Source organism: Vipera berus (assembly GCF_964194415.1).
Source record: "Vipera berus genome assembly, chromosome: 1".
NCBI classification, from domain to species: Eukaryota; Metazoa; Chordata; class Lepidosauria; order Squamata; family Viperidae; genus Vipera; species Vipera berus.
In genome coordinates, this window is record NC_138202.1 from 290,225,379 (window position 1) to 290,369,557 (window position 144,179).

Here is a 144,179-nt window from a genome sequence, read left to right on the forward strand (position 1 = left end):
AGTTATATCATCTAAGCCATAGTTGTCCAGACGTTTGGCTTTGGGTCACATTGAATGAGGAGGAATTATCTTGGGCCATATATAAAACATGTAAAATAGTTAATGTATATACAGTAAATAGTAACTTAACTGATTAATTAATTAATTTGTAGGGCCAGGTTACTATCTGTCCAGGGCTGCATATGGCCTGTGGGCCGTGGGTTGGACACATCTGATCTAAGCAAATGTTTTCTACCAACATATTCTTAACACTGTTCTGGAAGTTTTCTTTGTCTCCTTTTAAAAACTGCCGTCACACTACACATCGGTGTAGTACATAAGCTAATATTTACATGGTTATTTACAAAAGTCTAGAAACCCTTGATGGACTTTTTTTTTTTTGCTGAAAATGGATGAAGATGAACTGATGATTTCTGGATTTACTGATTAAAAATAGCTATAAATGGGGAAAAGGGAATTACATTCTGTAATTTTGAAGGTAGGAAATAGTATCAAGTATGTTTATACTGTAAGCAAGATAAGTAAGTGCCTTCATTAAGGTTTTTTTCTTCATTGTTTTCAACTTTTTTCTTTTATCTTTTTTGCTACTTCTATATTTTTTCATATTTATCTTTTAGCGTTTTAAAAACAAATCCTTACCTTAATAAATACAGATATGTATTATCATCTATTTCCAATTTTTGCTAAATAACACATTTCCAGGTAAACATTGGATTGGGGTTTAAAGGATCAATTTCCTTGAAAGCTGTAGTGTATGTCAGCTAGTCAAATAAGTGCTTTCCTGCCTGTTTTTATAGCTCCATGTCACAGAATTTCTAAATGTCATCTTTGAAGCCCTGACAATTTCAAAGAGAACAGTAAGAAAAACACACCACAAAATATTTGATGTAAAAAAAACATCCTCTTGAAACACATGTTAGTATGTCAAATCTGTTCTTTACAATTGTTCAGTGGCTGAAACATTCTTAGCACAGAGTATAGAATATTTGATTCCTTACAGGAGAGATGGATGCTTTAGAAAACAAACCACTGTTTTAACTGTATTTTCCTTTACCAGTATATTAGCCCTTTCTAAAGGATGCTTTGTACTTCACTAACTGTCACGTAAACCATGTTTGTAGTTTTCTTGGACTTTAAAAGAGCTAATTTCAATAAACTTAGAGAGAGCTTGGGAAGGATTCCATGGATGAGAATCCTAAAGGGGAAAACTGACTCAAGAAGCTTGGGAAATTTTGAAAAGTGAGATAATAAAAGCCCAGACTAGCACAATACCAACAAAGAAGAAAAATAACAACTCACAGAAGAAACCAGCATGACTGCATAAAGAACTCTCTGATAAATTGAAAGATAAAAAGGACAAGTATAAAAAGTGGAAAGAGGGGCACATAACTAAGGCAGAATATCAGCAAATAGCCCGTGCCTGCAAAGATGAAGTGAGGAAAGCTAAGGCTCAAAATGAACTAAGGCTTGCGACCAAAGTCAAAAATAACAAAAAAAGCTTCTTACAATATGTAAAAAATAAGAAAAAAGTTAAGGAAATGATTGGCCCATTATTGGGGGAAAGTGGCAAAGTGACAAGCAACAGGGGGAAAGCAGAACTATTTAACTCATTTTTTGCATCTGTCTTTACACAAGGAAAAAACAGTCCAACCTATCAAAAACAGTGTCATAAAAAACAGAATAGAAACACAAGTTAACACAGGCAAGAAAATGGTAAATGAGCACCTGTCTAGCCTAGATGAGTTCAAATCACCAGGACCAGATGGATTACACCCCAAGGTTCTCAAGGAACTGGCAGATGTGATTTCAGAGCCACTGAACTATATTTTTCAAAGATCTTGGAGCACTGGGGAACTACCAGAGGACTGGAAAAGAGCTGATGTAGTTCCCATCTTCAAAAAAAGGGAGAAAAATAGATCCAGGAAACTACAGACCTATCAGCCTGACCTCAATTCCTGAGAAGATTCTGGAAAAGATAATCAAACAATGAATCAGCGAACACCTAGAGGCAAACAAAGTCATTACTAAAAGCCAACATGGGTTTGTCAAAAACAGATCATGCCAGACAAATCTTATTGCATTCTCTGACCAAGTGACAAAATTAGTGAACCAGAGGAATGCTGTGGATATAATTTACTTGGACTTCAGTAAGGCATTTGATAAAGTAGATCACAACCTATTACTTAATAAGATAGAAAAATGTGGATTAGACAGCATCACCAACAGATGGATTCATAGCTGGCTGACCGGCCATACTCAGCATGTGGTCCTCAATGGAACTGCATCTACATGGAGGGAAGTGTGTAATGGGGGGCCCAGGGCTCTGTTTTAGGCCCAGGGCTCTTCAACATCTTCATCAATGATTTGGACGAGGGGATAGATGGGAAACTCATCAAATTTGCAGACAACACCAAGCTGGCAGGAATAGCCAATACTCCAGAAGATAGGCTTAAGATACAGGAGGATCTGGAGAGACTTGAACACTGGGCGCAATCTAACAAAATGAAATTCAATGGTGAAAAAAGTAAGGTTCTACATTTAGGCAGGAAAAACCAAATGCACAGGTATAGTATAGGTGGTACCTTGCTCAATAGTAGTAACTGTGAGAGGGATCTTGGAGTCCTAGTGGACAATCACTTAAATATGAGCCAGCAGTGTGCTCCAGCTGTCAAAAAAGCCAACACAGTGCTAAGGATAGAATCAAGATCACGTAAAGTATTAATACCACTTTACAATGACTTGGTAAGGCCACACTTGGAATACTACATCCAGTTTTGGTCACCACGATGATTCTAGAAAGAGTACAGAGAAGAGCAACAAAGATGATTAGAGGACTGGAGGCTAAAACATATAAGGAATGGTTGCTGGAATTGGGTATGTCTAGTTTAATGAAGAGAAGGGCAAGGAGTGACATGATAGCAGTGTTCCAATATCTCAGGGGCTTCCACAAAGAAGAGGGAGTCAAGCTATTCTCCAAAGCACCTGAAGACAGGACAAGAAGCAACGGATGGAAACTAGTCAAGGAGAGAATCAAACTAGAACTTAAGAGAAACTTCCTGACAGTTAGAACAATTAACCAGTGGAACAACCTGCCTCCAGAAGCGGTGAATGCTCCAACACTGGAAGTTTTTAAGAAGAGACTGGACAGCCATTTGTCTAAAATGTTATAGGGATTTCTGCCTGAGCAGGGGGTTGGACTAGATGACCTCCAAGGTCCCTTCCAACATTATTATTATTATTATTATTATTATTATTATTATTATTATTATTGTTGTTGTTGTTGTTGTTGTTGTTTTGTTGTTATTGTTATTGTTATTATTATTATTATTGTTATTGTTATTGTTTTGTTGTTTTGTTATTTGTGAGACAAAATAATAATAATAATAATAATAATAATGATAATAATAATAATAATAATAATAATAATAATAATAATAATAATAATAATAATAATAATAATAATAATTTGTCTCACACATTCTTGGCTAAAGTTGAAACACTGTAAGTATATGAATCATAAGTGCTACAAATTCTCAATAGAATTAAAGCCCACTGTTTTCATTGGAGCCCTCTGGTAGATAAATGGCTACAGCAGTGGTCCATGAGTTAGCTCCTGCCTGCAGGTTGGATGTTATTATTGGGGAGAATTGAAACTCAAAACCTCATTATTCCCTTGGATACAAGAAGGAAAGAAATCAAATAGACTTGAAGACTGCTATTCTTTCTCTCTATTCAGAACTCTCAAGAAGTGAGTCTATTCATGCCAGTATTTTGACCTGTTTGCTTGCTTTTGAAATTAGACCCAGGGTAGAATGAACTTCTTGGATGATGGATTTTCTCCCCTAACTCTAATTATTCTGAATTTGTAGTGGCAAAGCTCAGGAAGGCATATTTACCTTTTTGCTATATTTCTCTCAACTTAATAATCATTGTGGAAACTACCTATTAATAGTGGGAGAAAAGAGATACCAGTATTTTTCCCCAGTTGGGTACATTTTTAGACTGACGAATCATTATGGGAAGCTAAATGTCAAGAATAGAACTCCACTTACATTTGGACTGTCACGTTAGAAATCAGGAAATCCTTTTACACAGCTTGTAGTACAAATCATTCGGCTTAGCATTAACAAAATTATAGTCCCATCAGCTAGATCAAGGAGATGACTTCTACATAGTACATATATGAAAGACTCTGAAACTAGTTGAGATGCACATATAGATGCTAATATCCTCATATACATTTCCCCCGTTTAAATGAGGAGCAGTAAAATTTGGGAATAAATATTATACAGCAACCTTGCCCAGTCTGGTGACTCTAATACATGGCGACCTAAAGGGGTGGAGGAGGAAGAGCAAGTGACGTGCAATGACCATATCATGATGGTATACAATCTGTGTCATTGGTACAATGTCATTGCATAATAATTTAGTTTCATTGCAATTGTTCTTTCAAAGTTGTCCAGAAGGTCTGAAACCAGTAATTAATACATCCATATGCTGCAAGACCATGACATGAACTATATCCATTATCATAATTATTTTATCTTTTCCCCTTTTAATTGTTAGAATGGCACTGCAGGTTGTGGGAGCTCTGCCTTTTTATAGAGGCCAGGGTTCAGGTAAGAAAACCCGATGAGATGCTCCATGGAAAATACAATAAAAGGGAGACAGCAACTACAAAGAAGTTGTATAAGGACAAGAGCTGTGGACTTGTAGGCCTTGTGGATTTCTGGGGAAGAAAGTTTGAAACTTAAGCCTTTCCTTCTATGGGTTCAGATGTGCTACTCTATAATGAGTTATTCTTGTATTATAATTAGGAAGACAGTTCAGTCTGATCTATAATCACTTTGTTATATTTCTTTAGAAGATAGAAATTATTATTATTAGAAGATAGGTTGTGCTTCACCATTAGCCTCTACAATACAACTAGCATGTACTTACAGTATTCACCAAATCTAACCTTCCATCATTGAAACTGATTGGAGTTAAATGCATGGCTGCTGTCCTCTAAACCAGAGGTCCCCAACCTTTGGGGCACCAGGGACCGGTTCCATGGAGAGAGGCTTTTTCTTGGACTGGAGGAGGCATGGTTTTGCGTGCTGCCTGCATCCTGTAGATGGGGCTTCGCTTGTTTGCACGGACCTGTTTCTGGCATGCCGCAGACTGGTGCCGGTCCAGGACTGGGATTTGGGGACCCCTGTTCTAAAACTTTCTACCAAATCATTATTTAATTGCTTAGGTTTAGAGGAAAAATATTTATGATAAGATTTGACTGAGTACAGTAGCTGACCACCAACTGATTCTTATCTTATATGCTTATAGAGGGCTAACCATGGTTGGTGAATACAGAAACCTTGGTCGACATGTTGCACAAAGCAACAGTTTTGTTTATAATTTGTGGATTATTCACAAAGCTGTGGTTGTGTTCGCCAATTGCATAAACCCTGACATGCAAACCACAATGCCTAGGATCAGGTAACATACTAAATCAAAATAAAGTCAGTCATATTATGTTTGTGTTAGCGCAACATAACAATGGTTAAAACATTATTTTCTCAACCCTGTTTTCTCAGTTTCCATGGCTATTGGTCATAGTGGTTGATGTAGTTGCAATGCAACTCATCTGGAGGATATTAGTTTGAGGAAAGCTATGGAAACAAGACATTTTCTTTAATTTATACCTCTGCAGCATTATACTATAACAGCTTTCCTTGAGCCGAGGAATTTGCAGTTCTGAGTATTTCCAACCAGCACAGCCAAAGGCTATTCTGACTGAGAGCTGTTACCCCAATACATCTGAAGTGCAGCAATTGGGAAACATTGTACTGTAGTAAATTATTTAGTTTAATCTACAGTACTTTGGCTTTCTTAATTTTCCTTGCATTTTAGCAAATTGTTTACAACTGTGTTAAAAAACAAGGATGTTGTCCCTTTGCAATTGCTGAGATAAAATTAAATAATTTTTTACATGGTATTTCCCCTTAAAAAGCCAATTTGCCTTTTGAATTTACTACTTCTTATCTTTGCCTTATTGCCATCAGCTTGCCAGTTAGGGTGGTTTGTGATCTAGATTGGCCAATAGACCAATCAAACTGAGGGAGGAGTTGTGACATCAGGTATTTGATGGCATATTGACCCCACACCTGCTGCAGTTACAATTTTCCATTCACCAAAGCAATACCTAAGATCTATAGGGGGCATTTCCACAAATGTTGCTATTAGAAATAACAACAGAAAGAAAATAAAGCAGTAAGTGTAACTGACTGGCAAAAGAACTTCTTTGTGTTTTGTCTGTCTCAGTAGCTGTAATGTCCAGAAGAAAGATTCATAAAGATGATCCACTTGACCTACCAGATGGACTCTTCTTTAAAAGATCCTTGCGATTGTTTAAGGAACTGGTTGACAAAACAGTTGCCCAGAAAAGGGAGCAAAGATTAGGCCTGCCTGTAAAGGATTCTGGTAAGGAAATACTTCCATTTGATGTATTGTTCTCTGATATATGTATTTACTTTTTTATTAGCTCCTTTTTGGATGGCCAAAGAAAGCAAAATGCAATTACAGACAGGTGAATGGTGGCAAATAAAATATAACTATCCAGCACAGTGTTTAAGTTGTAAGTCCAGAGTCCCGCCAATAGAACATTAATAGGACAGCTGTATGACTAATAAAGTACTGTACAGTATGGCACTTGACATGGGTATGTATGCAGACCCTTATAAAATAACAGAATTGAGCAGAGGGCCATAAATCCTTTGGAATAGGACATGATGGATTGCTGCAGAATTACCTGAGGTTTAATACTGATCTTAAAGCATAACAAATTCATTAGGGGTATAAAAAAAAACCCAAACCCTTTCAGCAGCAATAAATGGAATTTTTAAAATTTTCTGTTTGTGTGAGATATATGGGGACCCAACCCATTTCTTACAGAGTGTTGCAAACTTTTTATTATACACTCCAAAGCCAAAAACATCTTACTGTATTTTTTCAGAATTTCCAAGATTTTTAATAGCAGCGTATGTTTATTTATTTATTTATTTATTTCGATTTATATACCGCCCTTTTCCCGAAGGACTCAGGGCGGTTTACAGGGCAAATTAAAGATTAATAGTGGATTTCTACACAAAATAATGCTGATGGTGAGAAAAAGAAAAAGATGATGTGTTAACCTTTGTGGTTATATTCTGTGAGTGCATTATTTTGTTTTGATTGCAGAAGAAATTGATTATGACAAATTCTTTGATGCAGTAAAGAGTCTCTTTGGTCCAGATGTGAAAGCCCAAGATGTTAAAACCTTCTATAGGAAGATTAGCAACAACCCAGATGGGAAGACAGAATGGTGCGAGGTAAGTTATTTTCTTCTGATAACTCAACTTTTTTGACAATATCATATCTGACAGATCCGCAAAAATATGGAAAAGCAGAAAGAATGGGGGACAAGGTAGAGAGCGGTGTGTCTAGCATAGTAAAAGTTAGAGGTTTCACTGTAATAAAGGAGAAGGAGGAAGAATAAAGCCACAATGGCCTGGAAAGACTTTTCTAAGTGAGAAGAAAAGGAAGAAAGAGAAACAAACTCAAACTCTGCCCTAGTAAAAGAAACAGGAAATGTTTATTCTAAATGTTTTGATTAGTGATATGCATAAGTTTTGAATCCAGGCTCTCAAATTGGAAACATCCTATCTCAAATGCAAAACAGCTTTTCACACAGCAAGATTGTCCTGTTTCAGACTTTGAAATCTGAGTGTTTTAGATTTGCTTCATTTTACAGTAAATGTGGAACAGCTTTTAGGCTGTTTTGCACTAAAAAAATTAATAATCCTCAATACTATCTTTTGATGGCCTGTCCATCTAGACTACCCTATAGTTAAAATTCACTGCTCCCAATGTGAAAAATGATGCCTTTTGCAATTTAATGTACGTATTCAGCAAAGAGATAGCCATTCCTTTGATCATTGTACGGAAATGAATTCCAAATTGTTCTAGTCAGTTTCTGCCAAGGAAACAAGCAAAACATCTGAAATCAATTATCAAGGGAGTTTTACTTTAAAGACTCTTAAATAAACTCAGCTGGAACTAATCCCGTTTATTTCCTCTTTTGCTTATTTTCCTTTTATTCCTCCAGCAAAACAAATACACAGAGACTCAGGCCATTTCCTATGCTATCCTACAATGCTGAAGTCATCCAAACAATGTAGTGATGTCAGAATGAGCCCAACTATATTGTTTCAGCAGGATACATACCGCATTTTATGATTATTTTGTTGCCATGGGAGTTAGGGGTACTAGAAGAGGATGGTACTAAAAATAAAACAGGCCGCCAGGCATCTGACATTTCCATTTTTCTATCTTGCATTTATAACATTAATGCATTAATAACATTTAGACGTAATATATATCAAATGTGTTATAAAGGTAAAGGTTCCCCCGCACATGCGTGCTAGTCGTCTCCAACTCTAGGAGCCGGTGCTCATCTCCGTTTCAAAGCCAAAGAGCCAGCACTTGTCCGACGATCTCTCCGTGGTCATGTGGCCGGCATGACTAGACGCCAAAGGCGCACGGAACGCTGTTACCTTCCCACTGTAGTGGTCCCTATTTTTCTACTTGCATTTTTATGTGCTTTCGAATTGCTAGGTTGGCAGAAGCTGGGACAAGTAACAGGCGCTCACTCTGTTACGTGGCACTCGGGATTCGACCCGCCAAACTGCCGACCTTCTGATCGACAAGCTCAGTGTCCTAACCCACTGAGCCACCGCATCCCTGCAAATGTGTTATAGTAGTTATTAAATGAAAGCCCCAATGTTTTTATTTCTCACTTTTCTATTGGACTGTACAAATGCAATGTGCTTTATCCATAAGTCAAGGCAGTGTTCATGATATCTCTCTTCCCAGGCTTTATTTACTACCAGACCACTTGTGACCCACTGGTTTTTTGTTTCAGACACATTTCCTTACCTGAACAGAGAAACAGAAGGTCCACTGCCAGGTTATAAAAGCAGTGGAAGCGAGAGTGACTTCCAACTTCCTACTAGCTTCCCCATTGACTTTTCAGTAGGTGGCAGAAAACATTGGAAATGACAATCACATAAACATGGCAGTGCAGCAGAACTAAAACAGTCAGAACCTTATCAAATTTCAGTCCCATGGTAGTCCTGGATTCTGAAATTTGAATACATTCTGCAAGATAGACCATTTGAGGTATGGTGCTTCAATAATGGTTGCCCTATGATAGTGAATAGTAAAATATAATAAAGCACATCTTCCTTCCCCCGTTCTTACCACTTTCTGCAAAGGAACGATCAAGAGCATCCTGTCATATTGCATTACAGTCTGGTTTGGAAGCATTACTTCTTCAGGCAGGAAGGCGGTGCAGAGAGTGGTGAGGATGGCTGAAAAGATTATTGGCACTTCTCTCCCATCCATCCAGGACATAGCATATAAGCATTGCTCGAGCAGGGTCTGCAAGATTGTCTGGGACACTACACATTCTCTTCATGACCTGTTTTCCTAGTTACCCTCTGGGAAGAGGCTTCATGGTATCTGAAGCAGAACATCCAGATTCAGTCACAGTTTTGTTCCATACAGTATTAACCTTGTGAACTCTAAAGCTTCCTCCTTCCGTTATGTATTCAAGATGGACAGTGATTAATATTTATATGCTACTTATATCTAAGGGTATAGGTCTGTACATATGTTGTATAAAGTATGTTTTAAATGTGTGTTATGTATGTTTACACTTTGAGAGCAAGCAACTAAATTTCATTTTTAATGTGTGCCATTGTGCCCACAGTAAAAAAAAGATAAAGGTCGGTCTCTCTGTCTGTCTGTCTGTCCGTCCATCCATCCATCCATCCATCCATCCATCCATCCATCCATCCATCCATCCATCTATCTATCTATCTATCTATCTATCTATCTATCTATCTATCTATCTATCTATCTAAATCTTAGGAATTATAAAAAGAAATAGATATTGAAACACATTATCTAAACTGGCTTATTATTTATGTCATGAACTTTTTTTCTAATTATCTGCTTTAGAATGGACAGTGTATTAAAATACTTGAGTACTTAAAATACTGTCAGAATTCATTGTCCTTGATCTTCAGACATGTACTCTATCACAAACATTCCTCATGTTGGCAATTATTTCTTGTACAACATACAATACCCAAAACCAAATATTTATTTTTCATGATTATTTAAATTTACATATCATACATTTTTGGGGTTTAATTTAGATATTTGGATACTACATGGTGGAAGGCGATATTCTTGCTGCCCAGCTTGATGAAGAAAATATGGTTTTCCTGGTATCCAAAAAGCAGCGGATTGCAAAAGCAGGTCTGGTTTTCAATGTTCCACCCCTAATAAAAGTTCAGCCTCATTTATTTGTATAAGCAAAATAATGGTGTATAGTTACATTGGTTAAACGTACTTTTCACATTATTATATGTTATGTAATGTATATTTTCTTCAATCACACTTTCCCATCACTGTCTTATTTGGCATTTTTCCAATCAGAAACACTCAGTTTTATTCTGTTTCCTATACTTGAAAACTGATGGCTATTTTCATACAATATGTTTAACGTGGATACTGAAGAGGCTTGTGCAAAATATTTAAACTTGTCAATGAACTGTGTTTGCACAACATACTGAGTAAAGAAATTATCACTAATCAAGCTTAACAGCTTGTGCAACTGCATTGGTTAAATGTTTATCTAATCCAATTAAGTATATATAAATATAATAATGGGGTTAGTTGTAGACTTTGGAGTTTTCTTAAAATAGGTTTTGATGTGACATATATGCACATACAGTATGTATCGGGACAACAGTTAACATATGTATATAACTATCACATCCTTAACCATCACATTTATAATATCTCCACAAGTATGCCTTATACTTTCATCACCCAAGGGGACATCATATAATTTTGTTTTGGTTTTTTCCTGCTCAGGGTTGACTTATTTGTTAAGCATTGCAATGATCTCAGAAATGCTTTGCACACATCAAACATAATTATTAAGTTTAAGTTTAAGTTTATTATATTTATATACCGCCCTTCTCCCGAAGGACTCATTGCATTCAACAATGAACTTTCAATTTCATATTTATGCAAAAACATTGCATATCCCCAGTCTATTCACTTTATCTGTTCACTTTCTGTAAATGAACAGTCTGCTTTCTCGTAATCATACATTTTTGTCATCTGGTCAATGCACAGCATTTCTTGAATTTTGTTCAATAAATGGCTGAAATAACCACTTCATAAGCAAATTAAGTTTGTATTTTAACATATTTCCAATTACACCATTTATATGTGCAGGGTCATATTGAATTTCAGGTTTTTTTCTTGGACACTAACATAACATTTGTTTTAATTCCACTGCTCAACATACTATTATCATTCCCACAGAGATCTCTAAAATACGCCTTGCAGCATTCTCTTGCCTCAATTTCATCCTAATTCATTTCATATTTTTTATTTTTTAATTCATTCACTGTGCTGGAGACACTTTGCTTAGTCTTTTTCATCCATGTCCATAATAACTGTTTATTTCCATAAAAAATGTTCTGCATCTGCTCTGCTCCATCTAACCTTACTGTTCCATGCTGTTTTGACTGCATTCTTTGCATCTTTTTACCAACATAGCATTTAATATCTTTTCTTGTCATATTTTGCAGTAATCATTATCTAATCTATTCCATAACCTCTTTCTGTTACATTATTCCACCAAGCATAATTTTTCATGCTTCCCATTAGTGTAACTCCCACACGCATTTTCTCTACTGTGGTACTTTTTAAAATAATATTTGCTATTTTGTTTCAAGAGGCTTCCTCATTATCATTCCTTATGCCCTTCTATTCAGTTTGTAGGAAAATGTCTTGCACCTTCTCCTCTTGCAATTTTTCTGTTTTCACCTTTCTTTTCTTTCATGGCATTATATACAAGATCCTTTCTTGATATTACCAAGAATGATCCATCACACATTTAAAGTCTCTCATCACCTTTGTATTCTTTAGTAATTCAGTCTTTTATCATTAAATCAATCATGTTTTTTTATTTCTTCCTTTGTCATACATACATGTGAATAGATTTATGCTTAACAGACATTTTTCTAAAAAGGTACCCATTAAGCAATCTCATTGTTCATTCTTGGTACCCCATATGGCTCAATCTCTTTTTCAACCCATCCCCATTCATTCATGTCACCTAACAATATCACATTCATTCATGCTACTTCTTGCAGCATTCATAATCCTATGAATTTCTACTTTGGTTCATATTTGTTGTTGTTGTTGTTCAGTTGCTAAGTCATGTCTAACTCTTTATGACCCCATGGACTATAGCATGCCAGTCCCCCATTGTCTCCTGGAGTCTGCACAAATTCATGTTCGGTTGTGTCGATGATACTATCTAACCATCTCATCCTCTGCTGTCCCCTTCTCCTTTTGCCTTCAATCTTTCTCAATGTCAGGGTCTTTTCCAATGAATCCTCTCTTCTCATTAGGTGGCCAAAGTATTTGAGTTCCAGCTTTAGTATCTGTCCTTTCAAAGAACAGTCAGGATGGATTTTCTTTAGGATTGACTGATTTGATCTTACAATCTAAGGGATTCTCAAGAGTCTTCTCCAGCACCACAATTTGAAAGCATCAGTTCTTTGGTGCTCAGCCTTCTTTATGGTCCAATTATCACAGTCATACATTACTACTGGGAAAACCATAGTTTTGACTATACAGATCTTTATCGGTGCAATGTCGCGTTGCACAGAGAGACAGACACTTGAGCTGGGTAGTATTTCTTTATTGAGTCAGAAATGAAGCTGGAGCAAAGGGGTACCTGGTGCCTCTTTATACCTGCCCAGGTGAATGGCGACCAATAGATTTAAACCTGGGCTTCCCGCCAGTGCAGGTGGCCAATGGATTTAAACCCTGGCTTCCCGCCAGAGCTGACCATGCCCTGGGGCTGTCAATGACTCGCTCTATTCAGGCTTTCCCGCCAAAAGCAGTTATAGCCTGGAGCTGTCCAGCCCCCTGCTGTGCTGACATTTCCGTGTATGCTTTAAGAGCATACACTACACCCCTTGCCCCATAGTGAGGAATTACCCTCTGTCATTCTGTCTCCATAACTATATACACTTATTTACACTATACACAAAGATTTACATACACAAGAATTTACAATTGTTATTCCTTGGTTGCCTCTCCATCCCCCTAAGAACGCACATAGTCCGCGAGGTAGCTTGGAGCCTTGTGCGGCCTGCTTGATCTTCTTGGGACTGGTTCTCCTAGTGGTGTGGTGCTGTGACTAGACTCTCTTCCTTGTTGTAATTGTTGTGGTGGATTGTGGTGTGTGTGTGTGTGTTGTGGTGCCCGGTTTTTGTGTTCTGCTGGGTTCCAGTGGCTGCCTGCCTTTGCTGACAGTCTCCTGTCTGGGGTGGGGTTGCCACTGTGCCCCTCTGCTAGCCCTCCTGGGTGTTTGTGTTTGTGTTTGTGTTTGTGTTGGCTCTTCCTCCTCAGTCCCCAGTGTGTCCTCAACAACCCTTTCAGGAGCCCTTTTCCTCAGCTGGTCCAGGTGCCTCTTCCAATGGAGTCCCCCCTCCACCCTCACTTTGTAGGAAAGGGGTCCTGTTTGCTCTAGTATCTCCCCTGGCACCCATGGGTGACCTGAGCTATAGTTCCTGGCCCAGATTGGGTCCCCCGTGTTGAAACTTGTTTTGATGTTGGGGGTCCCAGCGTCTGCTGCTACCCTGTCTGGGTGAAGCCTGTCCAGTTTTGTTATGAGGCGTCTGCCCCATCTGAGCTCCGCTGGGCTTTTGCCTGTGGCAGTGCAGGGTGTTGCATGTTGGTGTAGGAGGAATGTGGCCAGTCTTTGCTTCCAATTTCTCTGTACTATGCGCTTGAGGGCATCCTTTGTTGTCCACACGAATCGTTCTGCCAACCCATTACTGGCAGGGTGGAAGGGAGCCGAGGTGGCGTGCCTAATCCCCAAGGTCCTCAGGAACACCTGGAAATCCGAGGAGGTAAATTGTGTTCCATTATCTGACACTATCACATCAGGCAGACCATGTATAGCAAACATCCCCCTCAATGCTTGAATGGTTCCTGCTGAGGTCATGTTGCCCACAGGCACCACCTCCAGCCATTTAGAATGGCTGTCTACTGCTACCAGAAATGTGTGTCCTTGGAATGGGCCTGCATAATCTATGTGTACCCTGGACCATGGTGAGTGTGTTTCCTTCCACTTGTGAACCAGTGCATGTGGCTGTTCTGGCCGTGACCTCTGGCATGTGTAACACCCTGCTATTAGCTCTTCTATCTCCTTGTCCAACCCTGGCCACCACAGGTAGCTCCTTGCTAGGGCCTTCATTCTTACTATTCCTGGGTGGCCCTTGTGTAATGACTGGAGAACTCTTTCTCTGAGCCTTGTGGGGATGATGACTCTACTTCCCCACAAGAGGCATCCCTTGTGTGTGGATAGTTCATGCCTTCTGGAGAAGTAAGCAATGAACTCTTGCCCTGGTGATTTGTCCTGCCACCCACTGCTTACCCATGATTGTACCCTGCTCAGAACCTTGTCCTTGGGGGTCTCTGTGGCTATGTCCCTTGCGTTGAGGGGGCATTCTGGCAGTTCCTGAATTGCCACTATTTGGACAGCCGGTGCTGGGTCTAGCTCAGTATCCCTTAGGGGAAGTCTGCTGAGGCCATCGGCGTGCCCCATCTCTTTGCCCAGCCTGTGTACCAGTTTGCATGAGTATGCAGACAGGAATATGGACCAGCGTAACATCCGGGGTGACAGGATCTGTGGTGTCTGCTTCTCTGTTGTAAATAACCCTAATAATGGCTTATGATCCGTATAAATTAGAAATTCCCTACCATAAAGGTAGTCATGAAATTTCTTTACTCCTGCAACCACTGCCAGTGCCTCCTTGTCTATCTGGGCATAATTTCGCTCTGCAGCTGACAGGGTCCTGGAGTAGTAGGCGATGGGGGCCTGAGTTCCATCCTCCCTTAAATGGCTGAGAACTGCCCCAATCCCATAAGGGGATGCATCGCAAGCAAGGCAGATTGGCTGGTCCTCCCTGAAATGGGTGACTGTGGCATTGCCTGCTAACAGGTTCTTCAGTGTTTTGAATGCGTTGGCGTGTTTGTCAGCCCAGTCCCAGGATGATTGCTTGTCCAGCAACCTGTGTAGGGGTTCTGCAATTGTTGCCTTGTGTGGCAGGAATGTGTGATAAAAATTGAGGAGGCCCAGGAATGCCTGCAACTCAGATTTGTTTTTGGGAGTTGGGGCTTCTTTGATTGCCCTGACTTTGGATGCAGATGGGTGGATGCCTTGAGCATCAATCCTGAACCCCAGGAACTCTGTCTCAGTTACCCCAATCTTGCATTTCTCCCTTTTGAGTTTCAACCCTGCACCCCTGAACCTCTCAAGCACTGCCTTCAATCGGGCTGCCAGAACGTCCTCGGAGCTGGCTGAGATCAGGACATCGTCGAAATAAGGGCAAACCCCTGGTATTCACTTGAGGGTCCTTTCCATCACCTCCTGGAATATTCCAGGAGCCACGCTGACCCCGAACTGCAACCGGTCTACCCGGAACGCCCCTTTGTGTGTGATTATTGTTTGTGCTTTAGCAGCCTCTGGGTCTACCGGCAGCTGCTGATAAGCTTGGGCAAGATCCAGTTTAGCGAACACCGACCCGCCTTGCAGGGACGCAAGAATGCTGTTTACCGCAGGAACTGGGTATGAATGAGCGCTCAGAGCCCGGTTGATTGTCCCCTTATAGTCAGTGCAAATTCTAATTTCGCCGTTTGCCTTGAGCGGTGTTACGATGGGGGTTTCCCATTCCGCTCCATCGACTGGCGTTAGCACCCCCTGGTCTACCAGCTTATCCAATTCCCGCTCTATCTTATGTTTTAGCGCAAATGGAACCCTCCTAGCCTTCATCCTTATGGATTGCACCTGGGGGTTTAACTTAAATGAGATTGGGGAACCTGTGTACCTTCCCAGCTGCCCGTCGAACACGTCCGCAAAATCCTTGCAGACAGCTTCAAGGGAAAGGCAGCTCCGCGTCTGGTGAATCCCCATGATTCCGATGCCCAGCGTGTTGAACCACCCTAACCCCACGAGGCTGGTCCGCTGCCCTTCGACGACCAATACACTTAATTTGCCCTCGAACCCTTTGTACTGAACCCTCACCAACGCCTCCCCCCGGATGTTAATGGGTGAATTTTGAAAGCCAGAGAGGGTCAGTCTGGATGGCCTCAAGGGAACCCATTGTCCGCTCCGCTTGCAAATCTCCTTAAACGTTCCGGCGGAGATGATGGACACAGCTGACCCTGAGTCCAGCTCCATCGTGCAGGGGACCCCTTGCAGCTTTACCCTCAATTTTATTTTTGGGGTTAGTGCCACAAAGGCCCCCGTTAGACAAACGTCCGGCCGTCCCGCCGTGTGGCTGGCCGTCAGTCCCGGCAACTGCTCCCCGATACCTGTAGCGAACTGGAACTCCGCCTCCACTTCGTGCAGGCTATCCCGCTGCTTGCTCTTGCAGACCGCCACGATGTGCCCGGTTTTCCCGCATGCCCGACACTTGGCTGACTTGAAATGGCAGGTAGACTGGGGATGCTGTCCTCCGCAGCTGGCACAACGGGTCGACCGGGAGCTGTTCGTACCGTAGCCGGAGCACTGGGTAGACCGGGGTTGTCCGCAGCCGCTGTGCTGGGTAGACTGGGGCCCGCAACTGCAATGCTGGGTAGACCGGGGGCGATTCGCGCTGTAGCCGTGGAGTTGGGTAGACCGGGGACTGTTTGCTCCGCACCTGCACTCCTGGCACCTTGGGTCCGCCGCGGCTGGTCTTGGCTCCCTCACGTTGTCTCGGTTGGAGGTGACGGGTCGCTGTTGTCAGTGGATGGCGTCCACTTCCGACTCTGCCCCGTCCACGTCACTGCAACCGCTCAACTGGTGGATGGATCCGCCCTCTCTCGTGTCGGACTCCTCGGCTGCGTCCCAGGCTAGGAATTCCTCTTGGACATCCCTCAGGGTCAACTTCTGCTTTGCGAAAATTTTCTGGCGTAGCTTCCTGTCCCTCAACCCACAGACGATCCGATCACGCAGCCGGATCTCTATATTTTCAAAGTTACAGAGGCGAGCTGCCTGCCTCAGGACGGCCATGTATTGCTTGGCAGACTCACCCGGCCGCTGGTCCCGTTTCTCGAAGCGATACCGCCAGGCGATTTCGGACGTCTCGGGCTTGAAGTGCTCGGTCAGCATTGCCAGCAACTCGCTGTACCCGATGGTGTGGATGTCGTCAGGTGCACAGAGACCGACCGCCAGCTGGTACGTTTCTGTGCCGCAGCTGCAGAGTAGCGCAGCCGCTCTCTGCCGGTCATCTTTCACCCCGTTTGCCCGCAGGTAGCACTCGAGCTGCCCCACGAATGCTTCCCACTCCTCTGGGCGCTTGCTATTGAAAAGGGGATACTGACCCAGTTGTGCCATTCCGCCGTCTCGGTCGTCCTGCGTCTTGGTCCGGGGCTGCCGATTGGATTCCGTCCGCGGCTAGCGTTGTCTGGTGCAGGATCCCACCTTCGTCGCCAGTGCAATGTCGCGTGGTTGCACAGAGAGACGGACACTTGAGCTGGGTAGTATTTCTTTATTGAGTCAGAAATGAAGCAAAGGGGTTACCTGGCGCCTTTTTGTACCTGCCCAGGTGAATGGCGACCAATAGATTTAAACCTGGGCTTCCTGCCAGTGCAGGTGGCCAATGGATTTAAACCCTGGCTTCCCGCCAGAGCTGACCATGCCCTGGGGCTGTCAACGACTCGCTCTATTCAGGCTTTCCCGCCAAAAGCGGTTATAGCCTGGAGCTGTCCAGCCCCCTGCTGGGCTGACATTTCCGTGTATGCTTTAAGAGCATACACTACAATCGGCAAGGTGATGTGTCTGGTTTCTAATGCGTTGTCTAGGTTTGCCATAACTTTCCTCCCAAGAAGCAAGCATCTTTTAATTTCATGGCTGCAATAACCATTTGCAGTGATCTTGGAGCCCAAGGGAAAAAAAATCTGTCACTGCTTCCATTTCTTCCCCTTCTATTTTCCAGGATATGATGGGACCAGATGCCAAGATCTTAGTTTTTTTCTCAAGCCTACTTTTGCACTCTCTTCTTTTACTCTCATCAAGAGGCTCTTTAGTCCTCTTCACTTTCTGCCATTAGAGTGGCAGCGTCTGCATATCTGAGATTGTTGATATTTTTCTTGGCAATCTTAATTCCAGCTTCTGATTCATCCAGCCTGGCATTTTGCATCATGTACTTTGCATATAGGTTAAATAAACAGGGGAACAATGTACAGTTTATTTTGAGCCAATCAGTTGTTCCATGTCCAGTTCTAATTGTTGTTTCTTGACCTGCATACATGTTTCTTAGGAGACAGATAAGGTGTTCTGGTACTCCCATCTCTTAAAGAACTTGCTACAGTTTGTTGTGATCCATGCAGTCAAAGAAAACCCTTCATTCTTATCTGTATCAGTGTAAATCAGGCATCAGCAAGCCAGTTTCTACCCTTCTTTTGCCTGCACAGATATGTCTGGCAAATCTGCAAGTCAAGAAGCATGGCAATCATTGGATGGTGCCAGGTTAACGATAGGCTGTTGTTTCCAGGGTGCTTCATTTCTTATTCAGGGAGTTTGGCAGAGGCATGGACCTGGTGATCCGTGGCTTGCCTGTTCATTTTAGCTCACAGGCTGTGTTTGACACAAATTCATGCTTTCTAACATATGGTAGATACAGCTTTATTGCTGCTTCTCATAATTTATTCCTCTCCCATTCCAAATTGCAATTTCTATGTGACATAGTGAATACCTGATGAGCACACAGCCAGACATCATGGCCTAGTCAGTGAAGGTTGTCATCGCATGCTTTTTAATAATATAAAGTGTAGATTAGGTTTACTATGTAAATATGTCTGTGTAATGTGCAGCATCCTCTGGTTATAGTAAGGATGTAATATTGATAATTTGGGGAACATTTTTGGTAATATGGCACATGTGGAACAGAGTTAGTTGTATCTCAAGCAGAATGATGTTATCCTGTACACATTAGGATCTCTTCCCTAGATATTATTTTTTAAGGGGATGTATTTTTACCACATTCCATTAGCTAGGAGGCACATACAGGTGCATGCTTCATTCATTCATTCATTTTTATCTGAATGTAATCAAAATATGTGTCATTGCTTCTAGATCAGTTAACTAAATAACTTACAGGTTAATTAACTCCCTGCTTTTATACGTATTAATTCCTAGTTTAAATTATCTTTTGTTTATCTTTCTTGTAGGAGTCAAGAGAAGTGATGTAATAAGAAGCATGGTAAAGATACCTCAACTTGATTTTTTAGTAACAGCATCTCAGAGGGGAATGTTGTCTATTTTTTCTGGCCAGGTGATTTTGAAATATTTTTTTCTTTACTGAATTAAAATCCTGTCTAATGTGGACAGACACTTAAAGAATTGTGAAAGGCATTGTCCTGTCCTTATGTTTGAGTCAGTTTGAACCTCATACGAAAGAAATGTGATTTCAGATTTTCAGAAACTGATAATTATTTGCTTTGATATATTATTCTGGCACAAATTTATAGAAGCGATAGCCATAAAAATAAAAAGTCAGTCATGAGTATAAAAGTTTCACAGTCATAGTAGTAATAAAAGTTCTTAAGGTTTAAAAATGTCAGCTTCTCTAGAAATTAATAGTAAGTGTTCAAAACATTAGGAAAATTAGAGGATATGCCCCCAAAACTCCCCCAAACAAAACCTCAGCACTGCCTGTCAAAATACCTGTTTGAAGACATTCTGAAACTGGGATTCCAAATGATCCTCTTCCTGGTTACTTTTTATCTTTTGATGATATTTTGCAACAGAGAAAAAATTGTTAAGCCTTTGTTACATACTCCTCCTTTGCGGATATTGTCTCCTTTCTACATTTTTCTGACTGTGTCTTGTTTTCCAGATGCGAATACTAGCAAGCACCAGCATCCCAGTAAGTGTGCATTTCTCTCACATTTGGTTCAGCTAAGGAAGCCATTTAATTCATTAAAATGTACAACGGTAATAAAACTTTTTAAATTTCCTATATAAATGTACCTTTCCAGATAAATTATGTCCTTTTCATATAAGTTACTGCGTATACTATCTTTAAATTATCCATTCTAAAATCCAGTTACCTTCCAGAAAAAAATGATGGAAGTCATAAAAGTCAAATTGAACATATCTCATTTTTCTGATTTGTGACTATTGGTGATATTTTATATCACTTTTACCCAAGGATTACAAGACTTAATCCCAACCTAGTCCTCAAGGATAACAGTACCCCACCAATACATTATTTGGTGGCCATCAAGTTGCCAGGCTAATCTTGTTTATTAGGTTATTTTATTTTCAAAAGTATCATAAGCAAGCATGCTCAAAACAAATATCTCTCTGAAGCATAATAACTCATGGTATTCTGAGGAAAAACATACTGGGCGAGTTTGCCATTGAGTATAAGGCTGTTTTGGGTTACACTTTTCATGGCAGCCATTTTGTGAGAGTGCCCATAACAAGTTCTAAAGATGCAAGGTATATCCACTGTTTCAAAAAGATTGGAGATGTATGGACAAAATAACTAATTTGATGAAAGCTGATTTAAATATTAACAAAATAAGGACTTCAGATGGTGTTTGGAAACAAAATGGGATAACATGTTCCTACAATAGGAAGCTTTGGTTCACACCCTGCTTACCATATTCCTATCTTATTGAAGTTTCCAAATAAACATTTAAAATGGTTCTTTAAACAATAAACAATAATCAATAGGGATTTATTTATTTTACCACATTTCCAGGTCTGCTTGACATTGGAATGGGACCATTTGCTGCAGCCAATTCTTTCTTCTTATATATAAATTAAAATTTGAAAGTTCTTTGAAAATCAGTTTTAAGTAAGGCTGTTGCCGGGGAAGCTCAGTAATCAGAGAGACTGATTTTGCCAATATTTCTTTTTCATCAGGACAGTTCCTGGATCACCGGATGTGACTATCTTGGTCAACTGAAGCGTGTTGTTGGCGTGACAGAAAGAACTATCATCTTATGGGATTATAAAACACAAGGGAGTGCCCTGGTATGAACTTAGGGATGGGTATGTAGTAAACATAAGAACATATGTTTTCAGCAACTGCTAGTAATAAGAAATCAACACATGCAAATACAAATTCATTCAAAGGTATCATCGTATGGTGTACCTGTCAACTTTCAAGCTGACAAAGAAACATTGATAGAGATTGATATTGTAACCCTTTGGCATGCACAGAGTACCTTAATTCATTATAAGGGGGAATTGTATATATTGCATACAGGACAGTGTTGATATTGAAAATGGTCCCCAGAGTTGAGATTTTCCCCATTTCCCATTATGTGTAACAATAAAATTGTCTTCAAGTCAAACTGAACTGCTTGGTAGCAAGATAGCAGTGACTTTCCTTTTTTTTTTTGAAGATTTTGTTTTATTTCACTCTTACCTATAAACCTGGGATTCCCTGGAGATCTTCAATTTAAATACCAATCAAGTCTAACCTTGTTTAGCTTTTGAGCCAAGATATGATATGCCATCCCCTAAAGCCTCCTTTGTGTAGATTCAGTAATGTTGTGATGTGATCATATTATGTATGTTACTATTACTGCTCTAAATATTTTTTTTATTTTAATTCCATTTATATCCCGCCCTTCTCCGAAGACTCAGGGCGGCTTACAAGCTTAGCAGTAGCCTTCATTCTATGTATATGCCTGCTTATTAGGGCTTTCACACACACACACCCAAGCGGCATTATTACAAAGTCAGCTTAATTGCCTCCAACAATCTGGGTCCTCATTTTACCTACCTCGGAAGGATGGAAGGCTGAGTCAACCTTGAGCCTGGTGGGATGCGAACCTGCACTAATTGCAGGCAGCTGGTGTTACCTAAGGAGGCATTAGCCCACTGCTCCACCAAGTTGTTTGTTGTTTGTTGTAGTTGTTTATTGTTTATGGCACTTGCATTATACACATTCCTGAACAAACTTAAGCTTGGACACTAGGATATTTTTTTGGACCTAAAGAATTTATTGCATCTTCTGCCTTATCAGCTCACACTAGAATTGACCTCATATCCCACTCACCTTTTGACTATTATGGTGTACCCCATATGTGCTGCTATAGCTCAAAAACTATAATTGGTTCAAAATACATTTACCATGCGCTTGACTGAAACAAAGTATACTGATTATTTTACACCAGGCTTATCTTTTTAAAGTAGCTGCTTTTAAATCCTGCATTTTTAAAAATTCCTTAGTTGTTACCTTTTCAGTCCAAGTACTGTTTTAATTATTATGTTCCAGTTGTCAATTGAAACCACAGTATGATTTCTAGGGCTGTTACTTATAATGAAAAATTAGGTGAGAAAATTCATTAATAAAAGAAAGAAAATGTTTTATCAAAGGAATTAGTGGATACAATTTGCAGGAACCTACTGCTTATCAAGTCCCATTATTGATCTATAGCAGGGGTGTCAAACTCAATTTCATTGAGGGCCGCATAAGCATTGCGGTTGCCCTCAGGGGGCCGGGTGGGTGTGGCCTGGGTGGGCGTGGCCTACTGGGTGGGCGTGGCTAGAGTGCGTATGGCCTACTGGGTGGGCATGGCCAGCTCTACATTGTTCGCATCAAGGGTGCCTATGGGGGCCTGGGCAGGAGTGGGACAGATCTGAGGGTCTCTGGCAGGAGGAGGGTCTCTGGGCCAGGGCCAAGGCAGTGGGGGCCGTTCCTTCACTGTTTCCAGGATGGCTTTGCGGGCCGCATGAAACCACTTCGCGGGCCGGATCTGGCCCCCGGGCCTTGTGTTTGACATGTCTGATCTATAGAGTATATTGGAGTAGTCTTAATATACAGAATACAGTTTACCATTATAGATTTAAAATAATTTTATTAGAAAATTTTGCTAGAAGCAGATTGAAGCATTCTCTTCCCACTAGCAGCAGGACAAACATTACTATCACACAACATTCACTAGTATTTATCTTTTCTTTATAAAAGTCTACATAACCTATTTCTAAACAAAGATGGACTACTAAAAGTTGCACACAGATAGCAGTAAAGTTCTATAGTTAGAGGAAAATGTGTAAAATATTTTTAAAGGCAAAAGAGCAAATAGGGTTTTTTTTAATCCATAGGGAAAAAGCCAGAAAAAAAATATTGTCCCGCTATCACAGGCAGGATTAGCAAGTCATATATTTCTGTTAAACTTGTAGCTTTATTAAATAAACTTGTACATTCCAAGTGTATATTTGAAATTTATATCAGTTCTATATTAACTGATGTTTCTCCCCAAATTTGTAAGCATTTTCAGGTATAAGAGCTCCCTTTAGAGAACTGTACAATGTTCACAGTTCATAGGGAAAAAAAATAACGAACACCGATGAAGATATGATTATGGAACAAAGTAAATTGAAAGTGAGCCAAGAGCATTGTATCAAGTTCTGAAACCAATTACAGTTTTCAGTGAACTAATAAGATAAATGCAAAAGCATATAATGGAACAATTGCTTATTTTTGTAGGATAACTGCTGTGTAATAAAACCTATGGAACATTGCCTCCTCTCTGTTTCTGCCATTCCTCACCCATCAGAACTTCTAGTGAAGGATGACATCTTGCTGGGAGATGATGGTGGATATGTAACTTTGTTTACACTTACCAGTGATGACTTTGGTCTAAAACAAACTAAATCTAAAAAGAAGCTGCGCATGCTGATAATAGATTCTAAGAAATTCAAGAGGTAAGCCCATAATCGCTGAATCTCATTTTTGAAATTTTTAATTTAAAAATTATAATGTTTAAAAGGATGTTGTGAAAGAAAGCAATTACTGTATGTCTAGTGCATGCTGTATGGAGAAATAATTTTCAGGATGTATTTTCTACTTCAAATATTAAATTTTAAAGTGCTTATAGTGAGGGTTTCAACTAGCCAGCAATGCTATTTCTAAGAATATTCTATTCTTCTTCCTTGTGGTTTTCAGTTTTCTTATTTTTTCCTGTAAGGAGTCAACATCATAACCTAAATTTGATATTGTGGTACTTTTAGCCATCACAGTTAAGTATTCCAACTCTTGTAATTGATGTGAGGGTTTTTCCCCCCTAAAATAAATAAAGTGTAGAATATAAGAGTCATTCTAGATCAGACCAAAGGTTCAGCACATCTGGGAAGCTCAGAAGACAGACAGGAAGAGGCTATCTTTTTTATTATTTATCTCAAACAACTGGAAATTAAGAATGTTGCTTTTATGACATTGAGGCAATGCCCCAAAGGTGCTTTTTCAGGTGGCAACTGGACTTTCTTGATTTTCTTTGAAGACATTTCACTTCTCATCCAAGAAGCTTCTTCAGCTCTGACTGGATGGTGGGAAAAGGAAAGATTTATATTGCTTGCAGACAGCTGGTCATTTGCATTCTTTTAGAGAGTCGTTGAGGCCATTTGGAGGTTTACCTGTGTCCTCGGTCACTTGAGTAGTGCAAATGTGTGTGGGGCCTCCTTGGTTGCAGGATGTTTTCTGCCCTGTGTCCCTTCATTGTTGAAGACAGATGTGCCTTTTAAATTAATGTTTTGTCTTATCACCTCCAGCATTAAACGTAAACTGCATGATGACTGGGTTATAAAAGTAAAATACATTCCAGCTTTGAACTGTTTTGGATCCTGTTCATTGGATAGCATTCATTCATTGGTTTTGGATGACCTGAAAAGACTTGAAGACAATTTGTAAGTTTGTTTGTGTTTTTATATGGCATCCAGCTTAAACTGTGTGACTATTGAAAATATAAATTTTAATTATCCAAAACCCAGCAGAGATTGTTCATATAACTGAACAAAGTAGTGTTTACAATTGGTTCTGATCTGCTTCCTAGAATATGTTTTTAAAAATAAAAACATCCATGGATTACTTCCTTTCTACTCACTTTAATGTTGCTTACATTGTCTGGTAATATTGAAAGCTGTTGCCTTCAGTGACTTTTCATTTGAAAAATTATGCAAGTGATTTTGTCAGATGCATCTGTGATAGAAATTTGAGTCCTAGCACAAAGTCTTCTATAGACTTAGATTCTGAAATCAGTTTCCCAGGACTACCATCATATAACTATATATTTATGCAAAAACCACTCATACTTAGGTGTTTGCATGATCAAATGTCTTGTTACAATTACAGACCTGTCAGGGAATTTTCGGTACTGAGGGGAGTTAATGCTTTCACGTATTGTATAAAAGCCAATATCATGGTTACAGGAGGTAAGTAAACTGCATTAATCTAAAAGCCTTTGTAATTATCTTGAATGCTTTTTGCTTCTGCAAAATATTCACGTAGCACAGTTAATTCTTCCTATTTGTGAGAGAATCAAAATCTGTACAAGGCTTCTAAAGCACTCTATCTTAAGGCCTGGGGGAAGAGCTAAATGTTTAAAGATTTCCAGAACATCATCAAGGTGGGTTACAAACTGCTATGGTAGATTAAAAATATTTTTCTAGAACTTGAGAGGGGAAAAAACACCCCAAACTAACCAACCCTTCAAGTTTGAGGAACAGAAACACAAAACATTTTTTTTGGTACAATGTATTTTGTAAAACAACTCACCAGAGTGTCCTTATTTTAGAACACTCTGTTATAGCAACACAAAGATGGCTAACTCAAACTGATCACAGCAATTGAAAATCTTTTCTGACTTTCTAATTACATCTGAAAATAGTTACATATTGGTTCAATACAGTATATATAAACAAATACTCATTTCATAATTGGCTTGGTCATTCTTATGAACAAATCAATATATATATATTACTCAGGAATTATTCAAACATCGTTTTTTCTTCCTGGCTGGCCTAATTCTACTTCTAGGTCTTTCTGGCTGATCTAGTCTGATGTTTTCATATTTATTGATCTTCAGACATGTGGATTGGGAATTTAGGATTGAAGCCTTCCACATCTGGAGGGCAGCAAGCTGGGAAATACTGCTTTCTATAAATAAAATAAGAAAATAAATGATCCATTTAATTCCAGGAGAAGATAAGATTCTTCGTTTATGGCATCCAAACATCAACACCAAGCCAGTGGGGAAATTGATGGGACATTTATTTAGTATCACAGAGATTGTCACCAATGAAAAGGATCAACACATTATCAGTCTTTCTACTGCAAAGGTATGGTATTACCTTTGACTTAATGAAAACCATATTCTCTGCCAAAAGTGACTTTTTTCTGTTATGAATTGTTAAATACTATTTTCTGTTTATAGGTTCCAGATCTGAAATAAATGCAGTATAATTCCATTTTCCTGTTCATCAAAGTACATATTATGTATTTGTCTGTACAGCATCATTTATTTCTATGGATCATAATTTTAAACTAAAAGACAAGATGCTGATAATATTAAGAGGATGCTACCAATGTCTCAAATCTAAGAAAAATTCCTCTTTTATCAAAATGTTTAACAGATATAACGAAGTTTTCTAAGATATCTAAAACATGGTTTTTAGATTTTTTTAATTGCATCTTTATTATTTTTTAGAAATAACTCAAGATCACGAACAAACCTAATAATCCTTCCTCCAATAAAGGAGAATATTTGTAGCTCAGTGTTGAAATCAGGAGTCCTTGCATTTATTAAATTATTGCATTTGGCAAGGGGAAATCCTGAATATTTTAAAAAAGGTTAACTCTAAAAAGACCTTTGGTTACCAGGCTGAGCAAATGTACAAACTATGGAAATTATGATTAAAATATGCATAAGGTTAAAAATTCTATTTTTATTTTTAAATAGTTGCTGTCCTGGGTTATTTTCATTTCAGTGTTCTTTCTGGGGGAAAAAACATTTGCTATACTTATTTTACACTCCATATCCAAGCTTATAAGATATCAATGGCTGTCAGCTTAAGTATGTTTAGATTCAACCTCTTCATTTTTAGCACAGGCACTCTATGTATTTTTGTACACTAATTCCCAACATCAAGTCAGAATAACCAATTATCAGAGAAGCTTGGACTGGTAACTAAGCTATATCTGTAGGGTCTTACATTGTCTCTTCCTGCTTTAGTGGCAATCTGGACTATATTTTATTGAGAACATTTGGTATAATGGTTTCAGAAATTATTGGAGCAAATAATGAACATGTTTTGCCCTTAGCAAAACCACGTAGTTGTAGGACTTAAATAATAATGTGATTTTCTTTTTCCACATCTCACTAGTTCCCCTGAGCCAGGAGCTCATGCTTTCTTTTGAATCCCTCCGCTGCCTAAGAAAAATCTTAAAGACATTGGCACTTATGTCTAAGTTAATATGCAAAGGGATTGCTATGTCAAAAGACTTAAAATGATTCAGTTATAAATAAATAAATCTAGATCATTTGACAGAAATAGGCAGTACTTTTTTCTTCCATTCAATCATGTCCAATTCTCAGAGACTATCTGGACAAGTCCCTGCAGTTTTCTTGGCAAGGCTTTTTCCAGAAGTGGTTTACCATTGCCTACTTCCTAGGACTGAGAGGGAGTGACTGGCCCAGGATCACCCAGCTGACTTTGTATCTAAGGCAGGAGTAGAACTCATGGATTTCTGGTTTCTAGCCTGGTGCCTTAACCACTGTACCAAACTGACTCTCACTCGTTGTTTATAACCTCACATAAAATAGCCTTGGTGGAGCAGTGGGCTAATGCCTCCTTAAGTAACACCAGCTGCCTGCAATTAGTGCAGGTTCGCATCTCACCAGGCTCAAGGTTGACTCAGCCTTCCATCCTTCCAAGGTAGGTAAAATGAGGACCCAGATTGTTGGGGGCAATAAGCTGACTTTGTAATAATGCCGCTTGGGGGGGGCAAAAGCCCTAATAAGCAGGCATATACATAGAATGAAGGCTATTGCTAAGCACATTGATTTGTGCTTTAAATTGTAAGCTGCCCTGAGTCTTCAGAGAAGGGTGGGATATAAATGGGATTTTTTAAAAAAAAATGATGATGATCACTTAGCTATATACTAATGTATTTTATGATACTTCTTTGAGTGTGGCTTTTGTAAGTAAAAAGCACTTCCTTGCCTTATATGTCATGCACTGCATTTAACCCCGATGCACTCACCTACGGTAGCATATATATAGTGGATTCTCTTTGCAGATTCTGATAGGGCCCCAGGGCAAATTCTGTATTTTTCAGAACTAAAAGAGTGGCTTTTGTTGCTGTGAATACTGCAGAAGCTTCGTAGGGCAGTTTACTATAGTCACCACCAAATGTTCCATACAAATCTACTGGAACCTCCCAACTATCCTTGTATCTGAATTCACACAATCATGCATAGATGCAGTTAGACAGAGAGTCTGGCACTGTGCATCTAGCACTGTTTCCCAGCAGTGCTCGCAGCAACCTTGGTTAAAATTGTTCATATTTGAAAACTGACACTTGAAACCTTTATCCCAAAGTGAGGGCAGAAAACCAAGTAGAAGGTAGAAAAATTGCCTTTGTCAAATATTTTTCTATGGAAATATACTAACATGCTACAGAACAAAGTACTACTTTATGGAATAGTAAGGCCTTTGGAATCAGTCTGTCATTCAATAATAGAAAATAAAGACAAAATCTTCAAATCAGGCTATGCTTAACTTTTTCAAGGTAAGCCAAGACTGGCTAGGTGCTATTCCTGCTGTCTATAATCAGGGCTTTTTTTCTCATAGAACGCTCAGAACGGAGTTCCGGCACCTTTTTTGGATGGAACCTTGTAGGGTAGGCAAGGCGGGTTGTATGACATGTGTGAGTTCCAGCACCTTTTTCTTTTACAAAAAAAGCACTGTCTATAATAGTGTGCCAAATGCTGCCCCAAAGACCTCCTCTCCTTAATTTCAAAAGAACTGAGTCAAAAGTCTGACTTGATAATACTATATACATTATACTTCAGAGAGAATTCCATTGAAGGCTACTGTAGACCCTACTTTTAGTAGACCCTACTAACTACAGTTTGTGTTTACAGATGATATTGAATGCTGGGCCTTAAGGTCTTAATTTAAAACGATGATAGCTTTCCATTTAGAAAAACAAAGAATATCATAGTCTTGTTTTACTTTGTTTCAATTTACAGAAATATAGCTTAAAGTGATTTAAAAAGCAATAAGTTACTAACTTTGATTTAACATTGTTTAAGTTGATTTAAATTATTGAGACGTGGTCTGATTTCTTGTGAAGGGTTATGATTTTTGTTGCTGTTTTTTTATTTTTAAATGCTACTTTCGTGATCTGACTAGAGCTGACTCTATTCAATCTGGGTTGATGTGCAGAAAAATACGTAAGAATGTAGTCCCTCACATAATTAGAGCTGAGTTTTGTAGGGCATTAAAGATTAAATCAGGACTTAGAGTTGCATTTGGAAGCTGACCAGATTAAAATCAATGGCATGCAAAATGTTTTCCATATTAAATTCTGATATGAATTTCATTATCTCAACCCTGCTTTCTGGTTCTGGGAAAAAAGTGCCATAAACAGGTAGGTTGTGGCAGATGTGCTAATACTAAGAAGCTACACCAGTAATAGGCAGCCATCTGGCTCCCAGCATAAGCTCAGAATCTAAACAGATTAACTCTTTATCAAAGAGCCCCCCAAACATTAGCAATTTAATAAATTGCATATGATCTTCAGACAGACTTTTGAAATAAAAGTGTTTTTAAGCCAGACATTTCACAAGGATATAAAGTATTATAGCATAGCTGTAAATCTCATAAAACATTTTAAGAACTACAGCCCTATCAAAATATAATCACAGTTGCTCAGGGGATGGGAATGTTTTTATATTTTCTATTATGTATTCATTTGCTACTGGCTTACACGGTGCCCTATGAGAAGTGGTCTGATTTACACTTCATGAATACAGCGATCAGCCTGGGTTTTAGACTGAAGACCAGGTATGGATATTTGGCAAGTTCAGCAATGATACAGTAACTTCTTGCCACAATTAGTCATCATTATGGAACTTTGTTTTGTCTGCTGTACGGTCCCATTGTCAAATTGTGCCAAAATTCAAGTATAATTTAATAAATAATGAGATATTAAACTTCTAAGGCAATTACTGCTTCTGAATAAAAGGGAATTCATTTTCTTAGGAACCAATCTGATTACACCCAGGTAGTCTTTTTCTGATTTACATTTTCACATATATCAAAAAAGTGCAAAATAACATTGGTTTTTAGTCAGTCCAAGGTACCATTAAATTAGAAAGGCATTATTTATATTCTTAGGAAGCTTTGGCAATCACAACCCCATCTGGAAAAAGGAGACCTGCTTTTTGCCATATGTAGGCCAGATACTTTCAGACTGGAATATTTTAATGTCTACCCGAGTGTGGATCACCAGTTTGCTGCTATCAAAACAAAACTAACAATCTGAATTTTAGTTGTGCAAAAATAGTAATTGTGCTGGGTTTGTTGCTCTCACCTTTTTCTGAATATCCCTTCTCAGTGTTACTGAGCTTACACAGCCATTAGCCAACAGGAAAATAAAAATATTGAGCAGGATTCCTCCTCTGTCCCAGGGATTCAGTTTATAATGATTGGAAACAGGACTAATTTTTCCATTCCTCTCAGTAACCTTGTTAGGTAATAATTAGCTTCTCACAACATTTTAGCTCCACTTTCCCTCATCCATAGCTCTGGTCTCTTCCATACAAGTGGAGAATGGTGATTCTGATCAGTCAGTCAGTCTTTATTGTAGTCTCAGATCACTACAAAAAAAAAATCCTGATCCATGTGTCTTGTCAAGTTGTGTCTGATGCTGTTCTGTCTGCAGTGCCTAAATGGCAGGGGGCTTGGATCCTTCTCTAACACAAAAGGAGTCAATATGCCTATGGTTAATGCTCAACTTACACTTTGGACATCGAGTTTTACTCTATAGTTTGGTGTTGAAATTAATTGAATTTGGGCTGATCATTTTCACAGAATCATGAGAAGAAAATAGGGTATGTTCTAATGTGTGTAACAGAATAGCAGAATATACTGTACATGTAACAAATATGCTATGGGGGATAAGCAAACAACAGGAAGAACACTAATATGCATATCCCATTCTTTTATTCTATTTTGTATATTATACCAGGGAAGTACAAGGAAGTACAACATATTTTGATCATTTTGTTGTGGCACTTAATTACCATATTTCTTGTCGTTTCTTCAGATTTTCAGAGTGTGGGATATCCAGACTCTTTCACTGATGCAAGTGTTCCATGACACTCAAGGGGCACACAGAGAGTCACAAATTTTTGCTATGGTATTTGATAATAACCACGGAACACTTATTACAGGTAGGTATGAGAAAAATATATGGCTATTGATTATAAACAGGCATGCCAATATGATGGATCAGAACCAACAATATCTTTCTGATAATGGAAGATAATATTTTGAGCTAAAGATCAGTTTCTCCATCTGTTGTGCAGTCTTGAGAACTAACTTCCCCAAATATTCTTCAAAACATTTGTAAGCCCTTCAAAGCAGTTTTCAGGCACGCAAATGATTGTTCAAGGAAATAATGGTAGAAAAACTAATTTGCATGGTGGAAGTCATAAAGTAATAACACTTTTTAGAAATCTATTACATAAGTAAGCGTAGGCTATTGCACACAGTTTAAGTCATCATGCTTCAGTTGTATTATTGGATATGAGGCATTAAAATCAAGATATTTAATAGAAGCCTAGGTGACTTTGCTATGAAGAAAGCAACATAGGAGAAATTTGAAATGAGAAAAAGACATGTAAAGGGGACATTGAATGTATAAACATACCTATTCAGGATAGAAAGACTATATATATATATATATATATATATATATATATATATATGTATGTATGTATGTATGTATGTATGTATGTATGTATGTATATGTATATGTATATGTGTGTGTGTGTGTGTGTGTGTGTAAATTTTTTGGCTTCGATGATCATATCGGTCTCCCTTTATTCTTTGTTAGCAAGCCAAAAGATTTACACAAATATGAGCTGCCACTGCTGTGGCTACGGCCTGTAGATGGCCTTGGGCTAGGCCACGGGTCGGCAACCCGCGGCTCCGGAGCCGCATGCAGCTCTTTGAGCCATCTCCTGCGGCTCCCAGCCGCCCGGTGCGCGCGCACCTCTTTGAACGGGCAGTGGTGCGCGCGCACCTCTCCAAATGGAGAGTGGCACCGCCCGTTTGGAGAGGTGCGCACGCACCTCCCCAAATGGGCAGAGGTGCGCGCGCACCTCCCCAAACCTTTGGAGAGGTGCTCGCGTACCTCCGCGCGAACGGGCAGAGATGCCGCTCTTTGAGGAAGCTGTAGCGGCCCGTCTCCGAAGCTGCCGCTTTCGGCAGCTTTGCAGAAGGGCCGCTACAGCTTCCTCAAAGAGCAGCGCCCCTGCCCATTCTGAGAGGTGCGCGCGCACCTCTCCGAACGACCGGAGGTGCGCGCGCACCTCCCCAAACCTTTGGAGAGGTGCGCGCGTACCTCCGCGCGAACGGGCAGAGATGCCGCTCTTTGAGGAAGCTGTAGCGGCCCGTCTCCGAAGCTGCCGCTTTCGGCAGCTTTGCAGAAGGGCCGCTACAGCTTCCTCAAAGAGCAGCGCCCCTGCCCATTCTGAGAGGTGCGCGCGCACCTCTCCGAACGACCGGAGGTGCGCGCGCACCTCCCCAAACCTTTGGAGAGGTGTGCGCGCACCTCTCAGAATAGGCAGGGGTGCTGCTCTTTGAGGAAGCTGCCGCGGCCCGTCTGCAAAGCTGCTGAAAGCGGCAGCTTTGCAGACGGGCCGTCGCCGTCGGGCAACCGGGAACCGGTTCCATCTCACTTTTTTTAAAAAAATGGCAACCGCGTGCGTCTGCGCATGCGCAAAAAACTTTTTGCGCATGCGCATGCATGGACACACGCACGCGGCTCCCACTTTTTTTAATTTGTGATGGAACCGGTTCACAGTGGCTCTTTTCCTTTTTTAGGTTGCCGACCCCTGGGCTAGGCTGAAACAGGAAATAAGATTTGTCCCGTGTCTGGGACATTTAAAACATATATATATATATATGTGTGTGTGTGTGTGTGTGTGTGTGTGTGTGTGTGTCTGTGTGTGTGTGTGTGTGTGTTCGTTTGCAAGTTTGTTTCCGACTCTAGGGGCCAGTGCTCATCTCCGTTTCAAAGCCAAAGAGCCAGCGTTTGTCCGAGGACGTCTCCGTGGTCATGTGGCCGGCATGACTAGACACCAAAGGCACACGGAACGCTGTTACCTTCCCACCGTAGTGGTCCCTATTTTTCTACTTGCATTTTTACGTGCTTTCGAACTGCTAGGTGGGCAGAATCTGGGACGAGTAACAGGCGCTCACTCTGCTACGCGGCACTCAGGATTCGACCCGTCAAACTGCCGATCTTCTGATTGACAAGCGCAGCGTCCTAACCCACTGAGCCACCACGTCCATACACACAGAGAGACAGAGAGACAGAGAGAGAGAGAGAGAGAGAGACAGACAGACAGACATACATACATACATACATACATACATACATACATACATACATATATATATATTTGTTTTCTGAGGTTTTCGCGGGTGTTCGTATGTGGATCTTTGGTTATTCGGGTTTTTCCCCGCGTAGAACTAAAGGTGTAGGGGCGACGTTTCGACGGAATCCCATCCGTCATCATCAGGCTTCTGGCTTCTGCTTCCTTCTTCTGGGAGAAGCATGTGGCTGTTTGTTCCTCTTTTTAAACTGCCAGAGGGGGTGTGTTCTGTGGGTGGAGGTGTGCTGATTGGGTGGGGGAGTAAGTGTGTTCTGATTGGGTGGGAGTGTGTTTTGAATGGTGGGTGTGTTCTGATTGGGTGGGGGTGTGTTTTGAGTAGATGGGCTGGTCTCAGCTGCCAGCCTTAGATCTGAGCTGGTGAGTTGTGCTGCTTTTGTTCGGCTTCGTGTTTGTGGTGGTGCCATGTTTTTATAGTGGGTGTCAGTTTGCTTATTGTGTGGTTTGGAGGGGGTTTAAAGTGGCTGATGTTGCAGCTGTAGTTAGGTTTCTGTTTTGTGGTTGTCATTGTGGGTTCGGATTTGCTTTTTGAATGGTTGTGTGGTGGTGTTGTCCTGTGGTGTTATCATGACTTTGGGTCTATCATTCTTGGTGGTTGGGACTCGTCTGTCAATCAAGGCGGGTTTCCAAATGGTTGGTAGGCGAGAGGTATCATCTCGTTTGTTTGTTTGCTGTGGGGGCGTTTTTCTATCTCAATGGTTTCTCTGATTATTCTGTTGTTAAAATGTTCAATTTTGGCGATAGTTTTGGTTTTTTTAAAATCAATTTCATGTCCCGTGGCTTCAAAGTGTTGGACCAGGGATGAAGTTTGTTCTCCTTTTCTGAGTGAGTTTTTGTGCTCTTCAATGCGTGCACTTATTCTTCCATATATACGAAATCCCATGCACCACCTGCCCCACCACATACATCGGACAGACCAACAGAAGAATAAGTGCACGCATTGAAGAGCACAAAAACTCACTCAGAAAAGGAGAACAAACTTCATCCCTGGTCCAACACTTTGAAGCCACGGGACATGAAATTGATTTTAAAAAAACCAAAATTATCGCCAAAATTGAACATTTTAACAACAGAATAATCAGAGAAGCCATTGAGATAGAAAAACGCCCCCACAGCATAAACAAACGAGATGATACCTCTCGCCTACCAACCATTTGGAAACCCGCCTTGATTGACAGACGAGTCCCAACCACCAAGAATGATAGACCCAAAGTCATGATAACACCACAGGACATCACCACCACACAACCATTCAAAAAGCAAATCCGAACCCACAATGACAACCACAAAACAGAAACCTAACTACAGCTGCAACATCAGCCACTTTAAACCCCCTCCAAACCACACAATAAGCAAACTGACACCCACTATAAAAACATGGCACCACCACAAACACGAAGCCGAACAAAAGCAGCACAACTCACCAGCTCAGATCTAAGGCTGGCAGCTGAGACCAGCCCATCTACTCAAAACACACCCCCACCCAATCAGAACACACCCACCATTCAAAACACACTCCCACCCAATCAGAACACACTTACTCCCCCACCCAATCAGCACACCTCCACCCACAGAACACACCCCCTCTGGCAGTTTAAAAAGAGGAACAAACAGCCACATGCTTCTCCCAGAAGAAGGAAGCAGAAGCCAGCAGCCTGATGATGACGGATGGGATTCCGTCGAAACGTCGCCCCTACACCTTTAGTTCTATGCGGGGAAAAACCCGAATAACCAAAGATCCATATATATATATATATATATATATATATATATATGAAGATGAATCAAAGATATTTAAAAGAGATAAAGGAAGGTGATATTATGAAGGGTGTTGCTTTCATGCCACGGAATACAACTGCAGATTCAGATGCTTACTACTAATGCACCTATGGCAGAGTAGGAAATTCATCAGAGGTATTTAGTCTGTCTCCAAAACATTGAAGTATACATGCTGTAGCAATTCCTGTGGACATCTAGTACATAAACAAGCGTGGCAACATGAAGACTATGGTGCCTTTACTTTGCAGATGTGGTAATGATGTATCCTACATTCTCTCTGTCCACATAACAGAAAAACATCATTTCCTGGATGACCAGCTCAGCTAGGTCAATGACTCATGAATGTAGCCAACATAGCTTGTATCCTAAGCTATGATTCTCTATGCCTAAACTTGCAAACAGAGACAGAATTTCCACTTTTTGTATCTTGAAATATCTGCACGCAAGGCTGAGCTCTGCAGAGATTTATTGCCCAATCTGGTGTGAAACCTGACAATGTCATCCCATTCTCATAAAAAGATTTCTCCTGCACCATTTACCTTCCTGCTAATCTGAGACCTTTCAGAAACCCACAGAGATTCAACCACTGTATCGTCGCCAACGTTCTGTTGCATTAGCTGAACATGAGATATTTTCTCTGCAGTTTGCATGCCACAAGATTTCCCTTTTTAGCACTAAAGGCTTTGTTTTTTGAGTTGTAAAATAGAAAAAAAGGAAGTAGAACTATGCCCTCCAGTCTGTCAAATATTCCCTGTCCTTGCTATAGACAAATAAAAAAAATCATCTCTAATTTTAAGGGTTAGGTTTTTGAACATGTGCATGAAACAAGTTTTTGGAAGAGTAAATGCAATACTACAATGCATAAAATACTATTAATAATTTAATTTGATCAGACATATAGTATCTTCAAGCTACATACAATAGCAAGTACATACAATGTGCTTCCTTGAGGTCAGTCTGCCATCAAAAATTTGAAATGGAAATTTAAGTATTTTTTAGATTTAATGCAATTCTGTAATACCCAGGATCGGCAGTCATTGATATTTATCCTCTCACTCGGATGATACAAGATACTAAGCAAGTCCCCCAAACCCATGAAAGGAGCATCAGTGTTCTGGTTTACAACAAAGTTTTTCACCAAGTTCTTAGTATCTGTTCTGAGTCTATTGTAAAGGTGAGTATAAACCTTATGAGCCTTACAGTTGTAAAACAAAAGAATTTTTTTTCTGTTTGGACAAATACATTAGGGTATTCTTATCACACACACATGCAATTTTAAAAGCTATTTTGGAACTTGTCTTTCCCAGAGATGGATGAGGTGGGATGAATAAATTACTTCATTTCTTTCATTTGGGGAAAACAGCTGAACTGCCAGCTCAAAGGAATTACTGTTTTTTTTCTATTAAATCAAGGAGAAATTGGAATACTTACTTTCAGTATTCCTTTCTCAAACTCAATCGATTCTTATCATTCTTCTAGCTTAAGATTTAATAGTAAAGGTAAAGGTAAAGGTTCCCCCGCGCATGCGTGCTAGTCGTTTCCGACTCTAGGGGCCGGTGCTCATCTCCGTTTCAAAGCCGAAGAGCCAGCGCTTGTCCGAGGACGTCTCCGTGGTCATGTGGCTGGCATGACTAGACGCCAAAGGCGCACGGAACGCTGTTACCTTCCCACCGTAGTGGTCCCTATTTTTCTACTTGCATTTTTACGTGCTTTCGAACTGCTAGGTTGGCAGAAGCTGGGACGAGTAACAGGCGCTCACTCTGTTACGCGGCACTCGGGATTCGACCCGCCAAACTGCCGACCTTCTGATCGACAAGCTCAGCGTCCTAACCCACTGAGCCACCGCGTCCCTTTAAGATTTAATATATACATTTAAAAAAGTAATACCTGTTCGAGTTATTTTTGGAATCCCTTTTAGGTAGTTTACTGAATTGCATATAATCTGTTATTTTTAGGTCTGGGAATTGGAAACCGGACAGCTAATATACCAGATTGAAGATGCCCATGGGCCAGGGGTTGAGTTGACATGTGCAGCAGTTGATAAAAATGGGTTTCATCTTGCTACTGGAGCATGTGATGGTAAAGTAATGAAATTTTAAGATAATTTGCTGTATTTTTCAAAGAGCCACAAAGCTAGTTAAATAAATTGTGCTTTCTGGACCCCATAGTTTTATAATAAAGATCAGTTGATAATCCTTTTGGTCTTATAACATTGTCTGTGAACCAAGTACAGTATTGGCAAATAGCCCTTAATAAAACATTGGAGAATAGACTTTTCACATAATTGGTATTGTTCTGCATGTATTTCATATAGGAAAGTGCAAACTTTGTAGTCAGTAGCATACAGCTATTAGTTATTTCTTTGAAGAGTGATATTCTTTCTGCTTTATTACACATATAGGGACTGTGAAAGTATGGGATTTTGGAAGTGGGCAGGTACTTAAAATTTTGCCCTTAGACAAGGAAATTACAGTCAATGAACATTGGCTGATGCAGATGGTGTACCTGAAAGCCAGTGAGAGTAAGCATGTGATCCTAGTCTTGGAATACAGTGGGAAGATCAAAATTGTTCAGGTTTGAGTTTTGATTGTTACATCTTCTATTTCATTTGCTTCACTGTTCTCAATTTCAAAAGTCAGGGAACCCAGTCTCTCTTAAGTATGGCTTTCCACATTTGTTAGGACTTCAACTCCCTACAACCAGGTTTGCTATTATGTTAGTTGTAATCCCAACATAGTAAGAAAGTCCCAAGTGAGAGAATCTCTGGGGCTCAGCTACCAGCATTGTGAAATACTTCCTCTCAAGTATTTACATCTTGATATTTCAAATACATTTGTGCAGAATTACTTTAGATATACTGCTTTAATATATCAAAGATTAAGTCCCCTTTCAAGCAAGTATCATTAAATTTCCATACATATTTTACATATTTATTCTGTTTATCTTTATTGATTATATCCTGTTTATGACTTCTAGTTCTAATCCTCTTAATCCCATCAAGATTTTTCTGATTTCTTTTACAGGTAGTCCTTGGTTAATGATCATTCATTCAGCGACCAGTAGCACTGAACAAGGAGCCTTATATGATTCATGGCCATGTGATCATGATTTAGGCACTTGGCAGCTTGTGGATTATTATGAAAATTGCAGCATCCTGCAATCACACGATCACCATTTGTGTCCTTCTCTGTCGACCTCCAACAGGCAAAGTCAATAGGAAAGCCAACGTTGTAAATGACAGCCACATGTTGTATACTTAACGACCAAGTGGGATTTGTTTAGTAACTACAACTAGAACTGCAATCCTAAAGCAACACGATCATATGACATTGCACATTACAACTAGAATAGAATAGAACTGTATTGTCACTTTATTATCACACTAATCAGCATAGATTAAAAATGAAATTTTGTTGCATTCAGCTCTCAAAAAAGTACCATTATGCATATACCTACATATATGACAGAGAATCATCACAGCTTAGTTTGAATGTATGTATGTGTGTGTATGTACACACACACACACACATATATGTATATATATGTGTATATATATATATGTATATATATATATATATATATATATATATATATATATATATATATATATATACACATACATACATACATACATACATACGTGTGTATGTGTATGTATAAGAATCCTGTGAATTTACAAGATGGATGGCATAAGGAACAAAACTGTTTTATAAAATCTAGTTGTCCTGCTAGAAATACTTTGAAACCTCCTCCCAGAAGGGAGCAACAGAAACAGACCATGATGTGAGTGTGTGGGGCAGGAACAAGGTCTTGGTCCTAATTACCACAGTTAACCGAGGACTTCCTGTACTTATTTATATGTTCTTTTAAAACAAATATATGCCAATCACCCTCATCAACTTATAAATAATCATATACAATATGTTCTGAGCTAATATGTCATTAAATGGTAGCACAAAACCTCTAAACTGGCCTCTAAATGGCCTGGGTTAAAAAAAAATATATCTTTAAGCTTTTGTCAGCTGCCACTTCACGCTTGCCTTTTGCTATTGCTCAGTGCCAGGCTGCCATGAACTCTAGGGGGGACTGGATGGGAGTGGGGGAGGATTCCAGGAAAATGAAAAGTTCACACTAGCTCCCTGAAACATGGTTTCAAAGTAGACCGGCTGAGAACAGAATACAGCTGCATACCAACCCACATTTGAAGCAACCCTTCTGAAAACATCTTTGAATTTGAATTTGGGCATTGGGGGCAGCATAGGGAGATACCTAAGGTAAGGGAGGTTAGACTTGGATATTTTGACATGCAAATTTCAGTTCTGGCTTTGCACTATTGTATTGCACTTTGATTTGATTTGATTAGATTTGATTAGACTTATATACCGCCCTTCTCCCGTAGGACTCAGGGCAGTTCACAAGGTCTTTTAAAAACAATACAACAAATTACAAAAATTAAAAGCAATTAAAATGATTACACTAACCTTGAACTAAAAACCCCAATTACAATTAAAAATACAATTAAAACCCCAGTTAATACTCTCAGTCCACTTGACCTCTAGGAAACTATACCTTTCTCAGCAAATGGAATTAAGGATCATTCTTAAGGCTCAAGCTGAGGCAGGTCTGACAGCTCCCTTTTAAAGTACAACAATTCAGTCTTAACTTGCTGAAACCTCAGGAGAAAGTTAAACCTTCCACATTCTTGGTGCAGATATACCATGTTGGAACCTCTGAAATAATGTATCAAGAAAATGCACAACTATTTTCAGTCCCTAATGATTTATTTAATGAGGGCATGTTAAATATACTTAATATGCATGTGGCTACCTATTAAATAAGAATGCAAAATGTCTCCTAAGCATTTTTATTGAAAATTATCTAATTTAGGCTTTTTAGAAGAGAATCTAGAAACATGTTTTTCACCAGTCATTTCTCTTGAAGACATTATGTTAGAGTTGATTTAATTAATTAAGCCTCAAAAGCTTGTTGAGCTCAGAACTGCCTCTTGGATTACATCCCCATACATTTCTAACCAGTGCTGCATTCAGTTTCTTACATACTGCTTGCTGATGACTATTTGTGCTGACCAGAAATTAGAAGCCTTTGTTCATGATAGCAATGTGTTGTGCAGCCCTCAAACCTATCTCAGTTTTAAAACTATCAAAGTAGTCTACATAAATGATTATTTTGAAGTGAATCCATCTCCCCAAAGGTAACTCTGTATGAAATATCCAGATGTGGATGTCAACCAGCAGTAAAATTGTTCATAGCCTTAACTGCTAATCTTGGACAAATGTTCTAACATAACCATATTTGGTGTATACAATATGCAAAGTAATACACAAAGCTAGAAATTTTGCCAGGCTGATTATCAGTTAATCTTCTTCAATTCTTTGTTCTCCTAGGCTAATCAAGGTGAAACCTATATGTCCATAACATGGGAACTTCCTGAAGCTGTGTCATTTGCTTTACAAGGCTATCCACTCATTTCTCTTAAACTGTCTCCCAATGTCAAAAAAAATAATGGTTTTTTTCCAGACGTTGAACTATTGCTTGATCCAGATCTCACAAATGCCGAGGTGAGGAACAATTGTATTTCTAGATATGTTTTAGAAAACATGAAGAAAGAGATAATAATTCTAAGAAAGTTATTTGTATCCGAGGTCCACAACAAAAGTAAGCAGTCAAAAAGTTAATTTTTGATTTCTATAAGTTCATCTGGATATGGACAAAAATTGTTGGAAGGAATTGTGAAGCTCTTGATTGCCTTTCTCTATGTGTTGTTTGCCTTTGATTGTCTATCTGTTCTAGTCAGCTATTCTTTCCCAATCTATGTCCATCACATGCTTTGGCATTGCAAAATCAAGATGGTTCAGTATTCTAGGAATTTCAGTCCCAATATTCCAAGGCACAGATTGGGGAACTCTATCCTCCTATAGATGGATATAATATAGATAAAAGTGGTTAGAATTGTCAGTCTATTACACGTTTTTCCACCTCTGGGTGAATGTGTGATTACTTCTTGTATTATGTGCTACAGGCTTTTGTATAATTAATCCAAGATTTAAAAATGCATTCCAATTGTGTTGAATCTCAAGCATTCTTAGGAAATGAACAACTACTCTAGCAAGCCTGGTTTAACGGTATAGCAGTATGCTTTTGTTGATTGGTCCCATCTATTGTTATAGTATTTCTATAAGATTTGTATTAAAAAGAAATCCCTTGATCCAGGAGACCTGTTGAACTGTAAGTCAGTCTCAAATATTTTCTGTCTAGATGATACTATGGGAGACTATGGACTTGCTAGTTCTCCAATTTGACAGTTATAAATACCATTTACGTTCTTTTGGACAGTTTGGTAGAGTTGGATTTTGGAATCAGGATTTGTGATGTTTCTTTTATTTTAGATTAGAACCCAAAAATAGTGCTGATACTTTATAACTTCCAGCATATTCTCCATGTTTTTCAATATTTGTCTGAAATCACTGAAGGTTGTCATGTGGTGTTTTGGAATCAGTACTATTAGTACCCAGCTCTATTTCTCATTATCATAGGACTTCAAGGAAATAACTATTGCCTTTATTTACCTAACTCTGCAATGGCCAAATAAGAGAGATACTTAAACTAAATCCAGAGTATACAGAGGGGTTGTTGGCTAATGTGCATTTCCCTTGAAAGAGCAGGTTCATATCTGACAGTGCTCCCTTCAGTCTCAGTTTTCTCTGGATTCACAACTCACAGGTGTAGCAAATAAGACATCTACACAATTATACTTTTGTAGTAATAATGACCATTCCGGAGCCTTCTGAGTTTCGAACAACTATCTACATCTTGCTTAGGTCCTGATTGCAATATACTCCAGAGCTACCCTGGAAAACTGTGAAAATCTTGTACTAAAGATCTGTACCAATAACCAATTTTCAGACATAACTTTAGAGTGCTGAAATTAATTAAATGGCTTAAGATATAAATGTTTAAGCAACAGCCTTTACTCCTATTATAAACCTGGTGAGATAAAAACTGTAGAAGAGGCCCTTGTAAAGCTGCTGGTGCCTTAAAAGGCTCACTTTTATAGTACATATGAGAGAGAAGGCCTTCTACATTCCCAAGCTAATCGCACCCTCTAGGAACTGGCTTTTGAGTCTATACATACCCTTGCTCTATTTGAAATAATGATGAAGAGGTAAAGAAGGGCAATTTCAGTCTCTTAAATTGTTAACTGTCGGGGTAAGTTTGTTTTAAAAATATCCAGTACAATCAGTTGCTATGGATTGTTCTGTAATTAACAGGTAGTTGTAACAGCACTAATAATAATACATTTCATTCAATAGCAGCTCCTCAATTTAATTATAAATCTTGTATGTATTTTTCAGCTACCTCCTAGGATTGAAGTAACGTGCTTTGATTTGTTAAAAGTAGAAGGTTACAGTTTGTTAGCTACTGCAAGTGCAAATGGTTCTATTATCATGTGGGATTTTGAAGCTGCCACAGCCAGACACATGTAAGTAAAACACTTTATCATATAATAGATGTGGAGAGGTAGATAACTGGTAATATCCAGTTATCTAAGATAAATGCTGTTTTAGTGTTCAGTCTCAAAACAGTTCCCAGTGTGAGAAAAGGAGAAATGCAAGTATTAAGCTAGGAATAAGCTACTGCAATCCAGAGACAAATCTGAAGATTGTTATTTTGATTGTTGGTAAATCCCCTTATTATAGGCACTCTATTTCACTAACCATATGTAGACAGAAATCCTGTTCATAATGATATTATTACTTGAGTCATGGATGAAGCTATGGTGTCATTCAGTCAACATAAATTAATCAGTGGTCTTAGACAAAACAGCCCATGGTTGACTTGAGTTAAGCTCTCTTTCCCAAATCAACTATATTTTGAGAAGAGCAAAGGAAAATTTATAGATTTGTTTTTTCATTCTGCTTCTGGCTTGGAAACAAACTAAACTAATCCCACAAAAGAGAACTGATCTAGCAACTCCCTCTCACTTATTGATTTACTTTTAATCCTAGCCCCTCATGAGCATATGGGGCAGGAGTGAAAAAGAAGCAGAAAAAGGAGATAATTTTTTTCCAACTCTCTCTCTGCTGCTGCTGCTGCTCTGGATTGGGCCACCATAGATTTATTTTTCTACAATCAAATGTGGCAGGAAGCTATAGCTTCCCAAAGAGACTTTCAAATGTGGCCTTTCCCTCTTTGACTGGGACAACCATGGAGGCATCCAGGGCCGAGTCATTTCCCTGGGATAATCAGCCATTTTGTGTCAACCCAGCCTCACTGTACATGACCTGTCCTTCAAGACTGGAGCAAGGAGAAATTCTCCAGCTCTCTCTTCCCAGTGTGAGTGGTTGAAAAAATGCACTGTCAGAAATGACACGCTCAATCATTATCTCCTGTGCATAACCTGAGTCACAGACAAATGGCACTGAATGGGTGAAATGCATAGAGGAGGGAACTTTGGCTCAGTAAAGGGCAGTGTGGTTCAGCAACCTATTTGCCTCCATCCAGGCTTAGTTCACCTGGCCAGAGCCAACATGCCAACTCTCTTGTTCTTGCTTGTTCAGAAGGGGAAAAAAATTCTAGGCTGTTTGTTAGTTTTGCTGCATTATAAGATATACTGTAGCTATGCTTTCCATCTCCAAGAGTTTCAGTGGAATTGTTCCCTTGAGCATATTTTAAAATTCTGCACTAAAGGCAGAAGAAATAACTTTGACTTTCTGGACCCTATTTAGATGCACTTCAAAACCATTTGTCCTGGAACTACGGTACCTGTAAATAACTTCTTTACTGCTTCATTCTTCTCTGCTTCAAAGAATATTTATACAAAGAATGGATCCCAGACAGTACCATCCCCATATTTTTTCCCCCACCAGTTTTGCTTTTAATCTTCATGGTGAAAGTCTCTTGGAAATGCTAATAGAGATTGCTTCCGTCCTACTAAAGTAGATGAATAATTCTTATACCCTGGCTAAGAAAGCAAAGCTTCTAAAAGAGAGAATAGATTGATGGGCCCCAGGCAAATGTCCTCTTTTGAAAACCAGTCCCAAAAGAGTTGAGTCAGAAGAGCTCATTCTTACAATTATGGGATTTTAAGCACCATTAAAAAATTATCCCATGCACAAGCAAGATTGCTGCAGAAGTAGGTGTTTGTAGTTTAGGCAGATTTGATTGAGTTCACTGAAGGTCTATGTATTATTGAAAAGCTAAATTTGGAGATTTAGTAGTATAAAGCATTAATTCACTTAGTTTTAATTGGAAATTTTCAACCCTGGGGGAATCCTACAATAACAGTCTATGAATTTTTGAGATGAGACAGTTATTTGTCTCATCTGAGGCATTTGTCTGAAATGGTGTAGGGTTTCCTGCCTGAGCAGGGGGTTGGACTAGATGACCTCCAAGGTTCCTTCTAATTATTGTTGTTGTTATTGTTGTTGTTGTTATTATTATTAAACTGTAACTGAAACCAACTTAACAAAGTCTTTAAAATGTATAATGATTCTGGCCATACTTTGAGGGAGGAAAAATGTACTATTTAACAATATATCTAACACATGTGAAAAAAACTACAGGCAAAGTTTATTCATTTTCAGATTCAAAGCTCCACATGCTATTCACTCAGATAGATCTGAATTACTTAAAATCAACTGGTTACTATTCTTGTATCGAGATACTATGTCGGAGAGGTAAGTCAATTCTTTATGAAACACTATACATTATCGTAGCTGGGTGGAGAAGCTTTTTCTTTCTATAAAGTAGGGGGAAATCTACATTTGAATAGTCACATTCTGTTAAATTCCTAGTTATCCAAAGTTGTTTTATAGTCCTAAGAGATTGTAGACATCTCTAGATTCCTTTGTTTCTTGACCATTGCTTCTTGTAGAATAGAATAGAGCTGGAAGAGATCTTGGAAGTCTTCTAGTCTAGCCCCCTGCGCAAGCAGGAGAACCTATAACATCTCAGACAAGTGACTGTCTAGCCTCTTCTTAAAAATCTCCAATGATGGAGCACCCACAATTTCTGGAGGCAAGCTGTTCCACTGGTTAATTGTCCTCACTGTCAGGAAGTTTCTCCTTAATTCCAGGTTGCTTCTCTCTTTGATCAGTTTCCAACCATTGTTTCTTGTCCTGCCCTCTGGTGCTTTGGTGAATAACGTGACCCCCTCTTCTTTGTGGGAGTCCCTCAAATACTGGAATACTGTTATCATGTCTCACATATTTCTTCTTTTCTTTAGACTAGCCAAACCCAAGTCCTGCAGCTGTTCTTATGTTTTAGTCTCTAGGCCTTTGATCATCTTAGTTGCTGTTCTCTGAATTTTTTCCAAACTCAACATCTTTTTTGTGATATGGTTACCAAAATTGGATGCAGTATTCCAGGTGTGGTCTTACTAGGGTTTTATAAAGCGGTACTAATACTTTGTGTGATCTTGAATCTATGCCTCTGTTTATACAACCCAGGATTGCATTAGCTTTTTTGGCTGCTGCTGCACACTGCTGACTCATAGTTAAGTGATTGTCCATTAGGACACCAAAGTCCCTCTCACAGTTACTGTTTTTAAGCCAGGTCTCGCCTAATCTGTACTTGTTCCTTTTATTTTTCCTGCCTAAATGTAAAACTTTGCTTTTCTCAACATTGAAACTCATTTTGTTGGATAGGGCTCATTGTTCAAGTTTGTCAAGATCTTTTTGGATCCTGAGTTTGCCTTCTGGGGTGTTGGATACTCCTGCTAGTTTAGTGTCATCTGCAAATTTGATGAGTTCCCCTTCAATTCCCTCATCTAAGTCATTGATGAAGATATTGAAGAGTACTGGGTCTAAGACGGAACCTTGTGGTACCCCACTGTTTACTTCTCTCCATGTGGATGTAGTGCCATTGAGGACTACTCATTGAGTACAGTTTGCCAGACAGCTACAGATCCATCTGGTGGTGATGTTAAATTAGTAGACAAAATATGATATTGGATAGCCAACTTTGATCCCCATAAATCAGTTCAGATTTTCACTACTAATGGCCACAGCTTGCTAAGGGGAAAAGTTATTCTGCATGTTCTTACATGGAATTGGATAACTTGCCATAGCCAACTTGTAATGGCAAACTTGCCACAGCCAACTGGCTATGGGACAACTTGCCACATGACAATTCAACAGATATAAAAGTTAAATTAATTTCAATGGAACCATGGCCAATAATAATAAAAGAAATAAAGTCAATCCAGAAATACAAGTTACAATAATTTTGATGAAAATATGGTCAACAATAATAAAATGAAACAATTAATTCAACATTTAGTTGTCCCACAGCAAATTGGCTATGGTGAGTTGTCCTAGACCCGTTCTTATATGCATATGGACCTCTCATACTATTTCTTCTTGACGTTAGCAGTGTTATTCAGAGTGCAAAAAAGGACTAAAAACAGTAAGCCAGAAAAATTAAAATTATTAGGTTGAAAAAAGACAAAGAAAACTAGCCCAAACTAATTTCCATAGATACAATTCACTGAACTTCTCCATATTTTCTGTCCTTGCAAACTATCCTTCGTTCCACCATGTACCTACTTCTGTTCATACATTGCCTTCTCATGGCCTTCTGTTTCAGGATCTCGTGAACATCATCCAGTGAGAACTTTCACAGTCTCCCTCCTGATCAGTTGACTCATTCACTCTTCCTTTCTAGATTTGTTTTTCAGTTTAATCCTTCTTAATTCTGTCTACATCAAGGGTCCCCAATCCCCAGACTGTGGACCGGGACCGGTCCACAGCATGCCAGCAACTGGTCCACGCACACAAGCAAAGCCACATCCGCAGGATACAAGCAGCACACAAAACCACGCCCCCTCCAGTCCACGGAAAAATCTCTCTCCACAGAACCGGTCCCTGGTGCCCAAAAGGTTGGGGACCTCTGGTCTACATGATCAAATCACTCTGACAAACTTCTTACATACAGTACTTGTCAGGGTTTTTTTGTGTTCCATTCACATTCATTCAGCATCCATTCATTCTTGCTTTATCACCCACACATCTTTGACTGCATTTCAATTTACTTTTGTTTCTCCTAACTTACCCAATTTTCAGTTCCATGTTACAAAGTGGGCAGAAGTATATTCTTATAAACATTTTTTCTTTTTAAAAAAACATTCAGTTTGTTAAAAAAATCAGACACATATTCCCTATTACTTTACTACCAGCATTTCCATGCCTTAAAATTTCTCCATCCATTTTCCGATTTTTAGGAAATGCTCTACTAAGTACACAAACTCATTTATTGGCTCCATTTTTTCCAAATGTCTACTTAACTTGCAAGTAGCTCATTCCATTTTCTCTCTCAAACAAAATTATCTTGGTCTTTGATGCATTAATTTTCAGATCTATATCCCTTTAGCATCATATAATCTGCCTAACATTCATTGCAAATAATTTATCAGGCTGTCAACCAACAACATGGTATCATATGTATATAAAAACATATGGATGTTTATCTCCATGACCAACCCAGTTCTAAAGTGCAATAATCATTCTTTATACAGTTATGCATCAATCTCTTAGTGAAAGGGACAACACATCTCTATCTTATTCCCCACTCAATATTGAACCATTCTCTTAAGTATACAATAAATTACAATATAAAATCAATTTTATTTTTCATGTTCACTCTTTCCTCAGTTATTAGCTAAAGAACAAAAACAGTCTGCACATCCAATGACAGACATGAAACTGCACCACCAATCTCAGCTTTTGTTCACTTTTTGTATCCTTTCTGTCAGAAGTCTATCATCACGTTTGCTATTTACAGCTCAGATACATGCATCTGAGGTTGTCACTGGTATTACTCAATTTCTGAATGATGAAAATAGTGACTTCAATTCCCCTTTCACATAAATAGCAAAGTGCTATTTATACTGATTTTTACATTTTTTTAAAGAAACTTACAATTCTGACTTTAGAGCAAGCCTTTGTGGTAGGTTTATTAGGAAAAAAATAACAAAAAAGCAAAACAAAGAAGACTATACGATGATTAATATATTCTTAAGAATATTCTCAGTATTTTCAGACACTGACCCTTCTGGATTTTATTTTCCTGCTGGATTTTATTTTCCACACAGGCATACAAGTGAATGTTCCACCTTTTCAGAAGCACGTTGGGAGGATATTCCTACACAGGAAGCAGAAGAGAATACTTCAGTGTTAAAGATGGTATGTTCCTTTTCAGAAGGGAGAATGGTAAAAAAAAATTGTTGCAGTTGTTATTTTTTTGGAAGGAGGGATGTAAATGTTAAAAAGCCAGATCCACAAGTAAAAACTTTGACCGTGAAGTCAAAAAGTGATTGCAAACCATTCTTAGAGCATAATCAGGTATTAAAATAGCTGAGTCATAATACACTAGTGTCCTTCATGAGCCATGAATCATGGTTTGTAAATCATACTTTAGTATTATATATAATCTAGGTTTTTATGGTCAGTTCCACAAACCATGATTAAAACAATCAGTAGTTTAGTACATGTGATTTACCATAAATCACTAAATTTACACAAAGGATGATTAACTTTAATCGTGGTATAGGGAAGCAGTGTAATTTCAAGGCATGGTTTCCTTCCATAAGAGCCTGAAGACCTGTACCATGGGGGAATACAAAACTGGAGGTGACTATTAGACTAATAGCAGACCCCACCGTCCTCCCTGAGCATCCTGCTCTCTCCCCACCCATCCTTTAATTCATATTGCTGTATTTTCATTATTTGTTTTTATTGTTTCATTGTTCTTATTATTATTATTTTTACATTTGTTTATAATTTTACATTCTACTATTGTAAGCCCCCCAGAATAGCCCCACGGCAAGATGGGCAGCAAATAAACTGAATGAATAAATAAATAAATGGTTTCTAATCCGGGTTACCATCTGTCTGTTCCTCAAAGTTTCAGCAAAGCTGCAGAGCATCAGCCACCTTAAACCACCATTCTGAGGTTGCATTTAACAAGAAGTCACTATTGGCTGAAAATAGAAGCAAAAGCATGCCAGAGGACAAGGAGAGTGCATTCTGTCCTCAGACAGGCTGTGACTAAATATAGGGTTTTTTTTATGGCTTTAGGATTTAGCCAGCTCTTTTGCATTTATTTCATTTACTGTTAATCGTGATGAAGGTTCATAGCATGTCAAAAATCTTTTGCACTTTTCTGTGTATGTGGTTTGATCTTAATAAAGTAATAAATTATTGCTGATGCACACGGGCTATTGCTGATCCATGCTAGATATTTGAGAAAGTCAAATACCAAAAATAAATTACCACATGCTTCATTGATTATACAATTGTATCAACCATGTCAAGTTCTAGAATATGGTTAGAAAAAAATGACAATCCCGGAACACCTTGTTTTTCTCACGAGAAACATAGGTGCAGGTCAGGAAGCCACAGTCTGGATGGAATATGGCTCCAGGTTGGCAAAAGAGTGCAGCAAGGCTATATTTTCCCCTTATTTATTCAACACACACACACACACACACACACGTGTGTGTGTGTGTGTGTGTGTGTATTAAATGTCACGTCTTTTGAATATGCCTTGCTAATTAACTCTTTCTTTACTGTTCGGCCTAACTCAAGGCTATCCACAGGATATAGTCACAACTTATGACAGCTCATTATTTGTGTAAATTATTCAAATTGCTAATAAAGAATTTTAGGGAGGCTGAAATGATCATTTCGAACTTCTTATGTTCTCATCAGTCAGTCATACCCTTTTTATCTAAGATTCGAACCAGATATGACTGACTGATGAGAACATAAGAAGTTCGAAATGATCATTTCAGCCTCCCTAAAATTCTTTATTAGCAATTTGAATAATTTACATATCTGTATCTGTATCTGTATCTGTATCTATCTATCTATCTATCTATCTATCTATCTATCTATCTATCTATCTATCTATCTATCTATCTATCTAGGCAGTGCTTTTTTTGTAAAAGAAAAAGGTGCCGGAACTCACACATGTCATACAACCCGCCTTGCCTACCCTACAAGGTTCCATCCAAAAAAGGTGCCGGAACTCCGTTCTGAGCGTTCTATGACAAAAAAAGCCCTGTATGTAGGTATTGGCGTATTCGGGTCTTTTCCCGTGTAGGATTGAGGGTGTCTTGGCGACGTTTCGACAAGGTCCCGCTCGTCATCTTCAGGCTGGTGTCTTCGGTTTCATGCTTGTGCGAGCGAAGCATATCAAAAGAAGCTGGACTAGAAAGATGAGTGTGGTTTTAAAGTGGGAGAAAGAAACATTAATAGCCTAGCTGTCGATGACACTGCCTAATAGCTAAAAATGAAAAGAATTTGCAATATAAATCAAGGAGCACATGAAAAATATGTGATTAAAATTAAATACAAAGGAGACCACACTAATTATTATTATTATCATCATCAAATTTATTTGCTGCCCATCTCACTGTTCAAGGTGACTAAGAGTAGCTAATGACAGCAGGTACAACAACCAGCCTTAGAATTGACAATGGAATGATTGCAGTCAGTGTTGATGGGAGGGCAGAGATCCACCCCGAGGCCTCTCGTTTGTGGAGTCCCTCAGGGGTCGGTTCTCTCGCCCCTCCTGTTCAACATCTACATGAAGCCGCTGTGTGAGGTCATTCATGGTTTCGGGGTGGGGTATCATCAGTACGCTGATGATACCCAACTTTTTTTCTCCACCCCGAACCAACCCAGCGATGCCCTCGCCATGATGTCCCGTTGCCTGGAGGCGGTCCAGGTCTGGATGGGGAGAAACAGGCTTCGTCTCAATCCTGCCAAGACTGAGTGGCTGTGCATATCGGCATCTCGGGTTAACCAAACTATTCCACTTTTAACGATGGGGGGGTGAGGTGTTACCCCCCGTTGATAGGGCTCACAACTTGGGCGTCCTCCTGGACTCACAGCTCAATTTTGAAGACCATATAGGAGCCGTGACCAGGGGGGCTTTTGCCCAGGTTCGCCTGGTGCGCCAGTTGCGACCCTACCTGGACCGAGATGCCCTACGCACAGTCACTCATGTGCTTGTGACCTCCTGTTTAGACTACTGCAACGCTCTCTACATGGGGCTGCCCTTGAAGACCACTCGGAGGCTTCAGCTGGTGCAGAATGCGGCCGCGCGAGTTGTGATGGGGGTTTCCCGATACTCCCATGTAACACCTCTACTCCGCGAGCTGCATTGGCTTCCGGTTGCCCTCCAGGTGAGATTCAAGGTGCTGGTGATGATCTATAAAGCCCTGAATGGCTTGGGTCCGGGATATCTGAGGGAACACCTGCTGCCAGCATCAAGTTCCCTTCGTCCACTGCGCTCACACAGGGAGGGTCTTCTCAGGGTGCCGCCGGTAAAAGATTGCCGCCGGATAACACCCAGGGAGAGGGCCTTCTCTGTGGGTGCGCCTGCCCTCTGGAACCAGCTGCCCGTGGAGCTTAGGACTGCCCCTGACCTTCGTTCGTTCCGCCGGGACCTGAAGACCTGGCTCTTTCAGCTCTCCGGCCCAGGCTGAGAATTTTTAACTGGGGTTTTTATTTTTAGGGATAATTTAATCTTTTTTAATTGTTTTTTTAACTTTTGTATTTTGTATTGGTTTGATTTTAAAATACCCTGTAAACCGCCGTGAGTCCTTCGGGAAAGGGCGGTATATAAATTTAATAAAATAAAAATAAATAAATAAAACAAGCAGTCCAAAAATATGTTACATACTAGCACCTGGTAGAGCCATGTGATGTGTCTGTACTGATAAAGATCAGTAGAGTGCAAGCCATGGGATTCTCTGTGACACTCTATGGAAGCAAAAGAAGTACATTATTAATGCATTCGAACTATGGTTAAGCCAAGAAAACATATACAGTAAATGGATCATTGAACAAATCAACCCAAAATTCTCACTCCAAAGTCACAAATGAACAAGCTAAAATCATCCTACTCTAGACACATTATGCAAAAACTAAATTCTCTGTAGTATACTCTAATGTTGGGAAAGGTAGAAGGAAAAAGAAAAGAAAAGGATGACTAGCAGCAAGGTGGATGGACTTATTTACATCATTGGAAGTGTACTGTCGGAAGGCCTAAAAGATAGGCTAGGGACAGATAGACAAGATCAATGTGGTCACTAAGAATCAATACTATCTTGATGGCACATATTTTTTTCAAAGCCTGCTGTGAATATGAAAGCTATGTTATTGCCCTTTCTTGTATTTTCTTGAGGTGATTTCATCCAAGCTTACATTTTCCAAGTATTCTAATCCAACCTCAGGGATTCTGTTCTGCCATCTGTGGATACATGCATAAGAAAAAAAAAACAATTAAAAATCATCTGAAAATGGTAGTTTGCAACTGCATGCAAACTGAATGCTGAGTTTATGCCCAGGGAGAATTTTCTCATGGCAATAATATTCCTCAACTAAATCAGGATATCTCTAATACGCCTTAGTTCCCTTTTCATCAGAACTGAAAAACTGTTTGTGAAATTTTGGAAACTAAAAATGTAAACCGTTAGACAAAATTGGACAAAGCCCCAAATCACATAGATCTAGAAAAATCAAATAAAAAATAAAAAAAAACTTGCACACGATTTATCATGATGAAGCAGGCAAATCAATATAAATATAGGGTTGGAATAATTCTTAGAAGCAGCAGGAACAGAATATAAGCTGAAACCTTCTAAGGACCTGTACTTTTCAAGCAAGCATCAAGTACAGGAATAGATCTGCTGGAAACAGGAGTTCACGCTTCATATAACCTTCCCATCCATTATGTACAGGAGAACAGGACAGTGAAGCTTTTATTTTACTTCGATAGAGAATAGGGTAAAATAATTTGTATTAGCCTAAAGTTCAGCGCTACTTCTATATTACTTTCTCTGCTGGTAGTATTATTACCTACTGTTCCCAAAAGTGCAATGAGATGACTGGTTGGTATAATTCATTAAAGAAATCAGTAGCAGAAGGCTCATTAGACTGCTGTGTCACATGCTGAGAACTTTAGTGGAATATATATATGGAATTTTGGTGTGTCTGAATTTGGGGATATAACTATTTGGGCCACAAAGCCTTTCTATTGCAGGCTAGAAGAGCGTTCACCCCACCTTGTGCACATATTCTGAAAAAAATCATGATTTATTTAATTATGAGAACATTTTAAAAAAGATTGTTTTTTTTTGCTGAAAATAATCAACAGGATTAATTTAAGTTTGAAGTGGACTGAATAAAACTAAAATGTTAAATTTCTGTTGTTTGATTTCAGAATAGCGTTATAAGAGAATATGTTGGTGCAACTACTCTTTCAGGTATGAATCAGAAACATTTTAGTTCCTTTAGACAATAAGCTATATTTTTGAGGGTATGTTTAAGAAACACTTTTAAAAAACTGCAACAGCTAGTTTATTTGAGATTACTTCAATGGCAGGCAAGGAAAATTGCGGTTAATACTTCTGTATCGGAAGCACCGAAGTGCTTAAAAGGTGGGCATAGATGCATTAATAAATCTAATAATATGACATGACAAGTAATTATGTTCAAAGAAAGAAAAGCATGAATATTGTTTGTTGAATTGTGTTCTGCTTCAGGAAAAAAAACACCTCTCCACATTCTTCCCCTTCAGGAAGCAAAGGAATAATTTCCACAAGGTCTACATGAATTCCAAAGGGAAAAAAACTGAAGAATTTATTTTATAACACGCATCTTGATCTTGAAAAGCTTTGCAGGGTTGGAATTGATTAGATGGAAAATCACTATGAAATCCTAGAAAATTGAGAGGGTGAAAAAAATATCTTGAAAGAAAGCAATGACATACTGTTTTCATGTTCTTGCCAACAACATGTTGTTGACTTCATGGAGTCAACAGGATTAAGTTTGAAGTCTTTCCATGAAGTCAACAGGATTAAATTTGGATAGAGACTTGATTATTTATGTAATAACACTCTTGATGGATTTTATTTTAATAAAATTTAAATGAATAGTGGAAATAGAATATGATGCAGGAAAGTGAAGCTTTTATTTTACCTCAGTAGAGAATGACAAACAAGATATGTTCAAGGAAAGAAAAATATGAATACTGTTTGGTTAATTGTCTTCTGCTTTAGAAATAAAGCTTCCAGATTCTTCCACAAGCAAAGGAGCAATACCCAATGTATTATCAGTTGGAAAACATAATTATCTCTCTATACCCATACTTGCCTCAGCACATGAAGATGGTTTCATTTATCTATGGAGCATTATGGTAAGTCCTTTTATGGAACTGAAGTAGTGAAGTAGCGAAGAAGAGTTTCAGCTACGTTTTCCTCCAGTCAAGAGACTTTTCTACATCTTCTATGTTTTCCCGTTTTTTCTGTTGTCCCCCAAACATATAAAACTATTCACAATTTTTTCTATGCCACTGGTGGCTCATTTGGCTTTAGCTTAAAAGTGTTTTATTGTTGCTGTGTCTCAGGCCACACATTTACATATAGGGAGGTGGTTCCAAACTTAATGGAGAAATCTGTGAAACAAATGAACAAGTAGCAAAAGAAATATTAGTGCAGACACACATGCACACACCAGAGAAATCAAATCCTCATACAGTATATCTAGCAAGCTTTTGCCCTAAGAGAATTCCAAATCCAAAACAGTGGGCCCATGAGTGGTCAAGGCAGGGATCTTCAAACTTGGCCCTTTTATGATTTGTGGACTTCAACTCCCAGAATTCCTCAGCAAGGCATGCTGGCTAAGGAATTCTGGGAGTTGAAGTCTACAAGTCGTAAAAGGGCCAAGTTTGAAGACCCTTGAATCAAGGCATACAAAGTCTGAGTAACTAGACAGTTGTTGCCAGTGAGGAGGTTTCCGCTGGCTGTTCTTCTTTCATAGAAGCAAGCCTGGTGTTACTCACTTGAAAGGATTTGGCTCCTTTCTTGTGAGGGGCCTTGCCTTTGCTCTCCTGTTTGCATGTCAAGCCCTTGCACTGGGAGCAGATAGCAAGTCGGATTCCTCATGATTTATTCAGAGATTGATGGCAGCTGCCTCTTGGTTATCCAGCAGTGACTCAGGAACAGGCTGTTCATTGTTTGGTATACTCACCAGAGTCTGAGCTGGGCCATGACATGTATGAACCCAGCATTTTTGTTTGTGAACAGCAGTTTATATCTAATATGCAAATCAGGCCTTTATACTTGAACAACAAACATTGCTTTAAAAAGCCTTAACTTAGCGTGATGCATGAACAGGGTGCAGTACACTGAGTATAGTATAATTTATTGTACTTAGGAGGAAGTAAGCATAAAATTCTGCTGTAAGCCAATTTAATGGCTAATACAGAAGGTTTTTATTTTGATAGGTATGAAAATGGGTATGACTCATGCAATCCCCAAGTCCTAGCTGCAGAAAATTCTGATTTGTTAAAGTGTGATTGTATTTCTTTTTGTAAAGGGAGATCTACTGAAAGAAATTCGGCCTTACACGAAACATCCTCCAATTCCTTTGACAGCACTTTGTGCTGATGGGGCTGTCGAAATGCTTTTTGCTGCTAACAAAGGTAAGCTTTATTGCTCAATATGATTGTCATACAAGATAGATCAACGGCTATATAAATGTGTTAAATAAATAAAATAAGTACTTTTCCAGGCCTTTGAATAATACTGTTATATCAGTTATAATTGAATGTACAATTGAAATATTTTTCTTAATGTGTTTGTAGTCTACCCTGAATTGTTAAAACAGTAGGTAGAGTATAGACTTTCTAAATAAATAAATCGTGTGTGTTAAAACACAATATACCTAACGGTAAGAAACTGGATGCAAAAGATGAAACTGGTGAGGCAAGAATCAGGCCCTCTCAGACTAGACCAGGGGTAGGCAACCTCGGCTCTTTTATGACTCATGGACTTCAACTCCCAGAATTCCTGAGTCAGCTATGCTGACTCAGGAATTCTGGGAGTTGAAGTCCATGAGTCATAAAAGAGCCGAGGTTGGCTACCTCTGGACTAGACAAAACCATTGCATAAACACCATGCCGCTGTCTCCCAGTTTTAAGGCTGGGAAGACAAGAACCAAATTTCAATTGACTTATAAAAACAGGAGGAAAAGGCTCTAGAGTTTAAACCCTGAATTAGACTTGTGGATTTTGCAAGAAGAAGACCTTCTGCATCTGTATGACTCCTTTCTTATCTTCATTAAAGCAACTTATCTAGACATAAGGAGCGTAGGAACTTCTGATCTAAGCAAATTTCTCAAAACAAAGTGGGGAAATGAGATGTCTTGCCACACCTGGCAAGACTGTGTAAGATGATACACACAGTGTTACGCTTTATAAGATAATAACAAGAGTGCTTAAAATTTCAGGTTGATGGCAGTAGTTGAATCTGTTTTTCATAGTAATCCAAATAAGATTTTGGTAAAATGAAAATGTGTTTATAATCTTAAATACTGTTTTATATTAGAAAAATGGGTTTCTGTGATATAAAAATAATTTATATTAAGCTGTCTTCTTTAGTCAGAGCAAAATAGCCATCAAGAGACCCTGTTTGAATCATAAAATATCCCTGTTTACTTGATATGTATTCTGCTGATTCTTAACTTACAGGATATTGATGCCATGCAGTTATCTTAGGGATGGCTCTTGGCCAATTCTGTATTATGAAAAAGTTCAAATTTTTTAATAGATGATTTGTCTTACAGAGGGAAATGTTATTCGATGGAATATTGGCTCATTCCTGCAAGATCCAAAAGATCCAAGCAGGGTGAGCAAAATGCAAAATAATATCTCCAATCTTCCAATTCATTTACATATATTCAAACATAGTCCATATTCTTTCCTTGTTGATACGTATTACATATAGATTTAATTTAAAAATTGAAAGGAAATGAAACATTAAAATAGTTAATGATTTGTGTAATTCAAGAAACATCTGTGGGAATGAGAATTACATGCAGAATTTTTATTTCCCAAAGCTGCTAAATTCACCTTTGAAGTTACTGAAGTGTTTAATAATTTGATATTTGTAAATTAAAATTGGATTATTAATTTGGATTAGTATAGAAATCTAAAATTATTAAAAATAAATGTTATTAAATACTGGCATTATGAAATGAATTATGAGATTGTCACAAGATCAATCACAGGCTTTTGCATATCAACATTTTTTACAACTTGAATGATGAGGTGAATGCTTATTAAATTTGCAAATAATTCAAAAGATTAATAACACCATAGAAGGCAGAAATAAATTTTAAAGCAATGTTAATAAATAAAAGAAATGGTCACAAAGCAACAAAAATTAACAAAAGCAAATGCAAACAGCTAGTCACTTAACATTGATAATTGGAAAAGTTTGAGGTCACTTGACTACGTTGCTTAGTGATGCCAATCTCAATTTTTAGTTTCCATATCAAATTAACAGTTTGAATGTGCTTAAGTTGTCATATTTGATGGTCTCATATTTGATAAAAACAAGATTTGAGACCAGAGTCTTCATGCCTTTTTTCATAACCTGTTCTTTAAATTTCAACTGCATGGACATTATAACTTTCAGTTACCCATCAACAATCCCCAAACTATCTGGCATTGTAGACTGTCTCACACATACATACAGTTGAGACATAATGTATCTTGTCCACTTTTGGCTTGGCTTGATGTGAGAATGTGATGTAGGGCTTAACTGTGTCTGAATATGGCCACCATGCCTTGTTCAAGTGTTAAAAATTCTGACTTAATATAATAATAATAATAAACCTTTATTGTCAAAGTACAACACGTGTACATTGAGATTAGCTGAGCCTCCCCCTGTGCTCCCTCCCCCCAACAATATTACAGATAATGTTAACTTATATTTTTTTTTGCAGCACATAAAGCAACAAATTTGTTGGCGGGCTCATTCTGCTAAAATAGTCAGTCTATTTTGTGATGATGAAAAATGCCTAGTGATGACTGCATCCACTGATGGTTCTGTCAGGTTAGTTATATTTAGCTGTTGACACTGTCTGAGGCTCTCAATCACAGCATTAACCAGGCTACATGGTTCTTTACTAAGTGCCCATCAGCTTTGGAGCTGACCATAAATTCTATTAATGGGGCTTGGGACTCTGGGAATTTGGCCATGCTGGCCTCTCCTAATGGCAACTTAGCCACCACCATAAAAAGATGGCCACTAGTGGAAGATGGCTGATTTTTTTTTTAAAGAAAAGAAGACGAAAGGGAATTGTTCAGGGCAGATCTTACTTAGAGTTGGTGTTCCAGGCAAGCGTATTCCATAATCATTCTGTGAGCCAACTGTTGACAAAGGGTAGCTGATAAAAAGTTACAATTGCCACCTTGACAATTACATATATTTATCTGAACTGTCAGCTATTAATGTATTGTCCTAAAAGGTACTTCATTAAAAATTATTACAGGTAGTCCTTGACTTAAAACATTTAGTGACTGTTCAAAGTTCCAACAGCATTGAAAAATGTGATTTATGACCATTTTTCACGACTACAACCCCATCATGATGTGATAAAAATTCACATGCTTGGCAACTGCTTCATATTTATGGCCATTTCTGTGTCCCAAGGTCATGTGATAACCTTTTGCAACCTTCTGATGAGCTAAGTCAATGGGAAAGCCAGATTCACTTACCCACCAGGTTACTAACTTATCAACTGCAGTGATTCACTTAACAACTGTGACAAGAAAGGTCATAAAATGGGCAAAACTGACTTAACAAATGTGTCACTTAACAATAGAATTTTGGGCTTAATTGTGGTCATAAGTCGAGGGCTACCTACATAATGCCGATTGTATTTGATTAGTATTTTTCATAACATTATCTGAAGCCTCTTCATATCATTGCCTCCAATCTCTTTTTTCTCTTAAATGCTGACACTATTTTTAAAATATTTCTTGGTTGGATTTCTTTAAAAGGCTTTGGCATTCAATTCGTGGAGTCTACTTTGGCTATTTTGGACAGCGCCGAGTGTTTGAAATTACTGAATCCTCTGATATAATTTTGCCCTGTGATGTAAATGAAATTCCATTTACAATAAAAGAAGAATCCAGGTTTATGGATAAAAAGCAGAAGTTTGAATACCCTCTGTTTTTTGACAGGGAAAGGTAAGGTTGCACATCTGCTTTGCTGAAAGAATTTGTTTAGCACTTTCAAATCAGAAGAAATGAGAATGAGAGGCCCATCAGTATTATGATTAACTAGACAACCCATGACTTGCCGGATCATCCTTTCCACATATGTTATAGGTTGGCACCATTTCCTCACCCCTTCTGACCTTCAGCACAGCCCTAATGAACCTTCCTCTTCTTCCTTGATTCACCCACAGAATTGCTTGCCCCTTTGCACAAACCATGAAGAAGATTGTTTTCCTGCTCCCCATTCTGGTATATTCCAGGGAGGAAGAAGTCTCACCAGTTGACCATTGGTGCCCTCCCCCCAGGCTGGCCTCTCCTGTCTGTCATCAGCGAGCATTTGAATCTTTCCCTCATCCCTTAGTTAATGCCTAGTGCCATTAAGAGATTTCAAATTTTGGTTTTGCTTCCAAATTGTCACTCATCCATTGGGCTATGACAATCACGTGAGCATTGCTGACCACAGTGGGACAGAGGCAGAAGTTTAATCCAGTGGGAGTAAGAGCTGCTAGATTTAACTTAGTCCTATGGTGTACCATTTCACCCAATTGAAAATTATAAACAGATAAACAGGAGAAATTTAATAGTATATAGATTCATCACACAATCATATTTGTATAAGAAGTGGCATATACAGTAATTGTCAGCTAATGGAGTTTCTGTTAAATCCTTGATGGTTCTTTTATATTAATGCTGTTAATAGGATCCTTAATTTTTCCCAGAAATGTCCTCATCTTGATCCATTCCTCTAAAATAAGCAGGAATTGTTTTGCCCAACTACCTGAATCTTTTACTTACATCTGTGGTCATCACTAATTGCCTCTCTTTTTTAGCTTGATTTTTCTGTTTCATTGTTAGGAGCCACATAGTGGGAAACAGCATTTTTTCTCATTGTGATGTCAGGCAGTAAAAGAATCTGCAGTCTGGCAGCAATTAGCTAATGCTGAAAATATTTATCTTCCTATTCTAATCTATAAGGAAGGGACCCACTCTCCTGGTGTTCGATAAAGCTTTGAAAACCTGGCCTGGATCACCAGCCTGGATTAGTGTTCATGATTTGTGAAAGGCCCCTGCTTTGTTTTAGTGTGTTGTTTATTAGATCATATTAGTCTGGGTTATCTGTCCAATTTAATGGTTTAAACTATTTTTGTTTTTTATCATTTTGTATGGCACCTAGAGTCCACTCGGGATGGGCAGCCAATAAATAGATTTTATTTATTAAAGAAGCATACACCGTGCCAGAATCTTGCCTGGGTGTATTTCTGATTTAAATCTTACAAATGCATAATCAGAATTACTGTAACAGCTATTATAGTTAATGAATCTTATTCTTCAATAAGAGTATTTCAATGGGGCTTAAGCCTAAGCAAATTGCAACATTAAACTAGCAGAGCAGCACTATTTTTTTCTTTTGATGACCATATTAGAATTGAGATTAATGGTATTCATCATTGACATAATTATGAAGCTGAATGTTTCCTTTGTTTTGCAAGTAACATATTGCTTCTCAATTATATCTTTTTAATAGATGGAAGACTCTGACCAAATCATCTTTAAACTTGAAAAAGCCTAACCGACATGAAGTTGATCTGGATTTTAAGTTTTTCAAGGCCCTGGCTTCTCCCAAAGTACTAACTGTTGAAGCTTTATTTTGTCTTGTTCCAGTGTTTCTCAACCTCAGCAGCTTTCAGATGTGTAGAATGCAACTCCTGGCTGAGAAATTCTTGGAGCTGAAGCCCACACATCTTAAAGTTGCTAAGGTTGAGAAACAGTGTCTTATTGGAAAAATTAGGGGCAGTGATACTGTCAAATCTTGCCTGGTTATTTTATATGCCAACTATCTTATCTGGGGAGGCACAATTCTGGATCCTGGATTTTGGATCATGTTAAGCAAGATAGTAAGGAAGACTTGGGTTTGGCTAGACAAGCTTTTGATTTTTTCAGTTGTGTAATGTTAAATTTGAGAACTATCATTCTGTCAGATTATGACTCAAATTATAAAAATTATTGTAATTGTTTTCGTTATTTATACTAAGCAATGCTTAAATTTCATAGTTCTGAAGTATTTATTTTAAAAAACTGTGTGCCTTTCATTGTATAATGAAAGTAGCACTAACATTCCTTTATTTGTACCAGCAAACTTATGTTCAAATAATCAAATGAAGAATATTGCTGTGGTGAAGTTCCTTGAATTGAACTCAGCTTTTGGTGACTTTATAAAGACTAGAGGTTTTTTTTAGCAGTACAGAAATGATATGCCTTACCATCTTCTGTAGATTCTTTTACTTCCCAGTCTACTCTACAAGTCAGAACTATACCTAGCCATCATTATTTTCGCTAAAGAAGCTGTACTTCAATGAAGCAGGAGATGAATTCAACTTAAAGCAGATTTTAGAAATACAAAATTAATGTATTAAATAACAGAGAGACAATTATTTTTGGAACTGAAATTATATTATTTTAATATTACAGGTAAATAAATACCCTTTGGAAAGTTTCAAATCTGGGAACAAAGAAGCTGGTATTGTATTTGGAGCTATACCAATCTATAGGGTGAGTTCAAAGTAATCTGAATAAATGGAAGCTTCGTAAAAACAACATTAAAATTAAGCTATTATGAAAGTTATTCTCTGTGAATTTGCTAGTATTTATTTATAAAGTGTTTGTAATATTTGATAACATTTTCCTTGAACTAGGGATTTCTTGATATTTTATAATTTTGTATGCATAGGTGACCAAGGAGAGTAGAATAACGATAGTTCCAGTGAGAATCATATCATATTTCAGTAATTGAAATATTGACTTGCCATCTCAGTTTGGCACTAGAGTATTCCTTGTCCTGTCAGAATTCAAGGAGTCTAGGAACTATATTCAAGATTTTAAGACAAGATGTTTATGGCACACAGATTGTGTTGCATGATTGTGAAGGCTGGACTGCAAGCTGCATATGGTCTTCTATCTTTGATCTGCCACAGATACCCATTGGAGCCATCTTGAATTACGTTCCCTAATACCATATTTCCCTGAAAATAAGACCGGGACTAATATTATTTTTGCTCCAAAAGACGCATTAGGGCTTATTTTCAGGTGGTGTCTTATTTTTTCATGTACAACTATCTACATTTATTCAAATAAATAATATCAATAATATTTATATATTATTATTATTTTATAATTCAATATGTCTGTTGTATGTTGCAACGAATGTACTAAATGCATCTGTCTGGCTGATGATCTTAACTGGCCTTTATTTTGGGGGTAGGGCTTATATTATGAGCATCCTGAAAAATCATGCTAGGGCTTATTTTCTGGTTAGGACTTATTTTTGGGAAAATACAGTACTAACTGCTGCTGATTGCTACCACTTAGCATCATTATCATTTGAGAGAAAGTATAAAATCTGATCATGCATTCTGATGATTAGGTGCATTACAATTTGTTGACACCTTTTAAAGGTGCTTTGCGAACTGCATCGAAGGTTTTTAGAGCACGTTTGTGAACCTCTGGTGTGATTAATAGTTGAAAATGAATAATTAAGAGAACATAGTAGCTTAAAATACAAATCAGAATAAAATTGCTTCCTAGCTCTTTAAAAGCAATCAATACTGTTTTATTAAGCAAAGAAAAAACAAACCCTCACATTTAAACCATAGTGTTTTGCAGCAAAATACTAGTCTTTGTGGGAGAGGCAAATACTGAATGGAGATAGTTTTGCAACCTAAAAATCTTCCCGCATGAATCTTGGCTTAGATATCTAACTTCAGTGTGATATAAAAGCACAGCTTCACTAGTAGAAAGCCTTAAAAGATAAACACTTCTTGCAGTCAAGCTAAACTCCTGCTGAGTACATTGATGAACCTTTTTTGGACTTAGCAGTTTTCTGACTTCCCAGTTTAGACTACAGCCTTAGCACCTAAATTTCCTGGTAGTCAGTCACTGACAAAGTACAGAGTAGCTCTAACTCAGCATTCCTTTGGGGGAATGAGTTGGATGATTTCAAATAGAATGAATTAAATTTGTGCCGGGGAGGGGGGAGAGCACCGGATTAAGTTATAAATATGGTAATTGAAAAATGCTGTAAATAAACAACAAAACAGAATGAGCAATTGTACTTTATTTCCACTAATGACAGTATAATTAATGGTTTTACAGAAAAGCAAGGCAAAATAAAAAACCCTGCACTGTTTATAGCATCTTGAACATCTGTGATGTAAGAATACAGGAAATTACTAGATGATAGGCAAATTCTTTAGTACAATCTGAAATCTGAAGCTTCTAAGGAGAAGTATTGTATACTATCATCTGTCTTGGGTTTGCAGAAGATTCTGTAGGGTTTTTTATGATAGACACTTGGGCATTTTATATTTTTGAGCAGGGAATGAGGAGAGAGTTTAGGTCCATATATAATTGATCTTTTTTAACTATCTAAATGTGACAAAACAGGTCATTCAAAAAGCAAAAAAGAAAACTGCATGGAAAACTGTCAGACTTTGCTTCTGCGTAAGGATGGTTGATAATATGAACGTTTGGTTTGTAAAAAACCAAGACACTAATCTTGTATGTAAATTCTGAAACTATGAATCTTTTCTGAAGATAATTCTAATATAAATCTTTTCCTAGTCATATCCGAAACAAGCACACTACTGATGGTTGTAAGATTGAATGTGGTAAACATTGAAAAGCCTCTTATAAAGACAATTTTCAAGACACCAGTTAATAGATTCTTTTTCCTTGTCCATATTCCTTCATAAACTGTTGCAGCTTTTCACATAATTCTTGATTTTTCTGAATTACTTGAAAAAGGTTGTAACACCTCCAAAGCTGAAAATAACTTCTACTGATCAAGAGGGTTCTTTTGAAAATATGGCCAAGAGAATTATTCAAATTACAGTAAGTGAGTTAACTATTTCTTCTTCTACCAGGATACATGTTAAGTATATGAATGTGAGCTACACACAATTAAGCTCAAAAAGCACCAAGGACTCCACAGTTCAACCTGACCTAAATATATAATCTCATCTACTGGAAGTAGACAAACTGTTTGTAGATTCGAAAGCTATTGTAGTTCCCTTGTTTGCTTTTTTATCTATTGGGGTTTTTGAAAATTGCCACATTTTGGTTGGAGACAACAAAAATTCAATTTAGGTTATATTTCTTTGAGAGATGACATAGCAATCAATAAAGAAACCAAAAGAATTTCACTATATGGGAAATATCCATACAAAACCTTTCATTCTGGGGAAAAATAAATGTGAGCAGATGGATTATCCCGTTTGGACTACTGTAACGCTCTCTACATGGGGCTGCCCTTGAAGACCACTCGGAGGCTTCAACTGGTGCAGAATGCGGCCGCGCGAGTTGTAATGGGGGTTTCCCGATACTCCCATGTAACACCTCTACTCCGCGAGCTGCATTGGCTTCCGGTTGCCCTCCGGGTGAAATTCAAGGTGCTGGTTATTACCTATAAAGCCCTACATGGCCTGGGACCGGGGTACTTGAGGGAACACCTGCTGCCGGCTTCAAACGCCCTTCGCCCAGTGCGCTCCCACAGGGAGGGTCTGCTCAGGGTTCCGCCGGTAAGAGATTGCCGGCGGGTGACACCCAGGGATAGGGCCTTCTCAGTGGGAGCGCCTGCCCTCTGGAACCAGCTGCCGGTGGAGCTGAGGACTGCCCCGGACCTCCGATCATTCCGCCGGGGCCTGAAGACCTGGCTCTTTGAGCTCTCGGGCCCAGGCTGAGGAGAAAATTATTTTAATTGGGGTTTTTAATAGCACAGGGTTGATTTAATATTTTTTAACTTGGCTTTTAACTTTTGTATGTTTGATTTTTAACTCCCTGTAAACTGCCCTGAGTCCTCAGGGAAAGGGCGGTATATAAATGCAATAAAATAAATAAATAAATAAATAAATAAATAAATAAATAAATAAATAAATAAATAAATAAATAAGTTTCAGAAACAGTTTTAGTAGTCCAAGTAGCTCACGTACAGTGGAAAATAGGGGAAATACAAATCTGTTGATGCACTTATCACTTTCAGGATTTTTCATTATCATCAAACATGGGGTCAGGTTAGACTTCAAAAACATGATACTGTGATTTTAATCTTACCAAATAATCAGTTTCGAAAAATGGAGCTTGATCATTATGGCTCTTTCCTGCTGGCCTTTATAATATGAAAAGGGTCTTATACACATGTAACATGTTGAGAAAAGCTACAGAGACACTTAGCACTCAGTTGTATTCATTTCTGTCTAGATAACACACACACAAAAACTATGAAATTCTTAAACCGAACTTTTGAGTGTCATTTTCAGATGGATATGTCCAATGATTCAAAAATTCAGAGATTATTATAAAAAGGGAAAATAGTTATTGGGACTGGAGACTTACAACAAATTCTAAACAATGGGTGTTTCTTTTGTTGGGCCTAAGTAGTCAGATTTAGAATAATTTAATGAAAATAAGGATTAGGGGGTGACATGATAGCAGTGTTCCAATATCTCAGGGGCCGCCACAAAGAAGAGGGAGTCAAGCTATTCTCCAAAGTACCTGAAAGCAGGACAAGAAGCAACGGATGGAAACTAATCAAAGAGAGAAGCAACCTAGAACTAAGGAGAAATTTCTCGACAGTTACAATTAGTTAGTGGAGCGACTTAATTCCAGAGGTTGTGGGTGCTCCATTTGTCAGAAATAATACAGGGTTTCTTGCTTGAGCAGGGGGTTAGACTAGAAGACCTCCAATGGCCCTTCCAAGTCTGTTATTCTGTTAATCCTGGGATCAACACATACCAGTATTTGGGAAGCTCAAGTTGTAGCACTACTGTAGATCAATTTTGATTAAGAAACAGATTTCCTAAAAGTTTGCATTTGTTGTTATTAACCTTGAAATTTAATAACTCATACAAATAGAACAGTATCATATATGTTTACCCTGGTCAACGAGTTAGCTGGCATTCAATCTGATATAAACAAATATTGTTCTTTTTTTTTACAGCCATCACATTTATCACACCCTCGAAAAGGTGTAAATCTCAGTTTCCACTGATGCCTGTTCCTTCCCCCCCCATCGCTCCCAGTACAACTCCGAAAATTGTGAAACAGTAAGGAGTGTTGCAATGAACAAAGGTGAAAATAAAAAAGAATGGAAACCACACATATACCCATGTTGTTAACTGAATCTTGTATCAAGCAACTAGGTATACACAAACCTATGCCCATTTAAATTCACAAGCTTACGTCACTTCCATAAAATAAATAATTCTATTTATTTATTAAAAAGATTTAAATGGCTACCCAACTCAAATACAATGACTCCAGGTGGCGTACATTAAAAACCAACACCATAAAGACTCCAGAATCCTCCCTCCATGGCAGTGATACTTGATTGGATTTGAATCAATCTGGAGTCTCTAGGCCCACTGATAGAACCATATTTTCAAGGACTTCTAGAAAAGTAGCAAGCCAACCTTATTTCCCAAGGAGTGATGTTCTGAAGGGTCAATCAGTTGTACTTCCTTAATAGATGGGAGCCATAGCATATCCTGCATTCCCATTCTGGTGAGCTGAGTCCATGTTACCAGGGAGAGGTGATCCTTCAAATAAAGATCATGCCAGACAAATCTTACTGCATTCTTTGACCAAGTGACAAAATTAGTGGATCAGAGGAATGCTGTGGATATAATTTACTTGGACTTCAGTAAGGCATATGATAAAGTAGATCACAACCTACCACTTGATAAGATAGAAAAATGTGGGTTAGACAGCATCACCACCAGATGGATTCATAGCTGCCTGACCGGCTGTACTCAACGTCTGGTCCTCAATGGAACTGCATCTACATGAAGGGAAGTGTGTAGTGGGGTGCTCCAGGGCTCTGTTCTAGGCCCAGTGCTCTTCAACATCTTCATCAATGATTTGGATGAGGGGATAAATGGGGAACTCATCAAATTTGCAGACAACACCAAGCTGGCAGGAATAGCCAACACTCCAGAAGACATGCTTAAGATACAGGAAGATCTGGGCAGACTTGAACACTGTGCGCCATCTAACAAAATGAAATTCAATGGTGAAAAAAGTAAGGCTCTACATTTAGGCAAGAAAAACCAAATGTATAGGTATAGTATAGGTGATACCTTGCTCAATAGTAGCAACTGTGAGAGGGATCTTGGAGTCCTAGTGGACAATCACTTAAATGTGAGCCAGCAGTGTGCTGCAGCTGCCAAAAAAGCCAACACAGTGCTAGGCTGCATTAACAGAGGGATAGAAAAGAGCACATGAAGTGTTAATACCACTTTACAATGCCTTGGTAAGGCCACACTTGGAATACGGCATCCAGTTTTGGTCACCATGATGTAAAAAAGATGTTGAGACTCTGGAAAGAGTACAGAGAAGAGCAACAAAGATGATTAGAGATCTGGAGGCTAAAACATAAAGAACGGCTGCTGGAATTGGATACGTCTAGTCCAGGGGTAGGCAAAATTGGCTCTTTTATGACTCATGCTCTTCAACTCCCAGAATTCCTGAGTCAGTTCTAGGAGTTGAAGTCCATGAGTCATAAAAGAGCCGAGGTTGCCTACCCCGGATCTAGTCTAATGAAGAGAGGAATGAGGGGTGACATGATAGTAGTGTTCCAATATCTCAGGGGCTGCCACATAGAAGAGGGAGTCAAGCTATTCTCCAAAGCACCTGAAGGCAGGACAAGAAGCAACGGATGGAAACTAAGCAAAGAGAGAAGCAACCTAGAACTAAGGAGAAATTTCCTGACAGTTAGAACAATTAATCAGTGGAACAACCTGGCTCCAGAAGCTTTGAATGCTCCAACACTGGAAGTTTTTAAGAATGGACAGCCATTTGTCTAAAATGGTATAGGGATTCCTGCCTGAGCAGGGTGTTGGACTGGATAAGATCCAAGGTCCCTTCCAACTTTATTATTATTATTATTAGGTAGTCTTCGCCGTACGACGATTCATTTAATGACTGTTCGAAGTTACAACGGCATTGAAAAATGACTGATGGTTTTAACACTTATGATCATTACAACATCTACATGGTCATGTGATCAAAATTCAGGTGCTTGGCAACAGGCATGTATTTATGTCAGTGGCACTCTCTTGGGGATCTTCCCAGCCGGCTTCCCACAAGCAAAGGCCTGATAAGAAAAAGAAAGTTCCAAAGATATCAAAAAGAGGAATGCAAGTCAGTTTTACTGCATTACTGAGTTTTATACTGAGCTTTATTCTTGATAGCAATGCCATATACTGTTGTGCTACATGAAGGAATGCAAACATTAATTTTGCCCGAGAGTCCCTCATTTATATGAGCAATTTAGTCTATTCCAAATCGAAAAAACTTTTTTTTTTATTGAAAAGTTTTAACATACAATTTTTCTTTAAAAACCCCCCTCCCCCTCCCTTCTCCCTCCCCCCCTACCTCTCCCCCCTCCCCCCCTCCCCCCCGACTTCCCAGAGCTAAATACAAGGTATATATAAAAAAAAACAATCATAAACAACCACATACTAACAACTATAAACTCTAAAATCCATCACTCTCTAGCTTATATAGGATAAAACAAACCTTAGTAATATTAAATATATATAAAGAAACTAAAATAAGAAAAAAAGAAAGAAGACTTATTCAAATGCTACATAAAACTTCTTAACCCTATACTTGTTCTGGATAAACTCAATCCACTTTCTCCATTCCATAATATAGCGTTCTTGCGAGTGATCTTTCAAATAAGCCGAAATCTTCGCCATCTCTGCCAGGTCGGAAACCTTTAAAGTCCACTCTTCTATGGTCGGCAGTTCCTCTTTCTTCCAATACTGACCTATCAAAAGTCTTGCTGCCGTAATAAAATTCAACATCAACTTAGTGTCCACAACTGTGGCATCTGTAATTATTCCCAACAAAAAAAGTTGCGGACAAAACTTTATCCTCTGTTTAAAAATCTTCTGCATGTTCCACCAGACTTTTATCCAAAAAGCCCTAACCTTTTTACAAGTCCACCATATATGAAAATATGTTGCGTCTTCATCACCACACCTCCAACATTTAGGCTGATAATTCGGATACATACTTGCAAGCTTTTTAGGATCTAGATGCCATCTATAAAACATTTTATAAAAATTCTCTCTTAAATTTTGAGCTTGTGTAAATTTTACGTTCCTCACCCAAATCTTTTCCCACGTGTCCATCGTGATAACTTCCTGGATGTTTTGGGTAAATCGAAAAAACTTTTATCGATATAATTACTTTTCAAGAATGTAGAATACTTTACCATTTTCAGTATTTTGATCGATCATGTTTGTTTTTATTTAATTTATGCTTAGCAAATACATAGTCTTCATTTTTCCTCAAAGGATATCCATGGATTATGTTTTAAGGCCATTAGCAGCAAGTATGAATGTTTTACATTTTGGCTCTGAGGAACCAGCGTTACAGGTAGTCCTCAACTTACAACAGCTCATTTCATCACCATTCAAAATTACAACGGCACTGGAAAAAGAAAGACTTATGACCATTTTTCACACTTCCACCATTGCAGCATCCCTGCGGCCACGTGATGAAAATTCAGATGCTTGGCAACTGACTCAAATTTATGACGATTGCAATGTCCTGGGGTCAAGTGATCCTCTTTTGCGACCTGAGAAACAAAGTCTATGGGGAACCATGTTACTAATTTAACAATTACAGTTATTCACTTAACAACTGTGGCAAGAAGGGTTGTGAAATGGTGCAAAACTCACTGAACAAATGTTTTGCTTGGCAACAGAAATTTGGGACTCAATTGTGGTCATAAGTTGAGAACTACCTGCATTTAGGAATGGTCAGATTGTCTTATGGGCTTTGGGATTGTGTCATTGTCAGCTGATAAGCCTATATGGAAGAATCACATATTAAAACATTTGGAAATACGGCTATATTTTGCAAAAGACTAAACTAGAATGACCAACCCAGTTCAGTTGTATGGGATGGAACTGTTTTCAGATACTTTCTTAGGCGATCCACAAACACACTCGGAAGTTTTCTGAAAGCAGATACACATTTTGTTTTGATCCATGCATGGAATCAAGGATCTAATGACCAGAACCAGGCTGCAGAAATCCAGAGTAGCAGAATGACACTGCAGCAACACCTTGAGTGTTAACTTTGTAGGCAGCAATTTGACAAAAAATCTGTAACTGATGCTCTAAATAGCACAGAAGCGGCAGGTAATATATTAAAACTATGATTTCTGTATTTGAACTAACATATTTGCCTACTTTCCAATTGCTGTTTGACTCATTGCTCTTTTTATCTCAGTGATAATGAAGAGGTTACTATGAATATATTTTTGTCCCTAGGATGGGTGTGTTATTTGACACTTCCAAAAAAAGAAATCATTTTGCAAGAAATGACAGTAACATACAAATTGCTCACAGCAAATAGTAATAAGAAAAAAATGATTCCTCACCAATTATGTTCAATAAAATACTGTACAAAGCATTAAATTGACTCTTTAAGAAATTGTTCCACCTTTAAGCCTAAATCATAGCTGCAAAGCTTACTGAGTAGACAGTAAATTTAAATTAACAGGCTGTACAATGTGCAACATTATTTTTGGAACAAGATTGAAAATTAGTTTCAGAATGACTATGACTCATTTGCAAAGAGAAAAATACTTAGGTTCAGAGTAAATGCATCAAAGCATTCTATCTAGAACATATCAACCTTTTGATTTATTAATATGGTAACTGTTACGTTGCAGTACCTTAAATTTGGGGGAAAGTGTTTGGAAAGGCAGGAAGCATTTTTAAAAAAAGGAAAAATAATGTTCTTGTAACTGAAATAACCCTGCCATAAGACAGAATTTAAACCTAATAAACAACTAAATGAAAGACATTGATTACAACAGCTCTACTTTTTTCTTTCTGAATAATGCACCATTCAGCTTCATTATATAACCTTAGATGACCATCATTATATGAGAGGGAAAAAGCCTTATTTTTATCACACCAGGAAGAAGTAGCATCTTTTAATAATTTTCTTTTTTTTCAGACCTAAGAAATTCATTAAAACTTTTCTTGTACTGCACTCTAGCTCCCCTAATCCTTTTATGTCTTCATCCTGCAATTTTTATAGGTAGAAAATTCTTTTGGAAACCTATGGCATTCACGTTTCAAGTTGTGCACACGTAACCTAAATTTAATCTTTAAAAAAAAAACTAATCCTAGGCCTGGAAATCATGTTAGTGCTAACCAAAAACTTCTTCATTCTAATCATAAAATTATTTTAATTCCTTGTGCATATGTAATAAAAAATATGAGGAAAAATGTGCAGAAAAATTAACACTGAGAAACTTCAAAAGAAAGATGGAAGGAATTTGGATATTGTTACAAAGAGTACCATAAACTAAAAAAATAAGATAAGTAGGTCCTGGACTAAGTAAGGCAGGGCTCTTCAAACGTGGCCCTTTTATGACTTGTGGACTTCAACTCCCAGAATTCCTCAGCCAGCATGCCTGGCTGAGGAATTCTGGGAGTTGAAGTCCACAAGTCATAAAAGGGCCACGTTTGAAGACTCCTTGAAGTAAGGACTTCCACTGAAGCAATAATGTGAAGAAATTCATTGGTCGGGCATATGCTTGATTAGTTGATGGACAAGAATGTTGGCAACATTGAAGAAGATAGAGGGGACAGAGAAGAGATAAATTGGATGGACAGAATTGAAGAGATTATTGAACTCTCCTTTAAAGAAATATTGGGTTGTTGCTGCAGATACATTAGCATGACAAGCACCGATCTGTGCATTTTTCTAGAATCCATCAGGACTCAATGCCCTTTATCCAATTAACCAATTTAGGCATCCAGATTTTCTGGATCCTGGAGCTTGCCAAGATAGGTAGAAGGGAGTTTATTTATGAGATTCATCTATTGTACTGCCTTGATCAAAGCAGACTCTAGATGGCATACCGATACTAAACACTGAAAGCTCACAAAATGAGAGTAGTAATAAAATAATCCCTAAGTCCACTATATCTTTTCCACAACATGCTAAATCAGGGGTCTTCAAACTTGGCCCTTGAAGACCCCTGTGCTAAATGAACGTTTCTTCGCTGAATTAATCCAATTGCCAACATGCACACATCGTAAGCCATAAAGCAAGCCAGATTCCAGCGATACCCGCCTATTAGTGTGACAACTGCATTTAATTTATCGTTTTCTAAAACAAAACTCCAACAGCAACAAACAGTCGCGCCCTCCTTTAAAAAGAGAATTCAGCCTCCCGAAGTCCTTTCCCGCTGCCTCGCGGAAAGAAAGGCTTGTACTACAACGCCCAAGATGCAGCGGTGAGCATCCAAGCAGGCGCGGTTAAGAATTCCTTCGGCCGCGCGGCATGCTGGACGATGTGGTCTAAATTGGTTCCTCGACTTTCTTCTCGTTCTCGCGAGGAGGGCGGGGTCGAGGTGGGGCTTGGGAAGCGCGCGCGGGTTGAAAGAGCTTCGCGCGCTGGGTTGGTTTTCTTTGCCGAGTGGCCAGAAGCGTCTCGGTCGGTGGCGGTTCGGCGCGGCCCCGATCCCAGCCATTGCGCTCTTGCATCAGGTACTGGGGGCAAGAGTGGGCACCTCGTTTTTCATTCACGGGCTTTGGGTTTCCCAGCCTCAGGAGCTGGGCGAGATAGTCAAGGAAAAGTGAGATCGCCCCCGAGATATTTCTGCCCCAAGCGGAATCTGCACATTGCCTCTGTTTTTAGTAAAAAAGGCGTTGTGGCTTTGTCTGTTTCGCCAATTAAATGCAGGGAGAGATTAAGCGCGGGTTGCCCTTTGACTTCAACGGTGCGAGATTGATGGAGGAAAAAAGAAAAGAAAAGAAGCAATGGCTGGAAACTGATGAAAGAGAGAAGCAACTTGGAATTAAGGAGAAACTTCCTGATCGTAAGGATAATTAACCAGTGGAACAACTTGCCTCCAGAAATCGTGGGTGCTCCATCACTGGAGATTTTTAAGAAGAGGCTAGAGTCTAGACCAGGGGTCTTCAAACTCGGCCCTTTTATGACTCATGGACTTCAACTCCCAGAATTCCTCAGCCAGGCATGGTGGCTGAGGAATTCTGGGAGTTGAAGTCCATGAGTCATAAAAGGGCTGAGTTTGAAGACCCCTGGTCTAGACAGTCACTTGTCTGAGATGGTATAGGTCCTCTTGATTGACCAGGGGGCTGGACTAGAAGACCTCCAAGGTCCCTTCCAGTTCTATTCAAATTTTTTTTATCTCGTAACCTAAGATCTTTATTAAATCCGTTGATTTCAGTGCCCCTTAGTGCATGGCTTGCTGCTTCAGAATCTGCAGTTCTGCTTAAAACTTTATTTGTAGAGAATGTCTGCTCCAAAGGAAAGAATTTACCTACTTCGATACATTTTTCCTCTTCTCCGCCTTACAATGACAGGGTTGGTAATTTGTACTATTTTAGAGATTTCATTTAAGCTTGCATATGATTCTTCTGGGTGTTAGTAGGAAAAGGATAGTGAATAGGAAGCAGGGAGAAATAACTTGGATACGAGAAAGTAGTTTTTTTCCGTATTACGTTAGATCAGAGGATTTTTTGGATTTTGGAGAACATGAAAAAAGAGTAAACTATGAACTAGAAAATATGTCTTGCACCTGTGGTGATCTGTTGTCCTGAAAGTTGATTCTAATGTCACAAAGGTGCTGGTACTTACCTTTAAAGCCCTACATGGCTTAGGCCCGGGATACTTGCAGGACCATCTGCTGCCGGGAACGACTTCCCATCGCCCAGTGCGCTCACACAGAGAAGGCCTCCTCAGGGTACCGTCGGCTAGACAATGTCGGCTGGCGACCCCCAGGGGGAGGGCCTTCTCTGTGGGAGCGCCGGCCCTATGGAACCAGCTCCCCCCTGAGCTTCGGATGGCCCCAGATCTCCAGTCCTTTCGCCGCGGCCTCAAACCACTCCTTTTCCACCAGGCTGACCTGGACTGACAGGGATTTTAATTATGTTTTTAATTTTTAACTTTAATTTTTAACTAATTTTAATTTTAATTTATTCTACAGGGCCATTAATTTAATTTTTCTTTTAACTTCTGTATTATTGTATGTTATTGTTGTTAGCCGCCCTGAGTCCTTCGGGAGATAGGGTGGCATATAAATCCCAATAATAAATAAATAAATAAAATCCTCATTTATCGAAAACAATTCTCAGTACAAGTGAACTTTCTGTTGGTGCTGATCTGTCAGTGAATGCTACAACATATTATTGCCACTTTGAAAATCTTATTGATGTGCGTTGTAAAGTTTCCTGTTCCAGCTCACGAACAATTATGAATGTGTTGGCTTTGTTTTTTCCTTACTTTGCTTGCAGAATTCAACTGATATGATACAATGGGAATCCAAGGTTTGCTCCAGTTTATCAAAGAGGCAGCTGAACCTACTCATGTAAAGAAGTACAAAGGACAAGTCGTTGCTGTAGACACTTATTGCTGGCTGCACAAAGGAGCCTATGCATGTGCAGAAAAACTAGCAAAAGGAGAAGCCACAGACCAGTATGTGCAAAACTATTTGACTGAGAGACCGAGTAAACTAGTTACAGTAAAGGATGTGGTTGTGGTGCTTGTATGGTAACTACTTTTAGCCTGCAGGCTTCAACAAGCTTCTAGACCAGCCTGAAGGCTCTAGAACAGAGGTGTCAAACTCTCAACATCACGTGACGTGTCGCGATGTATCGTGACTTTTTTCACATTGCCGGCAATGGGATGGGTGCGGTTTCGGTTTCAGTATGATGCCTCCGGCCTTTGGGCCAGCAGTTTGACACCCCTGCTGTAGAAGTTGTTATTGTGACATCACTAGGGAGGCCAGACCCATTTTTATGGTTTCAAAGATTTGGGGTGTTTAAAACTGGATGTTTCTGCATTTTAGCATTTCACATGCAAATTCATGTTGCCAAACTGGTGATTTTGCTGCCAAATTTCAGTCATGCTTTTAACTGTTTTTACCAGCTTTAAAGGGCAGACATTAATTCTTTTTTCACACCCCTTTAGGTTCCCATGATTATTTATGTGTTCTTGTGCCAAAAAGTACGGTAGCAAAAATATCTTTTACCATAAAATTTTGGGCACAAACTCAGAGTGCTTGTATTACAAATGAAAGATGATATGGGTTGCTGGTTGCCCAGCCTTATGATCTCTCCAAGCATTTGAATAGATTTGGTGGCCTCTTCTGAAGCAAATAGGCTGTGAATTTTAATCCTAAATTTGAAACAGGGTTCACTGTATGGGAAAGATAGTCCTTTCGCCGCGATCTAAAAACATACTTCTTTGAACAAGCCGGCCTGGCCTGATGGGGGATTGGTGGGGTTTTCATTGTCATTTTATTGGGGTTTTATCATGTATTAATTGTTTTTAGTGGGCATGTATTTAATCATTTTTTAACTTTTGTAATTCTGTATTTTTATTCTTGCCCTGTTCACCGCCCTGAGTCCTTCGGGAGAAGGGCGGTATAGAAATATTATTAAATTAAATTAAATTAAATTATTCTGAGAGCTGCATGAATGTCTACCAATGTATTCCATCAGTAAAAAAGATGGGAAGTTTCAGCTTATTAAATAAGTTGTTAAATGCATAAACAGAAAAATAATAGAACTTAATTGCTTTTTCATGTTAATTGCTTGTAAAAATTTTAAATAAGACTTCTCGAATCCCATTTAAAAATAGTAGTAGTAAATAGTTGTGAATAGTCAGTGATAGGATTACAGCACAAATTTTAAAAATATTTGGAAAAGAAGATACTTAATCTTTTTAATCCATGGGTTTTTCTTAAATTAATATACAAGATGAAATTTTTTTCTCCTGTATGATGTGTTTAGTACAGTTAATTAAGTCAGATGACATTCTTCATTTACTTCTGTATGCTAAGTACCTGACTAAGCACAAAATACAGATTTAGCTACAATGGTGTAAACTGCAACATTGGGTGATCACATTGCTATCCTAATCTAGTGGCAATTTTGTTGTTGCAAGCAGAAGTTGGCCTTGTTATGCAAACCATATGTTATATTTCAAGATGTCATGACAAATGCATGAGGCTGGTGTTTCTTTTCACAGATACGTAGTTTATTGCATGAAACTTGTTGATATGCTTTTATCATTTGGAGTTAAACCAATTCTGGTATTTGATGGATGCACTCTGCCTTCAAAAAAGGAAGTTGAAAAAACAAGAAGGGAGTAAGTTATGTTTGTGTTTACTAAGAAGCTGGGGATGTTCCTTTTTTTAATTTTTCCAACCCAACAGAATGTTTGAAAGAAATTAGAATTCTGTTTTCTAGCAGGATAATTCTTCAAAAATAAAGTTGGACCAAAATTTGGTAAGAAGGGGTAAATCAGCAAAATAAAGATTGAGATGAAATGAGCTGGATCTGACCTGACATTACAGAGAGAAAAAATCCCCAAGGCATTCCAATGAGTTGGAAAATATAACATACAAATCCTTCCTTCCTTCCTTCCTTCCTTCCTTCCTTCCTTCCTTCCTTCCTTCCTTCCTTCCTTCCTTCCTTCCTTCCTTCCTTTCTATCACCTACCTACCTACTTACATTCATACATACAAAGATACTGCACATGCACACACCCCTACTATTACAGGCTTCAGCTGGTGCAGAATGCTGCTGCGCGAGTTGTGATGGGGGTTTCCCGATACTCCCATGTAACACCTCTACTCCGTGAGCTACATTGGCTTCCGGTTGCCCTCCGGGTGAGATTCAAGGTGCTGGTGATGACCTATAAAGCCCTAAATGGCTTGGTTCCGGGATATTTGAGGGAACACCTACTGCCGGCATCAAGTTCCCTTCGTCCTGTGCGCTCCCACTTGGAGGGCCTTCTCAGAGTGCCGCCTGTAAAAGACTGCTGGCGGATAACACCCAGGGGGAGGGCCTTCTCTGTGGGTGCGCCTGCCCTTTGGAACCAGCTGCCCGTGGAGCTTAGGACTGCCCCCGACCTTCGGTCATTCCGCTGGGACCTGAAGACCTGGCTCTTTGAGCTTTCCGGCCCAGGCTGAGAGGTTTTTTTTTACCCTCAGGGATCAAATTTAATTATTTTAACTGTTTTTAATTCTTGTATTGTATTGATGTTTTTAAATACTTTGTAAACCGCCCTGAGTCCTACGGGAAAAAGGCGGTATATAAATTCAATAAACTTAAACTTAACTAAGTAATAGCAATTAGGAATGAAGAATAGGCACAAGTGGCTCAGTAACTTAATGACACTGGAGATGGTCTCTGGTCCAATGGTTTGAATTCTAGTATGTCAGAGTAAGGTCCCATCACTCTCCTCAGTTTCTGTCCACCTGACAGTTCAAATGCCAGTAAATAAATAGGTACCACTTCGGTGCTTCATACATGCAGTCAAATTCTGGCCCGCTTTGAACCTTCCCAACTGCGGCACTCAGTGAGGAGATTCTGGGGAAGGAAGGAACCATGGATGACGCTGCATGAAAATTCACTCATCTTTCTTTCTGGTACAAAGCTAGCTCGCCCTCCTGTGGCACACCTTGGAAAACACATGAACATGGCCTACAACAGATCTGGTAAATTGGCAGCCAAAGCTACCACTCTGCAAAAGCATTGTTGTTTCCTGGCTAATGTAACAATGCCATATGCTAATAAATAATAGCAATGAACGTATTATTACTGGACTTTATGATGTTGACTATTGTTGTCTTTTATATCTGATTCTTAAGCTTAGTAAATAATAAATCTCAAAATGTAAAGATAGTTTTGGGGAGAATAGCACGTTATTGTGCTTATTTGTTACGAATGTCTCTTAGACAATGGATGTGTTATGTTATTTTGAAGAAAACGACAAGCAAATCTCCTAAAAGGGAAACAGCTGCTCCGTGAAGGCAAATTATCAGAAGCAAGAGAATGCTTTTCTCGCAGCATTAATGTTACACATGCAATGGCCCGTGAAGTGATTAAGGTAAGTATTTATGCTAGCAGGTTGCCTACTATGAATTTCACTTTACATAGCTTGATTTATAGCATTTGCCTTTGCTATCAATCTTAAGCTTGCATAACTTAGTTTGGAGCAAAACAATGAACTGTGTTTATTTTATTGTAACCTAAATCATATACTTTAGTGGTATGTCTATAATAAAAGATATCATTTGAGACAAGTATTTTTCCACAATTACTAAATTAAAAAGTTTATTATCATAGTGAGGGAGCATCTATCTCTCCCTCCCCCCCCATTTTTTGCTACCTGGAGTATATATAAGGCCTAATACTGAGCTGATTAATATGCAGTTCAGATGTATCAGTTTTAACTAGGTGATCTTACTAAATGAGCTACAAATCTAGGCTAAAATTCTTCCAACCTCTAGTATTCAATGTGGATTTCATTTAGATGAGATCTAGCTGCAGTCTAAAGTGTACAGTCTAATTACTGTTTGCAAGATTTGTGAGAGCTATGTGCAATATTACTTTTACACTCTACTTTTATACTACTATAAAATTTATGGACGATTAGTAACCTGGTATGACTGGATTCTTTTAGAAATGAAAGTGTATTTAGGTTTACAAGGATGGCAAATTGATAGTGGCCTTTGTGCAGTCTCTTCATTTCTCCTTCATTTCTCTCTCTCTCTCTCCCCCCCCCCCCCACCTCCATACAGGTTAGACCAGCAACATGTTCCCCAACAAGGAAGTATGTTTCCCCCTCCCCAAGTCTGTGGGGAAACTAGTAAAAGCTGGTTCAAGGACAAGAAAAGTACAGGTAGTCCTTGATTTAGAACAGTTCGTTTAGTGACTGTTCGAAATTACAACAGCACTGAAAAAATGACCAGTTTTCACATGACCATTGCAGTCTCCCCGTGGTCACGTGATCAAAATTCGGATGCTTGGCAACTGACCAGTATTTATTACAGTTATGTGTCCCAGGATCACGTGATCCCCTTTTGCGGCCTTCTGACAAGCAAAGTCAATGGCGAAGCCAGAGTCACTTAACCGTCTCACTAACTAAACAACTACAATGATTTACTTAACAGTTGTGGCAGGAAAGGTTATAAAATGGGGCAAAACTCACTTAACAAATGTTTCACTTAGCAACAGAAAATTTGGGCTTGATTGTGGTCGTAAGTCGAGGACTACCTGTATAGAAAATGTAATTCATGAATTCAAAAAACTGAGGCAAAAGAGATTGGATTGGATTGGATTGGATTAGATTAAGTTCCAACTTTAGCATGTGATTTACCCAAGGAGATACAACTTGAATATTGCAACTGGAGTCCTGGAAGGCTAGTATTCTTTGTCCTAAACTCAAATACTAGCTTTCCAGGATCCCAGTCCCAATATTCAAGTTGTATCTAGTAGTTGAACAGTTTCATTTATTACAAAGTAGTTTTATATGTTAATGTGTGGTATTATGATGAGCATTTTGAATTTGGGTTACTTTTTTTGTTTGTTTTCAGGCTGCCAGAGCCCAAGGAGTAGATTGTCTTGTTGCGCCTTATGAAGCTGATGCTCAGTTAGCTTATTTGAACAAAACTGGCATGGTCCAAGCTATAATTACAGAGGATTCTGATCTCCTCACTTTTGGGTGCAAAAAGGTAGGTAGTCTGCATGGAAAACTACTTCTTATTCCTCTATGCTCCAGTGCAGGGTCTTCATCTGCTCACCTGCCTTTGCACTCTCTTCCACTGCCAGCCTTAAATATGGCAAAATGTTACATCATCAATTGGTTAAGGCAGATTTGAACAACCAGCCTAAAAGGAGACAGCCACATGGTTTAGAAATTGACAACATGCAATTTATACAAGCAAGCATGGATGCTTAAATTTTGTTTTTGTTTTTTTCGTATATGGCGTCAACTCTACAGTGAGCCTGGTTGCAGCCGTCTTTCTCTTCATTCTAGGTTACCACACAGGACGGAGGGAGGGGGGGCTGGCCCAGTGCTTCAAAAGTCATAATAATCTTCTGTCCCATGGGAACCAAGGTCATCTACTGCTCCCGCAATCAGGGACTGGGCGTTTTTATTAGAAAGTTGGCCAAATGAATGTATTGGGGAACGTAGTGATAGCATAGTTTTGTGGGCGAGACATTATACTTTGTAACCGGAAACTTTTAGTGAGAATTTCAGACTTGGTTTCACTTTTGATCCTGCTGATACTTTGTAACTAATAAACATGTTCTCTGAGGAATTTTCAAGCCTCGGAGTTCTGCTTTATTCATCTGTCTGTTGGAACCATGTCATGTGGGAGGATTTGCTTTCATAGGCTTAGATCTGAAACTTGATATTTCTAAAGGGAATTCAGAATTGTGTGTGTATGTGTGTCTTCATATGGACACATGCTTGTAAATATACCTATGTGTACACTTGAAATATTTAATGTTGATCTTATACTTACAAGAAGGTAGGTGACTTATGCTGAAAAGGCATAATTAATTAAGAACATTTAAGGAGTTCATGGCAGAAGTGAGAATAAAACTGAGGACTTTTGACTGATGGTGCATCTCTTTGCCACTACTTTTACATCATGTCTGCCCTACACTTAGAAGTATTTATGATAAGGGTATGTAAAATAACCCTAATTGCTTTGTAATTAATTTCTCATTAGGCCTAAAACTAAATAACATTGTATAATGAGACTCTATTTTTTTTAATTTATTCCAACTGTAAAATCCTCCAAAGTCTTGCATCAATTAACTTAATGTTTCCTTGCAACAATACTATGTATAATATATGCAAAGTTTTCAAAATATATGCAAAATGTTACAAAAGTGTTGTATAAGCATGGTTGATATTTGTTGATATCCCTTGACGTGCATTTGACAAAATGGTTTTCGAGAAATATTTTGCTACATCTGAGGCAAGTTGAAGTTGGGTTTTCAGCCGTAGCAAAAAAGGGAAAGATTGCTGTATGTCGCTGCACTCATACCCTTAATTTAGATAAACGTTGAATGTATTGATACTAGATAAAATTGGCAATGTTCAATAGCGTCAAAATGGTGAGCAGGTACCTAGGGCAACCAAAACCTCTTCCCTTTTTGCATGCCCATTGAAATGAGGCAGACATTTGAACACCCAATCCTACCTACCATTTTGATGCTGTTGATACGCCTGGTGGATGTTCCTTGAATATACACATTCATTCATGATTTCGTTTGCATTTCAAGGTGTTTCTTAAAATTGACAAGTTTGGAAATGGTTTAGAAATTGATCAAGCCCGCCTCGGAATGTGCAAACAGCTTGGGGATGTCTTTACAGAAGAGAAATTCCGCTACATGTGCATTCTTTCTGGCTGTGACTACCTTCCATCCATTCATGGTATCGGCTTAGGCAAGTCTTGCAAACTGTTAAAGATAGCCAATAACCCCGATATTATAAAGGTAATGTGTTCTCTGTATCTTGATTTATCTTGTATTTTCGGGGATCGTAAGAATCCTAAGCAAACAAACAAACAAAAAAAGTTCCCCTTTGAGCGTTTCTCCTGCCTTGTTTCTGATCCCTTGGAGGAGCAGCCAAGTCAGTTTACACGAGAACTCTTTCCTTTACCAGGATAACAGCATGGGAGCCTCTAAACCCACTAACTATCAGCACTTAATAAGCAAACAGATCTAATAAAAAAGGGCCTAATTTTACCCTTTCCTATCAGAGCCTCTAAAGTTTGAGAAGCAGCTCATTAAATTGAGGAGGCTGCCCTTTCCCCTTTAAGGCCTGGATGCTATGAGACAGAAGAATCCATAGCTACAATTGATAAATATATGTGTCATAGGCTGGCAGCACTTTGGATGCAAAGAGAAAAAGATCCTCGGATGACAAGCAGGTTCTATTTGTTGGCACTTCCTTAAAGCAGCCGAGTCATCAGTTGGTATCAGCTGTATGCTGCAACACAATTCCAGGGGGGAAAAATGTGGCGGATAGACACTACATGCACATTCTCACAAGCTCTAAAGCACCTTTCCCCTGCCCCCCCCCCCTTACAACTCAGAAGTGTTGCACAATCAGCAACTAAGAATTTCCCTCTGAGGAGTTCAAGGTCTTGCATGACGGATGTCCCTGTTGTTGTGAATGCAATCTAACTCAGTATAAGTCATTAAGTTGGGATGGGTGGATTTTATATTTATCGGGTATTCAGGCCATTGCCTTAAACATTTCAGAATTTGCCTCATAAAAATACGTGATGATCTGTAAGAGAGGCATATGGTTGTTTGTGTTGGGTAATAATTAGTGAAGGCCTTTGGCGTTCACAGCAAATTCAAGACTAGTCAACACAGTGTCATCTACTTGTTTCTTGTCAGAGGGTAGTAGAAATTAAAATAATGACATGTAAAGTGTTTGGCTCGGATCTGGAACTAACTCCTTTTCCCCCACTTTACCTTCCTGTTTGTTTTTTATCTTTCTTTTTCTTTCTGTTTTGTTTGTTTTGAGCAGGGTAGCATAAATACAACTCTAAATGTTTTTTTAAGTGTTTTAATATAATTTGACAATGATAACAAATTTTGGGATAAGTTGCTATCACTGACAATCAAATGATTTCATTATAATCAAATTTGCTAGTGCTCAATATATAGATATAGATAGATATAGATATAAAACTCTCTCCACAGTGCCTGTTAAAGATTCTGAATCAAATTAATTATTCCTTCCTTTCATTTATCTTTGGGCTATATTTCTCCTTAAAAAATAAATAAGTTCATCATCTTTAAGAAGAAAAAGGATTATATTACACATTGGCTCAAGACCCAGTAAAAGGGTTAGCATCGCTTGTGTGTTCCAAAGGGATTGTTATGACAAAAAGTGTTAAGTTCTGTGCTTGCTACTCAGTTGATTCAGGGGAGCAGATGGGATCCTTATAGTAAATGTCCTTATTTAGGAATGCACCCAATTTATTTCCTCCAGCATTCAGGTAACTGAGCATGGCAGGTACCATTTTCTAGAGGTGTGGTAATGTTGGGTTTGTGCCCTAGCATCTCAGTACAATCAAAATCTATTCATACAGCTTCCGGCGGTTGGGCCCAGTGGGACTTATACAAGTAGTGCAACATCTCACAACAATAGGCAAGTTATGCAAAATCAATCAGAATGCAATTTAGACAAACATATTTAAAGATCCTTGTCTCCCAGCTCAGTCTCTATACTAGAAATCAATTTTTATTTCTTTCTTTGTAAAAACAACCTCAATTTACATTATCCGGAGGTGATTTCTACTTCATATCCTCCCACTTAAAAAGAGGCCATCATGCTTCCAGAGGCTGATTTGGAATCATCTAATTTAGGCAATCCTTTCAAAGAACTTCCATACAAGAGAAGCAATGTATTGGATTTAAATTTACACATTGATCTGAGAGAAAAGTTACCTAATACTGAGGTTGCACATCAAGATTCATTGAGGGAGAAGTGATCCAAGCTTCTTAACTCTTATTCAAAAAGCATCTTCTTTCTTCTGTCGTTAATTCCTGATGCTTTTAACAGTGTTTCTCATGGGCAGGGGTAGGCAACCTTGGCTCTTTTATGACTTGTGGACTTCAACTCCCAGAATTCCTGAGTCAGCATGGCTGGTTCAGGAATTCTGGGTTTTGAAGTCCACAAGTCATAAAAGAGCCAAGGATGCCTACCCCTGATCATGGGGAACACAGAGCAGAACCTAGGTAATCACAGACTGAATGATGGAAAGGAATTAGAAGCACTATATTTCTTGACAAGAGAGTTTACTGATCTATTAATGAAGAAAAATTCTTTGCTGTGCTCTGAACTTGGCAGTTCCTGTCCAGGTTTGCATATTAAATAGCCAGAAGCCTAGATGATCTACTAACTATAAGTTAGTGTACATGCTTGCTCAGGTATCATCCACTCACTGAGAGATGTGAACATTAGGATAGAGCAGACATGTCGCGCGACGTATCAGAGGTTTTTCTCCATTGCCGGCAATGGGGTGGGCGCAGTTTCCTGGTGACGCATCCAGCCCGTGTGCCGACAGTTTGACACCCCTGGGATAGAGGATGTTTTTTTTTCCTCCAAAGATGAATGTATTTCCTGTTTCAGGGGATGTACCACTATTCCACATAGCAAGTTTTCCAACCTCATATAGCTGTGGCTTGTTTCATTTTCATACTGTGTACCTTAAAAGCAGTGATACTGCTTTTCTAGGCTTTCTGTCTATTTCAATGAATAGCACAAAGAAGCTGTGCTTACATGATATTCAAAACCACTTCTAAATTATTATTGAAGTGAAGCCCTACTATTTTCTTATTATGTTTTTTATCATTGCATGTTTGCTTGAATTATATTTGGCTCCATATACTTATACTTTTACAGTTTTGTAATGGGAAGAGAAGGGATGTTCTCTTTCACCCTAGAGACAGTTTTAATTTAATGTTTTAATTGTCCCTATAGAGTAAAAAAAGAAGAGCAGTCCTCTGTTTAGAAAATAATGTTCTAGATTTTCTTCATGCAAAGTCCAAATCACACATATGTAGATCCATAAAGGTATTGGCTTGGATGTTAAGTTTCTTTCTAAACATCTGTTTCTAAGAACATTAGGGGATGATATGATAGGAGGACAGATGATCATTATGGAAATTACCGTATATACTTGAGTATAAGCCGACTCGAGTATAAGCCGAGACCCCCATTTTCACCCCCAAAAACTGGAAAAAGTTCGTGACTCGAGTATAAGCCGATCCGCCGTTCTGCAAGCCTCCGCCGCCAGCAGAGGCTCGATCCGCCATTTTGCAAGCCTGAATACACAGGAATACCCTGTGTGGCCGCGGCTCTCGGGGAAGCCCTGGCTGTCCGCTTCCTCGCTCCACGCTGCCATTCGGGGCCCGCGCGTTCCCCGGGCAAATCGCGGCGCCCAGCAGGCGAGGAAACACGCCCGCTCCAGTCGCCCCCCCTTCCCTCAGGAGACGCGAAGCAAGTGACCGCCCGGAGCTTACCGAGGACTTGCGTGCGGCCGAGGCTTCGGTGCTTCCAGGATCGCGCGCACCTCTCCCAAGCCGCCGCCGTCCGGAGACCTGCCGAAGTTTGGGGAGATTTGGGGAGGTGCGCGCGCACCTCCCCAAACCTCCCCAAACGTCAGCAGGTCTCCGGATCTCCGTGCCTTGCCTGCCTGCTAATTTCCGCTGCAGAAAGAAGCAGGCAGGCAAGGCACGGAGATCCGGAGACCTGCTGATGATTGGGGAGGTTTGGGCACCTCCCCAAACCTCCCCAAACGTCGGCAGGTCTCCGGATCTCCGTGCCTTGCCTGCCTGCTTCTTTCCGCTGCAGAAAGAAGCAGGCAGGCAAGGCACGGAGATCCGGAGACCTGCTGATGATTGGGGAGGTTTGGGCACCTCCCCAAACCTCCCCAAACGTCGGCAGGTCTCCGGATCTCCGTGCCTTGCCTGCCTGCTTCTTTCCGCTGCAGAAAGAAGCAGGCAGGCAAGGCACGGAGATCCGGAGACCTGCTGATGATTGGAGAGGTTTGGGCACCTCCCCAAACCTCCCCAAACGTCGGCAGGTCTCCGGATCTCCGTGCCTTGCCTGCCTGCTTCTTTCCGCTGCAGAAAGAAGCAGGCAGGCAAGGCACGGAGATCCGGAGACCTGCTGATGATTGGGGAGGTTTGGGCACCTCCCCAAACCTCCCCAGGTCTCCGGATCTCCGTGCCTTGCCTGCCTGCTTCTTTCTGCTGCAGAAAGAAGCAGGCAGGCAAGGCACGGAGATCCGGAGACCTGCTGATGATTGGAGAGGTTTGGGCACCTCCCCAAACCTCCCCAAACGTCGGCAGGTCTCCGGATCTCCGTGCCTTGCCTGCCTGCTTCTTTCCGCTGCAGAAAGAAGCAGGCAGGCAAGGCACGGAGATCCGGAGACCTGCTGATGATTGGGGAGGTTTGGGCACCTCCCCAAACGTCGGCAGGTCTCCAGATCTCCGTGCCTTGCCTGCCTGCTTCTTTTGGGGAGGTTTGGGGAGGCAGGCTGCTTCGTTCCGCGGCGGAAAGAAGCAGGCAGGCCTCTGTCGCCGGCGGCTGGATCCGCGCTCCGCAAGCCTCTGCCGCCGGCTGGATCCGCGCCCTGCCGCCGGCAGAGGCTTGCGGAGCGCGGATCCAGTGGGGGGGGGGAAGCCCTTTAGCAGGATTTGCCTGCATGCCGGCGGAGGCTGGATCCGTGCTCCACAAGCCTCTGCCGCCGGCTGGATCCGCGCCCTGCCGCCGGCAGAGGCTTGCGGAGCGCGGATCCAGTGGGGGGGGGAAAGCCCTTTAGCAGGATTTGCCTGCATGCCGGCGGAGGCTGGATCCGTGCTCCACAAGCCTCTGCCGCCGGCTGGATCCGCGCCCTGCCGCTGCGGAGCGCGGATCCAGCCTCCGGCGGCGGCGGAGGTCTAGGGGTAGTGGGGGGGGGCTCGCGGACATAGATGGGCTCAAGTGGAAGCCAAGCAGCCCTCCCGAATCTGGGCTTCTGGACGGAGCAGCCGGTGGTGCGTTTCAAAAAGCCAGATAAGGCAGACAGGGAGATGAAGAGTTCAACCGAGTTTCCTCTTTTGTTCAGGCTCCCCGATCAGACAAAGAACTAGCCAGCGGCAGGTTTCTCCCCTTTTCCCTCCCATCTCTCTTCCCCCAACCCTTGGGTCCCACAGCAACTCACGAACTCCAGCCGCCCCTTCTCCTTCGAAAGGTCTAGATCCCGAGATAAGATATATACAGAAATATACATAAAGAGAGACGGACGCAGGCTGTTGGTTTCTCGCCTCATCCCACGCACGCACGAGGGGGAGAAACAACGCTCTGGGCGGCAGAGTCCTGGAGAAAGAAAAATCGGCCGCAGCCTCGGGGTAGGCTTCTCCGGGGGCGCCGCCGCGATTCTGCAGGGGCCAGGTAGGGAAAACTTGCCGGGGAAAACGGGTGCCGTTGCAGCGCCCGGCGAGTTTAAAAGCAGCGGGTGCAGATGCCTGAACAAAAGAGGAAACTCGGTTGAACTGTTCATCTCCCTGTCTGCCTTATCTGGTCTTTCAAGAGGAGGGTATTCCTTTCACTTCTTGAACTTTCCCAAAGACTTGCAAACTTTTCCAACCATTACTTCCAAGGATCTTTGATTTTTATTTTTCCCCTTGCGACCTAGAGGAAATGAAGGTGAGCTGTTGATCTAAGTTTCTCTCTTCTTCCTTTGTAATTAAACTGGAAGTTTTACGTGTGGAAGGGGTAATCTGATTTTTCCTTCTCCAGGCCTCTGCCGCCCAGAGCGTTGTTTCTCCCCCTCGTGCGTGCGTGTGTGTGTGTGTGTGTCAGACAGAAACGGGCGGCAGAGGCCTGGAGAAGGAAAAATCGGCCGCAGCCTCGGGGTAGGCTTCTCCGGGGGCGCCGCCGCTGCCGTTCTTTCTTTCTCGTTCGCGGGAGCGCGAGGCGGCGTGCGCATAGAGAGGGAGCCGCCGAGCCTTCCCCCACCCGGAGAGAGAAGCGTTTCTGTGTCGGCGCAGGCACAGATACCCCTCGCTCGCGAGCAGCCTTGCCCTAGCCCGCAGCCTTGCCCTAGCCCTAGCCCCCCAGATGTTGCGAGCCTCGCCAGCGGCGGCGTTCCTCGGTGTGGGCGTGCCTGCGTCTTTGGGTGTGAGGCTTTCGGAGAGGCTGCCTTTGGCTCCTGGTACTTGCAGCCGGTGTAAAAGAACAAGTCTGTGAAAGCGGGCGAGAATTCATTTCTTTTAAACCGGCTGCAAGTACCAGGAGCCAAAGGCAGCCTCTCCGAAAGCCTCACACCCAAAGACGCAGGCACGCCCACACCGAGGAACGCCGCCGCTGGCGAGGCTCACAGACGCTGCCGTTCTTTCTTTCTCGTTCGCGGGAGCGCGAGGCGGCGTGCGCATACAGAGGCGTATATAGACCCAGGGAGCCGCCGAGCCTTCCCCCACCCGGAGAGAGAAGCGTTTCTGTGTCGGCGCAGGCACAGATACCCCTCGCTCGCGAGCAGCCTTGCCCTAGGCCGCCGGTCGCGCCCCCCCCAGATGTTGCGCCCGGTGCGGCCGCCCCCCCCTGCACCCCCCACGCTACGCCACTGCACTACAGTCCTCGTGTTTCCCAGGGTTGCCCGTCATGCCAGACATTCCCTATAGCCCGATTCTTTAGCTCCCCACGTTCCTTAATTCGAGCGAATTTTGTCGGTGCTCCATGGAGAAACAATATGCAAATGCTGTTTATTTAACCGCGCAAAACTTTTTTAAGACTTTTCATTTCTGTTTTATGCATGGGCTGGGTGGGTCACGAAGTTTACCTCTGGGGACAGCCCCGCGCCTATCAGCTGTTCAGCGGGCGAACACCCAATGCCGGTGGAAGGCGCCCGGCTCCGGGGACAGCCCGGCCACGCCCGCGCCCGTCAGCTGTTCGGCGGGCGAACACCCAATGCCGGTGGATCCCGCCCGGCTCCGGGGACAGCCCGGCCACGCCCGCGCCCGTCAGCTGTTCGGCGGGCGAACACCCAATGCCGGTGGATCCCGCCCGGCTCCGGGGACAGCCCGGCCACGCCCGCGCCCGTCAGCTGTTCGGCGGGCGAACACCCAATGCCGGTGGATCCCGCCCGGCTCTGGGGACAGCCCGGCCACGCCCGCGCCCGTCAGCTGTTCGGCGGGCGAACGCTGAACGCCGGTGGAACCCGCCCGGCTCCGGAGCCCAGCCCTCCCTTCTCTCAGCAGCCTGTTCCGAACGAAGGGACAGTTCTTTTTTTTTGTTGACTGGAGTATAAGCCGAAGTGGAGTTTTCAGCCCAAAAAAGTGGACTGAAAAATTCGGCTTATACTCAAGTATATACGGTATCCCTAAAGTGACTGAAGAGATTATTTAGGAGCTAAGCACTTGTGTTTGCTATTACTGATGAACACTGTTTGTTTGTTTTCCTGACAGGTTATTGGAAAAATGGGACAGTATTTAAAAATGAATATTTTGGTATCTGAAGAATACATCCAAGGATTTATTCGTGCTAATAATACTTTCCTCTATCAGTTGGTTTTTGACCCAGTCAGAAGGAAACTTGTTCCCTTGAATCCTTATGAAGATGATGTTGATCCAGAAACTCTAGTTTATGCTGGAAAGTATCCTTTAACAAATAAAAAAATGTAATATACCTAGAGGGCATAAATGGTCACCAAATTGTTTCTACATCAGTTGGTAAAATCTTTAAGCACTGATATTGCAAAAAAAAGGAATTGTTTCTAGATCAATTGCTGTTTAGATTTCATTTAACTTATGTTGATCTCTTTTAGAATAGTATCAAGTTTAAATAAATAGTAATGCTTTTTTTCAAATAATATAGGTCATTATAGGAAGCCTGGCATTTCATAATCTCATTGAAACTTCCAGAAAATTAAACTGGGATTAGGTTATATTCACTCTTAATCCCTTGGCTAGCTATTAAGTTATTTAAGCTTATATTTACTTAAAACAAAGAGTGAAGTCTTGTTTTTCCTATGTTTAAAACTGCATGAACATTTCTATGAATTGTGCAGAGTTATGAACTCCATAAAATGAAGCTATAAAAACAGAAAGTTCTAATTAAAAGTGGTATTTTTTTCTGAGATGGATTAACTTAGATACCTTGATGATAGGACTGCTTTTCAAATTGCACTTGGAAATAAAGACATTATCACAATGGAGCAAATTGATGACTACGATCCTGATGTATCACCGGTAATATTTTGTATCTAAAAAAATATTTTAATGGTCTATCAGAAACAATCTTGTCTTTATATACTTGCTTGACCTAGGACAGTGATGGTGAACCTTTTAGAGACCGAATGCCCAAGCTGCAACCCAAAACCCACTTATGTATTGTCGGGTGCCGGGTGGGCATGGCCCATTGGGTGGGCATGGCTGCAGTGGTAATCACAGACTGGGTGGGACTAAAAAGTTCAATCAATCAATTCCAACTTTGTGAGAAGTTGAAATTGATTGATTGATTGATTGAACTTTTTTTTTTGCAGACGGCAGCAGAGATCTAAAGCAAAAAAGTTTTATAAAACCCACCTGAAGGCCTAGGACTCGGGCAACAGCACACGTGCCCACAGAGAGGGCTCTGCGTGCCACCTGTGGCATGCATGCCATAGGTTCGCCACCACAGACCTAGGAGAACTGAGACGTTGATAAAGCTGAAGTATATAGAGTTATACATTTTATGCCAGGATTTGAAATATATTATACTAAAAATCCTATATCAAAACTACAATTTTAGATGATACATTGTTAACAACCACTTGGAGGCAAAACTATCTTTGTCCTTGTTGAGTCTTTTCAGGCAAAAGTATCCTCTGTATTCACCCCTTTAATGTGATCTGATTCAACAGGACTTGCTTGTTAACTACACATTAGATTTGACTTTGTAACTATCAATCACTTGTAGGAAAGGAGATTTTATAGATGCTATGCTGATAAGCCTTCCTTTTTTGTGACTGGTATCATATTGGAGAATTTTGTGATTTTGTTGGTTTGCGCCTCCTGTGATGCTTTTTATGTGATTTTTCACAAATCATGGAACATTAGAGAATTGGAGAAGGACAATTGTTCCTACTTTCAAAAATAAAAAGAAAAAAGGCATAAGAGTCTCTTCTAAGAATAAATATGTGTAGAGGGTATGGTTGAATTGACATCGCACATTTATTATGATTTTAAAAAAAACCCAGCAACATTACACGTATTATTGAACTGGCCATTCTGTAATATATGCTACTCAGAAGTCATGTCACTCTTGCTTGCTAATCACTCCAGCTATCCTATGGAAAGGAATATTTTATTTTTTAGTTAGTATATGTTCAGAAATTTCCCCAAAATTCCAAATTTTAGTTCAGTCCTGATAACTACCAGGAAACTGTATACAAATAAGATCATCAGATAGGTTATTTTTCATGTTATAAAGCAATTAGCTATATATTCTCTTGTTACTATATAGTTTGTTCAATTTATAATAATAAAATTTTGGTTAATGTCAAAAATAAATTTAAATAAAAGTCAGGAGAATTTTGACAAATCGGGGCAATGGACAGAGACCCAGCAAGATAAATTTCACCAGGATAAATGGAAACTCCTGGGTTCATATCTGGCAACAGTTCAGGCAGTACAAAAGAAAAGGATCCAAATGTCTTTGTAGAACATAATATGGAGAAGAGTTAAACCAGTTTTGGCCAGTACATAATCTGTAAAAGCTAAAGCCATTGTAAAACTAAAGTCATTATCACATAGGCAGCTGTATTTCAAGGGTTTCCCAATCAGAAAGGTGTTAAAACATACATGACTTGAAAAGATTGCAAGTGGGCTTGATCACTATCCTAGATTCCGTTTGTTCAGTGTCCAGTGGCAAGGTACCAAAACATGATTGAGAAAACTGAACTAGTAATAAAGTTAGCTCTAATGTAATTTAGAGAAACAGAGAGTAATATAACTTTGTGGGGGTTTTTTTCTATTCTTTTGGTATAGCCTGTACAACGAAGAAGCCATAGCTGGGATGTCAGTTATACTCATGAGAAGTCATCCTATTTAAAGAGTATTTGGAACAAGGACTATAACCCCTGCTTTAGTGCGAAAATCGTCACAAATTCAACACCTTTGTTAGAGAAACCCACTACCCGAGGAATTGAGCGGCTAATTAACTTAAAAGGACTCAAACTTCCTAGCAAAATGCTAGTGGCAAAAAGACCAAGGCATGGTATGATTGCTACATTTTTACACACACACACACACACACACACACACATACACCAAAGTCTTATTCTAATTTTACCTTTAGCACTTGAATCTTGAATGCTTAATACAATGGTTAGGAAAGAATAAACATTTACCTATAGCATCTTTCTTAATTCCTTATATATATTTTTCTATATATCACCCAAACAACACCTATGTTAAAACAAACAATTTGTTTACTTCTTTTAACTTTTTCTTTTTCTCTTGTGGTAAACGAGAATACAGCTACAGTAGGGTCTACTCTATTAGTATCAATCGGTTAAAAATTATGGTATAGATCTAGTACAGTTAAACTTAATTCATCTTTTATATATTTAGAAGAAGCATCAGACGAAGAACTGTTAAGCCAGTATTTTTCAAATTCAAAAAAAACCAAAACAGAAAAATGCGATGAGCACCAGCAGCTTTTTGATGGAACATCTGCAGTCTGTACTTCCCAGGACTCATGCAAAAACAAGGACAAGTCTTGTGTTCAGCCCAGACTTAGAAATAAATTTGCCACTATTTTGCAGAAGGAAAATGAAAAAAATGGTGCAGTTGTTGTACCAGGAACCAGAAGCAGGTATGTATCTTTAAATTGGGTTCCAGCAGTTTCAGTTATTTTTTTAAAAAAGCAAAATAATCTTTTTTAAAAAAAAACCTTAAACAGTATCAGTGAAATCAGATGGTCTAATCAGGACTACACAATACATTAGCAAATATAATTAATATCACAGCTACTTTGGTCAAACTAGAGCTCTCCAGGTGAGAAGCTGCTGGCTTAGAATTCTGGGAATTGCAGTGTCTACAACCACTATTTCTCTATCTTAAGGTGTGTGGAGCCTTGGTGGAGTAGTGGGCTAATGCCTCCTTAAGTAACACCAGCTGCCTGCAATTAGTGCAGGTTCGCATCCCACCAGGCTCAAGGTTGACTCAGCCTTCCATCCTTCCGAGGTAGGTAAAATGAGGACCCAGATTGTTGGGGGCAATAAGCTGACTTTGTAATAATGCTGCTTGGGGGTGGGGCAAAAGCCCTAATAAGCAGGCATATACATAGAATGAAGGCTATTGCTAAGCACATTGGTTTGTGCTTTAGATTGTAAGCCACCCTGAGTCTTCGGAGAAGGGTGGGATATAAATGGGATTTTAAAAAAAACAAAAAACTCCCAAAATTCCCTAGCTTCTTCCATTCTGGGAGTTGAAGTCTACACATCTTAAAGTTGCCATTAATCATTCATTTGCTGACGCACATTTCTTGAAGGGTATGAACATTTGTTTTAACCCACAAAGTTTAAACATTTTTACTAGCATTTGATCATTTAAAAAAATGTTCTTTTAGTAAAAAAAAATATGCTTACGACCTCATTAGACACGGGCAATACTTTCTCCTGTCTGTTTCTGGTGTTATACATTATGTACTGTATATGAAAAAAACAAACCCAAAAGGTTATATAGCTTAGAATCACAAAGTATCTTTTTCTTATTTGTAAGAAATAAAACAGGCTATGCCACCAAACACTAATATGCATAGTATGTTCATACATAGCTATTTATTATTTCACTATAGAGGTGGACCATATAATGAAGTTAGAAAGCATGTGTTTTTTTTTTAAATTCCATTTATATCCCGCCCTTCTCTGAAGACTCAGGGCGGCTTACAAGCTTAGCAGTAGCCTTCATTCTATGTATATGCCTGCTTATTAGGGCTTTCATACACCCCCCAGGCGGCATTATTACAAAGTCAGCTTAATTGCTCCCAACAATCTGGGTCCTCATTTTACCTACCTTGGAAGGATGGAAGGCTGAGTCAACCTTGAGCCTGGTGGGACTTGAACCTGCACTAATTGCAGGCAGCTGGTGTTACTTAAGGAGGCATTAGCCCACTGCTCCACCAAGGCTCTTGGTGGAGCAGTGTTATAGTTGAAGATTCTACTTATCTATGACAAAGTAGAATTGCATTTATGTTGCAATGTGTTCAGCATATTTATTTGTTTTATCTCTTGGCTTTCTGGTTGAATGAGTACACTCATGTCTTTAGAATCTGTATTAAAATGCATCATCTGATTCTTGGATTTTTTTAACATAACATTAAATATTAACTATTGTGTTTTGACCTATTACATAAATAAAACTATTGAGAGTTGTAAGAAATCATAGGTCTAGAGGTTGTTATAATTCACTAATTTCTAATCAATTATTTCTGCATGTGTCCATAATTTTAACATATGTTCATCATTTCCTCTTTCAGTAAAAATGTATCATTTTAACATGATTAGATTAATGCACCCAGCTTTTAATGTTATATCTCATCTCTTCCTATACTTGTTCAATGTATGTTAGGTTTTTCTGCAACATTGGGGATCTGTCTGAGACTATATCAAAGAATAAAACTGATCGGCCTCTCCAGGACAATGAGGCTGATAGTCCAACTAAGGAAATAAACACATTAACAGAAGACCACAGTCCATGTTCATCGGAGACTGGAGAAATAGAAAGAATCTTCTCAGCACCTAGAGTAGGACAGTCCAGCTGTTTCACTTGGTCTAGAAGCTTTGCAGAGAAATGTGCAACTCCTAGCCTTTCAGACACCATAGCGTTGCTAAAGCAGTTCCAAAGACACAGTAAAGACACAAATAAAGACTGTAGTGTAACTGGCACACAAATAACCACACCAGCAAATAAAAATTCGGATGAAGAGACATCACCTTTGAAAGATCTGCAATGTTCATCAAAACAGAATCTTGACAAGCTGTTGCCAAGCAGAGTGGATACTTCAGAAAAATCACCAGTTGCCGAGAAAAATGCTATTCCTGCCAAAGTAAGATTATTCTATGTTTCAGTTCAGCAGTTTATTAAATTATCATGGCACTCTCCAGGGATTGTCTGAAACTGTCCTTATTTATTGCAATTGTTACACATCTGTCTCTGCATTTATAAAATAACTTCTGTTTATGAAACCTCAAAGTCTGCCTGCCTGCCTGACGGTCTGTTTATTGCTGTAAACTAATACATTTTAATTTCATTAACTGTTAGAGTGTCAAAACATGATAAGCTCTCAGATATTTATCTTCATTTTCTAACAGATATTCCGATATATATCATAATTGGTTTTAACAGGGCTGACTTTCATTAAAGTTAGTACAGGATTATAACTGTTGTGTCACTTTGCTAGTTACTGGAAATTGATTCTAATATCACTTTTAAGGAGCATACTGACTGAAAAATCGTAACTGTTTTTACTGTATTTCATTTAGGTATAGCTTCAGCCATTTTACTTTTAAAAATAACATGGAGTTCACATTTAATGTAAAACAATGCTTGTCTTTTTTTAACGGCAGGAATCTGACAGCAATCCAGAACCAGGTGATCATCTGAATTCTCAGATCCTTCCATTTTCAGAATTTATAGATAACAAGAACACAGTTTCTAAAAATATGGTATATCTTGTTCTTCATTTATAATTCTTGTTTTCTACCAAAATAGTAAAGTATGACTTGGAAACAGGACCTGTCTTAACATATATGGATTAATTATAACATATTCTAAATATTACTTATGATCATCAAAATCCTGTTATATAACTAAAATAGTACTCCTGTTCTCCCCTCTATTTAACAACAACAACAGTAATAATAATAAAGTTGGAAGGGACCTTGGAGGTCATCTAGTACAACCCCCTGCTTAGGCAGGAAACCCTATGCCATTTCAGGCAAATGGCTGGCCAGTCTCTTCTTAAAAACTTCCAGTGTTGGAGCATTCACCACTTCTGGAGGCAGGTTGTTCCACTGGTTAATTGTTCTAACTGTCAGGAAATTTCTCTTTAGTTCTAGGTTGCTTCTCTCTTTGCTTACTTTCCATCCATTGTTTCTTGTCCTGCCTTCAGTGCTTTGGAGAATAGCTTGACTTCCCTCCTCTTTGTGGCATCCCCTGAGATATTGGAACACTGCTATCGCTGTCAACCCTAGCCCTTCTCTTCATTAAACTAGATATACCCAATTCCAGCAACCGTTCCTTATGTGTTTTAGCCTCCAGTCCCCTAATCATCTTTGTTGCTCTTCTCTGTACTCTAGAGCAGGGGTCTTCAAACTTGGCCCTTTTATGACTTGTGGACTACAACTCCCAGAATTCCTCAGCCAGAGTACTTCCTCAGGAATTCCTCAGGAATTCCTCAGCCAGAGTACTTGGCTGAGGAATTCTGGGGGTTGAAGTCCACAAGTCATAAAAGGGCCAAGTTTGAAGACCCCTGCTCTAGAGTCTCAACATCTTTTTTACATTGTGGTAACCAAAACAGGATGCAGTATTCCAAGTGTGGCCTTACCAAGGCGTTACAAAATGGTATTAATACTTCACGTGCTCTTGATTATATCCCTCTGTTAATGCAGCCTAGCACTGTGCTGGCTTTTTTGGCAGTTGCAGCTCAGAGCTATTATCTCAGAGCTATTCCTAGTACTTTGAAAGTAAAGGGAGTCCTCACCTTACAACAGTTCATTTAGTGACTGAAGTTACAATGGCACTGAAAAATGCGACTTGCGACAGTTTTTCACACTTAACGTCTATTGCAGCATCCCCATGGTCACATGATCAAAATTCAGATGCTTGGCAAATGACTCATATTTGTAACGGTTGTAATGCCTTGCAGTCAACTGATCGATCACCTTCTGTAAACTTCTGACAAGCAAAATAAATGGGGAAGCCAAATTCACTTGACAACCATGTTATTAACCACTTCAGTGACTCACTTAACTGTGGCAAGAGAGGTTGTAAAATGGGGCAAATACTTAATAAATTTCTCACTTAGCAACAGAAAATTTGGGCTCACTTGCGGTCGTAGGTGAAGGACAACCTGTATACATAAGGTTGTCATATTATGTTAGGGCTACCAGTAGTTTCTTACAAGCGATAAATGCCTGTTGTCAAATGGTAAGCTAAAACCACAACTGAGCTATTGGATGTGAGCTTCAGACTAGGCCAGGGGTAGGCAACCTCGGCTCTTTTATGACTCATGGACTTCAACTCCCAGAATTCCTGAGTCAGCATTCTGGGAGTTGAAGTCTATGAGTCATAAAAGAGCCGAGGTTGCCTACCCCTGGACTAGGCTGTCTCGGCTGTCATATTCATTTTAAACTGAAGCAGCATGGCAACATATGCAAATTCAGTGAATTTGTTTCAACCAAAGTCAGCTTTGGATGAAATCTGATTTTTTTTTAACTTGACCCTCACATCTATTATAAAATCATTAAGTTGCCTAAGGCATCTCAGCTTAGGCTGCCAATTGCAGTACAATTGATAATACTTATTTAATTAAGCCTGTGTGAAGGGCTTTAAATCATGCAAAGTTCATTGTTTCAGATCATGTTATATCCCTCACCTCTTACACAGAGGAAAGAGAGAATATGGAATGCTCTCTCCTGAAGCTCATGAAGAGGTCTATAGCATGGTTTGAGTCAAAGTTGTGCAGTATTTTTTTAAACTGAGAAGTTACTTTATATGCTAGAATCTTCTAAAACACTACATTTGATTTCATTTAAAAATCATTTAGTGAACAGTACAGATTCTATGTTTATAATTTTCATCTCTGATCATAAGATTTGGGATTAGGTTGAACAACAGCTGGTTTTGATAGTTGATCAAACATGTTCAATTGGATTTTTTCTGTGTCTTTAATTTCCTTAATAGGAGGATATTGTTAATTTTCATTTTGGAAATAATATGATTAGTCAGTTGATCCCTACTGAATAAAAATTCTGATACTGTATTTAACAGGAGAGAATGAACTCTGAGCAATGGAGCCTCATATAAAGATACACTGAAAAGATTGTAATGGATTATTTTAGCTTTTTCTTTTTTGTGTGATTTATTGTTTTTTAAAATTCTCTGCTGTAAGCCATTTTTAATAATCTTTGCCTACAGAACGCTCAAAATGTCATTAGTAGATTAAAATACTTCTTTATATTCTTCAGTATTATACTGACATCTTGTGGTTAGTTACTTCTTTTTCCTCATTCTTGAAGTATGTCTATATTAACCTTTGTGTAATTGTTTTTATATCTTAACAACAATTATATTATATTGTTTCCACTGTGTTTTAATACTGCTTAAAGTTTCAATGATCATTATTTTGTTTTCTTAATCAAATGGTAGGATATTAAAAAAAACATGTTCTCTCTTTCTCTCCCTCCCTCCCTCCCTCCCTCTCTCTCTCTTTCCCTGTGTGTGTGTGTGTGTGTGTGTGTGTGTGTATACATGATCCTTTAATACAAATGAAACTATTTCAGAAATATTTTGGGGTGAGTTTACATAACAATTAGACAAGACTAACATGGAATTGTTTCTGGTTATTATATTGTAAGAAGCCCAGCTTTTTTCTCAGCATGTTATATGAATCGTGCTCTCTCACTAATCCAGTATCAACATCCAGTTGAAAAATCCAAATAAAACTCCAGTTTCATTCTGTTTTTGAAATATTTACTGTTTATTGGATACACTGCAAGGTTATGTCAACGTAAAACTAACTCTGAGCTTCCAAAACCAATTCATAGACTTAAACAATTTTCCCAGCCAAACCTCCAACTTCTTATGTAATCCATATTAACAAGTTCACTTTTTATGGGAACCGTCTGCTTCAAATCCACACCTGTTCTGGTGTCCTTGACAAAGCTTCGGGTTCCCTCAGTCTTCAGCTAAATTGAGGAAGTTTTGTTTCTCCTTACCCCCTTGAAAGTAACACCTCCCCCCCTTTAATCTAAAGGCAAGTTGAAACGCAGAAGCATGTAGCCGCCAAAGTTTCACCCTTGACACCCAGTTTATTTACTTCAATGTAGCATCAAATGAAAATCCAGTTGTGTGCTGCTAACTTGTTTTAGAGTTAAGTGTGCTATACAAATCCAGTTTTTAAGTGTTTGAAATGACATGTACGTTCAACTATAAAATTACTTTTAATAGCTGTGTTCACAAAAATGAAATACAAACCAAAAGGTACCTTGGAATTTTTTAAAGTTTATTACTAATATTGAGGGTAATCAGTACCTTCTTCATGCATACAATGTCAACTCTGTCAGTCCTTGATGCTTCCTGAGCGAGGTAGTTTTCTTTCAGAGGTTTCATTGCCAAACTAGGTAATGTGCCTGCACAGATAATGTTACCTAGTTTGATAATGAAATGTCTGCAAGGAAACCACCTAGCTCAGAGATCATCAAGGATCCCACAGTTCAACCTTGAACTACAAATATTCTCTTCTTTCAGTGTCAACTGTTTACTGGGACAATTTACAAGACTTTATTGAAACAAAAGATTTTTTTCTGTCTCTTCAGATTCCTGCATTATGTAGAACCAATTCTCTAAAATCTTCTGTTGTGGCAAAACATAAATTACTGGTACCCGCCAAAGTTAGTGGCTTAAGCAAGAAAATAACAAGTATAAAGAAAAAACACCATGATACTGAAAACAAGTCAGGACTGCAGGTGAAAATTAATGATCTCTGGAAGAGCTTCCAGTTCAAAAGGTGAATCCTTTTTAATCTAGATGTTCATTTGCTTTATTTCAAGAAAGAAAGGGAAGTATTGATGAAACAATATATGGCCCTAAAGCATGTCATTAGCTTAATGACTTTTCAACAGAATAGTGCATTTATAGCCCTTAAAGTAACCATTTGAATCCCGAGAGAATTAAGTTTGTCTGCTGATGGAGGCTGCCAAGAGTGGTTCACTTTAGATAAGGGAGGGGGAAAAACATACATATATGCCAAGGAAATAAACTTTTATCTCCTGTGGTTGTAGCTTTTTCAAAAACAGCAGAATTCTTCCATTGGCTTAATCTCTGCATTTATCTACAGATTGATTTAATTCTGACTTCTCTATATATTTCTTTACTCATAACAAAATACACATGTTCTAAGGGATTGTTTTTAAAGTCAGAACAAAACCAAACTATCAGTTATCTTCTTCTCCTGAAGTATTAATTTTTATCCCAGAGGCAGTTTTCAGAAATATGTTCTCATTCCTTCAAGGTTCATTATTTTCCTATAAAGCAGTTTCTCCTTGACTTTGTTAGTACCCCCTGCTGCTGGGGAACAAAAAGAGATTGCTGCTTCTTGAGACAAAAGCAGTATATTTTCTTCCCATCTTGAGTAATTCGCTTTGGCAGGACTTACTTTCCAAAACATAGCGGGGAAGCAGTGGAAAGAGAGAAAAAGCCAGCCAGTTATTTTTATTGGTATGCAGTACAAATGTAGCTCTGAGTAGACTGACAATAAATTCAATTCACTTTAAACTTTGTTAATGCTTGTCTATATCATTACTAACCATACTTTTGTTTTGCTTGTAGGGAATCAGAAATACTACCTTCTTGTAAAAACTCAAAACCATTGTCTCCAATTAAAGATAACAATAACCAACTGCCTCCAGACATATGTGATGAAACTTTTGATAAATGCAGTGGAAAATATTTCAGTGAAGTCGTACTGCAGATCTGAGCAATTCTGTAATCCCCATCCAATTTCTGCATGAATTTAGATTCATTATTTCTGGACACAAAAAAAATCAAAGTAACACTTGTGTGTGTATATATATATATATCAGCTAACATTATCAACTTCTGCTTTGAAAGAAGCAAAATGAAACAATAGTATGCTTTTTGCTGCATTTAATAAAATCTTTTGATACAAATAGATTGCTTGGCTATATCATATGCATGATTGTAAAAAAAAAACTTGGAAAAAGTCCAAGCTGAACAATGAATATTTAGATTACAAAATATTACATTGTGGAATCTGCAACATAGTGGGTCTAAATAAGGAAGTAAAATCTGAAATATTAGAACAGGTATATTTAAATATTTGAAATATTTAGATTATATTTTATAATTAAAAATTAATTTCTTATGCTGAATTTCATACAATCATAATCAGTGGGAATGATAGTGGATTACAAAGAAGTCCTTGAATGGTGGCAGTTCTTTAAAACATCTAAATATATGTATATCTATTCTAAAATTGAAGGAAATGCTTCCTTCTTGCATCTGCTGAAACTCATTATTTTCCTAGCAGTACTCATCACCCAAATTTGCTATTAGAACAATGAATGTTTCACATATAAGGCACTTAAAATGCAATTACAGTACATATCCAAGTTGTCAGAGACGGAGCTGCTGCTCAAAATCAATTTGATTGTATTGGTTTGAGTGCACTGAGAGTTTAAAACACGTAATTTGGATTTAAGACAGTACTATTATTATTTATTTTATTTATTTATTTAATTCAATTTATATACCGCCCTTTTCCTGAAGGACTCAGGGCGGTTTACAGGGCAAAATTAAAACAATACAATATAAAAATTAAAATAAAATTAAATCAATAGCCCCAAAATTTTAAATTAGAATTTAAAAACCTTAAAACCCCTCAGTCCAGGCCAGCTAACTCAAAAAGCCAGTTTTTTAGGTCCCGGCGAAACGAACGAAGGTCGGGGGTGATCCGGAGTTCCACCGGCAATTTATTCCATAGGGCAGGTGCGCCCACAGAGAACGCCCTCCCCCTGGGGATCGCCCGCCGGCATTCCCTGACCGGCGGGACCCTGAGGAGGCCCTCCCTGTGGAAGCGCACAGGACGATGGGAAGTTGATGCTGGCAGCAGGTGCTCCCTGAGATAATCCGGACCCATGCCATTTAGGGCTTTATAGGTCATCACCAGCACCTTGAATCTCTTCTGGTCCAAATCACTTCTGGTCCAAACTACTTGGGCACTAAACAAAGCCTGCAACAACATACAACCAAGCAGCCGTCTGAGGTCCACTGGTACCTTTTGAAAAATAATTCACTGCCAACAAATGCCACTATCAGGAAAGATTCATTGCCACCTGTGTTTTCCCAGTCACAGATACTGACAGCTCCGATACTGCCCTGCACTGCTAGTACCAAATAGCTGACTGGCATGCCTGGTATTTGTGGCCAACAAATTTATTTCAGTTATCAACCTTGCCCTTATAATAAATAATATGTTGTCAAGTTTGTTGTTCATAAGATCCACTTTAGTAGGGATGTCTGATTTAATTCATGTTTTTTTCGAGTTGTGTAGGCCATTAGAGTTGGGTGGCCAATGCATTTAAATAAATAGAAATAAATAATAGTTTCTCCGTAAGTTGTACAGGCTTGTACTGGACTCTTGCTTTCATCCTCTCTGTGTGAACAATAAGCTGGTAAAGATGATAGCTGGAGTGTTGCGCATTTGTTGAGTGCAGTTTGGGGTATTTTCAGCCAGATTGGCTGGGTCTATTCTGCAGGCAAGACATCCTTTTCATACCTCTGGGCTCCCTTTTGCTGGACAATGGATCTATTGAGAGCAGCCTTCCTCATCTGGATTTCCTAAGGGTTGTGCTGTTCTAGATGCCATTGAGGGTACTTCCTTGATATTTGTGAAATCTAAACATGAATCTTGTCGTTTGTCTTTGGCTACCAAAAGTCTTGGCCTGGCTCTGTGCAGTTCCGTGCCAACTTAGCCGTGATGTTTACTGACAAAGCTGCCTTAGTTCAGGTCAGCAGGTATGGATTGCAAGCAGAGTAATGTTGGACTAGCTAGTAGTTGGACTTGCATGTCATGTGGAGCTGTAATCTGGCACTGCTGCTTTTGTAGCTTGTCCAAAACTAGTTAAAACCATGGTTTAACAGGATGTGTGCATTCAATCTCACTTGTTTCCCAGGATGGTAGTTCAGGACAGAAGAGGCAAGTATCTGAGGAAATAAGCATAAAAATAATAATATTGGTAAGGGAGAGCTGTTATATATAAAGTAATTATTTTTTGAAAAAAAATATACTTCTCAAGGTTTGTTTCAGTGTTTCTGTTTCCATCTCCAAGGTCTTTCAAACTGCCAATTGGTACTCAAGGAAAAAATGTGGGCCTGTTGTTTCTGGACAACCTCTCTATCATGGAGCATGGACTGAGGTAACTGCAACAAACCTGGAACATTTGAAGAGCAACTGCTTTCAAAGGACAGATGATGTTGCTAAGCAACCGGCAGATTGGCTAATGGGGCTATAGATTAATCATAGTTCAGCTGGAGTGTGAGATGTCTAATATGTCAGATGCTCAAGGCCTCAAAATCTAAATTAATATTTGTGTTGGATTGAAAGGAGATTCACGGAGGTTAGCTGCGATGAACACTTCCATCTTTTCAGAAAGCAATGCCCATGATATAATATGAAGGGGTCCCGTGGCTCAATGCCAGATTGCTTTTGGTTTCCTGTGTCTGACATATGGTCTACTGACACTATATTTCTTCCAGCAGAAGGATGAAAGAGAACCACTTTACTGTACATAGGATGAACTGATCCAAATAGCTGCCTTAGTTCAATACAAAATCAGTATTACCTAATTAAGGATGTTGAAGTGGTGGGTAGGAATTATCCTAGTCATGGTTCCCCTTTCAGCATCCTGTGGCTACTGAGCATGCCCAGTCCTTATTTGTCTTTATACTTTTAAATTTTTTTAGTCAAAGTAAATTCCTCTAAAAACTTGTACTTCTCTAAATATGGAATCTCCAAAATTGATACCTTCCTCGTACCAATGGATCAATAGTTTGGCTACATAAATTGTAGAACTCATAGTTCTATCACTAGAAACTATTTCTAAATGGTTTTAGGAATGTCAAGAGCTGCCCAAATGCCATTTTAAAGAAAATACGTACTGTATAAGATGAGCCTACCCATAAAAAGGCTGTGTTAAACATTTGAAAAAGCTAGGTTGAGTGAAGCACTGCTTTTTAAAAAGTTAAATATGTCCTTTGGGTGGTTTGTTGCTTGGACAGTCAACTGTCAGTTGTTGGTTGATTAGAACAACACTGTTGATTGCTGTTACTGGCTGTCTGCACATATGTGCACATTCAGGGATGCATCATTTCTCTGGAAATCTCAATAGAGCTATTGGCTGTACATATACATACGTGCATGTAGAACGAGGAGTAGGCTTTAGAACATGGTATCTTACTGCGGCATCTCAGGAGGTTGGGAGTGGGAGGCACTGTTTTTCAGTGGTTCTCATCCTACCTTCTGGAACGTTCACAGTCAGTGTTGGCGGGTGGGCAGAGATCGGCCCCGAGACCTCTCGTTTATGGAGTTCCTCAGGGGTCGGTCCTCTCACCTCTCCTGTTTAACATCTATATGAAGCCGCTAGGTGAGATCATCCGTGGTTTTGGAGTGGGATATCATCAGTATGCTGATGATACCCAGCTTTTCATCTCGACCCCAAACCACCCCAGTGATGCCCTCGACGTGATGTCCCGTTGCCTGGAAGCGGTCCGGGTCTGGATGGGGAGGAACAGGCTTCAACTCAACCTGGACAAGACTGAATGGCTGTACATACCGGCATCTCAGGAAATTCAGATTATTCCATCTCTTACTATTGGGGGTGAGTTACTACCCCCCGTAGATAAGGCTCGCAATTTGGGTGTCCTCTTAGATTCACAGCTCTCCTTAGAAGATCATATAGGAGCTGTGACTAGAGGGGCCTTCGCCCAGGTTCGTCTGGTGCGCCAGTTGCGACCCTATCTGGACCTGGATGCCTTGCGTACAGTCACTCATGCACTTGTGACCTCTCGTTTAGACTACTGCAATGTTCTCTACATGGGGCTGCCCTTGAGGACCACTCAGAAGCTTCAGCTGGTACAGAATGCAGCCGCGCGAGTTCTTTTGGGGGTCTCCCGATACTCCCATGTTACACCTCTGCTCCGTGAGCTGCATTGGCTTCCAGTTGCCTTCCGGGTGAAATTCAAGGTGCTGGTGATGACATACAAAGCCCTACATGGCATGGGTCCGGATTACCTACGGGAGCACCTACTGCCAGCGTCAACTTCCCTCCGTCCTGTATGCTCCCACAGAGAGGGCCTCCTCAGGGTACCACCGGTCAGAGAATGTTGGCTGCTGACCCCCAGGGGGAGAGCATTCTCGGTGGGCGCACCAATCCTTTGGAACCGCTTACCGGCTGAACTACGGATGGCCCCCGACCTTCGCTCCTTCCGGCGTGATCTAAAAACGTATCTATTCGAACAAGCCGGCCTGGTCTGATGGGTTTGGGGTTTTAACATTATTTTTAACTAACTTACTACATTGGGCACAATCATTTAACTTTAAATCTTGTATCCTGTATTCTTATTTTTATTGCCCTGTACACCGCACTGAGTCCTTCGGGAGAAGGGCGGTATATAAATCAAATAAATAAATAATAAATAAACTTCATGAGCTTTTCGAAGGAAATGGTTGCTGGTTCACTTGCATTAATATATTTTGCAATATGTGTTGAGTGCTTTGCATGTCTAATAGATGCATATATTCCTGCCTTTTATTTCACCAATTTAATGCTCAAGTTAATGTGGTCTATGGTATTTTTCATAGTTTCCCTGACCGCTTCTAGAGTGAGAGATGTACTAGACCTTAAATTAGCAATAGTTTTTTCCAAGGGTAAAACTAATATTAGAAAGTGTACCAAAATTAAATTGACAGTAATTGACAATGGTATTCCTGTCTTTCCAAGCACTCTTAAGATGATGCCAGGGACTGAATCTGGATCTTTTACTATGATACAAATGCAATATAAGTGAACTGCTTTGAAAACAGTTTTAAAATTAATGCTGTGCACTTTAATTCAGCTTTTCATAATAATTTAACTAGAAAGAAAAACAAGATGATGCTATTCTCTGTTAGTTCTTTGTCTGAGGACATCCCCTTGTCAGTTAACAGCTCTTCCTTTTTAAAATTCAGAATTTACTGAAAAGGCTTCAAAAAAAATTCTCTGTGACAATGTTCAGAAAACTTTAAAAAATAAATGGCATAGGAGTGTCAGTAGCCTTGCAGAAGTGCTGAAAACACCTGGACTGTGCTATCAGCATGCTCAGGGTATTGCAAATAAAAGACCCATCCACTGTAAACAGTGGAATAGTACTAGACAAGTATTTAAATAGCTGAAAAGAGATTAGATATCTTTCTGTGTTGCTCATAAATTTGCAGTACAAGCAGTTTGCATGGTAACTTGCTTGCTTCATATTCCTCTGGAAAAATTACCCTATTGTTGCTTTAATTTTTTTAAAAAAGTTGCTGAAGTCAATTTTATGTAATGCATAAGTCTGATAAAAACATGTAAGCTGTGTCGGTGGAGCTGTTTTCAGTCCTAAGTAATTTTTCTTACCATATAACTAATTTCAGTCTGTTGACTGAAGTCCATTAAAAGTTTTCCTATTCAAAAAATGCTAGCTTTTAAGACACTACATGAGTTTTTGTAGATGACTGAAAAAGTGCTTGTTTATTTATTTATTCTCACAAGACCCAGACACATACAAAAGCTGCACAAAGCAAAACCATTTGGCTTAAAAATAAACCTGAAAAAGAGCCAGGTTACATTTAATAAATTCACCAAAGAAAGAAAAATATATATATCTGGAGAAGAACTAGATGTAGTAGACCTTGGCCAACAGATACCTTGGCCAACAGATCTTAGTGGAAGGTGTTCCAATAAAGGATATTGAATGGCGTGTTAAATGTGGTTGGTGGGCATTCGGTAACCTAAACATAATTTTCAAGAACAATCTCCCCCTATGCCTGAAGAAGGAAGTTTTCGATCAGTGGGTGCTACCTGATCTAACATATGCTGTGGAAACATGGACACTAACCTCACAATCGATGAAAAAGCTACAAGTGGCACAAAGAGCCATGGAAAGATACATGCTTGGCGTTACAAGACAAGATAGAAAGACCCACACATGGATTAGAGAACAAAGTATACAATCTCATCAAGAGAATAAAAGAATGGAAATAGAAATGGGCAGGTCACATAACAAGAACTGATGGCAGGTGGACCAAGGCAGTCATAGAACGGATCCCACTTGATAAAAAGCATCCATGAAAGAGACCTAAAACAAGATCGCTTGATGACATCAGCAAGTACTGCAGGCCCAATTGGCAAAAGAAAGGTCAGGAAGTGCGATTTCTATTGAAGTTCATAAGAATGGTTGCTGATTGATTCTCTGGTTCATTGAAGCTTCAATGGCATCATTTCAGAAAAACTGCCAACTCTACAGAGATTTCTGAGTAACATAGGAAAAAGAATGAAACAATTATGTCATTTCCCATTTACCCACTGGGAAAGCTCTATTGGATCATAAACTTCATCTAGGCAAAGGTTGGCTTGCAGAATCAATGACTTTGTCTTATGCTTTGAATTAAATTTTTAGATATCTTGGTATTAGAATTAATTTTAAAAACACTAATAGGAATCACCATTCAGTTAGTGAAATGCAAAGGAATGTCATGAGCCTATCACAACCCAGGTAGATACCACTTTTTCCTCCCACCTATGTATGCATACATACAGTAGGGCTATGCATACTGTAAAAATGATTCTAAGATGATTTAGAATGTGAAGGACCACAACTGGTAGCACTTTCGAGCTGCCACATCTTTTTTCAGCTTCATGTAGAATCCTGGAAAAAGTGATAACTACTTTAGAGATGCTGTACTCACACTTCTGCACAGACCAAAACACTCTTTCAAATCATTTTATTACATTCATTTGCAGCCCTAACAAATATATTTTCATGAGACTGATTTCCATGACTGCATACTATAATATTTTATGATGCTTCATTTTTAATTTCAAGGATATGATATTTAATTGGGTGAAGGCAATAAAAAATAAGATCACACATTAAGACGACAGAGGCTTGAGGGAAACTTAACATTGCGTCAGTTAGTATATACAAATCAAATTGCTCCCTAATAGAACTGTACCATTGGCAGTTTGCTTACATGGTAAGTAGACAATTATAAGCAAGATCTGCCATTTTGTAGTCCGTTTGCAGACAGCCAAGGCGTAGGATGGCACTTCAAGTAATCTTAACTAGTTCCATATTCAGAAACAATTTAACACAGCACACCATCTTAACACATTAAGTTTTTAACTTGTTAAGTTTGTCTCTGTAAGTTTCCATCCCTACTATTTTTCCAGCTCAGTTATCCAAATAAGTGTACCAAGAATAAGATAGCTTGGATAACACAGTGTCAATCAGAACTTTTAATCAGGTCTAGAATCCCTGCTTCACCATTAAAATGTATTTTAATTAGCAGTAGATTCTGTTGGCATACTTTGAGAAGTATGATGAGTTGGAGGAGGAACTAAGCAGAATTCTTGAAAATCTAGAGAGCTATATTCCATTCAATCTCTTTCTGAGGCTGAGGAAGACTTATGATATAAATAAAGAAGTTGCTGGTATATCGGATAAGAATCCATATTTTTAGCATTCCGTTCCAACGTATCTTGTTATTCTCTTGCTGCGCAGAGACCGTTGAGAGAAGCAATCTAGGTGAGACTGTCGCTTGCTTTTCCTTGAGCACAATATTCGTCATTTCCAGGCATTTTCGCTCTCTTAGACTGTGCAGGAGGCTTGAAGGAATGTGTATATAAATAGACGTTTTGGAAGAACCTTGATAGTAAGATATTTCAGGCAAATATAGCTTTCTGTCTTAAAAAGAAAACTCCTCAGCGACTTTATGTGAAGACAATTTTACTACCATTTAGTATGAGTTAATAATTAGAGTAAATAATCAGCCTTTGCAAAGTCTTTAAATCAGATAGCCAATGAAGATAAGAAGTGAATGGAATGGGGGGAAAATCCTTTGTGTGAGTTTATGATAGATATTGCCTTAAGGCAATTAAAAAACACTAATTTAGTTTTAATGTTGCTAAATGCCAAAAAGGCTTGTTAATCTCTTTAGGCAAAACGTACCATACAGTAGTGGGACGCGGTGGCTCTGTGGGTTAGGACGCTGAGCTTGTCGATCAGAAGGTTGGCAGTTTGGTGGGTCGAATCCCGAGTGCCGCGTAACAGAGTGAGCGCCTGTTACTCATCCCAGCTTCTGCCAACCTAGCAGTTCAAAAGCACGTAAAAATGCAAGTAGAAAAATAGGGACCACTACGGTGGGAAGGTAACAGCGTTCCGTGCGCCTTTGGCATCTAGTCATGCCGGCCACATGACCACAGAGATGTCCTCAGACAAATGCTGGCTCTTCGGCTTTGAAATGGAGATGAGCACCGGCCCCTAGACTTGGAAACGACTAGCACACATGTGCAGGGGAACCTTTACCTTTACTTTACCATACAGTAACTAGTAAGAAATATATCAGAACAATGTAATGAATTTTGGATTTCATTCAGCAAGCATAGCATAGATTTCAAGTCACCACATCCTAAACCTGTCTCAGACCTCTGGGACAGATCTTGACGATCTTGTTCTCTGGACTGGATTTACCTTTTCCACTTTTTTTGACAGAATGTTTATCATTTTCATCAGCTTCTTCTTTCCTTTGAGGTATTTGGAAGAATTTAATATTTTTATTCTTTTTGATATTATGATGTTTTAGTTTAATTCCTTTGTGGGATTTCTTCAATTATTCTTTTTTTTTTTTGCTGAATCATTAATATCACTGGTCAGATGTTCTTTACTGGAGTTATTGGAAAAGAACTATAAACATCAGCTAACTGTCCTTATTTCACCGTTATGCACCTTGAGTATCATTATTTTTGCCAAAGCAGAGCTCTGCAATTCTGCCTGAAAATATTTTATCAGTGAGATTTCCGGATCCCATCCTGAAACAAGTTTGTTAGTGCTTACTTGTTGTTTTTCTCAATATATGAATGATCTGCAATAGACAAGATTTTTGTCCTTTAGAGTAGAAAGTATGGTGTTGGAGAAGACTCCTGCAAGTCCCTTGGACTGCAAGGCGATCAAACCGGTCAGTCCTAGAGGAGATCAACCCTGACTGCTCTTTAGAAGGCCAGATCCTGAAGTTTAAACTGAAATACTTTGGCCAACTAATGAGAAGGAAGGACTCACTGGAGAAGAGCCTAATGCTGGGAAAGGTTGAGGGCAAGAGAAGAAGGGGGCGACAGAGAATGAGGTGGCTGGATGGAGTCACTGAAGCAGTAGATGTAAGCTTAAATGGACTCCAGAATATGGTAGAGGACAGGAAGGCCTGGAGGAACGTTGTCCATAGGGTTGCGATGGGTCGGACATGACTTCGCAGCTAACAACAAAAGAGTAGAAAGGGCTTGTAACAGATTCTCTGTGTACAGCCTGCTACAAACTGAAACCATCTCAATGTCTAAAAACATCTATTTTGATTTTATCCCTACAGGTTGTATTTTAAAACAATGACTAAATGTACTATGCATTCCGTCACTTCGGTCTTCTCCTCTCATCCTCCAACACACTCTGTACAATTTAGTTCTATTTTCTGTATGACTTGAAGAATTCAGGAGAATGTGAAAGTCTTTCATTTGGTCTTGTAATCTATTTCTCTAACAGAATTGGAAGAGCTAGTTCCCATGTTGTTGTTTCACATAGAGTGGTATAACATTTCCCTTGATAATGCTGGCTACTGATGGAGTTGTGCTTGTATATAGAGTATGTTATTGCCCATCCCTGAAAATATTTTCACTGATCTGTACCAGTTCCTAGCAGTTTACAATGTAGTCATCAAATAACATTAAAATAGTATTTTATTACAACATACTGGTAATAAAAATATGAATATATAAAAGTATTCAAATCAAAATATTTATTTATTTATTTATTTATTTATTTATTTATTTATTTATTTATTTATTGAATTTATATACCGCCCTATTCCCGAAGGACTCAGGGCGGTTCACAGGGCAAGTTAAAAACAATACAAAAAGAGAGAATTACGGTAAATTAAATTAAATTAATACAAGCCCACAAAATTAAGAGAACATTAAAATAAACAAATGAACAAATTTATGGTAGCATTACATAACTTAAAGGTTCTCCTAAAGAACTCTGCTTTCAATGGTTTATGAAAAATTAGTTAAGTGGAAGATTACTGAATTTAAAATATGTTTAGAAGCAAGCAGAACACTAGCATCACGTAACTACTGAGGTTTCCAGGAGGTTTTCAAAGGCAGAATATATATAACATCAGTAGTTCATCATTCCTATTTTCTAAAATAGTCGCAACATGCCTATGGAAGGGATGTCTATTACAAAGTTGCAATCTTCATTTTTCTAATTTTCCAGTGGATGCCCCAGCTCCTCCCCTTTTAAAAATGGCAATAAAACTAGGCATTATGGTAGCTATGATAATTTAAATAGGATAACAATTTGTACCAGGCTTAGATTATTCTTTTTCCTACATTTCCAATCGAATAGAATCACCCATTTAGACCCATTAGTCACTGGTTTTCAGTTCCTGTGCTGAACAGTCCATTTTTTCAGTAATTAACTACTACTGATCATAGAAGATAAGTAATCTCTAAACTGAATACAGTGTTAGACTACCAGTGCTCAATCAAATTTGGATTTGGAAACACAGCACTGCTTTCTCTTTCAACTGCATGCAATCCTACCTTCTTATAAGGATATAAATTATAAGTATGTGGTATAAGTATATAAAGGTATACTGTTAATGGTATAGGGTTTTTTGTTTGAACAGGGGGTTGGACTAGAAGACCCCCAAGGTCCCTTCTAACTCTGTTATTCTGTTATTATTTTAAGAAGATCTCCATTCATTCATTCATGCATGCATGCATGCATGCATTCACATTCTATTTGTATTGTTCAGTTCCTTAATATAGCAGCTAGCTTAGTAGCTTCATACAGTACATATAATAAAAGCCAGCATTTACATACAATACATATACAATGTGTTTCCCACCCCACCCCACCCAAGATTCATACAGCCTCTGCTCTGTTGGGGTTTCAAATGGCCCTGAAGACCTGGTTCATTGCCCAGGCCTTTGGCAAGCATAATTGAAGAACACTTCCACACACACACACTTCCCCCCCCCCTTTTGTTCCCATCTCGTTTGGTCATTTCTGCCATCTTTATTTTGGGAGGGGAATCCTTATTTTAAATGTTGTTAACCATTTGTAAACCATCCAAAGTAACTAGAGTTGGGCAGCATATCTATTTAACAAATTATTAAATTATTACTAGAACTTATTGTAATACATTTTAATACTGTACATGCCATTTTGGGGAATCTAGAGTCTCAAGAAATTTCAGTCCAGCGTCCTTTAGTTATGTAATGTTTAATTTTTCTTCAGTTCGTTCTTTTCGTAATGAAACAACAATATTTCAGTCTTTTACTCTCAAGAAAGAAGAGCAATTCAAGAGCAATCCAAAAATAGCAGAGTTAAAAGCTTGAACCTACTATTTGACTCTCTTAAAGAAAAAGAAGAAAGAAAAACATACTGCACTCAGTTGTAAGTGAGAAATCCCTTCAGGGGCAATTATATTTTAGCTACTCTGAGGCATTGTATTTTACATACATTCTTGCAGCAATTCTAACAATATCAAATGTCGGTCTTGCCAAACAGATATTATCCATATCTAAAAATTATTAGTTGAACAGAAAGCAGTTTGTTTCACAAAATAACAAAAAGGCATTTAACAAAATACACATGATAAATGTGCACCGCTCCTGCAGGCACAACCGTAAATATGGACTAGAAAAAAACATTTACTTTAATGAAGCCATGTCATCTTGTTAAAGCACAAATGCATGTCATTTTTAGAAACGCACAAGAAGTTGTCGGACTACTTATATATAAAGGATATTCAGGAAAAAAAGATTTTAAAGGATAGTTTTTAAAAACCTGATTATGTGAGTTGTCATTCAAATTTTTTTCAACAGATACAGATGCATTTTCACTTCACAAAAATGCATCAAGTATAACTGGATAAAATATTCTTATATTAGGTTAGGGTCTTTACATGTGAGTTGGGACGTGTCCATCAAATAAAGCTTTGTGTCTTACCAGATCAACATTTCTCTTCAGATCACCACAAATGACTCCTCATTTCATGTCACTATTTTGGACATGAAATATATCTCAGTTTTCCTGTCTATGTTAGAGTTAAAACTCACAGTATTCTCTGGTTTGAATACCAGCAACTCTGCAGTCTGTCCCTTTTAAAACAGATTTCCAAGTCATTTGGACAATAAGAGGCTACCAGCAGGTTTATAAATTAAGAGCAACCTTAAGTCAGCAGTTTTATTGAGATAGAATTATCTTAAATATGACACTGATAGAAGATCTCAAAGGGGTGGTTTTATTAGCTGGCTTTAGACTAAGTAGCTTGTCATACTGGGGCACTTTATGAGCTACAACATATGATTATATAGCACACCCATATGTAAACATGCATATTCACACACACACACACACACACACACACACACACACAGCTCATCTTCATATTATAATCTTATCTGCAATCAAACTTAAAGCTCAGAGCAGAGTTCAAAAGACAAGAACACAGCCTTGTGATAAAGCTACTGTTCTAGCTTCTGGAGTTGCTGCTTCAGCACCAAAGCTGAGTTAGTCACATACAAGTTAAACAACTGCAAGATGCCATATAGGAATTGGCATTCCTGTTTAAGCAGCTATGTTTTTGCATTACTGCCACCCCCTCCCCCCCTCTCACAACTCACATACTAATTTTTAGCAATTGATATCTGAGGAGTGTGTGTGCACACAATAATGTTCTCTGAAGGACTGATGATTACATGCCCTCAAGTTGTGGTCAACTCTTGGTGACCATATAGATTTTCTTTATGATATTCTGTTCCTAACCTGGTCTCTCAGCAACACCGATGATGCATTCATTGTTATGGTCACCGAGTCTATCCACCTTGCTGCTGGTTGTCCTTTTCTCTTTCCTTCCACCTTTCCCATCATTAGAGTCCATTATATTCCACCCTATTAGTCTCAATCCTACGTGCTGCTTCTGTGTAGTTGTCACTATTCACTAAAGGGGGCAACTTCTAGAGATCCTTGGTGCCTCCTTAAGTAACACCAGCTGCCTGCAATTAGTGCAGGTTCGAGTCCCACCAGGCTCAAGGTTGACTCAGCCTTCCATCCTTCCGAGGTAGGTAAAATGAGGACCCAGATTGTTGGGGGCAATTAAGCTGACTTTGTAATAATGCCGCTTGGGGTGTGTGTGAAAGCCCTAATAAGCAGGCATATACATAGAATGAAGGCTACTGCTAAGCTTGTAAGCCGCCCTGAGTCTTCGGAGAAGGGCGGGATATAAATGGAATTAAAATAAAAATAAAAAATAGTCTGTGAAAAGACATTGTCCTGTAAAGTTTGCAGTGCCATCATACTCATCAGCAATATTCCTCTTGGAGGAAGAAAGCAAATGGTTTTGATAAAAGCAGATAATATAAAAGCCAGGGCTGCAATGTTCAGCTAACTATGACAGAGTGCTACTCTCTAGTGCACATGTTATTCTCTATTAAGCAGACAATTCCTATCCAGGTCATTTAACTTGGTTATAAAATCTCACGATTTTCATTCATCTCCAATTACCGTAACAGTTTTGAAAGCAGATACATGATTTCAGGGTAACACTGAAGCATATCACTACTAACTTCTTTGGCTGGCAAGGAACCAAATTATGAAACTATGTGTCCATGTCATTTGTTTGGGATGGTTTATCCCACTCCTCAGTTCTTTAGTTGGGTCTTGCCAACTCCTGGGCCATTAATTTTGCAGAAGAGCCCACGTTAGGCAGAGCACCTTTCATCCTCAAGTAATTTGAATGATGCACAGTTCACTGTTCAGCCACGCTGTCACCAAGAGAAGACTTATGTTTTTAGGAGATATTCATTACATTTTACTTTGGAAGTAGCTACGAGATCTCCAAACATCTCCTGGGAAGCATATGTCATGTATACAAATCCATCTTCATCTTTGTAATCTCGGTATACTTCAGCCAGTGTTAAAGACATACTGGCTAAACTCTTGTTGTTTATCAGTAGGTAGAAAGCTTGAGTAGCACTCAGTGCCATTCTGCTTCTGGATTAACAAAGAAAATAGACATATTTCTAAAATGTGCAAATTCCTTCATAGTATATAGAGAGTAGATTAGTTAGACATATGCAAAGTTGCCACCAGAAAACCTCATATTGTTCTTTGAAATAGAGGTAAGGAAGAAGATGGATTTTTAAGTTGTTCAGACTATCCAAGAAAAGATACATATTCCATTTTTATGGGATACATTTTACAGTATTTAGTAGGTTTTTTTACATTTATTATTAAAATTTAGTATTTATTTATTTTTGTTCCTTCGTGTCAGTTTTTGACTCCTTGTGACTGCCTGGGCTAATCCCTGCAGTTTTCTTGGCAACGTTTTTCAGAGGTGGTGGGCCTTTGCCTCCTTCCTAGAGCTGAGACAGCAACTGGCATTAAAGTCACCCAGCTGGCTCTGTGCCTAAAGCAGAACTAGAACTCACAGGCTCCTGGCTTCTAGTCAGATGGGTTAACCACTGCACCAAATTGGCTCTCAGATATTTATTTAGCTTGCTTGTCATTAAGGCATTTATTATAGGTATTTAGATTCCATAGTGAGCACAGTACAGGAAGGTTACAAACAGCAAAGACAATTCAACTTGTTCCTAGAGCGTAGAGACTAGGAAAGGTTGAGGGTGGAGTTCCTTACCATTTTTCACTAATCTCAGTTAATTTTATCTTGCTGTTTAAATGCACTCTGTTTTTTCATGTAGCCACAAAGCACATTATTTTAAAAAAGTGTACTTCGTAATAAAAGCTTCTAAATATTTTTTTATAATTGGATGAATGAAGATTAAATATTCTGAGCACAAGCCATAGCACTATTTGTGTAATTCTATTGGGCAACACATATTGTATAAGTCTATGAGGGACGCGGTGGCTCAGTGGGTTAGGACGCTGAGCTTGTCGATCAGAAGGTCGGCAGTTTGGCGGGTCGAATCCCGAGTGCCGCGTAGCAGAGTGAGCGCCTGTTACTCGTCCCAGCTTCTGCCAACCTAACAGTTCGAAAGCACGTAAAAATGCAAGTAGAAAAATAGGGACCACTACGGTGGGAAGGTAACAGCGTTCCGTGCACCTTTGGTGTCTAGTCATGCCGGCCACATGACCACGGAGATGTCCTCGGACAAGCGCTGGCTTTTCGGCTTGGAAACGGAGGTGAGCACCGGCCCCTAGAGTCGGAAACGACTAGCACGCATGTGCGGGGGAACCTTTACCTTTACCTTATGACCTTGAAAATGGCAGTTAATAAGCATTCCAAGTTGCTGTAATCTCACTTTGCCTTATTTTACTTGCCTATAAGAGATTCTAATCAGTTTTGATATCAGCAATAGTCACAGGAGCTTAAAGAATTCTTGAAGCAGTAGGGTTGGGATAAAAATAATGTTATGCAAATAGTTCTGCAGACCTGAAGGCTTTTTGGATTTATCCTTCTTAAGTGCCCTCGCCAGCCCATAGCAAGCAATTTTTTAAAAAGAAGCAAAACTTGAAAGTAAATTACTAGATGGAATCAATAAATAATCCATTTTTCCAAATCAAAAATTCCTAGTTACATCCTGGATTCTGAAGAATAAAATTTCAATATTTATTTCAAGATATACACATGTGTTTAGGATAGCTTTACCTAAATTAGTACTTTCCCTCTATGTTGGGCCATTGTCAATATTGGAATTGAAGCTGAACATGTCTGGACTGCACTGGATTGGGGAAAACTATCTGAGAATAAAAATAGTTTGAAATACATTTAAAGCTAATAACTGCGTCATTTTTAAAATTATACCTTGGTTATTTGTTGTACAAAACTCTTCTTGGATGAATACATGGTTGACAGAAACAGTCTAGGAACTTTAAAAAAAACCACAGAGGAGGTGGGAAAAAGGTGGGACTGTATTAATCTAGCATTTTCTCACCATAACTTTGTGCAAATAACGAGGAATACTTTACAAGAGGGCTCAAACGACTGAATCTCGTCAAAGCAAGGGGAGAAAAGTCACAGGAAGGTGTTGGGTAACTGAAGCCATATTACTGCAAAGTTCCCAAGTGTTTTTTTTAGAAGCCCCCCCTCCCCCAGCAAAAATAGACAGGCAAGGAAAGGGGTGTGCACAGAAGCACGGACAGCCGACAAATAATAAATAGCCTATCTGTGCTACATACCTAATGATGGTTATAAACTGTGTCATAGTTAACTCTTGTGGCACCAGAAACTTTGTTTTGTCCAAGAGGGGGAGGTATTTTTCTTTCTGATATCTCTCCACAATTACCTGATGCAAAAGAAGAAAGCACGACATGTTTAAAAGCAATGTGGGAAGCAGGCCAGCTACCAAGTGGAGACATCTACTCCTATCAGCAGGAGACAATCCTAAGCACGCTTATTGTTATCTACAGAACGTAATGAAGTCAGCGATACCGCTGGCCAAAATGCACTCAGGTACATTTTAAAAGAAAACGAAAAAGAAAGAAAAAAGAAACTAGTTCAGGGGTCTGCAACCTTGAAAACTTTTAAGACTTGTGGACTTCAGCTCCCAGAATTCCTCAGCCAGCATAGCTGGCTGAGGAATTCTGGGAGCTGAAGTCCACAAGTTGTCAAGGTTGCAGACCCTTGAACTAGGCAAATGCCAGGGGCGTTTAAGCAGAGAAGAGAAGGGAACGAAGAGAGAGACTTACGGGCACTTTTGTCGGGAACTTCCCACGAATGCCTGCCACTTCTTCCACTCGGGTGGCTGTGGAAAAAAAAAAAAGACAAGACGATCCATTAGTTTTCCAAACGGGCCGTTGAGGTGAAAGACCCCCTCCTCCCAAGGCAGCAGGTAGCGGATTTCAGACGGTCAGCCCTGCAAAGCCCAGCCGCCTCCACGGGAGCAGCGCCTACTGGTCAGATCCCCGCAGGCGTTTTCCTCTTCTCGCCTCCGAAGAGCGGTGGAAAGGCCCCCAAAACTCCCGACGGGGGAGTTTGGAGCAACCCCCATTCCCGATCACAGAGGGGAAAGGAAGAAAAAAAAATCGTCCCACGGAGCTGAGTGGTTCCCTCCGAATTTAAAGGAAAGAAACCCACAGCCTGATTTCCCAACCAGGAAATTTCCCACCCTCCACCACTTACCAAAACTTTTTCTTTGCTTGAACGGCCTGGTGGGCTGGCAGTTGTGCTGTAAAGGTTGCATTTCCCCCACCCCCACCCCTCCCGCTTTTCAAAAGAGCCTGCCTAGGAGGAGGAGGAGGAAGAGGAGGAAAAAAAACCCACTACACGCACTTCGGCCCCGCAACAGCTGCACTCTGAGTCTACAGCCGTGCAGAAGAGCCCCCTTTTGAACGACCGGCTTGCGACATCCACGTCACTCACTCACTCACTCACGCACACACACACATACACACACAGAGAGAAAAGCCGCCGCTTTCGCCCCGCGCCTTCCCCGACGGGGTGGCCGAGATCAAAAATGGAAAGGTGGGTGTTGGAGACCAAAAACAAAACAAAACAAAACAAAAAAACCGAGGCTCGGGACGAGAACGCCTGCAGGCTGGCGAATCCCATCTTTTCTCTGGTCCAGGCTGGCCCACGCGCAATCTTTGTCTCCCTGCAAAGCTTGGGGGGGGGGCGCTGTGAGAGAAAGCTATTCGCTAATAATAACGATCATAAACAATTCGCTAACAGCAGCACGGTTACTGGTGGGACAATATTGGAAGAAGGATAGTTTGCCCACTATAGAAGAATGGGTGTTTAAAGTTTCGAATCTTGCAGAAATGTCTAAGATTTCTGCTTATCTGAAGGATCATTCACAGGAAAGATATATTTCAGTTTGGAGGAGATGGATAAATTATATTCAAAACAAATATGGGACTAAAAAGTACCATTTAGCTTATGAGTAGTTTTTAGTGGGATATTGTTATTGGTACTTTGTTTGTAGTTATGTTAAAGGGGAGTTAAAGCACATTATGAATTTGGTTAATTGTATATTATGCATAATTTTATTTAGAATATGATTATTGTAACTATAATCCTGTATTTAGCTCTGGGAAGTGGGGGGGGGGAAGTGGCCGGGTTTGGGGTGGGGGGGATTTGGGGATATATTGTAAAATTTTGTTTTTGTAAAACTCTTTAATAAAAAAAAAAGATCATAAACAATTCGCAGTTTTATGATTTTCTCTGGAGTGGAGGATCTATCCTAGACCGTTTTGTTTGTTTGTTTGTCTGTCTGTTTGTTTTGTTTTGACGTGGGAACGGTTCCTGTCCACTCTGCACCCGGGAAGTATTTTTCGGGTGATGTAAACATCAAGATGAGCGCCTGACACACACACACCACCCCCACTGAGATGGGTTGAAGGTATAAACCTTATGACTTCCGTCTCTAGTTACAGAGAGGTAAATCAGCTGTTCTGGGATGGTGGTGACTTTAGTCAGTTCATTTCCTGAGTGCTAGGATGGCACACAGAGGATCCGTTTGCTGCTGTCCCATCTTTGTGTATCTGTGGACAGAGTAAGCTGTGTAATAGTCTGTCACACGGACACAGCTGGGTAACCTGGGGGTCATAAAAATAACTTTTATTTTAAAGGCAATAGCTATTTACCTCGCAGGGTTCCTACAAGAGCTGTATTGTTCAGGGGGCTGTAATTTCATCTGTTGTGGCCGCAGTCCCAGCTGCCTTGCTAATTCAGGTTAATTATAGCACTTGTTCTGCTCCGAGGAAAGCCCTCTTGAGTCTAGTGGCATAGCAAGTAAATACAGGATTGCACCCTTAACGATTGAAAGTTGTTGATAAACTGGTAATTGGCCTGCTGGTATCTGGTGCTGCCCCTTTGTTGGACCTTTCATTACCAGGTAGGTTTTGCCAGATGTTAGCCAATCCTCAATTTCACCTCTTTGCAGTATGTTGATAAACTGCTTGGCAATGAATGGGTGTAGACTAGACAGATGTTTCAACCACAAACCATGAAGTTCATCTTCACCTGGTGCTGACCAGTTCTTGATTTTCTTTGCCCCTTTCTCCACCATTTCTGCTGTGATTGCAAGTTCTCTCATTTCGTTTCAACTTTATTATTATTATTATTCTCATCCATCTCCTTAATCCAAGCTTCTTCTTGTATTTCTTTGGGTTGTCCACAGCTGTACCCAGAATGTACTGTGCTTTTTTTTTTTCTATGGCAAGCGTTGACAGGTTCAGTGCAGTCACTGCAATGATGGATTGATAGAAACATTTCTGATTCAACTGAATTTGGAGATTCTGCCTATGGTGTGCAATTCAAGGTTTTTAACTGCTGATCTTTTGGTTATAGTTGTTATTTCTTATTTTATTACCCAGTCCCATCAGGAGCTCATTAGAGAGTTGGCCTAATCTTACGAAGATGGAAAGGTGAAATAAACCTGGGTGTAGATTGTTTAAATATGACATTCAGCTCCTGATAATTGGTCTGTGTACCATATCAGTTAACACAGCGACAAAGTAGAACAGTCGCATCCCACAAGATAAAAGCTGAGAGAGAAAAAAACAGAAATTCCCCAGTATATCTATCTGAAACCTACCCTAATGATAGGAATAGAACTGCAACAAAACCGTGTTCCCAAACATCAGTTCTTGAAAGTGGTCCAGATGGTGTCAGAAGATGTCGAGATATATGCAAGCACAAGCAGAGACAATTTACCCCATTGTTCCCTCTACAAGACTATCCAACAGAGCAACTAAAACTGGCCTGAAACAGCTCTAGATCAATTTCATTCAGAAATGCTTGGAGTTGTTCTACCGACAATTCTGTTGGCTGGAATTTAGAACAGTGAGTAGGTTTTATTTGGCTTTAGCAACACTACAGCAGTTTTAAAGCATCTTGCTTCTTAGGTTTCATCATGGATCTTCTTATTTTGAGAAATAATGCAGTGTGCTGTTTTGTCAGAAAAGGGTAATGATAACATACATCATATATGCATAATATTGCACTCAGAATAGTAAATCTCATAGAAATCAATGAGTCGATCTGAATGCTTACTTTCAATTTTGGCATTCAAATTGCCAACATTTTTATGTCTGCAGATTATAACTCATTGTATGTTGCCTTTTGTGATCTTACAGATGCGCTGAACTGCAACTTCCATTGCCTGAATTGGAACTGGAATTATATTACAGTTTGGGGAAGGCCATTAGCCTTGGGTTGATGTTCTTTGTCTTTTGTTTATTCAAGAGTGTGTCTACTGTGTCACTTCACAGCACTTTCCTAAGCTACATGATTCTATTCCTTATATTTCTTTCAGCCTTCTTTACTTTCTGACTGTACATCCGTCTCACTGTTGCATTAATGTTTCCTGTTCAACTGAACTTAGCATTTGAAGCATCCTCTCTTTTGGTGCATTCTTTCTTGGAATCACTCTCAAACCATTTGTAATCATAGAAGCAACCCTGGATTATTTTTCCACACAAAAAGTCTGATACTTTTTATTTAGAATATGATTATTGTAACTATAATCCTGTATTTAGCTCTGGGAAGTGTGGGGGGGAAGTGGGTGGGTTTGGGGTGGGAGGGATTTGGGGATATATTGTAAAATTTTGTTTTTGTAAAACTCTTTAATAAAAAAAAAGTCTGATACTTTTTTCAGGAATTTGCAGGTTATGCCATCACTCCACTTATCAGACTGGGTCTAGAATTACACGATCCTTAAAAATATGTCTTGCACGCACACAGTACTGAACAAAATGTTCCACAGAGATTTTCTGGAAGGCAACATTTCTGGTCTAGTAATGTAACCTTCTCCAAACTTATAATAGCAAAATAGGAAGTTTAACTGGCACTGGCTCGAAGAACTCAAGATTGTACAGAATATGTGCTTCACTGGGAGAGCCTCTCAGTCTATGGAAGAGTTATGACAAATATTATGGGAAGCACTGAAGGTATGAAATAATGGTGTATCTTCCTGGATGCAGCAGAATTTACTCTAGGCGGTTGAGGGTGGTGAGAAATATAGGAGACGAACACTTTGATCTTAAGGAATGAAACAATAATAAAGGCAGTCAGCTGGGTTGGGTGGGTGCTCTTAATATACCATCATTCCATGGGTTTCATTTCCATGTTTCATTTCCAAATTTTCCTTGTCCTTCCCAAAACACAGGAATGAACACAAGAATAGTTCGCAAGAATAGTTGTGAGTTGAAGGCAGAACTATTGATCACTGAACTAAATCTACTTCCTCAATATCATTCCCAAACGTGGTCTGTTTCGAAGTGACCAAAGGGCCCCTCCCCTTCAAACTAGTTGCAGCCATCTCATCATTTGCAAGGCTAGAGATCACAGCAACAACAGAGCAGGATCAGAACTCTGTTGAGGATTTTTGAAAAAGATAGGCGTCATGGTTCCGATAGATTAAACCTTTTAAAAGAACTTCAAGGCAAGAATTCTTCCTTAAAGAACATTTTATTAGGAAATAAAGTATCGGCACTTACGTAGTTGAACCCAAGACTGAGATTCCCTCCCCACAGATGCAAAGTAACAAGTTGCAATTCCCACCCCACAAAAGCTGTCATAAATCACATTCCCCAATTAGTGCAAAATGCCGGCTACTCCCTCCGGCCCCTCAGCCCGCCAAAACCTTATGAGACAATGTCCTTGAGTTCCCATGCTTCTACATTGTTATGGCTAGCTAAACCCTCAGGCATTAACCCCATTCTCCCTTTCTACATCTGAATTCTAAGAGAATAGAAAAGGCACATTAAAAGCAAAAGTAAAATGGCTGCTGAATCTCAGTTGTCACAGCGTTGACAATAGGTTGGATTGGAGTCTTTTGTTCTAATATTGAGGGCATTTATTTTCTGAAATAGCCCAAGTCTTCTCTGGAGTTTTGGCTTCATCCAGGCTTGGAACACTTTTCAAGAGGCAATTTTTTCCCCCAGTTGTTTTTTCTAGTTGTTTTTTCTAGTCTGAAGATACAAAGGATGGACTCTCTGCAATGATGTGCAAATCTTGTAAAATGTAATTAGGACAATAATAGGAGTTTGTGTGATCAAAGCAGAAGATGGCCATTCATTTTTTCACAATTAAGTCTCTCACCTACAATTTAATTAACTTATCAAGTCACAAAACCATTATTTATTTATTTATTCAGTTTAGCAGAAATTAGCAGCACTTCACAAATAGCTTGAGAGCCACAAAGAAACCTTTTATGATTCCTTGGTTCTAGGTCAGGGGTGGGGCCACATCAGCATTGTGGTTGCCCTTGGTGTGGCTGGGTGAGCATGGCCAGCTTGATGTCACTCATGTTGGGGGGTGCCTGTTGAGGACCAGGTGGGGCTGTGGGGGGGATTAAGGGGTCTCTGGTGGAGGGCACAGGACCAGGGCAGGTGTCCACCTCCACTGGAAGAGTCTCACCCCTCCCGGGCTGCATGGGAGGCCCCAGGTGGCGGCGTGGACTGCCCAGGACCCTGGGCAGTGGTGGATGGGTGCATGGCCCAGCTCTCAAGCTCCTAGGGCACTAGGACCCCATGACCAGCCCGGCACTGCTTCCTGGGGGTTGTCTTGTCACACATGGGGCAGCTCCTGGGCTGGGTTTGGGCAGAACAGGGAGGAGAGTCCTGGTTGCCTCTTGGGGATGGGGGCTCCCCACCCTTCCCTTTTGCTGGGGCCATCGGGGGTATGGTGGTGGGCGGGAGGCTCATACCATGTGTGCAGTGGACCTGGAGGACAAAATTGGATGGCGGGGGCCAAACAGGCAGGGGCCATGGCATGACAGTGAGGTGCCAGGCTGGGGTGGGCCAGGGCCGGAGTGTGGGGACAGCTCTCTTGCCATCTCCAGGCGGCCCCGTGGGCCAAATCTGGGCCCATTGCAGGCCGGATCCAGCCTGCAGGCCTTGAGTTTGACACATTTGCTCTAGGTTGTTCATCTGGACCTGTGGCAGGAACAGCCACCAGACTGCGAGGGATGATCACAAGTGTCATCTGAATCATCTAGATATGAATCAGGGATTTTACTAAATTAAAAAACCCCAGCAACAAGCATTTCTTTGAAATTGGCAAATTCACTTCCAGGAATAAGAACCCAGATGCATACTTTCTCTCTCAATATTTAAATATTTTCCAGGTAAAATCAGGTATCTCCATGACACAGTTCTATTTCTATCATCTGTCTGTTTGTTGTCTGTCTGTCTCTCCATCTATCTATCACCTATCACGTCTGTCTGTCTGTCTGTCTGTCTGTCTGTCTGTCTGTCTATCTATCATCTATCTATCTATCTATCTATTATCTATCTATCTATCTATCTATCTATCTATCTATCTATCTATCTATCTATCTATCATCTACTATCTTTGCAATCATTTTACCAAAAATGTGGAAAAAGAGTTGAATTGATTTTGAATAAGCACTTCTGTCATCTAAATGTTATCTAAAACATTTAACTATCAGGTTCAGAGGATTTCCCAAGAGTTAAATTGAACTGAGGCTGTAAACTAAGAATGGTCAACTTAAAAACAAAATAGATTTCCCAGGTATTTGTTACATCTTGATGTCAGACTGATTTTTTTAATTGCTTTGGGTTTTTCCTAAGTTTTGTAGGGTTTGGTCTTACTTTTATACAGTCTTTTGTCCCTAAAGCTTTCATTTTACCTGCATTTGGGAAAGATCACAAAGTAGGAAAAACATGCCAAACATTATTTTTGTATTCTTTCCAAATAGTTTGTGTTTGTCTGACTGTGCCCATTGGGAAATATCAGATGGGCTGTGGAGCTGATGATGGAAAGAAGCAGAGAAGAGAGGGAAATTTAGAAAAGAACAGTCACCACAATAAGCATGAACTAGGAATGTTTTTCTTGAAATGCTTTTCTTCCCAGCCTAATCTGGCCCACTTTCAAATTCAATCTTTCTTCTCCCCTTTTTGTATGATTTAACTTTTAAACCCAAGAGCCATAAAAATAAAATTCTATGGACAGGTTGACCTATATCCCTCTTATCTTCACTTTGTTTTTCTTAAATATCATTGTTCCAAACAAATCAATGTACAATACTTTTAAAGAGAATTTTTTTTCAATTTTTGCTTACTTCACTAAATGACTCTGAAAAATTTCACAACATATTGCCACATTATATTTGTGTAAAAATAGGAGTGATCTGGCCAACATCATTGTTTCAGGATAGTAGGACTTTTCAAAGTATAAAAGAGCCAGATTAGGGCAGCTAAATATTTAACTAAGAGTTTACTTTCAGGTGGACGTCAGCAAAGACAAAATAACCATGACCGTTCTCTTTTGCCTAAATAGAGTTGATTGCATTGTTTGGACAAATTAGACCATGCAGTTGTAAATACCAGAGTGGACAACTTGAAATTATTTGTTTTGGACATTTATGGATGAAAAACGTACCTTTTCTGATTAATGATTAATTAGCATTAATTGGAAACAATCATATAAATCCTTGTGTTACTAATTGCCCTATAATTAAGAGTTGCTTCTGACTAAATTGTTCCTTTGATCCACCTTTATTAAATTTTGAAATTATTCTAATGCTAGAGAACCTGACCATTTCAGAAAATACTGCATATCAAGTTGGATCTGGTTAATATTTGGATGGAAGACCACCAGAAGGTACTGTAACTGCAGATTAGATTGAGAAAAATAATAATAATAAAAAATCCTGAAGAAGCCAAGGACATGCCATTTTCCATATTGTCAAGAACAATATGAAGTCATAATGACATCACCAGAGATTAAGCTATCATAAGAAGAACAAATAATTACCTTTGTCATTTGAAGAATCAAAAGGGATTGATTCATACTGAATAGAACCAAATCAGTGCTAGGCTTGTGACTACACACCTTATATTTAGGTCATATTATCTGCTGCACTACACATTAGAAAACCCTATCTTGGAGAAGTTACCTTGGATTAGCAATGGTGGAGTCAGAACAATTAACTGGCTAAACCTAACGTTCTGCCATTTTGATTGAATTTTATTGGATACATGGAAAACCTCAGATCCTCAACTGTAGCACTGGACAACAACAGGTTTAAGTGAACTTAATTCCGTAGCTGCCATCTCCACACAGGCCTATAAAATAGGATGGCATTAATGCTAAAACATTTTTTCAAGTTCTATGTATTCTACAGGCAAATGTCTTCAATACTGGGACAGGACTGTGTATAAAACAGCTCTGTTTGCCTGCCATATTTAATCATGATACTGTTCTCCTGATACAAATCACAGAAGGGTCTCAATAATTTATTTCCCACAATATTCACATCAGGATCTCTGACAGTTAGACCTTTGAAGTGGTCCTGACAGGAAGAAAGACAATAAATATTAGTTCTACCAGAACGTCGGGTTTTTTTTTCATCCAGAGTAAAAGGAAGGGAAGAGAGCTTTCTTCTTCCTTTGCTGCAGATATCGTGAACATTATTTATTTTTAAGACTGAGAAGATTCAAGAGGTGGTGGAATTATGTGGTTATGGTCCTTCTGTAGCTCCTTTGGATTCATGTTCCCCTACTTTTTAAATTTCATGGGGCTCTTGAGGAAACCATCCCTAAAACAATATTATCAGCCCCATATATTTTCTGTTTCCTTGATTCGTTTCCTTCTTTCATCTGTGTGTCAGTTTTTGTCATAGGTTGTTGGGTTGTTGATGGACATTCCCAGTTTCCCTCAGGCATACTTTCACATGGCCATTATTAAACAATACTTCAGTTGATCTCTGTATTTTCCATCCATTCTCTAATGTAAAGGGGAGAGTTTGAATGAAACTGAAATCCTCCAGTCCATTCATAGAATCCGTATTTAGGAGAGGAGAACTGAGATATGTTTAAATGAGGCAACAAATGATTCAGATGTATCCCCTCACCTTTTGTTACTGGCACTGCTGATCTTCTGTCTAGCTCAGGGGTAGGCAGCCTTGGCTCTTTTATGACTCGTGGACTTCAACTCCCAGAATTCCTGAGCCGGCATGGCTCAGCTTGGAAACCTCTCCCTTTTCCATCAGCATGGCTGACTCAGGAATTCTGGGAGTTGAAGTCCACGAGTCATGAAAGAGCCAAAGTTGCCTACCCCTGGTCTAGCTTAACCCTCATTTTCCAGTGTCTTCCTACCACTGATTCCCCTACTTTCAGGTTTCATATTTTCAATTGATTAGAAAGATCTTAATTTTCATTCTTAATGATGCAGGTAGTCTTTCACTTACAATCATTCATTCAGTGACTGAAGTTACAACTGAAAAAAGTGACTTATGAGTGGTTTTTATATTTAACGATCATTGTAGCATCCACATGTTTACATGATCAAAATTTGGGCATGTGGCAACTGGCATGTACTGTATATATGATGGTTACACTGTCCCAGGGTGACGTGGTCACCATTTGTAACCTTCCCAGCTGGATTCCGACAAGCAAACTCAGTGGGCGAGCTGGATTCACTTAATGACTGCAGAATTCACTTAATAGCCGCAGTGATTTGCTTAACAGTGGTGGCAAAAAGTTGTAAAATGGGGCAGAACTCACTTAACAACTGCCTTGCTTAGCAATAGAAATTTTGTTTCCAAATGTGATTGTAAGTCAAGGGCTACCTGTATAAGGTTAGCAGTTAGTTTACTCTTGGCTCCTTAATTTGTCTTTTTAATTTCATATCGTAATTATTCCAGTGTTATTTAGGCATAAACCTTTGTTCTTTTTTCAGATGACACAGAATGGAATTCATTGTTGTTTTGCCTTGGGGTCACTTTGGCTTGGATACTATCACACAACGCTAAACATAACACCTAGAAAACACACATTATTTTTTTTTATCCTAATCACCCTGTTATTTAATTGTTTACCCTTCTAGTTTGTTTTTAGGATTATCAACTGTCTGCGTACTTGTCATGGATCTGAGGAATCTAATAACAGATGATAAGCTAAGGTGAACCTATATATATGAAGAGAGTGATTTTTAAAATCCTGTACATTCCACTTTAAGAATTGAACCAGATGTGCTCTTTCCTGACCTCTCAGATTGCCAAGTATTCAGATGTAACACCAGCTGCCTGCAATTAGTGCAGGTTTGAGTCCCACCAGGCTCAAGGTTGACTCAGCCTTCCATCCTTCCGAGGTAGGTAAAATGAGGACCCAGATTGTTGGGGGCAATTAAGCTGACTTTGTAATAATGCCGCTCGGGGTGTGTGTGAAAGCCCTAACAAGCAGGCATATACATAGAATGAAGGCTACTGCTAAGCTTGTAAGCCGCCCTGAGTCTTCGGAGAAGGGCGGGATATAAATGTAATTAAAAAAAAAGTATTGGTTCATGCCCTGATCTGTATTATTGTAGCAGTTTGTTAGCTGTATTTCCTGCTTTGATTCTTCCAGTACATTCACACACCATTCCACTGAGAAGAAGAAAAAACTCAGAGTGCAGCTTGGAAAACCACTGTAGCTGTATAAGAAGCTTTCAGCTGAGCTCAGTTAAAAGGTACTTGCACAAGAAAGAGAAAGTGGGTTTAATCACCAAGGAGGTGAACCAGCAAGAAGCCAATTTCTGTAGAAAATCTATTAAGCTAATGTGCAAAAAGAACCTAGATTTGTATGGGAAGCTAAATGCAATAAATGGCTCTTTTGTTATGTCAGCAGCAAGAGGCAGAAAAAGGGAGATGTAGGATTGCTGCTTGAAAGGATGGTAGAATAATAACAAGTCACTAGGTGAAGGCAGAACATCACAACTCCTCTTTTGCTTTGGTCTTCTCTTCAAAGGGGTTTTGTATTCAGATGGACCTAATCAGAATATTTGAATAAGGAGGAAGTAGGAACCCAGATGAATAAAGAGATAATGGGGTACATTTTGCTTCCAGGAATGAGTTGAAATTTTCAGATGTTCTCATCAGTTACATGAGAACACTGGCGTCCAGGGGTTGAGGGTAAAATGCGCAAGATGGTAGACATGATGTCCTGATCAAAAGTATACCCTTTTTCTACATGTATTGTACGTCATCTTGTAGATTTTGAATTCTACCCCCCTTACTATTAATAACCGTGTCAGTCGGTCATGAATGAGCAGGTAGATGCTATTTCAGAGTTGCTTTCTGTGGGCTCTGAGAAATCACAGAGGGTAAAGTTAACGAAGAAAATTGAATGACCTATCTTCAAATTGAGTAACTACAGACTATCCAACCTGATGTGAAAACAGGAAAAACTCTGAATCAGATGATTGTGAGTATTTAAACAAGAATGCACTACTTGGCAGGAGTCAGTTTGAGTTTATCAAGAGACCTGATCTGTTTTTTTGAGAGTGACCAATGTAGTTGGGCCTAGGGATGCAAAATACTTGATTTCAGTAAAGCATTTGATAAACCCACTTTTCAGATTCTAGCAGAGAAAATGACAAAAGGCGGGCCAAACTAGACTATTATTAAATGAACAGAATGCTGGTTAAGCCTTCATACTCAGCAAAGATATATCAATTACTCAGTGTCCACAGGAACAAGGAACCAAGTGGCATACCACGGAGCTTCATTGCAGGCCCCTCGCAATGCAGCATATTTATGAAGGATTTGGATGAGAGGTTAGAAAACACATAGATTACGAAAAGGTAAGGGGAATACCAAATTCTTCAGCAGAAATTATTGTGATTCAGGAAGTTTATGGCAAGATACAATCATGGGCAAAGCCAAAAGGATGTGATCTTTTCTGTTTGTTTTTTTTTGTTTTGATTTATTTTCTTAATTTTTAAGTAGTTTATTTAAAAGCTAAAAGAGTAACAACAGAAAAGAGGAAGAAGGAAAGGACAGAACATTAATCATTTGCCAAGTATAAAATTACATAACATTTTTACCAATTTCGAAAGTGAAAAAAAATTCATTGTTCTTATAAGTCACATTAATATGAAATATATATATATAAAGGTGATCATATAGTAGTTTAGCATTTTAGAATTTCTATTACTATTAAGTCAGAGGTTCATAAAACACTCCAAATAATAAAAATGAACAGGAATATCTAATTAATCTGAAATAATACATTAACTTCGCAGCTAACAACAACAACAACAAAGCTATATCAAAATAAACCTGAAATTTAGATGTGGTAAATGCTATGTGCAGAATTATAGACCATAAACACTTTTCAAATTGAGTTATAGTTAGTATCAGAATCACTTTTTAGATGTGAAGTTAATCCTCATCATAAGGATTAATACATCAGTCATGTGTAGAGATTGAATGCAATTTCCAATGAGAAGTGTAGATTTACAATGGCTATCATATACAACAAAACCTCAGCACACTTTGTAGCATCTAAGATTTGGCAATACTTCACTGAGTAACAACTTAGCAGAGAAGGAAGATGAATATTTAAGATTTGTTTCATCCTAAGTGAATCATTTTCCAAAATTGCAAGCTTTGAGACATTGCAGCAAGAAATGGGAAAACAATCCAACCTGACATTACATTTCAAACAGTTTGTTGAATATGTGATTAATTTTGACAATCAACGGTGGAGTAATATATTAAAGCATCTTATATCAGTTTTCTCCAAGTATAATACTTAACAATAACATTTACTTGCCATTGATATTCCCATTGTTGCATATTGATTGTTCCATTTAAATTATTAATCATTAATCATTCTGAATCATATTTCAGTAACTACTAAAGTATATATACAAATCCTAACAGAAGTAAGATTTCATCAGGAAGAAATGCAAAATATTTCATTTGGAAAAAATGAAAGGCCTGAATATAGAATAGGACCATACTGGACAGCCATTCATGTAAAATGGACCCTGATCACGAGCTCAACATGAGCCAACAAAAAGCAAATTCAATCCAAGATTGCAAGATGAATCAATAGAAGAATTTTGTCCAGCTCAAGAGAGTTCAGTGTGACTCTGTTCTGCGTGGATTAGCCACATCTACAATATAACGTCCAGTTCTCGGCATTGTATTTTAGGAAGGACCTTGATATAATGAAGCATTTCCAATGGATCACAACCAAGGTAATAAGAGGACTGGAAAGCAAAATAGTAAAAAAACTGTTGGATGCATTGGGTAGGCTTATCATGGAAAAGATAAAATTGTGGAGAGACATGAGTGCTGTGTTCAAGCATCTAAAGGACTGTCGTACATGACGCTAAACTGTGTTGAGTTTTATTCCAAATTACAAGAAACAATGGTTTTAAATTACAAGGGAGTAAGTTTTGACTGGATATTGGGAGAATTTCCTAATTGTACAAGTCTGTTCAATGATGCAACAGACTGATCTGGAAGTGGTGGAGTCTTCTTTGATGGAAGTGTTTATACAGAAACTGAGTTGCTTCTATATCATGCCAGAAATGTTGTAGCAGCAGATTTTGGCACTAGGTAGTAGATTAGTCTAAATATCTCCAAGGCTCCTTCTTGCTCTTACTGTGTATGATGTTATGATTCACAGTCTATAAGGGCTGTTTTATACTTTTCCCATTTTCCCTCAAACTTCATATTTCAGGCATTTTGGGCATTGGCTTCCAATCCAGCCATGTTGTTGTTTTCTAGGCTCTCTAAACAGACTGTGTATCTTCCTGCTTTGTTAATTTGTCATCTGCCTGGGTAAATAATATCATTAAATAACAAAAATAACAGAATAACAGAGTTGGAAGGGACCTTGGAGGTCTTCTAGTCCAACCCTCTGCGAAAGCGGAAAATCCTATACCTGTTGTGATTCCATGTCAGCCTGTGCTCCCAGCAGTCTGAGGGATCTGAGGAGGAGGAGGAGGAGGGGTTTGGAGAGCCTTCGGTTTTGGAGGGAGGCTCTGATGCATTACAGGACTCTCAGTCAGAGGAAGAGCCTGGCCCCTCCAATTGTGTTCTTTATGAGGTTCAGCTGTGTGAGGAGGAGGATTTGGACTCTGAGGCTTCACAGATGAATCTATTCAGAGACGCTTGAAGTAGAAAGCAGTTTAGCAGAGCAGACCAGAGAAAGTCTATGAGGCAACTCAGCAAAAGGAGGAGAAGGCATTGAGAAGCCACGCCTTGGGGCTGCTAATAAAAGGGGAAGGTGTAGGCGGTGCTGATTGCTGAAGGCAAACAGTTCGTAGAACTCCAAAGGAAATCCTGGTCTGTTTATGTTTTTGCTGAACTTCTTGTTTAACTCTTGTTTTGCTGTTTGAACTAATTATTTTGCTAAGGAAAATATTCTGCTGCTTTTTGTTTTGAGGACTTCATTATTTTGAACTGTATATAAATAAAAGGGCTGGGGTTTTTTCCAGCGTATTGATTTAAAAAAGAAAAGGGGTTGTCCTTGACACACAAACTGGGACAGTCGTAGGCTGGAACAGAACAATACCATTCCAGACAAGTAGTTGTTCAGCCTCTTCTTAAAAGCCTCCAGTGATGGAGGACCCACAACTTTGGAAGGCAAGCCATTCCACTGGTTAATTGTTCTCGCTGTTAGGAAATTTCTCCTTAGTTCTAGGTTGTTTCTCTCCTTGATTAGTTTCCATCCATTGTTTCTTGTCATTGATTGATTGCCATTAGTTTATTGCTAGTTCTGTTCACTGCAAAAATCTCATATTCAAGTTATTATCAGAGGATTGTGCCCATAGCAAGGTTAATGGAATCTTCTTTCTATTCAGAGTATTTTGGGTGTAATGGACCTTATGCAGCTGGAAATGTAACTGAGGGAATCTTTCTCAGGATGAAGGGACAATAGTTGGTTAAAACAACTTCATCTTTTCTTTACAATGGCTGGCTCCCCACAAAAGAGGTGGCTTAAGTGGGATGGTCCTATTGCTATGCATCTAGGCTTCAATTCCTCCTAAATTTCTATGGTCTAAGTTTTTATGTCCATAGCTAGCTATGACTTCTTGCATAACTAGTGTGCCATAGTGTAAAATAAGTCACTGTTTTTCATTTCTAGCAGGAGATCAGCACCTTGCACTGCTAGAATGAACTTACCTCCTCATAATGTGAACTCCTTTCCAGAAGACAATGCTTGTTGGAATGAAAATGATCTTCTGCTTTGCTACCATGCAATAAAAACTTTATTGGATAATCTCAATGAGTGATCAGCATTTAGTACTAGGATTGCATTTCAGACAATCTGAGCACTGCTTAAGCCTGGGTACTTAGTCATGTCATGGGACTAGCCTGCTAATCTCAAGTTTATTTCGGAGCCTCGTGTTTTATACCCTGACTGTGATTTATGCAACCTTGGTCCAGCTGTTTTGAAACTGCAAGATACCCAGTAGCTGCAAATCATGTAAGGTATCTAGACAACGTGTCATGGTGCCACAGATTCTTTTTATAACCCTAGTAAGGGCTGGATTTCTTTGAGGTTCATTAGTTAAGCTCCATGACACATCTCAGTTCTCTAAATTGTAATGAATCATGGAATGGCATACATCGACTTGATCACTAGGTGGCACAACATAATCATTTACCAATATCAGGAAGGCCGATGCTTCATTTTTACAAATTAATATCCAAGTATGTTTTTCTATGATCTAGCTAACACTAGAGATACCTCCTGGTGATACAGCTACGGCCTAATATATTTTACATATAAAGGAGATAATTTGCTTTGGGGATTGAAGCCTGGACTACATTTAAATGCAGGCTGAACTCTAAAGGGAAGCATGACTTTCCTGAATAGTAATATTCTGAGTATAAAGTAACTTTGTATCCCTTTCCTTTCCTTTCCTTTCCTTTCCTTTCCTTTCCTTTCCTTTCCTTTCCTTTCCTTTCCTTTCCTTTCCTTTCCTTTCCTTTCCTTTCCTTTCCTTTCCTTTCCTTTCCTTTCCTTTCCTTTCCTTTCCTTCTTTCCTTTTGAAGAGGCAATATTATTCACAGTCCAGAACTCAGTTCAAGATTTTTAAGACTCTTGAGAAAAGCTGATTTGCACATAGATATCTGTCACTTGTTTTTCATCATTTGAATGCTAAACTAAATACTATTGAAAATATTGGCCATTATCTGTATTTGATTTATATTCACACTGCACATCAAATCAGTTCAAATATTCATCATATGATGAATCTGTATGAGCTTTGAACCATAAAGATGGGAAATTTGTGGGTTCTCTAGAATATAACTGAATTATGATTTCCAACATCTCATTTGGATTTCTCCTCATTAACCCATGTTGCTAAGAATTCAGCAGCATTTTGAGGGTCATATGTGCCCCAATCCTACAATATCTATTTAAGTTGGAATAAAAATCACAGTCTTGGTCATTTATTCTTCTTTATTCATTATCAGAACAGATCAGCAGGCTCAGGGGCATGCTAAGATTTGTAGAACACAAAATGTCTTTTTGTGAGGGCACAACTGAAGACTTAGACTATAAGCATGTAATCTCCATCATATTATCTTGTTGGGCTTTCAGCCCATGTTCTCACCATTTTTCAAAATTAAAAATTGAAGTTATTCTGAATCCAAAATAACAATGTCCAAAATAAAAATGGTGAGATTCAAGGTGCTGGTAATGACCTATAAAGCTCTAAATGGCTTGGGTCCGGATTATCTAAGGGAACACCTGCTGCCGGCATCAACTTCCCATCGTCCTGTGCGCTCCCACAGGGAGGGCCTTCTTAGGGTACCGCTGGTTAAGGAATGCCGGCGGGTTATCCCCAGGGGAAGGGCGTTCTCTGTGGGCGCGCTGGCCCTTTGGAACCAGCTTCCCACAGAGCTTAGGACCGTCCCCGACCTTCGCTCATTTCGTAGGGACTTGAAAACTTGGTTTTTTGAGTTGTCTGGCTCAGACTGAGGGGTTTTAATTTTTAATTAATGGGGTTTTAGTTAAGTTCAGGGATTAATTTAATCTTAGTTTTAATCGTTTTTAATTGTATATGATGTATTTTAACTTTTAATTTTCCCTGTAAACCGCCCTGAGTCCTACGGGAATAGGGCAGTATATAAATTTAAATATAAATAAATAAATATAAATAAATGTTGCTCATGGAAAATATAGGGTAACTCAGTAGCTTGAATGGCTTTAAAAGGTGGTTGAATCAAAATTATTAGATCTAGATACAGTTTGTTCCCAAGTATCAGCTACTGAAAAATAATGCTAGGAATGATGTCTGGTAGACTTTGTATCAACATCTGATTAGATAAACATTTAGACTGATCCAGCAAGCAGAAAGTAACATGGAATGGAGAGTACCATTCACTTCCTGATGAGCATTTGGTTTGATACAAAAGTCACTATCTTGCTATTGACGCTATTATCATCTAATATCCTCTGACAATTCTTCTTTGTCTTTTGTGTCACAAATATCCAAGTTTTCCTTAGAAACCTGCCCCATTTTCATATATCCCCATATAATACTGTACTTCTTCAACTGTAAAGTTAATATTTGGGGCATTCTTTTAAGAAAGTTTTCCACAGCCTTCAAAGTACCACAGACTTTATAGGACTTCCCCATATAATTTTCACTGCCAGAGAATCCATTCACCTTGGTACCCCTCTCTTCTTTTGCTTCTCCTCTTCCATCCAGCCAGGTCTAAAGGCTTCTGTTTGCAGCCTATGCACTTATATATCCATTTGATCATTTGCTTACCTTTCCAAGGGCTGTATTTATGCTTATAGTAGACTATGGGTTGGAGTGTGTTGAAAGGCTAAGTGTGTGTAGGAGCAAACTGCTACAAAATTATTTTGTATGAGGGGCTATGAAGGGGATTTCTCAATAATCCTAGGACCAGCACAGAAGCACTAGATTGTGGATCAATGAGACAATGAAACACTTATTGGTCTTATCTAGGTCTTATCTCGCAGCGATAAGGGCGGCGAGAGCCAATTACTTCTCCTCCCTCATCGTGTCCGCAGATAATCGCCCGGCTGCCCTGTTTAGAGTGACCCGCTCCCTTCTGAATCAAGAGGTGAGGGAGGAGCCCTTACATGGTCGAGCTGAGGAATTTGGTCAATATCTGTTGGATAAAATCGCTCGGATTCGAACCGGCCTGGACTCCAACTGGGCAGAGTCTGACGAACAGGACACGGGCAGTCTTGTCGACGTCATCTGGGAGGAGTTTGATCCTGTGACTCCAAAGGAAGTGGACAGGATTATGAGGAGGTTGAGCTCCTCCACATGCTTATTGGACCCGTGCCCTTCCTGGCTGGCTTATGCAGCTCGGGAGGGGACACGAGGCTGGTTCCAGGCGGTCATATCTGCTTCTCTGAGTGAGGGTCGCTTCCCCGCCTCCTTGAAGGAGGCGGTGGTGAGACCTCTCCTCAAGAAGCCCACCTTGGACCCAGCTACATTGAATAACTTTCATCCAGTCTCCAACCTTCGCTTTCTTGCGAAGGTTGTTGAAAGTGTGGTGGCACATCACCTTCCTCAAGTCCTGGATGAAGCGGATTATCTAGACCGGTGCCAATCGGGTTTCAGGCCGGGCTACAGCACGGAGACGGCATTGGTCGCTCTGATGAATGATCTCTGGAGGGCCCGGGACAGGGGACATTCCTCTGTCCTAGTCTTATTAGACCTCTCGGCGGCTTTCGATACCATCGACCATGGTATCTTGCTGCGGCGCCTCAGGGGACTGGGAGTGGGAGGCACGGTTCTTCGGTGGTTCTCCTCCTTTCTCCTGGGACACTCACAGTCGGTGTTGGCAGGAAGACAGAGGTCGACCCCGAGGTCTCTCGTTTGTGGAGTTCCTCAGGGGTCGGTCCTCTCGCCTCTCCTGTTCAACATCTACATGAAACCGCTGGGTGAGATCATTCGTGGTTTTGGAGTAGGATACCATCAGTATGCTGATGACACCCAGCTTTTCATCTCGACTCCAAACCACATCAGTGATGCCCTCGACGTGATGTCCCGTTGCCTGGAAGCGGTCCGGGAATGGATGGGGAGGAACAGGCTTCAACTCAACCCGGACAAGACTGAATGGCTGTACATACCGGCATGCCAGGATACTCAGAGTATTCCATCCCTTAATATTGGGGGTGAGTTATTGCCCCCCGTTGATAGGGCCCGCAACCTGGGTGTCCTCCTAGATTCACAGCTCTCCTTAGAAGATCACATAGGAGCTGTGACCAGGGGGGCCTTCACTCGGGTTCGCCTGGTGCGCCAACTACGACCCTATCTGGACCTGGATGCCTTGCATACAGTCACCCATGCACTTGTGACCTCTCGCCTTGACTACTGCAACGCTCTTTACATGGGGCTGCCCTTGAGAGCCACTCGGAAGCTTCAGCTGGTACAGAGTGCAGCTGCACGAACACTTTTGGGGGCTTCCCGATACTCCCATATTACACCTCTCCTCCGTGAGCTGCACTGGCTTCCAGTTGCCTTCCGAGTGAAATTCAAGGTGCTAGTGATGACATACAAAGCCCTACATGGCATGGGTCCAGATTACCTACGGGAGCACCTACTGCCAGCCTCAACACCCCTCCGTCCTGTGCGCTCCCACAGAGAGGGCCTCCTCAGGGTGCCACCGGTCAGAGAATGCCGGCTGGTGGCCCCCAGGGGGAGAGCATTCTCGGTGGGTGCGCCAACCCTTTGGAACTGCTTGCCTGCCGAAATCCGGATGGCCCCCGACCTTCGCACCTTCCGGCGTGACTTAAAAACCTACCTATTCCAGCAAGCCGGCCTGGCCTGATAGATTCTGGGGTTTCATTTGTTTTACTATTGTTTTACTGTATACTTGCCTTGCTCTGTACACCACCCCGAGTCCTTCGGGAGAAGGGTGGTATATAAAAACAAACAAATAAATAAATAAATAAATAAATAAATAATTTGTTTTAGATTCAGCATGCAGACATAACATGAATTTCTAAAAATAGTTCTGCAAAAGACATATATGGAGGTGGCTTATATTTTCTTTTACAGGGTCCCTATGGGGATTAATGAGGAAAAAATAATAAAACAAATATGAAAAGGGTGTTATTCTAAAACTGCTGTCACATTTAGGCAAATAAAATGTTACTGCTGGGAAGTGATACTGATCAACTTTGTTGTATATTTTTTTTACAAACCTCTTCTGAGAGTTTACACACCATCATTTCCCCAACTTGATTGATATGCATAGAGAATATAGCACAGCGGTTGTGAAATATATAAAACTAATGTTTACATTAACAGATGGCTCCCAGACTTTGAATTCCTGATTAATTCAGTTCACATTGATTTTTTAAGAACATTCAGATCACGAAAGGGACATGCTTTATATGTAATTTCGTTTTTGTGCAGTAGGCCAATTGTGAGAGACATTTTGGGAAACAGAGTTTAAACCTGTGATATTTTTGTATGCTGAAAAAATACAAAATTAAATATATTATAATATATCAAACTAACTTTGAAACTCTGTCGCCTTTAGTGCTAGCATGTATTGAGTATTGAGCAAGTATTGCCATGAGCTCAGTGTTTGTTTTTTTAGCTGATGCCTATGGTTTAGCAAAGGACTCATTGAACAATCCACTGATTTTAAAACATTTCCTCTTGACATACCACTCATGATGGAACATGCTGTCCTCTTTTTTTTCATCATACAGGTCATGGTACATGTACATGGTAAATGTGTGTTTTCTGAATGATCTCATCCAACTGGCAATGTAAACAAAACTCTGCTGTGTTTAACCTACAATTAGAATAAATGATCCAGAATTGTGTCTTAATGTATGCAATTGCAAACTTAGATAGCACCCAGCATTTTGCAACCAGACTTCCATCAATGCCAGTAGACATTTTCTTGTCCTTTGTACTCCTTGCATTTGCTGCACACATCCCAAGCTACTCACCATCTTCAGAAGGTTTGGAGTCTAGAAGGCTTCCAAACTATCTGAAGAAGAACCATGGAGAAGAGAAACTATTGGGGTTTTTTTATTATTATACCTAGATTCAATGGTATCCAGGATATTCTATTTCTATTTCCCATGTCAATGTCCAGAACAAACTCAGATTTTTTCCCCTGGAATGTTGCCAAATCCATTCAAAGAGCTATTTCAGTTGTGGATTTCTGGTCCAGGTTTTGTTGCAGCAGAAATTTGTCCTATTCCTGGATTAAATTAAAAACCTGATAAAGGTAGATAAAGTTTTTGATTCAGTTACATTGTTTTGATTTTGTTTCTATATATGCAATGCAATTTGCAGGCTGATTCTGTTGTTGTTGTTGTTATGTGTTCTGGATAATATTCATTCACATTTTGATCAAGACTTTCCTCTTCCTTCCGACATTATTCCATTATTCTGAACAATAATAATGGATAACAACCACCTAATGTTTCTTGGTGATGTTCTGTTTGTCATTCTGACAGTTGGATAAATAGCATCTCTAGAATAATCCTCACTTTGCACTTTTCAGATAATAAATATGCATATTTACATAGCAAAGCCTTCCCAACACTAATTGCAGGTCTTGTAATTAAGGAGGTTGGCATAATGTAACTAGAAAGGGGAGGGGGGTTATTTGGTTTGGAAAGATAAATTGTTTTTAATAAGCCCCTATGAGAATTGAAAATAGATATACAGTTTTGCTCATCACGGATACATTTTTATTTATGATTGTTAACTGTTGTCTGCCTGTGACAATGTATAGAAGAGGAAGCTAAACATGTTAGTTTATTGGAAAAAACAAAGACCCAGTCATCTCAGGAGGCATTTTAAAGGATAACCAATTTATTGTGGCATAAACCAGGTCCCTTCCCAACATTACATTTGCAAGAAGGATTAACAGCTAAATGAAACGTCAGCCAGGTGCTGCGCAGCTGTGTGGAATGTCAGGAAGATAAGTTCTTAGTTTAAACTTTGTCCAAAGTGTGCCCAGTGGATAAATTGATCACTAAAGCTGTTAACTAACATACCTCAGAAGACTTCAGAGAAGCTGACAGCTACTGACGCGTATGCAGTGCTTAACACAGAGATGCAAACAGTTCCATAATTGGCAACAGGACTGAAATACTAATTAATGCATCCGGGAGACCAAGCCAGAGTGAGCTCACTGCAAACCTGAACTTTGAAGATAGCCAACGCTTTGGAAAGAATCCCTTTAGCAATGGTTATGAGCAACACGGCTGAGCACATCCGTCTCTGCCAACTTAGGACTCTTAGACTGAGATGTGAAATAACAGCTCATGAACTCTTCAGGGTTATTTTAAAAAAAATTCATTAAAATGCTGAAGCTGTTCCTCCCCTTTTTAAAAACATTTGCCTTCTGCAAATGAATGCCAAGGAATGATGCATACTTTAATAACTTCTGTACGTTTATGGCAATTTTCATACCTTACCTACTGTATCTTTTTCTGTATATATAAAGGGAACATTTTGTTATTTTAATAGTACTGCAGTTTGGCTACAATTTTTGTACTGTTTCAGAGGTTTCGTTAGGCAATATGCATTTGCGAGCTTGGTACTGGTAGATAACACATTTTGAAAAGAAAACACTGCCGGATCTGGCTGTGGAAATCTGGAGGGTGGCAAAGAAATACAGCCCTCTATAAGTCATCCAGGTTTCTGAAGCATAAGTCTGGTAGTCCCAATTAAAAATCCCCTACCCACTTTTGGTGGGAGAAGCATGAGCTCTTCTTGATACTAAATGGTGGTTGAAATGAGGGGTCCTTGGTGATCTCTGAGTTTAGTTGTTTTCTTGCAAATGTTTCATTACCCCAAATAGGTAAGATCATCAGTAATGGAGCACTGATGATCTTACCTAGTTTGGTTAATGAAATGCCTGCGACAAAACAAGTAAGCTCGGAGAGCACCAAGGACCCCACGTAGGAAGACGGTAAGGGAAATGGCCTACTTAATGCTGCAGTGTACTTGAAAGGTGGTCAGAAAGATGCTCGCTTTTTACATTGTAGATGCTTAATGCAGGAAAAGTGTGTAGGTGGGGGGTGATTTTCAGGCAAATAAATATGGATCACTTCATATGATGAAACTATCTGGTTATCTCTGATGTCAGAGCAGGACCTTGGCAAAAACACGATTTGGCCTTTGCCTAATAGTATATAGATGCTCATCAAAAGTATACTTGATGAATTTAGGATTGAAATCTATTAGTGTACAAATCTCAGGGGGAAAAGTTGAATAACCCTCCTATTAGAATCCTAATCCCCAGTTCACTTACTGCGATCTACAGAAAGGTAAGCAGAACCAAGCATATTGAATATTTAAAGACCAATACTTAAGGCCTAAATGCCAAATAAGTTTTATTATGACAATTACACGCTATGACTGCATATGAGTTTCCTCTCTTCAGTTTGGTGAAAAGAAGAAGGAGCAATATAGTCTATTTTTTTTTCTGTTGACAGCAGGCTGCAGCTTTGACTGTTGAGGCTCCCAATAAGTCAGAATTGCTTAACTGGAAATAAATGCTAGTTTCAGCAAAAAAAAGAAAAAAGTTAAATGCAGAAATGTGACTGCAGGATGCTGCAGACAGCCATAAATGTGGGCTGATTGCAAAGCACCCAAAATGTGATCATGTGACTGTGAGGATGGGTGGGTATTAGAATTCTGATTGTGGATTATTTATTTATTTGTTTGCTTGTTTGTTTAGAGCAGACATGTCAAACCCGCGACATCACGTGACGTCGCGCAACGTATCGGAGCCTTTTTGCCGTTGCTAGCAATGGGGTGGGCGTGGCTTCCGGATGACGCATCTGGCCCGCGGGCCAACAGTTTTGACACCCCTGGTATACAATGTCAGGGAAATCTACACATGCTAGATACACAATCCAGTCCTGACAGCCTAGGTAGCTAGTTCATATTGTTTGGCACTTGCATGCCTATCCTTGATGCATCACAGGGAGCAAACTAGCTTTACACTGATTAATTAGCAGCACTTGGGTTGCTGGCTCTCCAAGCTCCTGCACGGGTCTCACCTCACTTTGCCTCATGTCGCGCGATGCCTCGCATCCGGCCAGATCCAGCACCAGCTTCCACTATCCTCACACACAAACACAGCTAGGTTTTCCCCAGTGGTACACATTTATCTGCTTGCGATATTGCATGGTTTTGAACTGCCGGGTGGGCAACAGCGAGGGCATGAGCGACGGGAGCTCGCTCTATCTCTCAGAGCTGGGCTCGAACTGCAAACTGGCACCGTATCAGTAACTGCCTGACGTTTATTGTAGCCTTACGACAGTGAGATGAGTTGTAACTTTGAACAATCCCTGAGCGAGCAGTCATAACTTGAGGTCTCTACATACATATAATGGGTGGGAGACTATGTCTTGAATTTGAAAGGGACAGTTACAGTATAAAGAGTTAACAAGAATATTTTTCTTAGCGAGTAGTGTCGCCCTCGGAGTGCTTACTGAAATCTGTTGCAGTGGTTACTAGGTATTTGGCAAAGTAAAAAAAAGAGAGAGAGAGAGAGAGAGAGAGAGATTTTCTTTTCTTTTTTCTTTTGCTAGAGACCAAACAATCTCAGGGAAGAGAAACAAGTGAGACAATTTCACTGAGAGAGGGATTGAAGGAGAAGAATCATTCTCAGATGAGCCAAAGTGTATTGCTAGGTGTGTGCGCATTTCAGCACCGACAAAAGTAAACTTTAATTGGAACAGATTTCATTTTTTTATTGTTTCCCCCCCCCCTCTTCCTCTAACCTCTATCTAAGACTAGAACTAGAGAAAATTTCCTTTCTAATTTTAACACAAAAATGCTATCAGACTTGAATTCTGAGGTTCACCTTAAGCTGTATCAAAATTTTCGTTAAGATCTTCCTTGGAGTCCTATGAACACCATTCCTGATATGATATGGAATAAGGGAATTCATGTGAGTTTTGGAATTCCTTTGGCATCTTTCAAATGTATTGGGCGTTGCAATGCTTTCCTTTTCCCATGTATCTTATGCTGCAATGTGTGCTGCATTAGATAGTCCCCTGTTTTTATTTCTTATTGCATTTTAAAATTTATACCATAAACATATTTATGCTATAAACCTGTAAGCCAGTAGAAGAGGCATATTAAACACAGTAAATTAATGAAGTTAAATTTTATAGTCGAAAGCTTACACATAATGCAGGGGTAGGCAACCTTGGCTCTTTTATGACTCGTGGACTTCAACTCCCAGAATTCCTGAGCCAGCATATCTCAAACCAGCAGAAACAATTCTATGTTTTTTTCAACAGTCATATGATGCCATTATTGAAGTGAAATTAAAATGCAAAATTGCCTGTTCAGAATTGTAGAGAACCCAGACCTACAAAAGACCTTTTTTATTCCTATATTAAAAAATCACAGAATTCTCCCTTCCTGTCTCTAGTGATTATATTTCTGCCAGTGTAAAATCTGCTTTCCTCTGCCTGCAAAAGACCTTCTTTGAAAAAGTTCAACACTTCAAACTTTTCCCCAATTAGTAATCGATTAAGTCACATTCCTGCATTCAGTTCTACCTAATCTGCAATTGTAAGGTCACAGTCCTACATTCCATTTCTGCCTCTGGTGATAAAACTCTTTTCTTATTTACAACCACATTCCTGTCTCTGATTCACATGTGTATACAACAAAGACTTGTTTCATTTAAATTGCCCATGCCTCAAGATATATAGTTTTCTGTCTCCTGAAATTGTCTCTGTTTCAAGATTATGTCTTTCAAGTCATGTCTTCCTGTGATAACCTTTTGTCTTCCCTGTTAGCATTTGTATATCTCTGCCTCAAGTTATGTCTTCCTGCAATAATCCCTGTCAACATTTGTATAAGATAGCTATGCATTATTGTTTCCTGTAATGACCTTTGCTTTCTTCATTAGCAATTGTATACCATGAGCTATGTTCCCCTTTGACCTTCCATGAGTATTTTTCCCCCCTCCCAAATGAAACAGCCTAATAAAAGAGGGTTGCCAGAACTGTTCTGGGGCATAACATCTTCCCCGAGCACTCTGTGCTCTCACCTTGAGCAAACTTGTGTTGGTGTCTCAGTCTGTCCTAGGACTTTGCTTCTGAACTATCGCAGTTCCCAAGTGTGACCGTTGAAAGTCCGGCATACTGGGTCGGTGGTAAAGGGCAAGATCCTTCCTTATTCAAGGTGTCCACCCTTGCGAGGGTCTCTCCAAATTCTCACCCCTGTCACGGGGCTCTAAGAGTTGAGGCCAGAACCCTGACCGGTCGCTCATCGCAACAACTGGGGGCTCATCCATTGGATCGCGGCTTCAACTCCACAGCACGACTCCTGTCCAGGCGTGTGCTGCCTGCATTCCCTGTTCTCACGCACCTCGGAGAAGGCTTTACTCGTGAGTAAATGGGCTCATCACCTTTCAAAGTTTCGTCAGGGCATAGGGACGAACTTTTTAATATAATGCAGAAGGCTAATTTTGTTCAAAAACACAATGGCACCATGGTCCATCTTGTAGGAAAGAGACTTTTAACAAAACTTTTACGATA

At 39.5% G+C, this 144,179-nt stretch overlaps 3 protein-coding genes across 5 annotated transcripts; 2 read left to right on the forward strand and 1 right to left on the reverse strand.

Annotated features, from left to right (window-relative positions):
• Window positions 1–6,308: 6,308 nt before the first annotated feature.
• On the forward strand, window positions 6,309–66,520 carry WDR64 (WD repeat domain 64; the record flags this gene model as incomplete). The annotated part of the gene is made up of 27 exons (XM_081312614.1): window positions 6,309–6,459; window positions 7,216–7,346; window positions 10,239–10,341; window positions 19,339–19,442; window positions 20,007–20,036; window positions 21,044–21,154; window positions 23,622–23,839; window positions 24,683–24,817; window positions 25,263–25,342; window positions 26,109–26,248; window positions 31,245–31,371; window positions 36,405–36,553; window positions 37,335–37,458; window positions 37,781–37,953; window positions 40,785–40,958; window positions 42,753–42,880; window positions 48,491–48,581; window positions 53,632–53,674; window positions 54,470–54,606; window positions 55,788–55,893; window positions 57,036–57,097; window positions 58,200–58,309; window positions 59,260–59,448; window positions 61,004–61,103; window positions 61,948–62,028; window positions 64,279–64,365; window positions 66,470–66,520. The coding sequence occupies 27 exons, from the start codon at window positions 6,309–6,311 to the stop codon at window positions 66,518–66,520; spliced, it is 3,135 nt and encodes a 1,044-aa protein (XP_081168740.1).
• A 6,361-nt stretch (window positions 66,521–72,881) lies between these two features.
• EXO1 (exonuclease 1) lies at window positions 72,882–100,640 on the forward strand. Of its 2 annotated transcripts, XM_081334498.1 has the most exons (15): window positions 72,882–73,055; window positions 73,760–73,896; window positions 74,826–75,006; window positions 76,564–76,683; window positions 78,306–78,429; window positions 79,919–80,056; window positions 81,624–81,836; window positions 89,313–89,500; window positions 89,999–90,095; window positions 91,875–92,103; window positions 92,460–92,703; window positions 94,461–94,938; window positions 95,459–95,557; window positions 99,431–99,621; window positions 100,443–100,640. In XM_081334498.1, exons 3-15 carry the CDS (start codon window positions 74,846–74,848, stop codon window positions 100,588–100,590), a joined length of 2,430 nt encoding a protein of 809 aa, XP_081190624.1. In that variant the 5' UTR covers window positions 72,882–73,055; window positions 73,760–73,896; window positions 74,826–74,845; the 3' UTR covers window positions 100,591–100,640. The 2 variants fall into 2 exon arrangements, with proteins under 2 accessions (XP_081190624.1, XP_081190625.1); XM_081334499.1 differs by lacking the exons at window positions 73,760–73,896; window positions 99,431–99,621 and having other exon boundaries at window positions 100,443–100,599.
• A 13,585-nt stretch (window positions 100,641–114,225) lies between these two features.
• Window positions 114,226–118,757, reverse strand: MAP1LC3C (microtubule associated protein 1 light chain 3 gamma). 2 transcript variants are annotated; one of them, XM_081314288.1, is made up of 4 exons: window positions 118,066–118,757; window positions 117,633–117,688; window positions 117,123–117,229; window positions 114,226–114,977 (listed from the first exon to the last, which is right to left on the reverse strand). In XM_081314288.1, the coding sequence occupies exons 1-4, from the start codon at window positions 118,124–118,126 to the stop codon at window positions 114,767–114,769; spliced, it is 435 nt and encodes a 144-aa protein (XP_081170414.1). In that variant the 5' UTR covers window positions 118,127–118,757; the 3' UTR covers window positions 114,226–114,766. The 2 variants fall into 2 exon arrangements, with proteins under 2 accessions (XP_081170414.1, XP_081170413.1); XM_081314287.1 differs by lacking the exon at window positions 118,066–118,757 and adding an exon at window positions 117,838–118,028.
• Window positions 118,758–144,179: the final 25,422 nt, after the last annotated feature.

Bases quoted from the DNA above. Each gene is read 5' to 3' on its own strand.
- MAP1LC3C (XM_081314287.1), bottom strand. From the start codon at position 117,934: ATGGGGGTTGCTCCAAACTCCCCCGTCGGGAGTTTTGGGGGCCTTTCC. The intron at 117,689-117,837 runs GTAGGCGCTGCT...TTTTTTCCACAG, and splicing joins CGCCTGCGGGGATCTGACCA to CCACCCGAGTGGAAGAAGTG. The intron at 117,230-117,632 runs GTAAGTCTCTCT...CTTTTGCATCAG, and splicing joins AGTTCCCGACAAAAGTGCCC to GTAATTGTGGAGAGATATCA.
- EXO1 (XM_081334498.1), top strand. From the start codon at position 74,846: ATGGGAATCCAAGGTTTGCTCCAGTTTATCAAAGAGGCAGCTGAACCT. The intron at 89,501-89,998 runs GTATCCTTTAAC...GGATTAACTTAG, and splicing joins ACTCTAGTTTATGCTGGAAA to ATACCTTGATGATAGGACTG. The intron at 90,096-91,874 runs GTAATATTTTGT...CTTTTGGTATAG, and splicing joins ACGATCCTGATGTATCACCG to CCTGTACAACGAAGAAGCCA.